Genomic DNA, 144,179 nt, shown 5'->3' with positions numbered 1-144,179 from the left:
TAAGAAAGGCTAGCATAATAGTCTAGAACAAACAAATAGGTTTTTTTTTTCCCTAGCCAATTTAAATATATTTGTTTTGCTTCCCAGAGGCACTTTTGCTGTGCTGCCAGCATGACTTTTTGTGCTTGACAATGACTCTGCTTTGCATATAGGGTGAATTTTAAAAACTTTCTCCTTGTCCCAGTTCACTTGAGGGCAGTATAAAATATCTCTAGCCTTTCCTTAGGCTTCCATCCCCCAAACAACTTATACATACCATTTTAAACATCTTTTTTTCTGTGGTAATTTAAGAAACATCATTCAAGTGGTGCAATCATATTTTGGCCGGGGTGCTTCTTTTTAGAGCATAATGAGCCTGACAGCACACTGTCCTGTCCAGACGATGCTATCACCTCAGCCAGCTGGCCCCAATAACTCTATTACAGGCTCTCCTTGTACGACATCCGTAGCCTCTTTTTGTTGCCAAAAAATTTCCCTGACCTCTTGCAAAACCGGCGCGAGCGCTGCTTCGCTCTGGACTCAGCTCTTCGGCACTTCTGTTCGAAAGGCGGGTTACCCCACGGGAGGTGGGCGAGCCGGGTTTGGCAACCTGCCGAATTCCCCGGCTCCCTCCCACCCTCCAGCAGATCGTAAAGGGCAGGAAAGGGAGGGGAAAACGAGGATACAGCAGGTGGGTCTTGAAGACCTACAAGATGGGGTAGTTCCCTCTAGGAAGGAAAGGCTCCAGGTGTAAATACTGGCATGAGAAAGGCAAGTCTGGTCACCAGAAGAACAAAGGCAATGTTTGGCTACTTGCCGCCTATCTTCTGGACCTGGTTAGCAACTGACCGCGTTATAATTTTGGGGATGGAGAGATTGTGAGAGGTTCACCGACAACCAGCGACTCTCCGGAGCATTTCAGCAAGGGACAACCCATCGACCCTTGCATCTTTTCTATAATTGTAATGTCTTGTTAACTTTCTGATCCAAAATCGGTGTTTGTGCTGAACTCTGTATTTCGCTTTTCCAGGAAAGCTGCTTTTGCAGACAAATTCCTTTCTGTGAAGTATGAGGCCGATTATGAAGTGAGAAAATATTTGCATGGACTAGTGGTAGGCAGGAAAAGATTTGTCATCCTACAAAATTTCTCCCATTTTATGGTGGAAGAGAAGTGGAAACTTAAAGTTGTATTTTTTTAAAATGAAAAACCAAGGAAGGAATCGGTGGGGAAAGACTGATCCTGCAACAGTGAACTTAATGCTCATTAACGTACTTAACTGGAGGATTAAGGCATTGCAAAAGCTTATCCCGAGCACTTGTCCGAGAGCCTGCGCGAGAGGGTAAACCTCCGCGCTGTCTATCAGATGGAGGGGAGGGGGAAGGTCTCAGCTGTGTTTTGACCAAGAAATTCCTTGCTAGACCTGAGAAATATTTCCCAAGAACGGTTTAGTTGAACTTGGCTTATTTCCATAAAAATATTACATTCCGACAAAAGACAGATTTGTCCAAAAATTTCCACCAGGTTCAAGTGGAGACATTGCTTCCCAGAATATGAGAGAGGTGAAAACAACCTCATATTTTCTATGGGGAGGGAAAAAAGTGTCTTCCAGTTCTGAATGAATGTGGCTCCACATGTCCACTCCTTACTCATCATGAGTCCACTCAATACGCTTAATATTATTAAGCAAAATAAACTTCCCGTTAAAGATGCTTTTGTTTGAGATCAGGAAAAGTCCAGGACCCAGCTTGAAAAAGGTTACGGGCAAGTTTCTGCAGCGCTGGCCATGGCCTATGACGTCTGAAAAGAGCTACTTTATTATTGTGTCTGCAAACAGTGTTTTTTTGTTTAAGGACTATATTGATGGGAGGGTTAAAAATTGGCTAGCGATGTAGGGACTTTATAAGTCCATTGGAAATATGTTTAAAAACAAAATAAAAAAAATTGAGAGTGAAATACCGCGTTGCTTATCTAAATGTTAATCTCAACCAAGGGAACCTTAGCACTGCCCTTTCATGGATTTTTCCTATTGTGGCCCCGTTATCATTAATATATTTATTTAAAAATTGGTTTCATTTCACCTGTTTTGACATCTGATATCATTGTGAAGTAGGGCTGAAGCCGTTTATTGCCTAATACACATTTCTTTATCTTAATAGGTTTACATTTCTTTTATACATTAACTTTACTTTTATTCATTGCAACGTTCCTACGTTATACTCTATTCTAAATTAAAATTGTTCTTTTTCTTCTAATATACTCTTGTGTAAATACTAAACAAGAAGCTTAAAAGAAAACTTATCATATGCTGCTTTGGAGTATTTTAAATTATGAAGATTAAAACTTGGAAGATGTTTATTATAACTTTTACAATTAGATTCAGAGATGCATGCCAGTTTTTACCTAAAAGGCAATAAACACAAAACAGTTAAACTGGTTTTGCAACTGATTTTTGTTTTGCCAGGGCAGTAAATAGCCCTAAATAGAGCATAAAAATTAGACTGGTTTCTTCTGCCACGTGTCCTTGGTGTGCTGCTGCATTCCCCGAATGCGAACGCACACTCCTGCCTGTGGGATAGCATGTCTTTAGGATGCAGGCACGTACACACGCATGCGTACATGTACACACGTTATCTTTGACATCTGCTGAGGAGCTCTGGATGAATGGGCAGCTTTTACAGAGGTCGTTTTTGTAGTTCTGGTTTAAACTTGGAAGTTTCTCATCTGTGGTTGATTTGACTTCTTCCTTTCCATTACGAACGGTCATCATATTCCTTCTTAAAAATAGGTCTGAAGACAGGAACTACCTTTAGGGCAGCGTAGTAGTTTTATAGTAGAAATGAAGGTACCCGTAATGCTGAGAAAAACAGAGACACACCTTAGTCAAACCTGTCATGGACTGAAGAGCTGGTGTCTGACCCCAGAGCTGCCCCTCTTTTGCGCCAGAGGATGGACCAGAGAGCTCCAGAGGTCCCTTCCAGCCCAAGTTATCCTGTGATTCTACCATTGCTAGGTGTGTTCATTGCTTATTGTATCGCAAATCACACATAAAGCATTTGCCCAAATCACGGTTAGCTGCAATAGTTACATACCACAAAAATAACCTGATAATGTTTGCCGGTATATGATATTTAAGCAGTTATTCTGGTAAGTGAATGAGATTTTTCTTTCAGTCAGGCACGTGCAAAACGCACACCTTCCAAATAACAAGAATATGCCGTATGCAAAGAAGGTGCTGCATGGCTATTAGCACTTCAAGCAAAAGTTGAGGTGCTAGACAGCTTTCCACTACTCAGGAAGGACGTCTTCCCACTTTGCAGTAAAAGAGAAGAAAATCTTCATTTTTCTACTTCACTACTATTGTAGGAAACCCATCCTGGTCCCTCTGCCCAACTGATACCAAGGTCTTCTGCACTGTGCTGTGAGATTTGCAGATTGAGGTAGCAAGCCCGAAGTCTGAATCCCTGCAGAAGACTCCAGCTGATCACCTTCACCTTCTGATAATAAAAGTGACTCGGCCATTGTTAGACCAATCTAGATCATACCAGCTTTGTCTGGGAAAAAAGTGGGCTGCAAATCCAAATTTTCACATTGCTTACATCAAGCAGTAAGCTTGTATCAGTGGGAGAGTGCTGAATGAAAAACTATGTTCAACCTTGGCTTCAGTCCTTGCCTGGCTGTCAAATTTCTATAGATTGTCTCGTCCCAGTAGAGGAAAACAAAAACTGGAACAGTTACGCACTGCAGCTAAAAGCGGAAAATGCAAGCTTTTAGCTAGATTTAGATTGGTAAAAACCAGCTAAACAAAATAAGCTAAAAAGCGAAATGTTCAGAAAAATTGACTTTTATGCAACTCGTTTTTCAAGTAAATGCACTGCACTTCTCATCTTAGAGTCTGTGCCCTAAGGGTTATGAGAAACAGGGAGTGCAGTAGGGAAACGAGGAGGGGATTTTGTTAAGGAACTGAAAGCATGCAATCATTAAATTCTTTTTCATTAAACGTCAATAGTGGAGTAAGGAGAACTTGACCCAATTTGAGGAGAATCGAGCGTGGCTGTGAACTGGAAGGTGGGGCTGGCTTTGTGCAAGTCACGCAAATCTAGACTAGCCTAAAATCTGATGACGGATTGCTCTGTCAAAGCTTTATTCAAGTGGGTGCATTTATGGCCATTTAATAATAAGGAATCTTATTCATAATCTCCCATGTTGCCTCCCCATTCATGTGCTGAATCATAAGTAATGTAACTTATTTTCTAAAGGAAGGACCTTCCTGGGGAAATGGAGCTAGAGGCAAATAAATAAAAATTTTATTAGTCACTCAAGAAAATTTACATCTTTTTCTGACTTCCACTTCCCCCAGTACATTTAATAGTTATTGAGAATGAGCAAGCAGATTTAATGTGATGGGGAGTAGTACATCCTTCTCTCAATCTAATTTTTTCTCAGACCAACCATTATGAAAGTGCTGAAGCAAATAGTTCCTCAGTCTATCTTCTGGTTCCTGGTACATAAGTGAAGAAAAAAAAATTATTTTTAAAATAAATAAATTCTGTATTAGAGGCTGGTCTTGTAGTATCTCACTATGAAAGCAGAAGTGACAGAAATCTCATGGGAACCTTTCCTAGTGAGCTTCCCTGTCCATTTTTGCAAAGTCAGGAGATGCAGATAAGCTCTTCAGTTTTTCAGAACTCAGTTCTAAATCTGATATGCAGTTACAGAAGAGTTTTTCCAAATTGCTTCAAAGTACCAAGTGTCCCAAGGTGCTGTTTTATGTTGAACGACGCCTGCAGATTTTTCAGTTCCCTAACAAATTACATAGGAAAATGGCTTTGTACCTGTCTTTCCATTGCATCCCGCTGAAGATGGAGACTGGAAAGTACTGATACAATAGCTGCCCCTTGTTCCTAGGAAAGGCCATAAACTTTGCAAATGATGTTTGCAGCAGAATGACGTTATTCAAATCATGTGCAACTTCATCGATGTCAAATTTGATGAGATAGCTGAAGTCATTGTAGACCTGACTATCGAATAAGCAAATATTTAAGAAGACGGTGGTAAATGTTCACTCATTTGCATAGAAGGTTTAAAGGGAGTTATGAGAAATACTTGCAACCAAGAGTGACCGAGGAAGTTTCTTTAAAGGGGAAATCAACTTCCTAAAAAACGAGGAACCTTGGGGATTTTAATTCTCTATTCACAAAGCCTTCCTATGAGAAATGGTTTTATTTTTGCTGTTGCTTTTAAACATTAGTCTGTGAAACACTATTGATCTTGGCTTACTGGCAAACCATTGCCTGCTCTTGTTTTTTCTATACCTTATTTAAAGTGACATTTTAACTGAAAAGCCTTCCATATTTGGCACCTACTTACTAAGTGATACAGAGCACTTGCCAGCACTCTGGGGGAGCCCTGGCCTTCAATATCAAAGAGAAGATCTCCAGAGATGCTTTCCGAAGTGCCAAAGAGTTGCAGAAACCAAAACCCCGGGCTCTGCTAAAGCAAGAGTCGCTTTTCAAAGTCTCATCTCTCGTTAAATGTTCTGATGTTTGTTTTGTAGTTATGGGAGACGCTAACTTGGTCTTCACGCAGGGTGTTCATGTGCTCCTTAAATTTTCCTCAAAATAAGACAAGCAGCCTTTCTTCAGACTGAGGAAGAACGCGTGGAAGCTTCAGTACAGTGTTTTATCCATCTCTGTCTACTGAGTAGGAGAGCTTTTATAATCGAATGAAAACCATAACTGATACAGAGTGAAGATTATTGAGAACATCCAAGCTTATTTACTATACAGGGGTGCCACGTTGCTTTTGGGATGATTTTATATATTTTGCTTGATCTGTAAAAGGACCTTCCATTTCATGGTCAGGTTGGGAAATCTTTTCTTTACCATTAAGACTGGGTCAGTTATGATGACAAGAACTGAAACATTTCACCTAGCAAACCGTGAAAAGAAGCTGGTTTTATTGCTCCAGGGCCAGAAATACGTCCTGAATTTGTCCGAAATTCTACCAATTTATTGGACACTGAGAAAATTCAGTCCATTTCTAATTTAGAAATGCATTTTTTTTCCTGCTTTCACCGAAATTCTCTGCGCTATAAAAATCTCAGCCCTGATTTACTTGGGAGTGGTCTCTACTTCCCTGCCTCATTCGACACAATAACTTTTTAACAGCTGCTCCGAGGTGTGATCGGATCACCTCGTGTCACATCCCAGCCTTATGTAAGAGCTAGGATTTCACAGCTGAGCAAGCTCAAGGCAGTTTTGTTTTAATTATTACCTATGACTGCCACTTAGCAACTCTGCCATTATTTGTTAGGCAGGATTAATTAATATCGTCTAGGCAACAGGCTCGAAAGCCACAACTGAAAGGATATCAAGTTGTGTCTAAGGTTTTGAAGGTGCCGGAGAATGTATCCGGAGTCAGCGTCACGGCCTTGAGCCGTGTTTTGTTGCTCTGTCGTGGTTCACTGAAGCTTTTTGGGGCTTAAAATCATACTGAACGATTGATGCTTTTGCAGTCTCGCAGAGCTGGGTTTTTTCACCAAAGCTGGGTTGCTTCTCGGGGTCTTGGTCTCACCTCCCATCTCTGAAGACCTGCCAGCATAAATTCAGAAATATCCTTATTAGCAGCCACACGTTATGGCGTTACGCTAAAGCCAGTATGACTTGCACAATGTTTCCTTGATGAATGCTTATGAAAATATTTTCTTTGGGTAGATCTTCATGGTATAGGGGAAAGCAAGATGAGATGACGTGCTGTTTGGGGAACATGCCTTCTCCAACTGCCACCCAGCTGCTCCACGGTGCTCGGCGTGATGGGCATTGCTTTCGCTTTTTTGCCCATTTCGGTGTGTGTGTGTTTAAAAAGTTTCATGTGCTCTCACAGAAAATTCTACCACAAATGCAGTCCTTTCGCGGAAAATGAATGGGTGTTAAAATTACCTGTCAGCAGGGCAGGTTTGAACAAGGATGCTTGCACACACCTATATCCACTACTGTGTAAGCCTGAAGTAATGAGCTACACCTGGTTACCGTGAAAAAATAAAGTGCAGAGCAAGAATGCATTTCCCGCTGGATCCTCCTGTACTTTTTGCGAGTGTTTTCGGTTTCATCCTGAGACAGAAGCATGAACTACTGCTTTGCTACTGCATTAAGTAAAGATCTGAGACACTTGCAAGCAGGATGCTCCTAGTTATGTAACACTTTGTATTTTCCCAGTGCCCTTCTGGTAACAGCTACTAATTAACAGAAAAAAGAATATTAGGATTACAGTTGGTTAGAAGAGGCAATGTATTTTTGACGTGCCCTGCAACGGGCTAGATCCTCAGCTGGTATGCAGTGGGTTGGTTTGCAAGTAGATGCTTTGAAGATTATTTTGCCACCTTCTGCCAGATTTGGGGTTTCCCTGCTTTGCTTTCTCTCTGATGGCTAATACCCGCTGGATAAAATGGCTCGGCTTGCCCAGAACTGAGGACAAGCAACCGGCGTGAGTCAAACCTTGAGTGCGTTGTACCCTGCCCTCTCCCGATGGTAAACTAGTGAGGTCTCACCAGCTTTAATATCCTATCTCTGTTGATGGTGCTCAGCTCCCAACTTGCCCGGGCCACCTCTGACAGTCTGGTTTCTCAAGCTTTAGCATGGCTGCAAGTGAATGCTGAGATTTTCAGTGCGGTCTCAGAATTTTCAGCCAAGAAAATCCCAGAAAGGAAAATTTGTGAATTTCTTGTGCTACCTTGTTCCTTCTCACTTTCTTGACATCTGCTTTCTTGTTTGTCTCACTCCTGAACGGCAGAGGAGGAATGTAGTGGTTGGGGTTTTTTTTGGTTGTGATCAGTCTCTTGCCAATATTAATGAAAATGTCTGGACTTACAGAGTAAGTAAGCACAGGAGTCACAGGAGATTTTATACTAATTTTAAAAAATAAGTATCAGAGGGAAAAAAGTACAATTTGAAACCAATCATGTTGCCTCTCAGTATAATGTTCTTTCCAAACTGAAACTCCAGATTAAAGGAAGAGGAGCACTCAGCTCTTTCCAAGGAGAGTTTTTTTCATATGATGTTTCTTTGCGATGCTGCTGCATTTCTGCCTTGCGTGGCTCTTTTCATGCCTTTTAGCAAGAAGGTTAGGATCTCTCCATTCACCTCCTTTTCCATATTTTGAGTATATAGCTACAGCCTGCTCCTTTCTGTCCTATATATATATATATTCTTACAACTTGTAGGTTTTCTCCTTTCTGGTCTTCCAAAGGAAACAGCATGTCTTTGCAATAAGCTTTTCCAGATCTGTTCACCTACTTCAGTAGCTGTGAACAGGCAAGGAAGAAGTGATGTGTCCATTCCCCTCTACCCGAGTTCCCTCTCTCCTTCCTACCCTTCCTGCAGCTTGGTCAAACTACCTGTTGACTTTTCTAGATTGATGCCGAAAGCCGAAGGGGTATTTTCTTGCAAAGCAGAAGCCGCTTGTGATATAGAAATGTCTCCTGAAATCTGGGTAAAGCGGCTGCCTTGGGAGCATTAGTGCTCCAGCGTAAAGGTCAGCGCACCTCCAGCGAGTGTATCAGAAGTAATAAACCTGGTCAGATGCCCGCAGGGCTCCGACTCAGCGCCCGTAAAGACCTCTTACGCAGTGGGCAAGCGAGCAAATGACGTACGGCAAAAGCCCTCAGTAAAGGTGATGGGGTACGGTGAGCTGCTCCCAGAGCCCGGAGCTCTCGTGCTCCTTGATGGACTTCCCTCCAAGCGTATGACTTAAACGCTGAGCCCCCCTCCTTTACCGCATTGCTGTGGGTGAAACAGTTACCTCAACCCAGGCTGGAGAGCAAGTATTTCACAGGGCAGGTTTCCTGTGAGGAACATTCTTGCCTTTTGTATCATCAGGACATGCCCCTGCTGAGAGGGAAGGAGGAGCTCCTCCACGATCAAGCTATCTCATCCATTGTGCACCGAATCCATCCGGAGTGGCCCTTCCCTAATTAGGGCAGCAGTCACCCGAAACACCTTCTCCACGGATGACCTCGCTGCCGCCTTCTCGCTGCCGCGCCTGCCCGTGCAGCGCCTCGCCATCCCGGCGGCAGCGGCCAAGCCCGTCCTCCTCCCGCTGAAGCGACCGGCCTTGTCTTCGCTCGCTCCCTCACTCAACTTCCCCTCAAAACAGAAACATGTCAGAAATGAATTAACTTGTAGAGCAAATGAGTTGACTGGTTATTAAAGGAAAAAAACCCACATTGCTCATACACGGTCTGCACGTGCCTCTGTTCACCCACAGCCTCCGCATGCGGCCGGGAGAGGGACTGGAGTGATGCTCTCAGAAGGGTCCTCAGGACGTTGCATTTTGGGGGCTGAAGATGGTCACTGAAGTGATGAGGACTGAGTTTTAAGTTGAGGAGAGTTGCTGGAGGTGTTTAGGTCCCTGGGTACAATAGGAATATAAGGGAACTGCACACTGGTGGAGATGGAAAGGAGCTACAGAGCAGAGGCAGGACTGTTGTATTCCCAGGGCTGGAGGGTCGTTGGGAATAGAGCTGTGGGTCACTGGGATGAGCCTTGGACAGAAGAGGATTTTGGGCAGTTGGAAGGAAAGTGACTCTGGGTGAAGGACTGTGGCTATGGGGCTGGTCACTAGGAAGAGGCTGTGAGAGGACAAGGCACCGATATTGGGATGGGGAGTACTGGAGACAGTCGACAGTGGGGGGCTGAGCACAGAAGGGTGCTTGAGGTGACATTTGGCCAGTGGCTGGGTGGAGGTGGTAGGAGTTGACTGAGGCAGTACAAGGTGCACGATCCCCTCGGCTGTCTCCTTCATAGCTTCCCCTCATTTCTTATCAGAGATGAAAACATAGGGAAGAGAGCAGGTGGCCTCAGAGGTGCTCGTTGTAGGAGAGGAACACATTGCACTGACTCAATGCAATTCCTGCCTCTGTTTTTATTAAGCACACCACTGCTCTTGCCCTAGCCCCACTGCCCACCCATCTGTCCATTTGCAGAGTTAGTCAATAACTGCGATAGAGATAACAAAGCAGGACCCTTGCGCAGAGGGAAGGCGGTCGACAAAGAAGTGGCTGTCACAGCTTCAGAGTTTGCTGTCTGACAAGAGGGACAAGCTACCACTGCTGAAAACACACTCAAGTGCAAAGACCTTGTCCAGTGGTTGCTTGCATCCCAAAGCGGTTTCCCCTTCTGCAGTACGGTAAGCTTGAAGAGAAAGGCCTATGGACTGCTCTTGCTCCTAGCACTCAACAGTGGTGAAGGGAGGTTGGTTACACCAACTTGGTGGTGTGCAACTCCAATATTGGACCTGGGTACTCAAGAGAGTATCTTCACTGTGGTGAAGAGCAGCTGGCTTCTTTAGGGATGGTGTAGTGAAATCCCTTTTCACTGGTGGCCAAAGGGAAAAAAAATAACCATTTTTGGATGATTTAAGTTACAGGCATGAGAGAATGTAATGCTATTAGTAATTCTCTGGAATTCTCCATTTAATCTTGAGTGGCAAGTAAGATGAAAGAATTGTTTCATACTAAGTATCGCTGAAGGAAGTCACAAGCAAAGGTAATGGTAATGTTTTCAATTTATTTATATAAACAACTGCATTTTAAAAACCATTCTTGTTCTACAAAAATAAAGTGAAAAACAATTCACAGAATTTTAAATAAATAATCTCAAACATACACATTTATCATGAGCAACTTGAACCCAGTGAAACCCAGCAGGCTGGGTCACAGATAAGTGACTGTTGAAATGTGGCTGCAGAGTGAACATGGTTCTTTTCTGAAGCAGCTTATAACTTAACTCAAATGACATGGTCTGAGGAATTCCTCTTCACCTACCCCAAAATAACTAGATCTGTCCAGACCTGTCTCCCTTTGACTCTAAGCCAAACACTTTTCCTTGTTAATGGCAGAAGGGTGCTCTGAAGAAGTGTGTTCCAAAGATGGACCTGAATGACAATTACATGTTTAACAAGTGTCCAAGCAGTTTTCACTTATTAGCATATACAGTACTGACCACCTTTTAATACAAGGTTATTGACGTTTTCCCCTTCTTCACGCTTCAGATGATAGACAGAAAAAAGAAAACGAATGCCCTCCTTTCTCCCAAAGCATTCATACCAAAGACCACCTCAACTCAGTCACTGGTATTGATCGCCATCGGAGATCTTGATTCAGCTATTCACGCTGACCACTACAAACTTACACAGCATAAGGCAACCGGTGTCTCTAAACAAATCAACAGAAGAAACAGAAGGCACAGCCAAACTATACTACTGCCGTAGCTGGTACAATGCACGAGCCTCTACAAATGTTTGAGAGATTCAGATGAAATATAAAACTCAAGTCCTTTTCCACAAGTAGTCAAGGAATTTTGGGCAGGGGCACAGAATACCAGGTTGCTGCTCTATTCCAGTCTGAAGTGACTTTTTCTTTTTACCTACAGTTCCCCAGCTGTTTTTATGGGAAGATCATCTTCTACATTTCCTCTCTAGAAATTAAAAAAAGATACCCTTATATGCAAACTTTGAAGTGCTGGTACAAGATCCTGTGTAACTTCTTATGTGCCCAGATAAGACTAGATATTTTAGTGCTGAATCAGGACAAATACGTCTAGGAGATTTTGTGCTAGGTAGCCAGTTCCAATTAAGCTTAAGCCACTTACTTAAAATGCCTCTGTTTATAAGTTATAAACAAAACATTATCCCTCCTCCCCCCAATAAACAGAACTATAAGTCACAAGTATGGCTTGTGTACATAGACATAAGCTACCTTCAAGTCTTGGTGCCTTGAAGTTTTGCTAGATCTACTCTGTATTCATTTCTCTGCTGTGTATGTTTACACAGCTTCTCAGTTTTCACTATTCCCCAATAATCTCCATCTTTTGGGTACACAAAGCTATACTACAGCCACATCCTTAACTAAAGCTCTACTGTCCATTTGTCCTTAAAGTGACAGAGATTAAAATTATATTATCAAGTAGACCAGAGAACTACAGCTATGAAACAAATACTAGTACTTTGGACTAAGTTTAAGACCTCCCCAAACTTGCACAATAAAAAATATCTGTATCAAAATAAAAGCAGCCTTATATTGCAGCCTGAGTCAGTTATTTCTAAGCTCAGTACCTTATTATCAACCTCTTAGACAAGTAATACTTCTGTGACATATGCTTCAAGAACAAGTAGGATCCAAGACAAGTTCTATTTTCTTTAAATAATTAAATTAAAAAAGTATAATGCCACATGAATGTAGATTTACACATAAAAACAAACATATAAGTTACTATACAAAGTGCCGTATTTGCTGTGAGGGAGAGGTAGTATCAATGATAAATGCAATGCATTTTCTGACTTTACATAAATGAGTGAGTCTCAAGTATAGATATATTTTTTGTTAATCTTGGAGCGCTCATATTGAATTCATAATCTCTTCTGGCAGCTTTCATAAAGTCAAATTTTTCTTGTACTTTTAGTTCAACGGCCTGTTTTCAAGTTTGAGAAGTTGCTGAGGCAATAACTTGCTTTTGTAGTGTTATGTGACCTATCAAGTGAAAAGACAAAAAACCAAAAAACAAAAAAAATAACAACCCACCAACACCCTTTGTCAAGTATTAAAGCAACATTAAAAAAAGTTGGAACCTTTGTCCACTTTGGAATACATAGTTCTGTTACAGAAGACCTTAAACAAGGGATTCACCACTGTAGACCTCAAACACAGAAAATCCCTTTTGTAAATGGAAGCCTTACCTGAGTAAGGAATCTAGGGCAACCCCCACAATGAAGACGCTCAAGTTTGTTTTTAAAGACTTTAAGCCATAAATAGAATAAATTATATAGTTAAATAAATAAATAGATGGATTTTTACAACTCAGCAGATCGCTCTTTCAGTAGTAGTGTGGGATTGATATCTTCCATTGCTGTTTTTGAGGTACTAACATTAATAGTTGCCTCTGTGGGTTCAGGATTTAAGATGTGGAAAGCTGTGAAAGGACAGCCTTTCACGTTGTTGCAGATGAGCTTCTGTAAGGAGGCAGTATTGATTATTTCAAAGCCCACTTTTCCACCGAAGGTGCTAGGCTTCCAGTACTCAGGGGAGCAGATAGCATTTCCCATCAGTCCTTTCAGAGAAAACGGTGCTCCAATCTCCACCATTGTTTCACCAAAGATGGCACCCGGTCGTGGCTTTTCTACGAGAAGGCCTGGGTACAGCTCCATAGCATCGATGTCTCCATAAAGCTCTTCCAGTTCAGCTGCCATTTCTTTTTCTCCTGTAATTATTGATGAATAAAAACTGTAAGTGGAAAAATCGTATTTTCGTGGCAAGACTATCCTGTTTCAAGTCCAGCAATAGCACTGCAGGACTCCATTAGCCATTTAAAAAAAAAAAAAAAAAGAAACCCTTATTTGTTAGAAAGGATGGAAACTTACCTGTAAGTTCTTCAAAGGATTTGAATGGTTTCAACATGAAGCGTTTCCTGTACTCATTCAAGGACTGGTATCTCATTTGTCTGCTTTGGTCAATTGAGGCCTTTGCTACTTTCTGTACTGCAGCAGGAACATTTTTCCCACCAGCCACCTATTTAATAAAGATGAAAAGTAGTAAGATCTCCCGATAGAAGTTATGAGGAAGTTGCGCCTGTATAGTATATGATTAGTTTTGGATAGCTTTATTCTACCCCCTTGTCCCACCCCCCAGTTTGTCTCTGTTGGTTCACTAGCAACTTGAGAAAGTACCTACCCTGCCAGCACTTTGCTTGGAGAAAGATTTCACCATATGGGAAAGGCCATGTTCCAGCATTATAGAGTTATTGTAGAGGAACTGCTGGAAAGTGTACTCCTGGTCGTGTATCTGGAAAGTGTCAGGCAGGAGTGGGTGCCAGTGGTAGAGCGTATTGAATTCGGCTGCAATTCGGTTCTGGTATTGAAATCGCTGGTTGAACAGCAGCTCAGGATCAAACTTGAGTTTGAAGTGGTAGCCACTCAAGTGTTGCACATAGTCCTCAATAACGATCTTGATTGTCTCTCCTGTTGGTCAATGAAACAGAAGAGACTATTGGTACTGGTTCCCTGAGAAACTTTAGGTGGTTACCCTGCTCTGAGAGAAAATACCATTTCTGAACTGTTCTAAAATAATACTACAGTGATCAGGATAAACACTTCAACATTCTGTAATCTCTTCTAGAAAATAATTCATATATTTATGTGACTTAAGGGGTGGAACAGTACTTAAGATTCCCAAGAGTCTTTGGCTGTGGTAGAGAAGTTTTTTCTATAGCCTGCTTCCCTGCCCAAGCTATGCTTCCTTGTGTTACTATGTTCCACAGAACAGCACACATCAGTATCTACCTTGTGTTCAGTTATACAATACTCTCTAGGATAGAGGGAGGGGGATCATGAAGAAAGTTGGTATCTGAAAGCAGCTCTCAGCTTCTGAGCTGCTTAATACAATTGTCTTGGTTTACTGTTTCAGTTAGTTTGGGCAAGGTCTTTTCAAGCTTAGCGTACATCACCATTTACATAAGATGAAATACCACTGAACAAACAATTAGACAGAAGAAATATGTAGAATTACATTTTACATAGTTTCCTGAACTTCAGACTTAATCACAGCCTTTCTTTTAAAGCATACCTGAACTGACCCAACCCGAGGGGAAAAAACCCACAAAAACCCCACAAGATCCGAGAGTCTGAGGTCAGCTAGCCTCAGATGTTTTCTCTGAGAAATGAACCTTAGCGTCCTGCCTTTTCACTGCTTTCGGTTCTGCTTCCCTTAGATAAGGGAATTAAGTATCACTTGGCTCAGTTTTCTTCAGTTCTGTCTTTAACATAGCTGGGAGGAAAGTGTAATACAATCCCACTGACAGGTCATGAAGGCTCAGATGTATGCCCTCACACACCAATTTAAGTAATAGCCTTCCCTCTTACTACACCTACTGCAGCTGCAGTAGATAATGGGTAGAAGTGTCATGCTCAAGAAGGTTAGAGCTGCAGGTAGTAGAAGTGACACTCACCTATCAATATGAGTCTAGTAGTTTGGAACAGCTGCTCATCATCCCACTCCGGATGCTCCTGTTTCAGGATGTCACAGACCCGGTTGTGTTCCCTCAGCCATATTGTAGCATACATCATCAAGCCTGGGACCAAACCGAACACCTCCTGCCCGACAGAAAACTGCAAGTGTTCAGGTACGTGAGGAGGGTAGATCATCTCTGCCTGAGTGTCCTTCACCGTTGGCGGATACATTTCTCCATCAATCATCTGCCAGGGGAAGGAGAAAGAACAAAACAAAGAGTCATAAGCTATGATGCTTATGAGTTAAGCTGTGTTGGCTCTGTTAGAACTGACTTTAGGCTTACACTTTAGATCAACTACACCATGCACAGAGCACTGTATAGGACGTATATGTCATCCAATAAGAAGGCAGAAATTTTGAGATAGACATACCTGGTATTTTAGCTTTCCATCCTTTAGAAGTCTCAGTTTAAGTTGCCTCTCCAGAGTCTCTCCATAAATATGGTTCAAGTCAACCTATAAAATAAAAGCATTTGGAACATGAAGCCAACCCGCATTTTTTGCTATTTTAGGATACGTCCCACTTCTATGGACGCCAGCAGGAGCTCATCCCTTAGATGTTTACCTTTTAATTATATTATTGTTTCCTTATAAGTATCATGCACTGATATTTAAGATGAAGCCAAATTATTTCCTAGCAACTGGAGCCATCTCTGCATAAGAGCAAGTTGTTAAATTGACTGGCAATTTAAAAGGACTGTTTAAAGTGTCAGCAGCTTTCTATTATGCAGGCAACTCTTTGTATATACCCACATATTTTATAGCTTTATTTTAGCCATACACATTACACTTATATTGAAGAACTCTTTGTCCAAAGGTTGCCTGTTTTGTAGATAAAGATCCTAAATCCATGTCTGCTTTTGGAGTTCTTTTAAAACTAAGTCTCTTCAATTAGCAGCACACAAGATGCTAAGAGCCGTATCCAGCACTGTGAAGTAACTGACAGAAAGAGCCCAGAGAAGTTCCGGATACTCGCTAGATCTAACATGCTTTAGATGAAAGCAGATTCTTGGGAAATAATAAAAAGTCACAGAGATCACTGTGCAGATACTTTAAACAGAACCACATGCTTTGCACAAGTGGTTCTGACCCAAGAAGAGATGCTATCAAGTGCTGGAATTTTGCCTAAGGAGAAGTTACAGAAGGGGTAAGCCCATCAGTTTGTGGCAAACAGCGTCGTACAGTATGTGCACCGGTGTCTGTGTACCCTGACAACCTGTAAGATACCATTCTAGCTGCTCAGTAGCTCCTAAGAACTAAGTGCTGTGTTCAAGTTACAGAGCTATGATCGTACCCCATGGCCGAGAGCTTTGGTGAAGCCAGGTCCTTTCTTGTGGTCCGTCTTAAAGAACTGATGAGTGAAGTGTTGGGCAAAGAATGTGAACATCACATTTGTGCCTTGTGGGTCAGGAATAAATTTTTTCCTTAGCAAAAACTTCTCCACAATCAGCTTTGAATCTGGGAGCTCTTTCTTACCTGCGAGAGAAGAATAGTGAGATATTCAAGACAACTATGTTTATGCGATACTCAATTTTGTTCCTAACAACAAAAAGGCTTAAGACTTTCAATGTATTATTGAAGGACAGCAGCATACAAATAAGGGTAATTATCTGCTTTTCTATGCTCACTTTCTTCATTTTATTAGAAACTTCTAAATTCCCTGTTTTTAGCATGTAACTCAATAATGAGAGCCAGAATAGTTATCTTTTAGGTCTTTACACAGTGTGTCCAAAACATGGCTATTCTTAAAGTCAACTACACTGAAAAAAGGTTACAGAAAATAGCATGAGTCCTGCTTGTCTAAGAGGCTAAGCAGAAATTCCTAGAAGTGGACATTATGCATCTGGTTTATTCCTTACCTTTAACACCCATTGGTGTTGGACAGTCAAGTCCTACTGGTGGAAGGCTTCTTGTGTAATAGGAAAGATTGGAATAAGCTTCCCAGCTTTTGTAACTATAATCACTATTGTAAGTTGGTGGGCTGTCAATCAAGTGTGATCTTGCTGAAAAAGAAAAAAGTATTTGATTTTTTTTTTTTAAACTGTACATTTTAGTCTCAGAAAGTAAATCACAAGGCCAGCTCTTTTCCATGTATTCTGGCAGCAGTTGCATTAACAAATTCCACCTGTATCAGCTACTGATGTCAAATGGGATTACAGTTTCTGAATAACAGGACTGGGTCCTGGATTGTCAGATAGATCCAACTATTAACACGAGCAATTTGGTGCTAAGCTTATGCTAGCAAATCCTGGATTCTATTAGAGATCAGAGCATTTCAAAGCACGTTTCATACAAGTCTGCATCATGCAGAAATCTTAAATTTTGATTAGAGTGTTTTTACCTTTGTGCATTCTAGCTTGCTAACTGTATATACGGACCAATCAAGTGCAATACTCGAGTCCTAGGAGTAACTTCTGTCAGTTAAGAGAACTAGAAGAGAGAATTCATACTTACACATTAACACATATCTCATAATAGCATCTCGTAAGAAGGGAATGTTGTTGATGATATTCCAGGCTCCTTTGAAGTGGGTGAGGATGTAGTGGACAGTATTCGGAGAAGGTTTCAATGTTAGCCTTAGCCACGTGAAGAATTCCGCTGTAAGCATCAATGGAAAGCTTATTGTAAGTAAGCTATTGAGAATAATCTGCAATCCTGGAATTTAATTCTCAAATTTCATTTCCACGAAAAGATATTTAAGACACTTACGTGTTGTACAGTTTTCCCCATAATATCCTGTCCTTGTGCAGTCACATTCATACTGATCAAATCCTGTTGTCATGCATACTCCTCTGTTCTGACAGGGGTTTGAGCAGCAAGGGTTGGCTAGAATGAAACCAAATGCTCCAATTAGCATCTTTTACAGCTACACCGGTATCCTCATCTCACTAAGCTAACTGTTCAAACTTAGGTAGCCAATGCCCTGAAGTTTAATGCTTCTCAGGAAGAAGACAGAGAGTGAGCATCCGTTCACACTAGCCTTTGGGCTACTACAGGTAATAGTTATTAAGAAAAGCATAGGAATTTGTCTGTGTTTCCTGACAGCAATAAACCTCCTCAGCAGGGCTGGATTATCTCACACAGGCCAATGGAGGCCCGACATCCTTTCTACCATACATCAAGTATTCGAGAAACCACAAAGAGAATATAGAACATAAAGGAAAAAAAAAAAAAAAAATCAATCCATTCCGCAGCCGAAAAGGACAGAAAAGAAACCCCCATCCACAGCTGGAATCACGACTGGCCCGCGGCTGGACCCCGCTCCTGCCCCCGGGGAGGGGACGGGACGGGCCGGGACTCACCTGCGTGGCCGGCAGCCAGGAGAGCGGCCAGCAGGGTGGCCACCAGGGCGCAGGGCAGGATCATGTCCCGGCGGGGCTGTGGCGGGGCTCTCGCTGCGGCTCAAGACTCTGCGGGTGCTCGGCGCCGAGAAGCCAGTGCCGCTCCCAGGTAGGCGCCCGCCTATTTATCCCTGGCGCCGCGAATGAGTCACCCCCTCTCCGCCCTCCCGCCGGAAACTATCACGAAATGGGGGATTTCGCGCCGCTGCGCGCCGGCCCGGCCCGCCCCGCCGCCGCCGCCGCCGCCCGCTCCCACCTGCCGGGGGCCGGGGCCCGCCGCCCGCCCCCGGGTGCCGTCACGCTGCGGCGGAGGGCGCTGAGGTGGCGGTGGACATGCGGCGGCGTCGTCGTCCCCCCTCAGCCAGGCCTCCGCTGCGGCTCTTCCCGCCGGGAGCCCCGGGGAGCGGGCGCTGAGGGGAGCATCCGTCTGGGCTGGGGGCGTGGGGGGAACTGCCGGGGCCCCCCGACCCTTTTCAGTCCCCGGCAGCCTCGGGGAAGAGGAGGAGGAGGCGCTTTGGCGGAGGCGGCTCCTCAGCGCCCGGGCTCGTCCTATCCCCCTCGGCGCCGCCGGCGTCTCCTCAGGGCAGGGCGGCGGGGAGCCTCCCCCCGGCGCCCCGGGCCTGACGGCGCTTGGCGGCGGCTCGCGTTGTGCCGAACGACGCGGGTGCGAGACGACCGGAGAGGTGCTGGAATTCCACCACCCCCACCCCAAATTTTTCTGACCCCCCCCCCCCCCCCAAACTGCCCCTTTTTCCAAGTGAGGTTTGAAAAACGCAGCCCGTCGCCGCACCTGCCCGCCGTGGGGCTCTGCCGCCGGCATCGCCCCGCGCCCGCGGGAGAAAACGCGCTTTCCTGACTGAAAAAGTGCCATGAAAACTGTCAGCCGGCCGAGGAAATTAAATGGGCACCGGGCACGGTACCGTTAGTGTCCCGCCGGCGTTTGGGTTCCCCCCGCTGTCTGACGCAGCGCTGAGCGCTCTGGGGAACGGGGGTTTTAGATGGCGAATGAGGTAATTTTAATACGTTCGTTAAACAAGTGGTTGGAGGACTTTTTTTTTCTCTATACGCGCGAAAGGGGCCTCGCTGCAGAGCAACTGAACGCGTGCGGAGGGGAGCAACGAATACTGAGCGTATTTAATTTTATTTCTATATCTTTGTGTTTCTGATAAGACCAAACCCTGTCATTAGGCATCTTATTTTGAAATGACCAGTGACTTTTCCCCAGCGCTTTTGCTTGAAACTACCCCCCACCGCTCTGTATAGTCGCTTTGTAAACAAATCTTTGCTCATTTCCTTCCAATGCTGCATAGATTTTGCCATAGATGATTTATTTTTTTTATCAGTGCACTCTACTACTATTTTTAATCTTTGTTGCGCGTGGAAGATGTATTATGAAACAAGTAGGATGTAATGCAGTTGTGTAATTCTCTAGAGCGTGGTGCTGAGGGCTTGCTGTAGTCTTCCCATCACTCACACTTTCGCCCTTGATGTCAGCATTAAACACCAAAAAAATCCATTGCTGTTTCAATAAAGATATCTTCTGAGGTTCGATGCTGATTATGTTTAAATTGCAAATCGGTGACTTTACAGAAAGTGGATTCGGTCCAGTTTAAACAAAATCTTATTTTTGGCCCAGAATTGTATTGTGGTTAGTGAATAATTTGTATACATCAGCAGTAGGTCATCCTAGATGTTTTAGGGAATGGTGCACGAAAGTCTGTAATCACATGGTTCTTCTGGCATAGGAGAAGGCGTATATTATATATTTATATATTTACACGCATACGTGTAAAAAAACTACCGGCCTTGGTCGTACGCTTGAAGCAGAGGATGGCTGGCGGGAGCCTGTTCCTGCGTGAACCGTGGGTCACTGCAGGTTGTGGCCACATGCAAGTCTTGTAACTGTCGCTCAGGCTTATCGAGTGTGCAAGCTCAGGCTTATCAAGTGTGCAAGGGGGATGTTTTGTTCCTGCCTTACGAGGTGTCATGAGCCAAAGTGACGAATTGTGAAACACTGGTAATGTCCAGCGGAACAGGGTATAGAAAGGGATGCACGGTATGCACAGTGCCGTAGATCAAGGGTCTGGCTTCAGGGATTTTATATGTCCATTTTACACTGATTTTATTCCGTCTTACAAAGCTTTTATTGATGCTGTTAGATAATAAGACTTTACTGAAAACACTAGGCAAGTGAGACGTTACGTTTTAATAAGGTGCACAGGAAAACGTAAATCCAGAAAATGTCTCTAGGGTGTAGAACCAGCAACGTTAAGGGGAAAACTGAACTAATTGTGTGCAGCTAGAGAATTACCCCTAAAATGATAATACAAAGCTAACTATTCTATGATTTGGAGGACCCTGGGGACACAGGTAGCTGATACTGCTTAAAGTTTTCAATTATTATAAATAACCAATGTGCAAACCGAGCAACAGGGCAGAACTGCAGCCTTGGCAGAGGACGCTTCTCCTTGGGAAGGGGCACTTTTTGCAGCTGAAAAAACGGTCAGCACACTTCACCTTCCACCCTACCCTACATACGGTGCAACGTGCGCTCTCTGCAAGTCTGTTTTCGGCTGGGGAAGGTCACTTGTGCGCCTGATAGCTGCAGTACAACCGAAAGGGTTGTTCAGCTTTCCGAGATGATGGAAAATCAGGGAGATATGATGGTGCTGTTTTTCTGAAGGCTGCCCTTCCCCACTTGTTGTTTTGGGATTGTCTATAATAAAGAACTGGTTATATGTTGGAATTTTAAAGAATTTTTCTTAAAATAGTTTGCTGTGGCAGGATTCACCACCAGGTGGAGATTTTATGCATCGACTAACAAGCGCTCTCTTTTTTTTTTTTTAGCATATAAACCATCTTTGCAAAAAATCGATATTATTTTTACTTCTGCGATAGTTATTTTAAGTATGTTTTGGTCCAGATGAAAGCAGCCTGTGGAACAGAGTAGCTTCCTCAACCTCAACATTTTTACATTGGCTGAAATTTCTGGAGCAGGTGATTCCCTGAAAGCTGTTAGTTCCTGTTTCTATTTTAGGTGTAACTCCATAGGAAAGATTACATATAGAATATACGTCGAATTCACACCTCTTCACTGAGGTCAGGTTACTGTTTCCCTAAGGCAAGGTTTCAGGACAGTATTGGCAGAGATACAGCAATCCATAAGGATTGACATGCTTCAGTAATGCCGCTAGAAGAAGGGGAGATGGAGCAGCAGCAGGGAAAATGTTGTCCCCTGGCACTGGTGCTACTCCGTTTTTGCACTGACTCCTGAAAATCCGAGGCAAATGCTATTGCTCTAATAATGATGATTTTTCTGAGATGGCATTTCTGTGGAAGGGAGATTGGGGCTTTGCAAAGCCCATCGTGTGTCTTCCTTGCAAGGCATGTGCAGCCTTTAACACAGTTTTCAAAGCAACAAAATCTTTCCAACAAATGCATTCCCCCCCCCCCCCCCCCCCCCCCCGATTATTTTCATTCATTTTATCTGTAGCTATGGTTCAGTGGGAAAAGTCAGTAAATTCCTCAGTTCTCATCGGGAATATTTGCACCTCTGAAGTGAAATTCGGCTTTGCCATTCTGGGACCTTTCTTAACAACTGCACATGGAAATTAAGTCATAATTCTATACATAGTGGAATATAAGCTAATACAGATTTTTTTGCCCCAACAGTAGGTAGAACCCCGCATGACCTGGTTTTGGCAACTTTTGAGGGAGCAGAAGGATTCACGGAATATTACTGCCATAATACTGCTGGATGTTTTTCTTACTGTATGACATGATAAATGATGATATGCAGCTCATTTTTGCTCTTACTGTTTAGATGATACCTTATTTGAGAATAACTCTATTAATTTAATAATTTACAATCCAAGCCACATAAAGCTCTGTTTTGTAACCGAACTTTGCAAGGTTAAGCTGTCATTAGAAATTGTTAAATAAAAGACAGGACAAAAATCGAGTAATTTTAAGTAACTTGAATATAAAAAGGTAAATGGATAATTCGGAATACTTTTTGTTCTTCCAGAATTTCAAGTTGTAGCTATCAAAAATGGAATTGAACAAATACTTGAACTACCAGATTATATTGCGCGGTTAAAAAATAATTAAAGAAATGACTTCGCCATCAGATGCATGGGAATGACTCCCAGGGGCTTTCACTGTGAGCCGGGTGCTGTACGTGTCAGAGAAATGTGATAAACTGAAAGGCAAGATGAATTAGGATTTACAATTTGCTGGGAAAAAAAAAATAGAACTAAACACAAGGTGTTTATAATTTTGCCACTTTATAATCATAAATTACCTCCCCAAATTGGTTTAAAAATCAAATATTAAGACTTTTTTATGCGTTTTTGCTTGTCTGTTGTTTTGTAGCTGTCCTCTCTTTCTATATGGTCTAAGAACTTAAGGTTTTTAGAGGGCATGTGAGTTTATTCTTATTTTGCGTCCTATTTGGTGAAAGTAACAAAATAATGTACCCCGAAGTTGCAGACCTGTTAAAATTGTGTCCATAGCGAGAGAAAGGATTTTGTTGCATATCTTAAAGTATCCCTGGGAAGATTGCTTTTCCAGGAAAAAAGCTGCATCTTCTCGCTAGCTCCGCTCACTGCTGAGTTGATTGCAGAGTACGCTTTGGAGGGGAGACAAAGTAGAGCACGAGTAGCTGTCTGGATGCCAGGATGATTTTGACTTCTGCCGAGTTTCACCTGCATAGTGGGGTGTCTGGCCGCTGCCAAGATAAGGATGACCAGCGGAAAGGCTCTGATGGAGCTGTGCTGGTGTGAATATTCTGGGGAGAGAGCGTGAGACTGCAAAGGCTGCTTGTGGTCCCTAGTGAGGTGCTGATAAAGTGAGCTGCTCATCTCCACTTCAGTGAGCACCCAGTATTTTTCTAAAGCAGCGAGTAGATGATGCACAGTATTAAATAAAGGCGTATTTCTCTTCGTAGTTACAAAGATCCACATCAGAGCCTTGTCAGGTTTATGTTCACCATGAGCTCAGAGGTGTAACATGCAGTCTATGAGTCTATCACAGCTGCTCTGAAGGAAACGTGGTGTTTGTGACACACGGACAGAAACATGAATGAAATATTTATAGGTACTCTATAAAACAGAATGAAAGAAACCACATTTTTTCCCTAGCCATTGTTTGCATTTACAGGTTTCTATTAAAATGGAAAAATCGTCCAGCCAATAGATTGTATAGGATCTGCGCGTTATGTGAAAAGAGCATTGGTAAAGCAAAGACTCCTCGTATCAGCTAGTTCAAAGGAGTAAACATTATTGAAATCAGTGGGGTTGCTTGCACTTAAATTTGCAGTGAATTTATCCTCGAGCCTTTTTAATATGTTTCCAGTGTTTTCCCTTCCTTTGTGATTGTGGGAGTCTCATCATCATGTTTAATAGTGCAGTAATTTCCTGGCAAGCAAGCCCGTTTTATTTCTTCAGTCTGTACTTTTCTGCTCTTTTATTGCAAAATGTGCTCAATCTGAAGTTTGCTATCACAGAAAGTTTTAATACGTTGCATCCGAAGCAAAAACGCACTCCGAGGCTGATGGGTACAAAGATACGATAACAATTGTGGATGTTCTGAAAATGTTCTTGAAAATCAAAGGACCTTAGGAGGGAGTTGATGTCTTTAAGCTTCTTTTGCTGCCTTCTGCTAATCAGATACATGTTAACAGAAGTGTTCGGTTAGGTAGTTGCTTTAAATTTTCATGTAATCACCCCCTGGTTTTTCTGGCCAGGCAACTGGGCTGCCAGTTCTCTGTCTCTTTATTTTGTGTCCTCATGGAGCGCTCCGGTCATTTGGGTCCCGGTTTCATTGGCACCCCTAGGTTCTGCTGGAAAACAAAAATACTCCATTACCTGGTGTGGTGGGCTGACCCTGGCTGGATGGCAGATGCCCACCAAAGCTGCTCTATCACTCCCCCTCCTCAACTGGACAGGGGAGAGAAAATAAAATGAAAGGCTCATGGGTTGAGATAAGGACATGGAGCTCAGTCACCCATTACCATCACGGGCAAAACAGACTTGACTTGGGGAAAAATTAGATTAATTTATTACCAGTGAAACCAGAGTAGGATAATGAGAAATAAAACCATATCTTAAAACACCTTCCCCCCACCCCTCCCTTCTTCCCGGGCTTAACTTTACTCCCGATTTTCTCTGCCTCCTCCCCCCCCAAGCGGCGCAGGGGGACGGGGAATGGGGGTTTGGGTCAGTTCATCACACGTTGTCTCTGCCGCTCCTTCCTCCTCAGGGGGAGGACTCCTCACACTCTTCCCGTGCTCCAGCATGGGGTCCCTCCCACGGGAGACAGTCCTCCACGAACTTCTCCAATGTGAGTCCTTCCTACGGGCTGCAGTTCTTCACGAACTGCTCCAGCGTGGGTCCCTTCCCCGGGGTGCAGTCCTTCAGGAGCAGACTGCTCCAGCGTGGGTCCCTTCCACGGGGTCACAAGCCCTGCCAGCAAACCTGCTCCAGCATGGGCTCCTCTCTCGCACGGGTCCTGCCAGGAGCCTGCTCCAGCGTGGGCTTCCCACGGGGTCACAGCCTCCTTTGAGCATCCTCCTGCTCTGGCGTGGGGTCCTCCACGGGCTGCAGGTGGATATCTGCTCCAGCGTGGACCTCCATGGGCTGCAGGGGGACAGCCTGCCTCACCATGGTCTTCATCACCACGGGCTGCAGGGGAATCTCTGCTCTGGCGCCTGGAGCACCTCCTCCCCCTCCTTCTTCCCTGACCTTGGTGTCTGCAGAGTTGTTCCTCTCACATCTTCTCACTCCTCTCTCTGGCTGCAACTGCAACTCCCCTGTAACTTCTTTCCCCTTTCTTAAATCTGTTATCCCAGAGGCGCTACCACTGTCGCTGATGGGCTCGGCCTTGGCCAGCGGCCGGTCTGTCCTGGAACCCGCTGGCATTAACTTTATCGGACATAGGGGAAGCTTCTGGCAGCTTCTCACAGAAGCCACCCCTGTAGCCCCCCCGCTACCAAAACCTTGCCACGCAAACCCAATACACCTGGCTTTAAAACAAGGGAGGTTTATTTATTTTTCCAGGAAAATCACAGTAAAAAGGTGCCTCATTTGTGGAGTTTCTAGACTACTGCAATTTTGGTATTGTTGTCTGGAACACAAAAGAAATTTGTTCCAGTCAAAAATACATATGAATACAGTGAGAACTGGGAACTGGACTGCCTCGCACTCAACAAAAATACCATGGACAGTGATTGGCAAGAAATGCTTGTGCACAGGCTCTGGCTGCCTGCACAGACCTGTTTCGGGGAGACAAGGAGCGTGAGGTTGAGGTGGGAGGTCAGTTAAATGGGGTAACTGTGGGCATTGATCATTGCTTAGGAAAACAGGAGTGTATCTTATTATCCAAATCAGTTTGGGTTGGTTTCCCCCCCCCCGGAATTATAAACAAAAAAGTGTACAAAAAATAGGCAGATGGCATGAAAAGCTACGGCTGATTTAGGCAAGACCTGAGCAAGTTTGCCCCCCCCTTTTTTTTCCTTTTTCAAAGAAGCTTACTTTTGCACTCCAGCTACTGAGGAAGGCACATAAATCCACAGCTTGTGTTTTATTTGGAAGCCAACAGGCGTTTTGGGGGATGCTTTCCAATATGGAAGACTGTTGTTTCTGTCATTAACATCTGCTTAGAGTGAACCCTGTTCAAATAACTCTTTCCATGCTTCTGTTTTCATTAACATCTCCAAGTTCTTGTTTTAATCCTCTGACATTCTTGACAGATTCAGTTAAGAGTCAAAGGCTGGAGTGAAACTGAGGTGAAAAGAGTGACTTTACATCACATTTAGCTAGTGAGATGAGATGGGAAATGAGACACCCGTACACTTCATTGTTCTGCATCGTGGCAGGTTTCTCCCAGGTAGGCCTGTTTGCTTTGCAAATTCTTTGCCAGTTACCTGTGTTATAACGTGGCTATAGGGCATCCGCACGCTTCTTGGTACGTGGTAAACATCAATTTGTCACAGAACTAGAGAGAAAAAGAACACAAGAATTGCTCATTCATAACAGCTAAAATTTGAATGTCCGCCTTATCCAAAGCAAGGTTGAGCTCTTTGCTTTGGGAAGCGACTAGACATTGAATTCACGTTATTTTCAATGAAAGTTAATGAATGAAGCCTCAGCAGAATGGCTTCCAGAGCAGTGTTTTGTTTTTCAGATGAAATGTATCAGACAATATTATTCTTTTCCTCATTTGCAAACTTGGTAGTCACAAATTCAGTCCTGCCTGACTAGTTCCTGAAAAACAAGCCCTAAATGACTTAAACTCAGCTCGAAGCACTCTAGGACAAACTTTTTCCAAGGAGTGTAGACAAATGGAGTATGAAGCACAACATTTTTATCCCATATGACAGTTTGAGTTTGAGGCAGAGGCTGACTGAAAATTTCATCCTAGCTACTACCTCTCCCATTTTTTTTAGGTGGCAAGACTTTTAATTCCTTTTTATGATGAATTTAAAGGAAAAGGCCATAAACATAAGCTATTCGTTTTTGGCAGCCACGCTCTGGATCAGATCTATAGATTTTTTTAAAATATCAAATAATTTTTCAGAGACCTTGTTTGGATACACTCATCTATGGGATTTTCTTCCTACTTGAACTGTACCTATTAGAGTGGAAAATATTTTTCATTGTTACTTGAATGAAGAAAATCAAATTTTCTTTATTGGCAATTGGCTACCAAACTTAAACTGTGAACTTCTCTGCTGTTGCGCTTTGGTTCTCTGGGTTTTTTTTAGCAGAGTCCCTGTTTTTTTCTCCATGCAGCCTCAATATGCTTTGTATTTCCTATGTAGACATCTGATCATTTGATCACAGTTAGCTCTGAAAAATACGTCATGAGATTTTGTAACTCCCTTACATAAAGAAGCATCAGCTGACATTTTATCTGCTTTTTGTCATCTCACAAAACGGCTGTAACTCATATTAGGGTAATTGCTTCTGTTATGCCATTTATAGTAAGCATTGTATATCGAAACAATCAAAAGGCTATCTTTCTGTGGAAAACCTCCACAGAAAATCCGTCCATAGAGGGAAGATTTGCAAATATTACGTTCCTCATTGCAGATGCTGGAATTTTCTTTTAACTACTTCCTGCTTAACTTTTACTGAATTCTTTCATCCAGTCTCACGCTCTTTGTTGCGCAGCTGAAAGCTGGTCTGTTGTTACGCAGCGAATACCATACTTTGTAATTTTCCATCGCTTTCCAGCATGCTGACATTAACCTGGATAAAGGCAACTGTAGGTTTTACTGATTAGGAAATTGTTTCAGCGTAATGCTTTTTTACATAAAACACCTCTTTGGGTACTAAAGTTTATTTAGTTTTATTCATTAATCCCTTTTCTCATTCAGTTTGCAGAAAGTAAACATTATTTCTGCAAAGAAGAGATTATTTTTTCCTACAAGAGCATTTACCAGATCAATTTACAATAGTGCAAAAACTGCCGTTCCATCTAGTAACCTCTGCTCTGCAGGGTTTTGTAAGTTTTTCCGAGAATTCATAGTTTTGTAAGGTGAGCTGCCTTTAGGTACTAAAAGAAGTCCACAGATGCTGTAGGTACAACATTCATAGGTGTATTCATCAAATGCTTGAATATAAGAGCTGAACCCAGGATGTGATACAAATGCTCCTGTCCTGGTTTCAGCTAGGACAGAGTTAATTTTCTTCCTAGTAGCTGGTATAGTGCTGTGTTTTGGATTTAGTAGGAGAATAATGTTGATAACACACTGATGTTTTTAGTTGTTGCTAAGTAGTGTTTATACTAAGTCAAGGATTTTTCAGTTTCCCATGTCCAGCCAGCAAGAAGGCTGGAGGGGCACAAGAAGCTGGGAGGGGACACAGCCAGGACAGCTGACCCAAACTGGCCAAAGGGATATTCCATACCATATGACATCATGCCCAGTATATAAACTGGGGGAGCTGGCTGGGAGGGGCGGATCACGGCTCGGGAACTAACTGGGCATTGGTCAACGAGTGGTGAGCAATTGCATTGTGCACCACTTGCTTTGTATAGTTTAATTCTTTTAGTATTACTATTGTCATATTATTATTACCATTATCATTGTTTTTCATTCCTTTCTGTCCTATTAAACTGTCTTTATCTCAACTCACGAGGTTTTTTTCCTGATTCTCTCCCCCATCCCAGGGGTGGGGGGGAGCGAGCGAGCGGCTGCGTGGTGCTTAGCTGCCGGCTGGGGTTAAACCACGACAGCTCCTTTGTGTGTAGCTGAAACCCAGTCTTTTGTTATGGAGATGTATATCACATCTCAGATACAATCACTTGCCAAAGGAGAAAAAAGGAACAAAGCAGCAGCACTTCCGCATAAACTGCATAAACCAAACCATGATAGGGTTTACTGAATAGAAGATTGAATCTAATTCCACTTAAAACTTTTATCCACATATATAACTATATACACTATATATATAGTCCACATACATAACTATATATATAACTATGTATAACTGTAAATCATCTGTATTCACAGAATAGTATGATCAAGCACTCAAAAAAAAAAATTTGCACTGCCTAAGTGCAGCTCATGTACTTCTTCTAATGTAGACATCTGTCTGATGGGATGCTGAGTTTTTTCCTGGAAGGCTTTGATGTGCGAGGCTATGCAGCGTGATACAGTTCTGCAGGCACTTACAGTCTGTAAAGGTACATGATTGCCAGTGACTGTGCAGAAATGGATTTATTAACTCAGGCAGTTCATTGTAAACTTCTGTCCTTAAAGCAATGCTTAATAGAAGTCTTGGGATATTTTTACAATCTTAAGTACACGAGCGTAACATCTCATCATGATTTTCCACTCTGTGGATGAGTTTGCATCAAGGTCTAATATATCGCGATAAATTTTCTATATGCGAAGCTCACGTGAATAATAATTGTGAAAGCTTATGCGTACAGTGCAGTAAGACTTTTTGTTAGGGCTTTTACATTTTCAATACATGACGGGACTTTGGTGATCAACAGCAGAATCTCACGAGGTGGGTACACCCACAGCGCGTATTCAGTGGAGATTTATTTTGGTGCAAGTGGACTATCCTCAACTTGCCCTCTGGTTTTCAAATGCTGCTTTGCGAGTATTGCAAAGGTTGCTGTGTTGGTTGCTGTGACGCTGCTGTGCTTAACTGTGATCAGCAAATTAATTTTAAAGTAACTCCATTGGGGGTTGTAGTATGGTCCAGCACAGCTTGTTAAGTAACGACATTCAGTGCTTTGAGAAGGGGGCAGCTCCACTCTGCAGCTTCTTGTCGCGAGCCTTCACTCAGTGCCCACAGAAGATGCCATCAAGGTATATTCTTCACTGAGGGCTAGATGTGGATTAAAATGTTGATATTAAGACGTTGAGTTCATTAAAACTGACTGTAGCTCTTCACGGCTGGGAGGCTGGAGGAGTCATCTGGTGTCAGACAAACAAAAATGTTCCATGACACAGATCCCCTGGCAGCCCTTTGGGATGGACAGTGGACCGTGCCCGCAGAAATTATAGTAATAGCTTGCACCGGGGTAGGGAGGTTCCTGGAGCAGGCTGTGCCCAGTGCAGGCTACCCAGACTCCCAAGTCTCCTTTCCAGTCATCTCCATTTCCAGAATTAAATCAGGAGTGTTTTCCAATATTCTTGTAATGGCTGGTCACTTTGCCTCTCTTCCAACATACTCTTACAATTAAAAAAACAAGGAAGAAATTAAGAAATAAAAGGGATGAAATGATGTTAAATGAGCTGGTTACTGGTAAGGGAAAAGGACTCAGAGACCAGATAAAAACTGTTCCCCATGATCCTTTTCCTTAAAAGGCCTTTAGAAACTCAAGCAAGTGGGTAACCTGCTGTAATTATTCATAGTTACCAGTGGGAATTGAAGGCACTTTAAGAAATATTGCGAGTTAAACTACTCAGGTCGGAACAAGAGTTTTAATCCGGGAAGATTCTGCCAAGAAAATGGACGGCTCAGGAGGGAAAATCTGGAGAAACTTCTGCTTTTTTCAAAGTGAAATTAGATGTTTGTGAAGGAGACATCACATCATGTTATGTCTTGCCAAGACATATGACTCTAAGCAAGGGCAAATAATTTAGAAATTGTTCAAACGCTCTTATGCTTTTTGAGACGGCCAATTATGTAATGGCATAAAAAACTGGCTGGCTCGCTGGGCTTAAAAGCAAACCTCTGAGGGAAATAATGCCATTGCAATACACATCAGGAAATAAAGTCTTGCTGTTTTTAATTTCTTTTCCCTAGAATTTTCAATTAGGGAAAAATGTATAATGATCAAAAATATAAAAATAGAAAATAATTAAGGAGATGGAAACACTGCAGTGGCTGTAAGAGATCAGACCCACAGCCCAGCTAGTTTAGTATCTGCCTGGGAAAACATCTGACATTTCCTTTAGGTGCTTGAGCTGTGTTACAGGTTTCAGCCCATGTGCTGCGAGCGGAACGTCATCTGCTTATCGTTTCTATTTGTGTATGTTAGGGAGCCAGAACCTGGGGAACTGCGCTGCTGCAGAGCACCTTTTGCCTGTAGGAATGCCCCTTTACAAAAAGCAAAACGAGGGAGTACCTCCTGAAAGGATGTTTTCTCAGAAAAGGGTATGTATTTATTTGTTCCAGATACTGAATTGTCAGCATACAGGTTAAAGGACTAACTCATGTCTAGCTGAACATCTCATTACTGTTTGTAGGAGTAATGCATATGATCTTGTGAACAGTTTTTATTATTGTACTCCACACGATTCGTCCTATATCATGAATTTTGATGGTGTTTCTTTGTGGAGCAATTGTAAATTTGGTTTAATATTGACGTGACTCTCTTCCACTATTTTTCTGTTTATCCAGAGGTTGTCTCTCAAATATTTTTTGATTTATTTCTCATCCTAACCCTCAGTGAAGAGAGGATAAATCATACAAACCCAACTGAAAACATTTCAGCTTGTCTTGTTCAGTTGTTTCCACCAGCTGTGGAAATTCTGTGCTGGTGCCACTCTGTGCCTTGCTGTGTGCTCCTTACAGGTAGTTCATTAAGTAAACGAGGGCTTTGCAACGTGTTCTGGCAATGCATGTTATTGTGGGTTTTCATTTCACATGGCAGTTTTCCTGGGATTGTTTTGGAGAGAGTTGCCAGAGACCTCGGGCCAGTCAGCCCTCAGCTTTGGCTTGAGGCCAGGTTTGGGTGGAAATAGCAGGGTATATTTTACCATTATAGAGTTCTGTCTGGGGAGCTAATTTTGTGCTGGTGCCCCCAAGGAGTCATTGCTTCTTTCAGCTACCACCAGTTCCTTTGAAGTGACTGCTTTCAGACCATTGCAAAGGCTATCACAATCTTGTGATAGGCCTTCGGTGGTTTCTAGGTCAGCAGATGGTGGCAGGGCCGATGGGGATTACCGCTCCCTCCTGGCTCCTGGTGAGCTTGTCTTCTTTGCCTGCGGCTCCTTAAGAGTTTCAGTGCTTGCTGGGAAAAAAAAAACGCCTGACACTCTGCAGTGCATGTCTTTCCTCTTGGCTGGATTTTTGTAGGGAAGGGCCATAGCTCCTATGCAAACGGCTCCCCCATGGCTCGCTCTAAACACAAACATGGCTCCCGAAAGGCTCCTCCACCCTCTCTCCTGGACTCGGTGAACTCGGATGATTTTGGGTCAGGCCCGTGGGTATCTCAGGGTAGCTGTTAATGAAGTGTGGATGTGGCAAGCAAGACCTTGTGAACTTCCTCTCGGTGAACTCATTTGAAATAGCTGGCACTCCTGCCCGTATCAATTAAATATGGAGTGTTTCAAGCAAAGTAGTTCGTAGGTGTTGTAACTTCGCTCTTGGGGATTTTGAAATGTTTATAGACTTTCCAGAGGGTAGGAAAGAGGAGAAATATTTATGTGTAGAACATTTTGTCGTTTCACTTGGCTGGTAGGAATGATTAGCCCCCTTGCCCAAGGCTCCTTGTCCCCTGCTCTTTAACACTAATGAATGTAAATGACATAAAGGCAGTACTGTGAGAAGTCATATATTATTGTCACACTATGAGCAACACTGAATGGGGAAGAAAAAAACCCCACAAATGCAAAGCACTTTGCACAGCAGGAATTACTAGGTAATCCGGGTAACATCCTTCTTCTATTTGCTGCACTTCACTGTGCATACACTATTATGGTATCAGTTAATTTGTTACCCACTCCCAAACAAGTCTCTGCAGCTCCATGGAGATTTACATTGCAATGTTTTGGATACTCTACGAGTCTTATCCTGGGGATGGAATATTTTAGTGATTGCCAGTTACCTGGAAGTCCTCCTCAGCACAAGGCAGTGTAAGATTAATGTGAAATAAAGAACTCGTGCACAACATCAAAATTTGGAGAGTTAAAGTGTTTGTGGTGAACAGGAGTGAAACAAGCCTGTCTTCAAATCCAAAAGGTTTCTTACACTGCTCCCAGCCCGTCAGCTGGATCACACTTACCTAACTGTAACTTGGAACCAGTTCCTATGCAAAAACTATGACTTTAGGCTTGCAGTCATCAAAAATAGTGTTGATTGGGACAATGTGTTTCATTTTATACCCTAAGCCTGTTTGGACTTCATCCAGGTGAAAATTTCAAAACCACCCCTTCCCAGGGTGTTCTGATTCCAACTTAATTAGGAGGGTATTTTAATTTTCCTCTTGCTAAACTATCCCTTTTTGCTCAGATGCTTAACCAAAATTTTAATAAATTGTTAACCACCTGTGGATTAAAAACAGACTTTTCCACCTGGCATAGCTGTGTCCTTGTCTTAAGGTGAATCTTTTTCTCTCGCTTTGAATTTCACATTTGATATAGCCATTTTTAACCACCTTTTAAAATTACCAGTATCTGGGGTCAACAGCAGTATCAGTCCTGATTTTGGGATGGAGTGCTCAGTCCTGAGCTCTAATCCCGGTTGTGCCCAAGGTCAGGCATTCGTGAACAGGAACACTGCTAGGAAAGCTACAGAACGTGTCTTTAAATATAGTGATGCCTGCCATATCCATATTCATATCCAGGTGTTCTGGTTTTGGCTGGGATAGAAAGGGTATATTTGAAGCTTGCGGCAAACAATGTATTCCACATTTGCATAATTTTTGTTTAAAATACAGCACAATGCTTTTTCCTGAGTATACAGAAAGTGCTTTGTTTTGACAAGAGCTGGAGGTATTTTAGCCCAGCCTGGTATACAGAGTCGCCCCTCTGCTCCTTCCATGCATCTGACGTAGATTAGAAGCAGGGCTTCCTAGAGAGGTTTTTTAGGAGTATGGCTTATGTTTTTTTGAATCAATGGTGGAAGACAAAAGGCAGTTAGGAAAACATGAAAAACAGAAGCTGGACAGACAGATTTGGAAGAAAGCTTACTGTTATTTTATGTCCAAGAGCACATCTAGAGCAGGAGAGCTATCATGGTATGGTAGTGCTGCATGGTTTTTCAGATACAAGATGGAACTGTGGCGGAAGAGCTTCCAAACTGACTTTCATGGATTTGTGTAAGGACCCACATAAAGCATTGCATGATGTCTTGCACTGGATGGAGGATTTGAAGGATTCCTTTCCTCCTGTGCTCACGAAAGTTATGGAACAAGAAGCTGCCAGCATGTTTGATGTTAATTTGTGCCTGATTCCTTTGATGGATTTCATTGGCCAAGACCTGATTTATTTGCTGAATTAAATATCACTTCAGAAGTAACTGTCTGTTCCTGCTAATCTGAGAACATGAGTCATCATTTTGTTGACTTCTGTACAAAAAGGAGTAGATAACCGAAATCTCCTTTTCTCCCAACCTTCTAGCTTATACCGTCATCTTTTTCCAGTGAGAAAAAAACTGAAATTGCCTATTTTGAGAGTTAGTATACCTGCCGGGTATTGCAGCTAAGGGGGAAGATACATATAAAAACCTCTGGGGAAAAAAAAAAGGAAAAAAACTTTATTTTGCTACCTTCAAAAATAAAAGATAATAATTAACACAAGGTAAACAACACTAACAGAAATAAATGTTTTGTTTAGTTACTGAATAAAGTACCATTAGGCAAATTAGATTACAAATTTGAATTGACGTGCAAATTGTACAGGGAATTAATCCTAAAATAATCTATACAAATTTTGCGGTAGTGATAGCCACCTTTCTTGTTCTTTGAATTCACACCACCTCCTTTTGTCCATATGATGTGACATGGTATGGGAGTTGTGTGAGAGAGGATTGTTTGCCTTCTCTAGTTACAAGAACTGTTGAGCTCACAGAGGTTGTCAAAAACCCCACCTCTTGAAAAGCTGGGCGATTATGGTGAGCTGCAAGCTCTGCAACACCAGGTTATTCCTGCGTAGCTGGGGTAGTGTCTTCAGTTCAGAGACTGGACTTAATACATAATGGGCATGGCTAGTTGATCATTTTTGGCTTGCTGCTGTTCTTTTGTCTGTTTGACAGCCCAGAGAATAAGGGTGATAACTTAGCAAGACTGAAAATGATCATCTGTTTGTAGGTTCTCCTCCTGTTGTCTTCCCACCTCCTTTTCGAAAAGGAAAAATGTTGGTTTTCAAAATATTTGCCAACTGAAAATGCACAGCAGGTTGCTCTCAGCTGGGTGTGTACACGTATATGATTCAGGTCCCTTTTTGCTGAAGTTCGTGAGAATGTACAAGTCATGAATAGCAAGGTACATACGTGCCCTCTTCTGTCTCCTCTCTCTGGTTCTGACCTGAATGTTCTCTTTGCCAGGTTTCCAGTTTTTTATGTTTTATGAACTCACTAGATAAATATGCGTAAGGCATAATAAAGTATATCTAAACATAGGAAATCAAAAGTAATTGTAAAAAAAAAGGCAAAAAAAAGAAATAATATCAAATTAACATTTTTGGAAGAGGACACAAAGTTTATCCACGCAGCTGATCGCTCCCAAAGAGGTTACTGATCTGCCTGCCAGGGAATATAGTTAGACAGGGCTAATTTGAGTAGGGTCAAACTACATGCAGGTCGCCGCAGTCCACTCAAGTATCCCTGTATGAACAAGTGCAATGTAATTTAAACTGAGATAGCCTTTTACATTTTTCATACTCAGTTTAGATGTAAGTAAAAATATGAAGGCTTTCCATTGGCATACTGGCTCTTTTAGACGTTGACAACATTGGATAAAGGATCAAGCATGGATAGTTGGGGATCTACTATACAGGTATGATTTGTACACACACTCTGTTGGGTATAGCTAGGCGTATTTCTGCATACTTTTCTATAAATATATGCTTGAGTTTAAAAATGTGAATACCTCAACTAATAAGTCATAAAGAGCCCAGCACATCTGTGTATAGCTTTTCAGGGCAACCAGATTGAGAGGAAAATGTCTGAGCAAGTCATAAAGACTCACAGATATTTGACAGGATAGAGACTAATTACCGACAGCTCCTAAAGGTACAGAAGACACAGCCAAAAACCACCACACCCTTGTCAACATCAGATGAACAGAGGAGCTACAACTAAGACTTGATAGCCATCATCTCTTGTCCTTTGTGTCACTGAAGGAAACCTGACCACACAACTTTGAAACACATTCTTGGTGCGTGAATGCTGATCAGAGTACTTGGACACACACATCCTAGTGCTTGCGATCCTGGGGGTATGAGAGTGTGAATACGAGTACGTGAAATCCGCTTTGCCTTCCCCTTCTATAAGCTCTTACACTGAGCTTTGATCCATTGTTACTGTAATGTTATTTCCTCCACCCTTTGCTTTTCAAAGGCAGCAGCAGTTTTTCATACATATTATTTGGGTGACTTGGGCTTTATTAGGCTTTAACTTTGTCAGAAAAAAATGTTTTATGTACTAATTTTAGTGTGACAAATTTATTATTCATTTTACTTATCCAAGCCTTTAAATGCCTTTCAAAAAGCTTCTGGGAAGTAGTGGTTCTCTTTGTGCTGTCTCATTACAACTTAAAAATGGGAAAGGTGGACGCAAAATAAGGTTGATCTTGTGAAGGACTCTGATTTAAACACATCCTGTGAATATCTGCATTGAGAGTGGCACGACCTTGTCCACAGGCTTTAATACACAGAATTATGGTGACGAAAAGTGGTCAGTCATGAATTTGCCATTGTGACGGTGTGTATGGTATGTAAAGTCCAGTCCATGAATTTAACACTCCCTTGCTGAATCTGATTAAATAATGCTGACTCGGACTGACATACTCTAAAGAGCCAAGTATCTCTATAAGGGTGACAAAAATAGGAGTTAATGCAAGTGGGATCCTACTGGAAAAGCTTTAGAAATAGCTAAACCTGGGGAAAATTGAATGGGAGGTTGTTGGTTTTTTAAGCTACTAACACAAAACCCAGAACAAAGATAATGTAGGGGTATGTATTATGTTACAGATTTTTGTGTGGTGCCTCCGCTGCTGTTCCAACTTGTGACCCATTCGGTTTAGAGGAGAGTGAAGATCCATCTAGGTATTTCCATACACCAATCGTAGATATTTATGTTCTGTGTTTAGGATTAGAGATAGTGTATTCTTAAGAGCAAAACCATGGCTCTCTTCTATATTAATAACATAGGAACATATGGATCATATGAATGTTCTCAAATCTTGACCTAATCACAGTCTCAAAGCTTCTGTCATTTGTGACCAAGCGTCTCACTTATTCTAACAGAACATGGAAAAAAATAGGGTTCTATTTAAAACAAAGCATAATATTAGGAAGTGAATAATTATTTTGCGTGTTTCCATGCTTGCCTTTTTATGTGAGGCACTGCGTTAGCGTGTTAAGCCTTATCAAAGATATCCCTGAAGAAATATAACAATCAGGATAAATGAACCAGTTCCTCCAGAACTGGAAGAAGAAGGGTGACTTTGAGATTAAAATTAGGTTTTTGCCATTAGCTTCATCTTTAACCTGGTGGGAATTGTTCAGGCTCCTGTGCCAAATTCCTCAGTGTGACAGCAGAAGAACAGGATTTGTGTCGTGGTTTAACCCCAGCCGGCAACTCAGCACCACGCAGCCGCTTCCCCCTTCCCCCTCCCAGTGGGGTGGGGAGGAGGAAAGGAAAAAAAAGTAAAACTCGTGGGTTGAGATAAGAACAGTTTAATAACTAAAAATAAAATACACTACTAACTAAAATAATAATAATTGTAATGAAAAAGAATACAACAACAGCAAAAAAAGAAATAAGTGATGCACAATGCAGTTGCTCACCACCTGCTGACCGATGCCAGAGCCGCGATCCGCCCCTCCTGGCCAACTCCCCCCAGTTTATATACTGGGCATGACGTTCCATGGTATGGAATACCCCTTTGGCTAGTTGGGGTCAGCTGCCCTGGCTCTGCTCCCTCCCAGCTCTTGCACCCCTGCTTGCTGGCAGAGCATGGGAAACTGAAAAGTCCTTGGCTTAAGATAAGCGCTACTTAGCAACAACTAAAACCTCAGCGTGTTATCAACATCATTCTCACACTAAATCCAAAACACAGCACTGTACCAGCTACTAAGAAGAGAGTTAACTCTGTCCCAGCCGAAACCAGGACAACTTGTTTGTCACCTTTGCCTTGTCTTCTGGGCAGGGGCACTCTTCTGTGTTGCTACAGAATTTAACATACTTGGATTGCAGTGTCAGTGGGAGTCTCTGGTGTTATAAATTGCAAATAATCTTCCTAACAAGATGGGTTGAAGATTTAGGATTGTAAACTCTGGACATTAGGTGTGATTTATGCTCATTGGATTGGCCCTCTTTATACGTTTTCAATTAAGATAAATTTTCAGGTCCCTCTTTAATGCGTGCTGAGAAGAGATCTGCAAAACTAATTGTATTTGGAGAAAAATTTTTGGGAAGTGCTCAAATAGTTTAAATTTAAAATGTAGATGAATACTGTGCCTGATATATGGCTGTTGTATCTCTACCTTTGACAGGTGTAGGTGTGATTTAATGACTCAGCTTTCTGCCTGATACGGGGTATTTGTTTTCTAACAGCAGCACTAGGTGGCACACAAGGTCAGGTCAGAGCACCACAATTCAGGAGCCAGGGTTTACCTGCTCCCTTGGATCACCAGTTGAAATGACTGCACTGAGCCTGTGGCTCACACTCCAAGGCCTCTTGCCATCTATTTCAGCTTACTGCAAAATCCAAGAGATGCCGAAGCTGTTCCTGACAGCTGCGTTTATGTGCAATAGCCATTTGCCACATCTGGATGTATTGTGCCGCCTTCCTGCAAGCACAGTTAATTCTACTCAGACTTTAAAATGAAAAATCACCTGAGAGTAAAGTCCATGTAACCGACAAAAAACAGCCTCAACGTGGAAGTTCATCCATTCTTACTCCTCATCACTTACAAGGAAGATGGAGGGTTGGTGGTCTGTGGGGTTGCTTGGATGCTGGATGGTTCTTGCTAAGAAGAGAGAGACCTGCACAGTGTCTGTGCAGTGAACTCCTGCCGTAGCCAGGTCTGTGCAATCAAGGTGAGATCCTGGTGGGGAAGAGCATCAGTGGGGGACCACAGGTTAACACCACCACTCTGACAGAGGCTGTTTTCTGATTCTGTTACATGTCATTTGCTTTGTCTTTTTGTACCTTAGCTTACTAGTATCAATTTTGTAGCGTACTTGAAAATAAATGGACTGTTGCATTTCTATCAAGTAGCTGTTTTAGCTATAAAGTCTTCTTTTTGGCCTCACTAGCTTTGTGCAGATGTGTATATCTTTGTCTTAGACTGGTTGGTGCTGAGAAACTCGCAGAGAAACTCCCTAAAAAACCCACCCTCACCCTACCTCAGTGCAAAAGGGTGAGCAGCGTGCATCCAGCAACAGCAAGCCAAATTTACTGAGAGCTCCGTGCTTCGATACTCGTGAACAACAGGATGGACCTAAAGATGTAAAGAGCCAAAGTTTGCAGTTGTCTTGGTTACTCAGGTCAGTTGAATCGAAAGCTGAATGTAAAGTTGCAAACGGATGTCTGATTACTGAAAACCTCGGCCAAACCTGGCATACGAAATTCGAAGTAGTGTGTCTAAGGAGAAACTGTCTTAACTGGACTTGTTCAGTGGTGGATACTAAAGCAGCTCCCTCCGAGGAAGACACTGTGGAGCTCCCATACTCTGAATATTTGAAGCCACAGGAAGAATTTGAGAAAGTTTTTCAAACTAATGTAAGTTCCCTATGTATGAAAGTATTACACTAACATTTGTTTAGGTACATCTGTGCTCAGCCCCGGCTTGATGGTTTTTCAGACACGAATCCGCATGATATCCCTCCTTCCAGGATGACTCTGTTTGCTTACCCATGTGCTGTCTGCTGCTTGACATGCTGTTGACTGAGTATGGCCTCTGTTTTTTTCAGTTCTGGCTCAGAGCCAGCATATTTCCATCGGAAGTTTTATGATCCTGATATTGATACCTAACTATCTACTTACGTACGTCTCACTTCCAGCAAAGGTTTTAGCTGTATCTTGTATCTCTTTTAGCAAAAAACGCAGCGCAGTGGCATTTATGTCTCATGTACGTGCCTGTCACTATCCAAAAGATCAGATTTGCCTAGTCCTTAAGGCAAACAAAGGAGTGGCTGAGCAGGATCACAGCTAGGAAGCTATGAGGCATCAAGACCAGTCAGCAGATAAATCATCTGAGAGAAGAGCAAAGAATTAAAGCTGATAACCTAGTCAAGCCATCTTTCCACATGGTGAAGAGCTGGAGGGGACTGTGTCCTGGGGAAATACCCAAGAATTGCAGTCTTTGGTGAATATTAGCAAGGTGAAAATTAAATCCAGAATCAACAAGGACTCAGAGAATGATGAGTCAGCTGACGCGAGGACATCTTTGTTATACAGAAGAGCGGCTGGCTGCCAGAGAGCGAGGAGCGTCCCGATGGAAAGCGTCATTCTTAATCTTCTAGCTTCGTTAACAACAATTTGTTAAGCCTGAGCAGATCCAGTTGTATAGAGAAAACCTCAGTTGGTAAGTATTTCTCCTTTGGTTTCTTTTATCTTTCTTAGTTGTGAGTAATTGATATTATACACTATGATGCAGGTTGTGTTTGCCTTGCTTTTTGTGCGTGTTACTGGCTCATACCATACTGGACAGATGTACTTTATATAGATACAGAGAGCGTGTGTGTGTGTGTACATATGTGGCACATCCAGCCACATAAACATGTACTTACAGGATTTTCTGAGAGTCCAGTGTGAAAAAATAATTTGGTGTGTTTGAAACTCTAGACTTAATTCCAATCTGGATAAGCAATCTATAGTATGTAATTTCTGAAAAGGTTCTGGCTGTAGATAAAATTTTAGATATAGTGTAGATAAAATCTTTAAGTTAACCATTTTTGGAACTTGTGGTCATTTCAATTTAGACGTAGATTATTTCAAGCTAATAAACCAAGTGATTCACATAGATGCAGAGGCTTTGTGTGGTGCCGATGGTTTCAGAGCGTTACCGTGCTCTGTGGATCCCATTTGCACCAGGGGTCTGTTGCACTCAAAGAAGGTAAAATTAATGACGGCAGATCGATTTCCTGGCCTTCCTTCTCATCCTTTCCTCCGGCATTACCATCCAATCACTTCAGTCTGTGGATGAGAAAATGGCACAGATATTTCTCTGATTTGGGAAGGAGGTTCAAGACTATATGCGTGCGCACTGGGCAGCATAATCTGAGGCGTTGCATAACTGCGATAAAAACATACAGAGCTGTTCTGGCATTGTGAAAGCTGGCAGCGAAGAGAAACAGCGTGCTTTGCTAGAACAAACAGTTCCCTATTAAGACACAGTGCAAACACAGGGCTGTCCTCCTTGAGATTCTTTCAATTCTGTGGAGCTTTTACCACTGTGCTAAATTTAAATTGGAAATATAATTTCCATTTAATTATTAGGAAAGGAGCAGTTACATTTTTCTACCTAATCTTTCCTTGCTAATGACCCTCTGTGTCTGCTGGACTACTCGGTATCTTCTCTCTGAGTCATTACACCTGTCTGGCAGATGAATAAAATGTACTGTGTATGTATAAAACTTAAAAATCTACTGATAACGGGTTTTCCTAGCGTGAAATAAGGGTGCTGTGTGGGGAGTAGGAGTTAGTTATTTCTACTCAAGATTCTCCTAAGTTTCAGTAAGCACGTCGGGAAGAATGGGTTCGCTTTGGTAACCAGTGTTTTCTGACAACAAAAGCAAGCACTATTAACCTGGATTTATAAACTGGGCTCAGTTTGAACTGTAACTACTGGGACCTTCAAAAATGTTAGAGTTACTGCTCAGTTCTCAGAAACAGTTAAACATCTGGATGTTTTACACTGAAGAATAAAAATTTCAAAAGAAAAATGTTTAGGGCAAAAGGGTCTGGATCCAAGCTATATTTTTAAGACTTAAAAAGTGAATCAAGGTTTCAAAACTTCAGATGTTGTTTGGTTCAAGCTTGGGTTAAAAATGCCACTTCATACCCAGGAATAGTAATCCACCCCTCCAAAATTCTAACATTCCTTCTTAAGGGAGTTTTACAAAACTAGTGGCTGAAGAGATGACAGCATATTATAAAACAAAGTTTGAGTGAAACATTGTCAAAAGGAATAAAAATGGAATCGTACCACCTCAAGTGCAAAACTCCTTGAAATTTCCAGGAGACTGATAATGGGTTGATGAACAGTAAATCAAAGACAATCAACAATAACGGTTTCCTTACAGAAGTAACTACCCAGTCAGTTGTTATTAGTAAGTTAGTTGATTATCTCTAAGTGAATACTAATTAAATTGTGGACGTTTGGAAAAAAAATCATAACGACTGAACTGCTTTGATGAGGGTTGTGATTATTTTTAAACTGATAAACTGATTACTAGTGGTGGCTTCATAAGAGGATATTGTATTCCTTTGAATTTGTGCTAATACAAAAAAGGGCATAAACTTTAAAGAGATAGTAATATTTCATTATATTGTTCTTCTGCTGCTGGTTTTAAGCTTCAAATGACAAGATGTATCAAAAAAATAAAAAAAATGTCAAGTGTTACAGAAGAATTATGCCATTGAAATTCTGGTATAACAATTCACAGCAAGTTTGTCACAAATCCCCAAAACAACCCAGTATGATTTTGAGGTTGGTCCCATCACACACCGGAGTGAGACGTAGTCATTTTTAGTGCAATTACACCTAGATCATGGCATTCCCTTCTGAGCAGAACACAGCTGGAAGAAGTTCAGAGCAGACCCAGAAATAAAAAAGGTAAGTGGCTGGAAGGTTTGGGTTATGAGAGGCTATTAAAGTGGGTAAATATACTGCATAACTTGGCTAAATGACAAGTCACTGGACAGCTATCTATGGACATTGGAAGGCTATATACAGGAGGATGAAAGAAGAGTTTCAGGTGTCTTTAAAAATAGCAGGCAAAGTAACGGAGGAAACATTCATCTGGATAAAAGGGAGGGGATCCTTTAACAATGATGTCTCGCAGGCCATCACATTTTCTCTGTGGGAAGCGGTGGAAACATAGGAGGGTGCTGAACAGCGCATGAGAACGGGGAGGAGGTGGCCTGGTAGTGAGAAGCAAAGCAGGCACAAACAAGAGGCAGGAGAGGGGGAAAAAAAGAAATGTCCTGTTCTCTCCTCTTCCCAACTGTGCTTGGCCGGTCGTCCCGTTACTGCGCTGAAAGTGATTTGTGGAGGACAACCGTTCTGCTACGCAGCGGTGGTTTCATCTACTAGAGCCTTTCCAGGTCCAGCTTATTTGAACATTTTATCTCAGCGACTGAGAATTCATTCAGTCCTGCTTAGAACATACATTCCATATGAGTAACAGCCGCTTTTTAGTTAGCAAACCACACATTAATTGCCTTTCTTCAAGTGATGGGTAGCAAGGAGCTCTGATGTTAAGAGAGCCTGAATTCAAGGCTGGCCCAGGTCCAGAGGGGGTGCGTGCCCATCCAGAGTAGTCAGAAGAAAAAATGCCCACTGCCTACAATGACACCAACTAATCGGGTAGTCATTTCAGAAATTATAATATTCTGGGTCTATTCTTTAGTGATGTGTTATATTCCTAATTGGCCAACAGAAAAGAAATCAGAAGGCTTGAGAACATAACTGGAAGGAGGGAGTATGAGTCGAAAAGGCTTATGGCAGAAGGGTTTGTTTGGTGACCCTTACCCATTGGTATTGTTATAATAAATTCTAAGGAAATACACCTAGGAAATTCGTTGTTTGAAACAAATAATGGCCTGAGAGAGCAGTTTGCAGCCTTAGGCAAAGCTTAAAACCAAAGACGTAGCAAATTAATCATTAACCACAGTAATGATTTTTCAACAGTTTATTATACGAAAAGCAGCGTTTTAATGTCATGTCTGAGAATTATTACTCAAGCTTTAGAAATTTCTCCTGGTTAGGCTTAGGATGGTTTACACCTACAGAATGGAGAAAGGATTTTGTCTTGAAAAAATGAATGTGTGAACAGGAGAATTAATTCCCCTGAGGGAAATGCAAGATCCCATAGGATTTTGAACGAATGTAGAAGGTGGCCATCTGTGAGCCATTTCAGACCAGCCTTTAAGCGTACAATTAAAATAAAGCATATGCTTAAATTTCTTTGACGTCAGTGGGACTTCAACAGGGCTTAAGTGATGTCTGATTAGAGAAGCTTCCATCACCTCATACTTCTGCTGATCTAAAACTGGACTAAAACATTAGTCCTTAAAGCCTATGTGCCCTTTTATGTGGTATTGAAGTTCCACTGGCAAATATGTGCACAACAGAATAAAAATGCAGTGACAAGTCGTATTCAGAACCAGAGCTAGCTGGATTATTTATTGCAAATTTTTATATAGCTTTTGCATAATTTTCTACACTGGAAGCTTCATTTGGGGATGTACAGAAAGATGTTTCATTAGGGGAGAGGCAGCAGGGAAGATTTTTACAATCATTGAATTAGATGTTGTCCTGCCACATGAGAAGGGAGGGAAGAGGTAGCCAGCAAGGAAACAAGAGTTTATTCTGATAAGCATAATGCTGGAATAAGTTCTGTGTTCTTGGCATCAAATTAGAGGGAATACTGATGTAAACTGTGCTGAACTTGCTGTCAAGTCCGGTTTGCTGTTTAGCAAGAAGAGTTCTGCTTGCTGAGATTTGAGTCTTGACAATGCTTGCTGAAGGCAGTAATGATTTATGTTACTTCTGTAGTTCAAAAAAAAACCCAAACAAACAAGCAGAACAAAAGAAGAAAGGTCAGGGTCTGTAAACCCAGAAGTGAAGAATGCAACTGCAGCTGAGGTACCTGGTCTATATTCAGTGCTGTCTTCACAAGTGCTGCTATGCAGAACTTCACCAAATAAAAGGAAAAACAAAGAAAAGATAAATTCTGGAAACGTCTCAAGCATAAGAACTGCTTTGTTCTCTTTTATTTTCTGCTTCTTTACTATTTCTAATAACTTGCATGCTTGAGTTCCTTGTTACCATAATTCTTCTTCCCTGGAGTCTTTATGAAAGTACGAATATAGTCTGTCTCCTGTTTTTCTCATGTGTTTCATTCACTTAACTGCTCCTCCAAGTATCCTGACACAAGACTATGTCCTTCTGCCAGTAATGGGCTGCTTTGTCTTACTGAAACATTCCGCTGTCACATATTAACAAAAATATAGTTTATACTTCAATCTGTAATTATTTTTTCTTCAGCTGTTTTACTTGGCAACTTCACAGGTGTAAGCCCTGTTGTACTGATGGTAAATACGGAGTTATGTCCCTGAAGAGAATTTAATTTGGGCAGATCCAGGAATGTAAAGAAGCATAATCATTGAGTACTAAGCTGTTGCACCCATTTAGTCATTAATAAAAGGGACTGTGCTCTATCAAATAATAGTAACATCCTCTACTAATTCGTGTATAAGGTTTGTTTTATTTGGCAAATTAGTGTATATTCTTTTCCAGTAGATAGTGGTACTTGTAAGGGGCAAGTAGATTAAGCGTGAAGCTAAAGGGTGTTTCAAAAATTGCAACACTATCCTCTGATATACTTAGGCTGTATTTATTGAAATGGGGGTTTGCAGCCTGTGCTTTTCCAGGCAAGAACGCTGTTTTTCTGGTCTTCTGCGATCTGATTTTTGGTTCTCCCCCGAGGCAGCGGGTAAGCGAGACTTGCAGTTTAAAGGACGGATTATGGAGGGAGCCCTCCCAGAAGAGTGAGAGACACTGCCTGGTGGGGAGGAAGCCGCCATATTCGATGAGACGGTCGCGCCTTCGTTCTCTGCCGCCTCACTGGCGTTGGTCAGTAGTGTACACCAGAGAAAAGAAAATAAGAAAAGGTCACATATCCCGTCCAGCATTCAGCAAGCAATGGTTTAAGAACTTACCAAGGCTGAGGTAATGCCCGTAACATTGCATTTAACGGCTCCACATGGACATATCCTTCACGTAGTTCTTTAATCTCTGAGTTCACTTAGTATTTGGACCTTTACAGCATCTTCTGGTAGGGATCTCCACAATTTTCTTATGTGACAAAAAACTACCTGATTCTAGGCGGGTACGGTTCATTACTGTGAGGTGTAATGAGTGAAAAGCCTAAGGCACAACCAGTGTTTATTTAGGAATCATCCATCACAGAGATTTTAATTCTTTATTAATTTAGCTACAATAGATCCCCCAGATCACTGTGTCCCAGTGCAGAGCATGCGTCTTTAGAGCTGCAGGGCAGGGTTCACAGAGCCGAAAGCCTTTTCTTGCCTCGTACAGGCTTGAGCAGCAGCACTAGGGATGCAAGATTGGGGCGAGGCGACCTACTGTTACAGTCTTAGACTAGTCAGTTTGGCACTCCACACCGCTCAGCACTCTTCCCACTCCTTGTTTGTTTAGACTAAATTATTTGGGGAAACACATCTGCTAGCTGTGCTTTTGGAGGTCAGTCACATTGGAGCCTTAGGCTTGGTGGAAGCCTAACAACTCAACTAACAAGAACATAGCTAATAACAGAAATGACAACTCCTTGGAGGAAAAAAAAAAAGAAAATTAATCTGACCCCAAGAAACTTTCAGTCTGCTCTAGTGCTGAATTGATGGAACAAAGCCCATTGTGTGTCAGTCGGCCTGCAGGTTGAAATAGCCTCCGCTGCGTATGTTCCTGCTTTAGAGATTATCTCTATACTTAAAAAAATAACTGAAAGTTTAAGAGAATGATGGAAGGTATAGGAAAATCACCTGGAGTATATTTGTAACTCAAAGTTGTGCAAAAAGGCAAATCAAAGGATATTCCCAAGCCCCAGGTTCTGAGACATGAAATGCAGACTTTTTTTCTTGCTATATTGGGTTGCCCAGGTTTGTCTGTAGAATTGTAAAAAATATTTCTGAATATATCACGTGTTACCAGCATTTCCGTGTTGATCTCTGTGTTGGTTGCTTCAGGTATTTCTAGGTTTTACTTCTATTTCTTAACTTCTACTTGCAAAGTTGACTGTCAGTTTGTTATTTTGAGGAGAGTGACAGATTGCTGCGGGGTGGAGTGATGTTGGTGATGTTTGTTTGGTCTTAATGTTTTCCAGCCATTTCTAGGAGCAGATGTCTTTAATCATTAGAATACTTCACTTGAAAAATAAATAACGGAAGTATTCATAACAGTGCATATAATTAACTGCCAGGATCAATTTGATAAGTAACAGCAACTCAAAAATTCAGCTTTCAAATAGTGAGAAGTCTTCAGGTTTACCCTTATTCTGGAGCGCCTTTGACCACTTACAAGATAAAGAAAGGATTTCGTATTTTCTCAGTAAGAGATGTGTCAGTCTGTATAATCTCTGAGAAACAGCTGGCTCCTGATTTTCTTGGTTTTATTTGTATATTAAGGCAAACATTTGAGACATGTTTAACTTCCAGATGATCTGTTCCTTATAGTGCAAACCAAAAACAAAGCCAGAAAAAGATACAATTTGCTCATTCTGCAAGTGTAAAAATTGTTCACTTCTGTGTGTCATCTGCAAATTTGGACTCAAATCTTCCCAAGCTTTAAAAATTGAAAGTTGAGAGATTGTTCCGTACAAGACTTATTTTTGATTATTAGATGCTTGGTACCAGATAGCATTTGTACATTGAGGTTCAGCTGTTCTCGAAGTATTTTGAAAATTCAAATTCAGCCTCAGTACACCAAAATGTCTTAGTTTCCTTGTAATGGAAAATGACTGCGGGTCCATAACTCTTCCTCGTAGAACAACTTCCTATTTGAGTTCCACCTGTTTTACAGAGTGTTTCTTTGTGGTTAGGGAATATTTTTATGTGCTTTGCTTTTGTCGTAATAATATAGTAGATTTAGGGCATTAGGGAATAAGGTTTGCTGATAGTCAAAGACTCTTTAATGGTATCTAGGAACTGAATATTACTGAATATTAGAACATATTACAAAATAAATCCACCTCTCTGCCTAGTGTAGTTTGCCATATTGGTCTTTGGTGTAGGTTTTTTATGTCTAACTTAGTTTACGGACATGAGACAAAATAAGTAACACTCAGGAGAATGAAGACAAAATAACCCAAAGAGATTACAGTACAATTTATCAGCAGAAGATGCAATACTCAGCAAACACCTTTCTCAAGAGGTTCTTCACGTTGGTCTGTCACACCTGGATTCCTGGGCGGTGAGCATTCCCTGGAGAATTCTCTGCTCTTTAGCAGCAGGCGGCACTCTTTGGAAATAGCACCCGAGATTTTCACTGCTCCTAGGTTTCCATTAGAATTTCTGATATGGGTGTCGAGTCTCTTCTTGTGGTCACAGCAAAGCTCAGATTGATTTTAGTCAAAGAAGAAGCAGAAGAGTAATGGGCATTGGGGAAAAAAAAAATCCCTTTAGCATACAGGATAAATTGGAAATCTGGGCTTAAGTAACAAAGACAGCAGAGAAGACTGGAGTTGAAATGTTCATTGAAGGGGATGCAGCTGAAAAAATGCTTAGCCTTCTTATTGTCACACATTTTCACTTTCTTAACTGCCTGAGCAAATAGTTCCACTACAAACAGAATTGTATTAATCTGAATAAGAAAGACATTGCTGGAGTATGTTAAATGTTTAATTGAAACAGACTACTACAAAAGAAGAAACACTTAAAAAAAATACTTCGGAAGAAAAATTAATGCCAAAATGAGACACTGGAGATTTGCTTACAGTGTTATGTTACAGTAGTGGAAATTTTGTCGTAAGTAATACAGTGAGAATCTTTGCCATCACAAAAAAAGAAAAAAAAAAAAGGACATTATAACAGAAATGTATTCATTTAGGAGAGGAAATGTGCAAGTTACCCTTTAACTGGAGTGTTGCCTTTGAAGAACCTCAGTGAAGTATGCAGAAAACCAGTGACCTGTGATGTTAATAATAGTGTCTCAAGAGAATGTTTATTATGCAGTAATTCTCAAAAGGGCAAACAAGGTTGTCCAAACACTACCTTCAGCTTTTTAACAGAAATATTTTATCTCCTGAAAAGTGTCTCTCAAATATAAACTATGGGTTCCTTTCAGTCTTCCTGTGATACTTGTGTCAGTTCTTTGCAGAAAACATCATTTGCTTGATTCAAGCCTTAGCCCTCTCCAGGACTGTGTACTCAAGCACAGCAAGTGTTCAAGCTGCTCCATATTGTCAATGTCAGAAACTTATTTCTAAAAATTCCATTTTTTTTTGAATCATGCAGTTTTTCGATAAGTCTCTTTGCACATGAAACACTTCCAAACACTACTGTTTAGTAGTGGGGTCAACTTAACTTCTTTTCATTTCTGTGTTGATGCAGTTTTTTCAGATCATGAAGTCTTCATTAGTTACTGATTTTTAGTTTCAATTTCAAACTGAAATCTATTTCATATAGTTTTCTGTTTACACTATCTATTTCTATTCCTTTAGACACATGCAAGGTGTAACAGGAGCACTCAAGGATGATAGCAAATTGTAGGAAATCTAAATAAATTTAATGCATCCATCCTCCACAGAGCAGAAGTCAATGAGATTCCCACAGTGGAGCCATTCTTCACGGGATGGGGTTAGAGCAAAAGTCTTAGTAAAAGAATTTTGGGACAGATTGAGAACACAAATGTTTTAGTGTAGCTCATGTAGCAAAATTTTGAACTGCTGATTTTGATGTATGCAGCCTATCACTTGATTCAGTTTCACTGTGGGGCCGCTAGCCGGTGTACTACTGATTTTTTTAACGATGGTTGTAGGGCAGAGCTGAGACTTCTAGACCAGTGAGTTCTTACTTCTTCCCAGGCAATATTAAATTACATCTATAAATATGTGATAACAACATAATTTTTTCAAGGGGAAATCATGCCTCACAAATCCACTTTGAAGATGTCGACCACCCTTTAGGTGATCCAATTTGAGAAACTGGGATTTTTGAAAAAGAAGGTAAAATATCCACAATCCTCTCATGGATTAATAACTGGTTAAAAGAGGGGGAAAAGGATAGGAAGGAGCATTCAATTTTCATAACTGAGAGCGATAACCAGTGGAATCTCTTGCTGGAGCCTGTGCTATTTAATATATTCATTCAGGAAAACAAAAGCTTTTAATGTGAAGGAACTGGCTTTGCAGCTAACAGAATTATTCCGTGTAGCTAGAACTGCAGTACATATACACAGATGTAGATCCAAATTCAGTATTCCTGTTTAGGAAGGAGAGCTGGTCATCACTGTGGCTAGCTCAGCAGTCAGCAAAAGGCAATTAGGAAGTTAAAAATAGTTAGGAAGGAAACAGAAAACAAGCAAAACCATTGTTACTGTATGAACTCACAGTTAGCTTATGCTTTGAATGACACATGTCATTTTACTCAGCCGTCTTACAAAGAATATAGAAGACAGAAAATGTAAATGAAAGACCAGTGACTTACGCACCTCAAGAAAAAACCTAAATAAACATCGATTCTTCAGCTTGGAAAGAGGTGACAGACAAAAGTCTGTAAGTGATCGGTGATTTGGAAAAGGTGTACAGGAAATTACTCGCTGTTACTTACAGCACGAAAACTCATTCAGCCAATAAATGACCAACCTGTAGACAAACAAACAAAAAAAAGTAAGCTTTCTATCGACTCAAATTGTGGAATTTCTAGACGTAGGAAGGTACAGAGACTGAAGGTATTCCATCAAAAAGATTAGACAGATATGATAAGAGTTATGTCCACAGACAGCTATTTAAAAACCATGGTCCTGGTGCAACCCCAAGGGGAGGAAGTCCCTAGTCTGCACATGGTTGTCAGGGAAGGGAGCGCGTTACACCCTTTCGGGTTCCTACATTTTTTCCTTAAGTCCCACTACTGGCCACAGTTGAAGACAAGATACTGGGCTAGAAGGAAGGTGGGAAATTACAGTGAGGACAGCAGATCTTCCGAATAATGAACTCCATACCATTCATGTTGTTAAAACTTTTTTTTTTGTCTATTGCTTCTTTTTGTGACTGATTTTTGTTTAGGCTGAGGCAACTTTATTTACTTCTATAATGTAAATGGTACTCCAGGGTATAATTTAATAAAATATTTGGTCCTGTACTCATCTCCTTTAAAATGAATGCTTTTAAGTGGTCCTAGTAAAAGTAAGATCAGCCTTAGTGTATAATTATTCTAACTTGTCGAAAAGTCACGTTTTTCCTGTCAAGCATGTGGCAAAGAAGCTGGTAATACCATGTATGAGTTTTAAATAATGTAAAACTACCTTGAAACATCAACTGCTGTGAGATTACTTAAACTGACGTGGTAGTTCACAAACGGGCTATGCGGAGCATTCAGCTGGCCCTTTGGGTTGCACTGATTCGGGGGGAATCCAAGTGATGTGTCACTTTGTGATTGTCCACGTGATGTCCACTTGTGATGACCAAGTGATGTGATAGACACGGCTGTTCACCAGTTCAGGATCCAGTGTGAAGTAGAACAGCTCTGCCTGCAGGGAGGGGATCGAGAAGATGGAACCAGGTCCTTCACAGTGGTACATGACGGGGAGACCTTAGATGATGGGTGTGAGTTGAAACAAGAGGGGTACAGAATGGATGTAAAGAGAAACTTTTTGCCCACAATAACAGTCCAGCCATGGCACAGGCTGCCCAGAGAGGTTGTGCCATCTCTATCCTCAGAGGTTTTCAAGTTCCCACTGGATCAAGCCCTGGGCAACCTGGTCTGACACCAGAGCTGCCTCTGCTTTGAGCAGGAGGTTGGACCAGAAACCTCCTGAGGTCCCTTCCAGCCACAGTTATCCTACGATCCTATCATTTTATGAGGTCAGACGTTATAGATATAATGGCAGACAATTACAGAGACTAACTTCTTCCTTAATATGAAGGTTTCACCCGACGTGCTGTACTTCAGGTTCTCAGAAGATATTTCAGGATTGCAGGATTGTGTCTGAAACCTGCTGTTATTTTAGCCCTTCATGTTTGTTTCCATAACTGCCATGGGTGACTTGGCCACAACCCCAGAAAACCACCATGTAGGTGGAAGGAGGGACAGAAAGAAGGGGTCTGCCAAGGAATCAGACACCTGAGCAGAATTCCTCATTCGCAGTGGAAAGTCCTCCAGAGTGATTAGTTATTTTTTAAGTGATAGGGGAACTGTTTGCCTGGGGATGTGGGGGAGTAAGTGCAGAGGCAAACTGACTTAGAGGAAATTTCACTTTTCTGCTGTACCGATATGTCTGATAAATTGTCTTAGAGGAGCAAACTGGAAATTAAGAGTGCATTTATTCTGCCAAATGTCAATGATAGAAGGCACTGGGTAGCGGCTGCTAGCTGAAAATCCAGCTTTAGGCAGGGACCCAGCTACACCATTTCAGGTTACGCAATTGATAAGCAAATGGCTATTTTTCACTAGAAGCAATCTTAATAGCAAGATTTACAATTTTTCCCCCCTGTGGTGTTATATACAATGGATTAAATTATTTTCACCACAGAAAGCGAGATATTTTATCTTGACAAGAGCAAATGTCTCAGGCCTCATGGAGGCCTCAGGACTGTGGAGCAAGAGGTAGTCCTCTACGGAATAGCTGGGGTTTGTGAGCCTGATCAAAGGGTGGTTTTTTTCTGATACATTGTGAAGTGTCTGTGCTTAAAAATGACTGGAAGAAAATACTGGGTTTGTGTTAAGCATCTGACAAAATACCCCTTTATGTTTACTTAGTCGCTTGTTTGTCCTGATATGCCCAGTCTCGCTTTTCCACAGTTTGCCTCAAGTTGTGTCTGAGCTTTGACGCTCTGGAGCAGCACACTAAAACGGCCTCTGTGATTTGTCATAGCTTGCCTTACAAGTCTGCTTCAGAAAAGACCTTTGTCTGCTTCGTACTTCACAACGCCGTTTTCCACACCCTCTAATTGCCTCACCGCAGTTCATGGCTTGTTTCCACTGTGGACCAGCCGCTGTCAGGGAGAAAAGCTAAGGAGGCAGCTCGTGGTCTGGGGGCTCTGGCAGATGGAAATGTATCTACAGGACACGTTGATCAGTGGAGGGCAGAAGTGACATCTCCCACTGCCGGGTATTGCAGAATGAACAGCAGTAGCAGGTAGTTGTTAGTGGGTTGAAATAATCTGAAATTAAAAAAAAAACCCCAACATAAAAGAGAAGGGAAGGAGGTTTCTTAACCCATGTCATTCAGAGATTAGTTGACGAGGCACCCCACAAAATCTTACACAGGCAGAATGAGGTGAGTAAGGACCTGCAGTGTGGGGGGAAGAATGAGAGATGGGGGAAGGCATCTACTAAACTTGTTTTGTCACAGGAAAAAAAGAATCATGAAACCCTACCCATAATTTTCTTGAAGAAATAGGATTAAGACAAAAAAATAACTTTCATAATATTATATGAAATAACAGGAACAGTCATAATGTAAAGGAAAGCTTTTCATTTCTTCTTGCGTCAGAAGAAGGGAAGAGGAATTTTTGCTCGCTAGTTAGTCAGCTCCTTATCAAGAGTCTGCGTTGTTTCCTTGGACAGGGAGAAATCAGAGTTTTGCTACTCAGAAGTAAGTCAGGGAGTTTTGATGGAAATACTGGAATTCCCTTATTTGTGGGGGTTTGTGTTTATTTTTGCATTTGCTATCTGTAAAACCACAAAGAAAGAATATAACTAGAGCCATACCCTGGGAATCGTGTTTTGCCTAAATTTAAAATGCCAAGAGAGCGAGCTGGAGATGAAGCCTCAGTTTGCAGATAACCCTTCCTTGGCACAGTTCAGGGACAGCTCATCAAGCCTGTGAGCAACATGTGGCTCCACAGAAGTTTGTATGTGGCTGGAGCAGGACTGTGTCAGGGTGGAGATGCCTGGGAGAAAGTCGAGCAACAAGACCCCTAGGATCACAGCTCATCCCTGCGCGGGAGTGGTGGGTGCGTACGGTCACCTCTGAGACATACGCAGCTTCTGGAAACTCTGCCTCTCCAGCGCTCAGCAGTATGTAGTACATGTCTTGGACCCTTCAAAATAAGAAAATTTGGGGGATTTAGAGCACAGGAAAGGTGGTCGTAGCCTCAGCCTTGCCAATCAATCACCGGTCAAAGGGAAGAAAGTAACTAATTTGCCAAGAGCAATCATATTCATGCCTTTTGTAATTTCTACATGTCTCAAGACCATTACTGAGCTCTTCTGACATATTTTAAAGAGTCCTTTCCTACCAAAAGACGAGTTGATGGGGATCTTCAGACAGTAGTTGACGTGGAAGTCAAAAGGACCTGAATAATGACACCATCGTGGTTTTGCTGCATTTTTCTGGTTAATGTTCCCTCAAATAGGCACGATGAGGAAGTGGGTGAAGAGGTTGTCCACATCAAATAAGTGCTTTCTGAGCTGGCAGTCCTAGGTTTGCTTTCTAAACATAAACTTGCCCTTCTTTGTGACAGCACTTACAGGACAGCACTGTCCTACCATGCTTTTTTTCCTTACAAGATGAGACAGAAAACTAGGTTAAAAGTAATGGCCAGAGTTGCTCAGCTCTTGCAGTGCATCATAGCAGACTAGTAAGATGATGGAGAAAATGAGGTTGCTGGCTTGCATTGCTTTGCACCGAGGAGTGGCTTGCTTTCCTCTAATTGTGGCTACCAGTTTGCTCCACATTAAGGAACCTTGTTAACAGCATGTGAATGCCACTTATTTACCTCTCACTTGTGGAAGTGTACCCTTTGGATTTCTGCGCTTTGAGGAGGTCCTAGTTGAGTCATTTAAGCCATTTTTTTTTCCTTTATCTTTGCTTTTCTATGGCCACATTTTTCAAAGAAGTGAGTTCCTATTTAGACGCTAAGTATGTGCAAAGCCCCAGCGAATTCCAGCATAAAACTGGGTATTTGGAAAGAGCTTGATGTCAACATCGAAGTGAAACTCAGTCTTGTCTTTTGGTGCGTCTAGAGAAGAACTGGCTTCTTTGAGATCTGTTATGTTGAGAGTGCTAGTTATGGGCGAGCAGCAGCTGAGGTTCAAGCCTGTCAGGTTCTCCCACTGACTCACTGTGAAGTCCACAAGCCCAGATGGGACATATTATTTTGGGTGTCAGTGATGCAGCAAATAATACAATACTTCAATTTATAAATATACTTCAGTATATTTCAAAATACTTAAATTTTAAATCCTTTAAAGCAAAACAGAAAAAATGTGGAAGGGAACTTTAAGGTCATCTTAAATCTTCACAAAGGGCCAAAGTGACAGAATTAATAAAAATTAATGTGTTGCCATTAAAACCAACCAATACCAGCCAGCTGCTTCCCTTAATCCCCTCCTTCCCACTTCCCCTTCCTCCAGGGAAGACCATTGCACACAGCCAAAATGTGCAACTTTTAACGTTGTATGTGCCACAGTGGCCTGATCTGAATAAGGTGTGATGGGCATGTGGTTCAGACTGAAATCTTTAATAATGCTGAAGTGTGAGGAGAAGCAGTAGGCTGACAGTGAAAAGACATGGAGTGACAAGGAACGACTTCCACGTGTGCATAAGCTCGGCTGCTTTGCATTTGTAAGCCTTAGGGTGGTGAAATACTAACTTGAAAGTCAGATTCTGCACTGCAGAGACTTTCTTCTCACTGAGCTGAAGGATTTCGACGTGGACCAAGACACAGAGACCTCGCAGGCAGCCAGCAAGCCCTTGTGCGTGGCTCAGTGCAGAGCCGTGCAGGTACACTAGGTTGGGCCCAGGCAGTGTTGCCATGAGTATGGGGCACTGACCCCAAACTAATACCCCGTGTCCCTGGTTGCTAGCCTACACTGTTGGTCTAGAGCTTCTGGATCCAAACTGCCTGTTTACTGATTTACCGTGCTACCAATTTAGGTATCTCTGCATCGAAGTGGGCATAATTTCATTCTGTCGGTCTCCCACTTCGACGCCTTTTTTTGTAATTGAGGCCCATGGAAGGGAGGGGAAGCATCACCCGACAGTTTTAAAAGGAGATTGTGGTAAATGTTGTGTTTAACGGACAGAATTGCCATTCCTGTCCGTACCTCTGAGGACTTTGGATGCTTTTTGAGTCCTGATAAACCCCCGGTGTGAGGCCGGCAGCGTGCTGCTGGGTGAACGGGCCGGAGGGCTGGTGCTCTTCCACCCGCATCGGGAAGCAGTCACAGGGTGAGGCGGCTGCGCCGGGTCGGGAGATTCACAGGGGTGAGGAGCAGGACTCGGCACTTCAGCCTCCCGGGCGCTGCTGGGGACAGTACCGCTGCCCTGACACGCTGGGGACCCGCTGCTGAACACAGGGGCTCGGCCACCACCAGCGGCTTCCCCCCCCCCCCCGTTCCCACCGCACCCGACGCAGTGCTCCGGCAGGCACTCGGGGAGCAAATAAATGCGGCATTGAGTAACACACATTTATCCCCACATGAATATCCACAGGTTGTCACTGCAGCAATGAAAGATGTTGATTTCTTTTTTTAAGTTATTTTAATGCAAACTGCCATTTAGCCGCCTGCTAGATAACTGAAGGTTTGGTTTTTTTTTTTTCCTTTTTTTGGTCACAGTCAGTACCTGGTTGCTTTCTACGGCTTCAACTTAACCCTGCTCGTGCAAAGGCCCCGCGGACAGCCGGTAACCCCCCGAGGAGCGCCAGCACCGCCCGCGCTGCCCGCCCGGCTGCTGCTGCCGCCGCCGCCCCTCTCCTCACGGGAGCGCGGGCCGCGGCCGTTGGGCGGGCAGGTCGCCCTTAAGGCTCTCCGCCGCTCCTCGAGGTTGCCTTCCCCTCCGCGGAGCCTGACCGCCGCCCCGCGTGCCCGCTGAGCGGTAGAAAGCCGTGCCAAAACCCGCCGCTTCCCCCTCCCCTCCCCTGCCCGCCGCTCCACGGCCGCCCGGGCCGGCCGGCGCCTCACGCCTCCTTAAGAGGCGTCGGTCAGCTGACGGCTGGCGCCTCCCCCGCCGCCCGGGTGAAAAGTGCCGTATGCCCGCAATGGGGAACGGGACCGTGCCCCAGCTGAGAAGGATGGCCGAGCCCGCGGGACCCCAGGCAACCGTAAGCGCGGTGCCTCCTTCTTACGCGCTCAGCAAGCGGCTCCTCCGCGGGGTGGGAGGGGAGAGGAGTGGAGGGGAGGGCTGACACGGGCGGGGGGGTGCGCGGCTGCCGCTTCGCCCGGCCCCGCGGGCAGGCAGGGCGCGGAGGGCCCGGGCTGAGGCCGTGGAAGCACCCGCAGGGGCCGGCCAGAGCGCGGCGGTGAGGAGAGGTGCCGGCCGCCCTCCTCCTCCTGTCAGGGGCGCCGAGAAGGGCGGCCGGGCCCGGGAGAACGCCGGGCGGCGCGGAGCGGCGTCTTCCCGCCGGCGCCGCGTCCGGCACCTGCCGCTGCCCTGCCCGCCCCCCCGGCCCTGCCCGCGCCCCGCTCCGGGCAGTGCGGCTGCTGAGGAAGGCGCGCTGTCCGCTCGCCTCTCTGTCAGAAACACAATCGCTGTACGGCGTCCGCCCTCCCCAAGCACATTCGCGCCTAAAACGAAGCGTTCGTGAGGTAAAAGAAAGGCAGCGAGGGGTGAAAAAGCGTTTGCAAAGCTCGTCATGTGCGCCAGAGCGGCGCAACGTGTGCAGCGAGAGGTACGAGGGCATGCCCGTGGTGATCGTGCAGCAAATGGAAGGAGGGACTGCAAAAGTTACATAAACTGCATTACTCATTATCAGTCCCTCAGTCTTGGGGTGATAGGTTCGTGCTTGCCTTCATCCAGTGTCACTGGAACTGATTTTGGCAACAGTTACTGCGAACTCTGCCATCTCATTTACTTATCCCCGCTTAGTATGTGCGATGAAGCAATCATTTTGAATTTATAGGGAAGTAAAACAGTACATCTATCAAGGAAAAGTTTCACAAAATGTCTGTGACACCAGCTTTTCTTTTGGGTCTGATACAAAAAAAATGTGCGTAAGAGTTCTTGTTTGTGACTTAGAGCAGGCATCTGTTAGCATATATTAGAAGTAGGATCACAGACCATAATCCCTTCTTTTCATGGGGTTACATGTTCCTCTTTGGGAACAAACTTGCACTTTACTGGTAGAGGTTAATTTGTTGTCCTGGTTGACCTCTGATCAGTCCTGCTGCATCATTTGGAGAAGCTGCTGCCTCAGTGGTATGACCAGTTACTGTGCTGGTGGTTGTGCTTCCTTCCTCCCCCCCAGTAGCTCAGGGGTTTGCATTGGTACAAAGTCTGTCACCTTCCCTCGAGCAGCCACGGAGAGTGGGTTTGAACTACTGGGCTGGGCGCTGAACTGGAGCTGCTGAGGCTCCAGCACCTCTTGGCTGTGTGACCCCTGCAGAGCTTGCCTGTCGGCACCTTGGGTCATACCTTTAGGGAAAATCCCTTCGGCCACCTGAACTGCGGAGTGTGAAACTTCCAATTTGGAGGCTCCTTGCAGATGAAGGCATGCAGACTCTGAAACTAGACAAAGATCTAATCCCAAGTGAGGAGCAATGGTGTGGGTAGGACTTCTCACTACAGCGGATGTTCCTGGTAGGAAGACGGGTCAGTAGGCTCAGATACTTCCTCTGTGAAACAATTCATAGGATCAGCTTCTTTGTGGTTACCGAGAGTTGTTCAGCCTACTAAGAATTTCAGAGAGAAAACATGAACCTAAAACTAATGTGCTTATTTTATTTTCTTTCTGTTAGGGGGAAGGTTTTGAATATACAGTGTAGAGTTAAGTGCTCCTCTGCCATTGTTGTCTCAAAATCTCCACGTTGTCCCTTTATGACCACCTTTCTGCACTCTCTTGTTCTGCTATGGCAGGGATACATAACAAAACAGAAATGGAAATACTTATTTATGCTTGAATCACATAATTTAATCTCCTCCTGCATGGCCAGTTAATCTGCACTGGAAAAATACTGGTTCGACTCTTGGCACCAAGTGCTGTTTATGACTTGTTTTTCTTAGAAGAATTAGACAAAAAGCAAAAAAAAAAAATCCAATGCTGCTGCTGCACTAAGGTTGCATACTTGATTTCATCTTAACTTGAATGTATTTTATTGTATGTTACCATAAGGTGCCCTTCTTGAATTTTCATGATACTTTGAATAGATTACTTTTGTCAGCTGGCCTAAAATAGCTAGAATAGGAAATGTTTCAGCCATCTGTTTTTGCTTTAGTATACTTCAGTTCATAACTTTTAGTCATACATAGGGGAAAAATCATGAGTATGGAGTGAGCCCTGACTATTTCCCTCAGAGGTGTTCCTGCAAAGCCATTGAGCAGGCTTGACATTTTGGGTAACCTCAGTGCTCTTCCTTGGCATGTATTCCTGACAATACCAAGGGACTGAATCCAGTGCAATGTAGCAATGACTTTCCAGGTGCACATCACTTCAGGAGTAATAGGAAATAGCTCTGTTTGAGTCTATTTTAACTGACATGCAGTATTCAGGTATGTGGCGATTTCCATGACTTCCATATAGGTTGGAAGAGGACAGCATTGGCAGTAGAACTGAAGCCGTTCTAGAGACCTGGGAACTGTGAATTCAAAGTGAATTAAGTTAATTGAATGGCTTGGGCTGGAAAATATCAGGGATAGACTTGCGTAGCAGCCGGAGAAGGAGGTGTCTCCTGCTTGTACCCAGAAGTTCAAGTGTATGAAGACTGGCTACAAAATACCAGAAAATACGTAGTTTCCCACGGAAACTTTCCAGCACAGCAGGTAGAAGCTGAGAGTACGGTATGGCCCATGGTTAGTCCGTGGTGTTGAGACATGGGAGATAAGTTCAAATTTATTCTTTACCTGATACAAAATACTGATGTGGGTCAAAGTCTCTCTATCCTTCAGGGCAGTATCCTAAGAAGGGGAGTGACCTTGAGGGAGCAAAACCGAATTCTTGACTAATTGTTTACTTGACATTGATGGGGAAGCCCATGTTTCAGTGGTTGCTCTAAAGACAAGTACATGTCAAAAATATCTTTGACTTACAGTCCAGGGATGATTTAAGCAATAAAATCGAGTACTTTCCTACAGCTGCGGTTCAGCTGGTGTTTCAGCTCCCAGCTAAAGCCTGGGGGACCAGTCACGAGACACATTTTTAAATTGAGTTTACAACTGGTCTATTTTTGTTCCATTTGCCTCTTTCTAAACAGAAGCTCCCTGTAATCTGTGGAAGGATTTCTCTTTGGTTTCATGGGCAGTGGCAGCAGAATTGGCTATCATCTTCCTGAGAGGTGATGAACTCTCTCGTGTGTGTTTGCTATGCCTCATTGATATAACTGCGTCTTTCTCACTAGTCTGAAAAACAAATCCCAGAACCTGTCTTAGTAATGGAAATGATCTCATCACTGCCCTAGGTTATAATAACGTGATGTAGTAACAGAATACTTTCAAAAGAACTCTCTCTTTAAAAAAAAAAAAAAACAAAACCCCCCAAAAAACCCAACAAAAAACACACCACCTTGGTATTCAGACTTTCCTGAGGGCTTTCATTTACTGTTTACCTCAGAGAAATGATACGAATTTCCTGACTGTACCAATTTCCAGTAGCCTGTGTGTCAACGTCTAGAGCAGCATTACTCAGCCCATGGTGCAGGGACGGGAGGTGGTCTCCAGGACATGTGAAAGTGGTCCACAAAGCAGGAGCAAACAAAGCACCAAGAAACTCCAAAGAATTTTTTTTTTTTTTAAATTTTAAACAGATTGTGGGGAAAGTAAAAGTAACTAATGAACATTTAAACTTTAGCCTAAGTTTTTAAAATGGAAAATATTGTGGTGATACTGCAAGTGAGAATTGGTGGGCTTTCTTAGAAATATTAATTAGTTCTTCAGCGTGAAAGTATTGTATAGAATGAGATGATTTCTATAAAAAATAAGACCACAGTGTTGATGAGGGGAAAAATATCAGATGGGTATTGATAGATGATGAGGCCATCACTGTACAGATTTTATTCATTTTCTCTAACATTCATAATGAAATCCATGGGCTGTCGCCAGGGGTAACTCTGAAGCCTGTGTTGGTCCTGTATCAGCTGGCAGGTGTGATGGGGAGCATGGACACTGCAGTTTTTCTCCCAATATGTTTTCCTTTCCCAGAAAGATGGTTGCTGAGATGACACTTTCCATCTCAGCTCATGCTTTTGCTGCGTGCTGGGGCTTCCAAGACTGTCAGCATGTGTAGGGACAGAAGCTTTTGGGATCTGGACGAACAAATACAGACATTGTAAAAGGCGATGTGTGAGTTGCGCAGGCTCTTCAAGTACTCCCTGGAGGAAAAACAGGTGCTTCTAGGATAAAATTAATGTGATCCTAAAGCAGATATCCAACAGGCCACATAAATTATGTGCTAGGAGTGCCTCTTTCTCTCTGCTAGCTAAGTACAGATGAAGACTTCTATATGGTAGGCGTTTGAAGTTGAGATGAATCCTACCTCTGGTGTCTGCGTCTCCGAGTGCAGTAGTCTCCTGTGCAGGCTGCACAGCTCTGTTCGCAGGCACTCTTTTTAAGTTTTGAGATGCAATCCTTTCAAATGAGTGGTAGCATTGGTAATGGTGCATCCTAGAGCTTAGAGCAAAGAATACAGTGCTTATTTTTGTCTGCTGATAACAAAATTACTTTTGCAGACATTTATAGGCTTAATTACTAAATTAAATGTTGCTCATTGTTTATTTTCACCACCTTAGGATACTGAAAGCATATTTTTTGAAATATAAAGTAGGCTGTTTGCAAACAAGAATCCTTGTCTCTCCATCGTTCCAGCTTCCATCCCTGAATATGCAGATTTAGGAAGGAGACAGAAAATATAGGGTCAAAAGCTTCCACATACAACAAGTTCAGAACTATACATGATTTGACTCAGTCACACATGTGTGTATTGTGGTTATCTGATAGTAAAGCCATTGAACTGACTCATCTTTGATATTTATCTAATATTTTCCTTAAAATGATCTCAGCATAAATCAGTAAAACTTTTATTTCTTTTCATACTAGTATTATCAGTCATTTATAACAGTGCTTATATCCTTAGCCAAGATCTGTAGGAATGTGCACTTTTAGAATAAATTATCCTTTTATATTTACAGTGATTATAAAGTTGTATATTTATTTGCACGCACACACAGAGAGATTATAATAAGATCTGTACAAATGTGTATTTCTTGTAATACATGGCAGTCACAGCCCCCCAGCATTTTAGAAGACATGCATGATGAACAGGACTGGTAAGTGGAATGTTGGGATAGATGGAAATGATGGAGTAAGAAGCACAGTGAATGCATATGTACGGGCTGTCTCATCCTGTCTGGTCTATTGCATTGGCCAGACTATTAAATAGAAAGATCTGGCTTTTGGAAAGCCTTGTAGGTTAAGTGTGGGGTTTTTTTTTGTCGTGTCCCCCCCCCCCCCCCCCCCCCCCCCCCCCCGTCTGTGTCTCAAGGATCTAGATTGTAAATGGGGCTTAACTACTAGAACTGTATTTCTCATGCATTTAACTCACCGCATTGTCAATTGGATGCTAAAAATAAATGCCCCCAAGTAGAGGATTCATTTTGGCCTGTTCCAAAACCCGTTAACGTCAGTGGGAAAACAAACAACACTCGTGGGCAATTGTTGTACCAAACACGGAGAAGCTCTCGCTGTGGCCTGAACCATTACTTTGCATGCTCTGTCAGAAAAATGGTGCCTTTGTACTCAACATGCAAAAGTGTAACTCTACGCAAAGTCAGCAGCTGCTGCCTAATGTTGCAGTCCTGTTAGAAAAAAACTCACAGAACTACAAATCATTTTGGGGAGAAGGTGGCTGTGTACACCTGTAGCGTGTAACTAATTAGAAATTTTCCGGTTGTTACTCTTGTGTACCATGTTTTAAAAATAACCTATAATGGAGAACTGTAAAAGATAATGTACTTTTGAGGCACTTCTATTCTTTGAAGTTTCATAAATATGAAATGCCTGCTTAAATGAACATTTGCCATAATGGTCATACCTTGACCTAGGCAATTTCTATAAAATGTGAAACTAACCATTCTTATGCTGCTGTTTTGTTTGAATCCTTTTTCGTCCTAATCCAAAGAGAATTGATAATGAGTTTCTAACCATAGCACGAACTGCAACACCCCTTTATCTTTTGATAAAGGCATGAATCTGCTAAGTTTTCACAACCATGGTGGTTTTGGACTGTTGTCTTATGTGGAAAAAATCCTTTTTCTTCACGTAACCAAAACCCTGCAACTATGAATCAAGGACAGTGCTAGTGAAAAACCTCAAGACAAATGAGGATAGTAGCTTGTACAACATCTAAGAGGAAGATGCTAGGAAGCAAGTTCTAGCTTTTTTTATATCCAGTTTATTTTTATGGGTTTGTGTGTGTTCAGTGATGATATTGCAGACTCTTTTTTTTAGCAGGCAGTTTAAGGTTCCTCTAGGAAGTTGGTGTGATGTCTGTGCTGACAGTAATGAAAACCGGTTCTTTACTAATTGCAAAATCTGCCGACGTCTTGCATTTCTCTGGCTTTTTCCGCTTTGAGTAGCACATGCTCACACAGACCTTCTTGGTAAGTGACTGATTACATTTAACTATGACATAGTTCCAAGTATTATTTTGCTTTTTGTACGTAAATTCCTTTTTCCAAGAATCCCAAATTTATTACGTTAATGAGCTCTTCAACTTTCCTGTGGCCTAGTGAATATAGGTTTAATTTTTATAAGGGTGTTTTTGATATAGAGAAATTAAATAGCTGCTTCCTAGTCATTAAGTCAAATCTGAATCAAAATTATGTATAAAAACCTGAAACCATGTCTCATAGTCTCACCTTAGACATTCCCCTCTCGCAAATCCACACTGTTGTGAAAAAATGGCCACTATAATTACGGTGAATTTTATTAGGTAGTGTTGTCTGAAAAAAATTAAGGTGTGGGGGTTTGGGTTTTTTTGGGGGGGGGGGTTGGCTTATCTTTTATGTGCTTCTGAGGATTATCTCTTGTAATTTAGGAACTGAAATAATGCAAGCATGAAAGATGTTTGATACGGCTAAAGTGGAAGGAAAATAGGTTTTGTTGCTTGTAAAACTTTTTTCACTAGCGAGTGCAAAGTACGGAGGATCGTATGAACTGAGCCTGGCTTTTCCCTCCAGTTCCTTCTCCTCTTTAAAATTACTGCTTTACATAGGTCTGTCTATGATCAGCTATAACGCTGTATAAATGTTTCTGAAAGAAGCTTAGAAAAAATGATGGTGCTAGGCAGAGCAGAGCAGGACAGTGCTGGCTAACACACTGGTGTGTGCAGGAGGAGAGCAGTGTCCAACCTGTTTACTGTGTATTTCAGATGAAGAATTTGACCCTGAATTTTTTGCGTGCTAGAGCAGAATATACGGGGGCAGTCCTGCTTCTTGGTATCACTTGCTATGCATAAATGAAGGGCCAGGAAAGAACAAGCATCAGGGATAAGGGAGATGAAAATTCATATGCCTGCTCTGAAATGAATAGTGTGGGAAGGTGAACATTAGTCTCCCCAAACTGAGAGTGACCTGGCCACATACAGACTGGCTGTTTTGAATTAACTTCAGTTTTGAGTATAAATGTGATTAAACTCTCCCAAGAAGAGTTTTAATAAAACTAATGTAGCTCTCTGACAGCTTTTCGCTTTGGCAAATGGACATTTTCTGAACAAAAACTCTTGTTGAAAAGTGCTTGAACATCTCCACTGTGTATTCCTCTGTCCTGTAATAGGTGTCAGTCATTTCCCTTTCAGCACAGAGCGGGCACATCAACTGGTGTTTTAATATGCTGAGAGAGAGTTTGAGTTGGCAAGGGAAGCCCTCAGTGTCTTAAGAAATTGTTAAATTAAAAGCTTAGACAGTTTGGTAAGAGAGTAGTCATAGTTCATCTAAGTTTTGCTGAACTTTCTCTGGCTGACCAATCCTCTATGCCTCAGAGAAGAGCATGAAAGTCCCCCTTGTGTCCCTAATTTTGCAAAGCTGTTTTAGCAAGGGAATGTGTAAATTTGGGGTTTCTTACTGACTTTGATTGCTGTCCATTTACTACTTGAGTCATCGTTTGTGGCTCCTTAGTGAATTGGATTGTTTGTATCGTGTTCCTGAAGGCCACATTTAAGGTCTGTGTAGCTAGCAGTTACTGCTTTTTTGTTAGTTTTGTGGTTTTCATTTGCTTTATGTAACCATTGGTGTAGCTAACCTCTTAGTACTGGTAGAATCAGATTACAGTAAGGTTTGACATATCTTCTTGCTTATGATAAATAGAAAAATTTCCGATAATTGTATTAAATCAAAATGTTATTTTCAGTTTTAACCCATCTCCAAAGCCTTATAGTTGGTAATGTTGTGCATCTGTTAATAGTGGCTTAGATCCTTCCCCTCATCCTCTCAGGGCTTGACTGTGTTGGTAACAGTAGCACTTGAGACAGTTGTCTAAAAATGAAGCAAGTGTCACCCGATTCAAAGCTTTCTCCCTAAATCAGCCAAGAGATTACACTAGAGCTCTTGCAGCAGCTTGTCGGTTTTGCTGTTGTTACTCTGAACTCAGCCGAAATGGTGGAGCGGAAAATTCAAGCCCTTTTGACGCTGCCTCTATAGCCCCAGGAAAAGAGCAGGCGCAGGCACTTGTCGGCGGGAGCGTGGATGGCAGAGATGACTGGGGAACAGAGAGCTTCAGAGAAGCTGAGAGAGGCATGGTACAGAAAAAGGAAGCTCAAGAAGGGGCAGAATAACGTGCCACTCCCTTCTGTAGTCTCTGAGCAGGAAGATAGCTTGCTGCTTACCCTCTCCAGCTGGGAGAGGAGGGCTGCGGAGGAGCTGCAACAAAGCCTTACTTGAATTTGTAGAGAAAATCAAAACCCCTGAGTAAATGCTTTGCAGATGTAAGTTTGGCTTCAAACACAAGCTGGTAACTCGGGAGCTTTTTTGTAGCTGCTCAAATCCTGGACTGAAGGTCTCTTTGGCTAGAGGCTTAGCTGTGTGGGGTCAGGCAGGCTTTGCCTCAGGCTGTTTGGCTTTGTGTGGAAGCTGGGTGTTAGATATGAGATGAAGACTGCTGGTATTGATGCGCTTTCTATTGCAAAAGTGTCCAACCGCAGGCTTCTCAAGAAAATGGATAGGGCAGTTGGGCTATCCTGCTAGATCCAGTATTTATTTATTAAATCAGTTGATTATAAATTTATAGATATATGAAAAATGCAGAGAAATCTTTCATCGTAGAAGTTTACCACTTAGTGTCTCCCCTCAAGAATATAATAAATGCAGTAGGGATGTCTGTATTTGCCTTTGTGTCTATGTGTTTGTGTGTAAAACACACATTTATATTACTTACTCAAGCTCCAGCTTGGCAGTAGCCGTAAAATATTTCCGTATAAATTTTACTCACATTGTTTAAAAGAGGCTGCAAAATCTCAGCGTCAGAAGCTTGTTCATGACTACTTTTACTAGAAAGTCCTGACAAATTTCCTTGAGTCACTCTACTTTGTCATGCTTTTAATGTTATGACCGTATAGACCAAAGGAAGTGCAGCACAATTGTCCCCTTTATTGCAGACAGTGACCAGAGCTCATATTTTGACTAAATAGTCCAAAACCAGAACGTGAAAGTTGTAATGTTGAGTCACGTTGTACAGACACTATGAGTGTAAGATGACGAAACACACCTTTTGTGTGCAGTCCTTTCTCCATCTCTGCAGTGCCAGCACGACAGTAGCCTGTGTGCGCTGGCTGGTGTTACAGTTTGCACTGAAATGCCAGGAAATCCAGAAAAAGAACAGTTTGGATAACTTGCTCTGGATACTAGCTGAATTGAAAAAGAATCAAAAAAGATATTTAAAGGAAACGTTTGCCTAACTTTCAGCTAAATTTGTTTTATTGTTGACATGCGTTACCTGAACAGAAGCCAGCTGTTAATTTCACCAGCTCCTTGCATTTTTAGCTGTTATTGTGGTTGTTCTTTTGTGTGTAACCACTGCATAAGTGTAATGCAGAAGGATTGTCTTCTGCAATTGAAGCCTGAGAGCACTGGGCAGCTTTGCATGCTTGTCTCTTCCCCAAAAAGTCAAACGTAAATACTTAAATAAAAAATTCTTGTCGTATTTTCCCTAAAGTTTTTTATTTTAAACCATCCGTATTTTACAGCAGGGAAGGAAAAGAAGGAATGAAGGCATAGATAAGTTAAAGATATGTAAGAACCAAACTCTCATTGTTTTAATAAAATCTTTAAAAGGTGTTGGCCCAGAAGTATTTAGAAGTTGGATGACATCCCTGTTGTCACCAAGGGAGAGTGAGGGATTTGGATTGAGATCTAGTGCCCTTTGGATTGAGATCTAGTGCCCTAGAGAGAGATTTGGAGTCTAAATCTAGTGCCCTAAAACATTCAGCAACAGTTCTTTCCGCAGTACCAATGCGGCTTCTTAAAGGGGATTCCTGGAGGTTTTGGCAGGCAACAGGTCTTGACCAGCACACTGCAGCACAGTAGAGGAAATGGAAAGTTTTGTCAAAGATCCAGGTAAGAATGAAATGCGGGGGAGTGTTTTTCTTTTCTTCCCTTCACCTAAGTTTTAAAGGAATATAGTCAGCAAACAACTCTGTCCAGTCAGGTGTTGCACTTGAGATGTATATAATTTAGTTTTAGAAGTTATTATTTAACTGTTTGCATTTGTGGCAACACTTTTAAAGCTGCCACTGGTATTGAGTTTTTTCATTTTGGAGAGCCTGGCTTGACATCTCAAACATGCTAGGTTCTTGGAGCACCCATTATCTTGAAGTGTGAGTTTTTGTTCTCTGCTGCCTTAAGTTGGGCTTCCAAAAGTAAGAATACCCTTAAACGAATAACTATCATACATAAAAAGTTTATTTGTGGAATAACTAAATTCTGAAGTCCTAATGTACAGAAATGCTGGGCATTTTTTCATCTTGCTTTTTCTTAATTGCACTGTGCATACAACAAATAGCCTGCATAGATGATGATCTTGAAATTATTTAAATGATAGGTGGACTTGACTAGTGTACTGTAGTTGTTTTTACAGGGAATATATCCTAATAATTCTTCTTTTTCATGGAACTTCCATCAGATTTTTCACGTTCTTCTTTGGTTTTTGGCCTTCTTGCTGGAAAAACAAGCTAGCTCATTCCCACATAAGCTACAGGGAGTCTGACCTACACAGTTGGGATTACTGATCAGCTGCTTGAGGTTTTTTGACAAATTTTGAGACTACCATCTAAACTGTCTGTCTTGTGGCTTGGATTTCTGTAGGAAAAGACAGTGATCTTTGCCATTTTTGAAGAATATTCTCGGAGTCCCTAAGCTGAGCTTTTTTTTTTTTTTTTTTTTACATTCAAGGCTGTTTTTTATTTCTAGTGCAATTTCAATTGAAGTAAAATATAAGACATTGGAGAAGTTACGTAAAGGTATTAACTCAAGGAACTCTTTCATCCTCAGAATAAATTAACTCCTTACTTTTGAATTTACTCAGTTCCACTTTCTAATATTTCTGTAAGTTCGCCGTACGGTGAAATCATGTATGATAACATGGCTTTTTCTCGTAACCTCTCGCATACTGTCGCAGTGAGTGTTTCTTGTTAACTCTCCTTTGCGTAAGCAGTATAATTGTAAGATAAACCATCATGCCCTGAATCAGTTGCCTCTTCCTTCAGGCCTGTAGTTAGTATTCATGGTGAAAATACAGTACTTGGCTGGATGGGAAATGTACTGGGAACTTCCATGGCCAACGTGAAATAGGTGCAGGTATTCAGGCAGAAATGCTTCCAGCCTCTTGAATATTCCTGTTGGTAAGGTCATTCCTTGCAGAATGTAAGATAGGAATTTTTTTTTCTCTTGGACTAAATCCAGCTTCATTAAGTTCATTACAGGAGCATGTCTGATTTCCCCTGACTCATCAAGTCTTGCGTCCTGTTGCAGGAGGTTACTGTAACATGGAGTTCTCCAGGAGGTGCTGGGCAGCTGTATATAGAGAACTGGCCTGATTATTTTACCACTTTTGTCTTCCTTGCTTTTGACCTCTAAAGTAGCCTCCAGCACTAGATAAGGTGTAAATTTACCTTGCTCAAGATTTCTGCGATGTTTCCAGAGTTTCAGCCCTGCTAGGGTATTTTATAGGGCTCTCCTTCCATTGAAAGGAAATCTTAGTTACTCTGTGTCAGCTGTAGTTTCAGTAGTTGCTTACAGGTTGACAGGTCATCTTTCAAAAAGAGATTCACGATCTTTTCATCTGTTATGTCCTCTTTAGCAGGAAGTCAAATGTGGTTTCCCAATCTTAAAATTGCCTGTCTAGTTACTTATGCTGTGTTAATTTCCTTGCCAAACTTCACCCCAGAGCATCCTCCAAAAATGTGGCACAAAGGTCGAGCTTTTTGCTTTTCTGCTCAGAATCCTTCCTTCCACCCATGCTCTCTTAGCAACCCATGGGAAGAACAGTCATTGCACGTCAGCAAAGCATATACTTTTTCATTTGTGATGAAAATGGAGTGGTGGGTGTTTTACAGAGAGTAAGAGGTAAGCCTTGTTTCTTGTGTGGGAAGACCTAAATTAAGAAATAACATTACAGTGATTTTCCAGGATGCTAGGCAAAATCATGTACAAACAGACTATTTGTTATTTCTGTTATACAATCACAGGATCAATCTGTAACCAAATAAAATTCTGTAATCTGATTTGATAAAAACGGATGGTGACATTCATGCCAAAAGCCTGAGTCAATACTTAGCTTATTCTGTACCCCTTACTCTTATCATATTAGATTGAGCGTTAATGACTGTACCGCTGAGTCGCACTTATTCACTTATTTTTTTTTTTAATTGTCCTTCTCTGATTTTTAAGAAGAATTGTTTATATCAAGCTGGCCAATCTCCCTTTTATGATTTTTTTCTTACGATCTTGAGGACGTATTCTGGTGGTGATATTTATAATGTGTTATGCTTTGCTCATTTTCAGAGCTTGTCCGCTTGGTGAGACTAAACGTGGAGTAAGCTCATACTCAGCATGAAATGGGAAAATTTCATTATTCTTCTTGTCCTTTGCCCTCGACATACCCTGTAAAACTGAATTATCTGTAGGAATTTACTGGATCAACACTTAGAATGAACGTTCCAGTAATAATCACTGTCCGTGTGTATGTGTGGAACTTTTTGTGGAATTGCTCTGTTACTGTTGGTCTTTAGCGACAATAATCCCTTATCCATTTCAGTCTGTCACCTCAGGTGAAAATGAGCTAAGATCACAGAACAGTCTTGATTTAAACAGTGATCCACCTATCCACTAATAGCTCGTTACTTTTGATGTTTGAAACTGTGCCTAACAATTAAATGCTCTTTGGCTGACAAAAGTAGAGTTCACTTTTGGGTGAAAGTGTTATTTAGGAACTTGGCAGAAAGCTGTCTCTATTACACGACCAAGCTAAACTGTGGCCCGTTCAAGAGCTTACGTTTGCTATGGTATTTTGTAAACTTGGACATTTGTCAATAAAACATCAAGAAATATATCGTTAACCAGTCTGGTCAGCTTAGTTAACTTTGGTGATACTGTATGAACTGACAGAATTTATGCTCGTGTTGTTGCAGAGGCGCTGCCTGTGAGGTGCTTTGCTCGTCCTTTAGGAAGGAATGCTATCAGCCCTGGGAACAGCACAGTTCACAGACGATGCGTTACCACCAGATAGCAGGGAAACAAAACAACACATGTTAATAATATTAAAGTGTCCTTGAAGATCTGCTTAGAGGCGCTGCTTCCCCTGCAATCTGTCAAGGGTTGGCCTGCCACCAGCTTCAGCTCGAGTTCAGTTCTTTATATGCGCTTGTGATACAGTCCTTAATTAGCTGATGACTTTTCCATTAGGCTTTGTGGGATGGACAGTGTATAGTGGCAGTGTTAAGTGAGATAATTTTGGGATCACAGCTCTACTTCAAACATCTGCAGTGACTAAACATTCTTCAAGACTTCCATTGCGGCTCTTGATGAGCGTAATAGGTAGCTTCTCTTAGTGCTGTATTTCGGCTCCTTTGCCACGCTAAGATTTTAGATACACAAATATGTTAGTGTGCTTAACCCACACTATTGATAATGTAGTGCAAGCTTGCAAAGGATGTGGTGTAATTATATTAAGGTCAAGTAACTGATTTGAATTAAATCTACTGTAAAGGATATAACTATTCAAGTCACTTAAACATAGATGTCTGCTACCACTTCAGCTGTCCCGCTGGCTTCTGGCAGAGCATGGATACCTGTCCATCTGCCAGCCCCAGGGTACCTCAGGTATACTCACATGTCTGAAATGGCACTGGAAGCCTGTCTTTGGGTACCTGCCTCTGTTTATCACATCCTGAAAGACTGTGATTAAGACAGCAAACGAAGAGCTCCAATTTGGAGTAATACCAGCATGACTAGGGTTGCGATCTGTCATGCTGTTGGTTGGAGCTGGATGGAAAACCAGGATATTAGGTTTTGTGTATCACATCAGGGTCTACTTGCTCCCTGGCCCTTTTCTCCCTATTCTGAGACTCTGCCTGTGTATCTTTAGCTCTCAGTTTGTGTGTGTGTGTTTCTGATACAGTTGTTAATTACGTGATTGCATATTTGTCTGTCTGCATGATCCTTGCCTCATTCAACATGGAGGACAGATGGTGGTCAGGGATTCATTACGGCTCTGTAGTCAAAGAGCCTGTTGTTTGCAGGATCACAAATGTGTTTCCTGCAGATGTTGAAATAAATGAGGCAGGGGGTTATAGGAAAAGAGAGGATGATCTCATGTCTAAGCTAGTCGACCAGTTGAGTGATGATCTGGAGAACTGGAACTCTGCCTATAGGATGCTAGACAAATAACTTGAACCAGGTTTCTCAGCCTAGGCCTAACCCATTTTCTTATTTCCGCAGATAGAGCAGTATCCTCAACTTCGTTTTGTGTATCTTCTCAAAATGAGTGTGGTAACTTGTTGGTAGTTGACTGTGCAGTTAGGGGAAACGGTGTATTTTCTGTTTTATGACTTAAAAATTTCCTCTTCATTACAGTGATTGGATAGCCCTCACTCTTCCCTTTTCTTGATTGCCTTTGAAGTTTGCAACAGTTCCTCAAAAACTGATATGTCAGGGCTTGTTTACCAAGGTTCTCCAATGTCATACTTTAAGTAGGACCCAAGGTAAAATAAACTTGAATATAACAAACCAGCTATACAATATGTCTATAAACACAGTGTTACTTCCCTCCCACATGCCTGTTTACACCACTGCTGAATTTGGCTGATAGAATTTTAATAAAAATAAGTCTTTGCAATTATTACTGCAGTAGGAGAAATAATGGTGGATTTGTGTGTTAGAGATCTTCCTTTAAGTCTGAAAAGCTACTTGTTTTCTGTGATAAAGATGGCTTGTTCCTGTTGTCCTGGCATTGAGCTGCCTTGAATGAAAACTATAAACTGAATGTATGTTAAAGTCTTTCTTATTTAGACTTCCTTAGATAAAAACAAATAAATAAACCCAGGGTAATTTCTAGCCTTAAGGTATTGTTAGGGCTGACAGGATGAAAGAAGGGATATCGTAATGTTCTAGCGATTATAACGAAACAAAATTTTTATGGAAATGCCTGCATATAATTGCTCAAGAGCGAGGGTTTGGGGAGTGACATAAATCATCATTCTTTAGGGCTTATTCTGTCCTTTCAAAATTGAGGATTAGGAATAATTTCCTTGAGACCAAGACCCACATGGTGCTTTTTTCTTTTCACTTTGAAGCTTCTGCTGATGGTTCAGGTCTGACTGTGGTCCAGCTGAACCTGAGAACTGATCCTGTCCAGCAGTTTCCCATGGTTTTTTTAGAGATGCAGAAAGGAATAACCTCTCTTAGTATATTTTACTTTGGTGGTTGGAAACAGTTCTGAAGTTTAAGGCCTCTGGTGGCCCCTGATTTCAGTAGAAATCTTCACAAAGTGTTCAGAAAACAGTGGCCTATGAAGAACCTGTTTAAATTCTGCCAGCTAGTTTGCAGTTTGCCCATCAAAGCCTCTTGTGAATCTCTAGACAACTGGGGTGGCCAGGGAGGCTATACACAGCTTCAGCTGGAATTCCCTTCCCAGATTTACAGAGGGCACTATTGCTGCTCGATTATAGTTAAGCGAGCAGCTGCCAAATGAACTCTCCTGTGCTGTTCCTGCGGATGAGATGCTGGGATTTGTTTTCTGTTATTTTCTTAGGCACAGTTAGGTGCGACTTTGGGAATTTGCTGTTTGCGGAAAAAGCTTTCAAAGTGAAGGTGGTATGAAAAGCTGCGTTAAAATGGCTAAACAGACCCTTCCTACGAAGGGTTGCAGTTGTCTGGTGCAAGTTGCTGACTCTTGTGCTTGTGTTCTCCAACCAGCTTTTCAGTTCTAAAATTCACGGCCCTTGGTGTGAGTGCAGGACATATCCTTGTACAGAGAGGAGGATACAAAGAGGAACTTCATCTCTGTCCTGTCCTGACCACGTGAGCATCTTAATATAGAAGCAAAGCATGGGAACCAAGAATTTGTCACTACAGTAAAAAGGCTATTAACTAAACACTGATTTTTTTTTTTTTTTTTTTTTTTTTTAACTAGGGTTGTTATGCATGGAAGCATATAGATTTGAATGTATATAATGGATAAATATAATTGCTCTATTCTTTTGTTTATCTGTAGAGCTGCTAGAAACACTTGGATGATTGGAATTCAAGATATTTGGTTCGTGCTCTTACCCTGAGGTAGAGGAAATAAGCACAAGATATTTCTGTAGTTCAGGCAAGTAAGTATCTATACCTCCATAGCTTATATGAAATTAAGTTCTTGGTAAACAAATGAATTGTGGGAGCCTTTCTAAAGTGGAGGAGCTAATTTGCTCTGTTACAGAATATAGTTTAAAAGGAACATAAGAATTTTAATTGTATTTTTTCTTTGTTTAATAGTTAAAGGATCTGTCATACTGAACTCTGCTTTGAAAGACTGGAAAGCCTCTTCTGTGTAGAATTGAAAGAGACATTTGACAGTTGTCTTGAATAAAAATTAAGGCAAAAATGTCCGTCATAGATCCCTATCAACACATTGTGGTAAGTAGCTTTGAATCTTCTATGTATACTGTCTTGTATAATATATACTGTCTCATAAAATGTATCCTATTAGAAGTTACTCTAAATAAGCACACAGCATTAAAGTTATCATTAATTCCTTAAAGAAATGGTAAGCGTGGTTAGAGGAAATGTCTTCAGAAATTTATTTGAATGAAATTTGAAAGATTCAAGTTAGCTTTTCAAAAGCATGTCATGGCTTTGAGTGTAGTTGCTCATGGAACTGAGTCAAAATGGAATACGGGCTCCTAACAACCTCATGGGTACAATGTCGCAGGGTGTCGTTCTGAAGGACTGGCCTGTTCAAAGTGTTTCATCACTGTGAACAGTGCCTGTCGTTGACTATTTCATACAAGTTTTTCCACACACTGATTGTCAAACAGAACTGTAGTCTACAAAAGTAACATCATGTGTCTAACTTTCTCCCTTAGAGTACAATTTTTTTTTTGTACAATTCTAGTTACCGAGTGACTCTTTTCCCTTTTCATCAGTATGGATAGAGGGATAAGTTGGCAATTTTGGATATTTAGATCTTAAACCGGTGTGTAGCAGTGATGTTGATTCAAAGAGAATCTTCAAAATACAGCCTGCAAACTCTAGGTAAAGGTCAGTGAAATGATCTGTGCCACTGTCCTGGTTTCGGCTGGGACAGAGATAACTCTCTTCTTAGTAGCAACTCAACAACATGCTGCCTCCAAAAACTCCTGCCCCCTCCTTCCTGCTTTATTCCAGTGTTCCTGCTGCATCCCTTGTACCAGCTCTCAAACATATCTCTTTGGAGTGAGCCAATTGACCTTGCTGAATTGGCAGAAAAACAGTTCCATGCAAAAGATTAGTTCTCTGCTGTCAGAGCTGGCCCAAGGGAGGGATGCAACCGTGTGAGCACAACCTGTATAAGTAGAGAAGTAGGGGCAAGGGAAGGAGGAGAAGGGAAGTGGGAGCAGAACTGCCCTTTGTATGGCAAGCCAGTGGTGTGGCTCAGCAGCTTGTTGAATGCTGGCTTTCGGCTGTGATGTTCACACATACCGTTGGAAAGTCACTCAAGCAAAGTAAACACTGAAATTGCAATTCCTGCTCAAACTGAAATCTTGAAACAAGCTGGGTGTGTTCATATCAAGCACTTTTTTCATAACAGTCCCAGAATCTCACGGCAGGAAAAGTGATATGTACTCAAAGATAGTTACCATACACTTGTCATAATGTTGAACTCTTAATTGCTAAAAATACAGTGCATGCTTCCTTGAAATGATCTCTTATCAATTATGTGGTTTCTACCCCACGCAGCCACATCCTTTACATGAGTTTGCAGCCAGCAGATGTCAAACTTGTGTTTTACTCACTCTGTAGTTCTGTGAATGCTGCTGTAAAGACAAGTTTCGGGTTGATGTCTGTATTTAACAGTGTTAAAACACTACACTAACTTACTGCTTTCTGCATCAGTGCCCTCTCCTGGATGGAATGCTTGATCGGATCGGTACCTTTATGGGAGAGATCTCTGAGGCACTCAGTTATATTTCATTGAGTCATTCACATAAAAGATCTTTTTTGATACCAATATATATACCATAATGAACAAAATGGAGCCTTAGAAGTATATATAGTTACAGTCCTCTGGCAATGCTGAACTGCTGCTGTGGGAATGTTGCTAATGCAGGAAAGAACACTGTTAATGCAAGAGTTGATCCTACAATTGCTTGAAAAGTGAATGGAAATCTTTGAGATTTCTTAATTCAAATTGAAATTGCATGGAAAGTTTTACTAAAACTTAGAACAGTCAAGGGCAGGAGACTCATATCAGTACAAAAATCTTGACTTTTTAGTGTCATTTGGCATTAAAAGACTCAAAAGAATTCTGCATTTTCCAAAAGTCCTTCTGTTAACTATTATGAGTTATCTCTTTATTTTTCTTTTTTTTTTTTTCTCATTTTATGAAAGACTTGGAGGAATAAAATAAGGCATTCACAAAGTTACTGCAGGTACAGACAGAACTGACTGTACCAAAAATGCTTTTAGATTCAGAGAATAAAGAATTAAGATGCACAATACATCTTCAGTTACAGTGGTATGGGGGATAAATATTATAACAGTGGGAAAAATCACTTCAAGATAAACTTTGTGTGTGTGTATGTGCAAATGTTTGTCTTAATTGTAATACCCTGTGAAAGAAGAGCATGGACTTTATGAAAATCTGTTGCTTAAGAAAACAGGCATTTTCATTTGTCCAGCCCAATTGTCAGATCAAGTATCCTTGATCTTAAGGAAGTAAAAGTAATAAATACTTCTTACACAACCTTATCTGTACCAGAGCTTCCTGATTGGTATTTCGTGTGCAAGTATCTCTCCTGATTGAGTTACATTTTGTGACTCAGCATTCTGGGATACGAAAAATATTATATTCAATGCATACAAATCACTTGCTTTCTCGGTAAGTGCGGGAAGTTCGTAGGTAAGATCAGATTGTGTTACAGGAGATCTTAGCATGTTGTTCTGTTTCCCTGTCCCCTAGTGGGAAGGTAATGGTGTTTATGTACATACAAATGCAGTGATATGTCAAATAGAGGAAATCAGATAATTAGGGAAATTTTACTGGGAGGAAAAAAAAACAGTCAAAGGTGGGAGAGGAACAAAGGAGTCAGGAGGAGGAGTTAGAAGAGATGGAGAGCTGTGGTGTGAGAACAGGAGATATTGAACCAGGGCTGTGCAGGATACTTGGAAAACCTTGTAGAGAGTGAATACTGTCCACAGGAGTTTCCATAATTCAGAAAACCCATGTTCAGAGACGGCATGTTGAAAACTTTTTTTTTTTTCCTCCTTTCTTCTCTAAATTTACGGAGAAAGAGGAAGTGAAAGGAAATGCATATGTAAAGCTAGGTCACTTTGGATGATAGGATTTAGGCTTCTGAGTTAATTGTGAGCTTCTGGAATTTTTAACCTGGCTTAGATTTTTAAAGGTATGCAGATGTTGCTCCACTCAGTGTTGCAATGTTTAAGTGATTTATATACCATCGTCTATTTTTCAGAAGTAATTGAGGAGTTGGCAATGTACAGGTTTTTATCAAGACTTAAGGTGAACATAAGTCACTTCAGAAAATGCAGCTTAGTCATCTAAACTAGCAAAGGCTGGATTTATAGTGGTATTCGGAGTCAATACATTTCTTGTGGTATTTTCAGGGGGCATCTAACTTCTTTAGAACTCAGTCTTTCCAAAAGTTAACCAAAAAATGCTTCTAAAAGTTGTGCTAGCTGTTAATATGGACATTTAGGCCTTTTAATACCCTTAGAAACTGGATCCTGGTGGAAAATTGCCTTAATTTCTGATTGTACTTAAGTTGCATGAAGAACGTTTATTTTGGGGTAAGAAAAGATCTAGACTTTAGAGCTTCCTGTGTATCTCTGTGTATTTTTTTTTTTTTTTACTAAGAGGGAGATCGTTTATTTTAGTAGTTGCAAATTTCTTCCAAGCGTGTGATTATGGCCAAATATTAATAACTCTATAATTATAAGCCTCAGTGTGTTGTTTTGGGTGAGGCGTGAGGAAAGAAGATAATGTTTTTCTGTTTTGCCAGACCTCTGTGTACTCGCATTCATTTCAGAGGATACCAGATGTTAACCAGACTTAACTTTCTTGGCAGAACAACAGCTGGAATGACGGGGTTTGCTGCTTAAGTCAATAAAAAACAGTTCTCACGATAGTATTAGCAAAACAGTTATCGACTTGTAATAGAAAGTAGTGATGATCTCTGTACTGCTGTAATGAGAATACACTAGTAAGTGGTGGTTTGGCCTTGTTTTGACAGTAGGCATTTTATTTAGGCATATGAGTTTCATGAGTAGGACTAGGAGATGCAGGAAAATTACTTTACAGAGGTGCTTTTTGTCAGTGAGCATCTTGTAGTATCCCCCTTTTACAGCCAGAACTCTGGGGCACCAGAATTGCACACAAGTTCCACATAGCAGCTGAGAACTAAACCAGCACGCCCATGTCCCATACTTGTAACTTAATTATAACTCCATCTTCCTCTTTGTTGCTAAATGTTCAGTGATCTCTGATTTGTGGTCTCTAGTGAGGAAAGGCTCTTTCTTAACAGCTAAGAATAAGGAGAAGGGTGGTGTGTTTGTACTTTGCGCTGTTTCTCTTAATTATAAGGTTGTCTATGACAAAGGAACTACATCAGTCTGTGTGAACAAACTCTGAGGCCAGTGCCACATTGTGAAACCGACACTTCAGCGATCTGACATGTGTGTGAAGGTGGCACACACGGATAAAACAGCTTTGAGCACTTTCAAGAAGCAACCTGAAAACAAGGGACAGTGAGAGTGGTTGTTTTCTGGAGATTCACAGCTTGTAAAAATTCTTGAAGCAGGGTAAATGACACAGCTGGGGTAACTTTACGTAGCTGTGGTGGAAAACTCTGGACTTTTTTTTTTTTTTTTTTTTTTTTTTTTTTTTTTTTTTTTGCCATGTGGCAGAGGCAGAAGTTTGTTCAGGGAGAAGTCCCATCCTCCTTCGCATTCATCCATCCACTCTGGGAAGCTGCAATGCAAGCAGTGATGGATATCACAAAATCATTGGTATGTCAGCACAAGGCAGGCTGTTAAATAGATGTTCCTTCTTAACAACTTTGAATTCCCACATCTAAACCCTTTCTGTTGGGTTTGATACTTTTGAGGTGAGTTTAACAGTCCCGGCTGGGAGAATCGGTTAGAGTCTGGATTCCATTTTTTTACTGTGGTTGGTGAACCACTTGCTATGCAATGACGATTTCAGTATACCGGTTGTAAGGTAATAGTTTACATTGCCACAGTTTTCCTCCTGCTTACTTGTTCTTTGAACCAGACAACTCCTACAGCTTACAGGGGAAAAATTACAGAGCTGAAATTTACTGCGGGGCAGACTGTCATGAAATGAGCCTCCAGCAGTTGTCACAACATGTGGATGATTACAGCCTTAATAAAGATACAACAATTCAGTGTCTGGGTCAGCCAGTGTCTGCAGTGAAGTCATACCCTCAGTATCACTGTGGGTATTCTCTCCTAGATGTTTTGCCATGGTGATGTGGCTATGCCTTTGCAGACCTCTACACTACAGACTTGTGGAGGAGTTTGTGTTGGTATCATTTGCGTTGTTTTTTAATGTGTCCTGACTCAACTGTTACTTAAGCATTCACAAGCCACTTTTGCTGTCTTTAGAAGATTGGTTTTGGCTTTTTTCTTTTTTTGAGAAAATGCTATATCAACCTATAAGAAACTGTCATTTTTTTGTTTGTTTATTTGTATTAGAGGGGTCCAATTTGGTTCTAGTCTCTGGGTGTAAGCATGTTGTAGATGTGAAAGAATGAGGCTTGGCTGAAACAACCAGTTCTGAAATAGCTGTGAGAACCACCTGAAGGCCCTTACAAAGTCTGGCAGTTGAAGTGGTAGTAGCTTAAATGGAGGCATGTGCCACTGTTGAAAACTAAGGCAAGTATGGGTTGAAGGGTTTTGTTGGCTTATCTGTTTGTTCCTTTAAAAAGGGTGTCGTGGTTTAACCCCCGCCAGCAACTCAGCACCACGCAGCCGCTTCCCCCTTCCCCCTCCAAGTGGGGTGGGGAGGAGGGAAAAAGAAGTAAAACTTGTGGGTTGAGATAAGAACGGTTTAATAACTAAAGTAAAATAAAATACACCGCTAACTAAGAATAATAATATAATAATTGTAATGAAAAGGAATATAACAAAAAAAGAGAAGTAACACCCAAGAAAAGACTAGTGATGCACAATGCAATTGCTCACCACCTGCTGACCGATGCCCGAGCAGCGATCCGCGCCTCCCGGCCAACTCCCCCCAGTTTATATACTGGGCATGACGTTCCATGGTATGGAATACCCCTTTGGCTAGTTCAGGTCAGCTGCCCCGGCCGTGCTCCCTCCCAGCTTCTTGCACCCCTGCTTGCTGGCAGAGCATGGGAAAATGAAAAGTCCTTGGCTTAGGATAAGCACTACTTAGCAACAACTGAAACATCAGCGTGTTATCAACATCATTCTCACACTAAATCCAAAACACAGCACTGTACCAGCTACTAAGAAGAAAATTAACTCTATCCCAGCTGAAACCAGGACAAAGGGGTTGTTTTTTTAAAAAAAAAAAAAAAAAAAAAAAAAAAAGGGAAGTATCTAGGTGAAAACATAGCAAGAAAGCACCAGGCACAGCCTGAATAAGCGTGTCCCAGATCAAGGGTATTGTCTGTCATTTTAAATAAACTTCAGTGAGTTTCCTGATTCTGGTACTTACCCCTTTTTCTTCTGATTGGAATATGTTGTAAGACCTTTAATATGTGGTTAGTTGTTTTGGTCCCAATGACTGATGTACAGTGTTTATTTTAATGTATTTCACAAAGTTGATGGATGGTTAGGAAAAGATGGAAAACACCACTGTTTCAGTTCTAGAAATGGAAACCTGAGGTGGGGGTGTATCACTGTATACGATAGGTGACTGCCTGAGGTCCCATAGGAGGTATGCTTTTGATACAGTGGCTTGAGGTGTAAGAGCCAGGCAGCTTGGGCATGATGCTCTTTGTAGAGGCAGAGCTCAGGTGTGAGGTGGTCCCCTCCTGGTGCCCAAGTTGTTTCTGTTGCAGGAGAGTGAGCTAGTGCCCTCCAGGTTGTACCGGCACGTGAGTCAATGTCTAGGCACTGTGGGCAGTCAGACAGCTTGAGTGTCTTAAGACTGGCTTTAAGATAGCAGTGTAGATATAAGTGCTGAGGGGCAATTGTGCGAGACCTGATCCTGGCTCTAATACGTAAAACTTACCCACAGGCTCTGTAAAGGCCAATGTTGTCTGTCTTGCAGTATGCAGTGGTGATTCTCATAATGGTATTCCGTAGGTTGGTCAAACTTACGGCTATGTAGATAAAATAACAATAGGTGTGAGTTACTGACCTCTTTTCATTAAGGTTTTTACTTTTGTTTCTTAATTTCATGTCTCTTTCTACTTCCCTAGTTTGTTCAGGACAGACCTGCTCTTAGAAAGGCAGCTCCTGCTGTGTGCTTGGGCTTTGCAGGAAACAGGAGGCTCCAGAAACTGCATGAAACTTACTTGTGAATGTTTTAACAGCTTGCTTTTCACCTTCCCTCCATTGTCTTAAGGACACTTGCACTTTGAATATTGATGTGTACTAAAAAGGTATATTCTGTGCATTACTAACTATATGCCTTGCGTGTGCAGTATGCATATATCTGTTCCAGAACATATACTTTGAAATAATTGCACCCATTCTTTTTACTAGGGGAAGGTAATTACAAAGACAAGCACACTGTAAAATAGCCCCCTCTTTATTTTTTTCTTACCGTACCAAGTTGTCCCTGACTGACTAAATGCCTTAAAGCAGGTTCTGTAGAGAAGAGGAGTGTTATTCATTGAGGTTAGTAGGTGTGGCTGCAGGAAAATCAAGCAACCCTAGTATAAGGTCTGACCTTTCAGTAAAGCTACAGGGTGCAGTTCAGCTGTAAGATGCTCTATCCAGTATGAGTTTCACTTACGTTTTGACTGGGTGATTTCTCTCTCTCAGTTTTTGGACAAAATAAAACCTATTTTGATAGGTGGTTTTTGGTTCTGGAGCTTAATCACCTCTAACTCTTTGACTTCCAGGTGGAACACCAGTATTCACACATATTCACTGTGACAGTAAGGAAAGCCACAAATGTCACAAAAGGAGCGATTGGTGACATGCGTGAGTATTTCTTTTTCTATTTTGTCTCTTTCTTCTAGGTGACTGTTGTCGTAGGCAGGGGCAGATGACACATCAAGCTTGTCATGCATTAAATGATTGTTAGTGGGTTGGTGGTTTTTTTTTGTCTTGCTTGTTAAAGCTAGGGCAATGTACCCATTTCATTGCTCACTCACTCTAACACAGAAAGCAGATTTGCCGCTCCTTCTTTCCATTGATCCAAAAAAGCTGAGTGAGTTGTAAACAATTTGCCTACAAGCAAGCAACACCTACACTTAGTTTTTTGGCTCAGTCGGAAGTGCTGTTCTGAGTATAGTGAAACTGGCAATTGCTGTATCTTCAAAAGGCTGTGGTTTGGTGGTGGGAACACTTAAAAAGAAAGAAGCGCAGAGCTCTGCTGAGTCAATGCAGTAAGAAGAAAAAAAAATGAAAAAAAATCCAAAATGGATAGGCAGATCTCGTGGTGGAGAGCTATATAAGACACCAGCACTTCTTCCGCTCTCTGTTAGGCTTCTGAGCCTAAGGACTTAGTAGCTGAACAGGAAACCACTAGGAAGAATGACCCATGAAAACTCTTGTCTGCTCTTAAGAGGGGAAGAGGGAGAGAATAATATATTGGCTGAATCTGTAGAAAGAATATTCCCACTTCCTTGCTTATGACTGTTTTGCTGTCAGGTCGTCTCTCCCTTTCCCTGGTGCTTCATGCAGAGCGTTGCATAGCCCAAGACTTGCAGGCTGGGGCTGGGAAGATGAGTGTGGTGCCTCGCTCCTGCTCTCCCATCAGGCTTGTTTGACATGCAATTGTTTCTCTCCCAGCACGTTCCTGGAAACTGCTTTCAGGTCAAACTACAGCAGCTGCTCTCACACACAGCTTTGCTTCAGTGGGTTAACAGTTTTGGTTTTTTTTTCTTAACTAGTGTCTACTGTTGATATTAAACTTGGGGGGTAAGTGGGAGGGACAGTTGGAAGGGGAATGTTCAAGAGCCCCAAGTATGAGAGGAGAGAGGGGAGCCCTGGCAGAAGGGGAGAAAGAGGAATTGGGAATCTATTTAGCATCTACTGTGGGGTGAAGGAAAGGAGCACACAGAGAAGATGCAGTGGATTGTTATCCTGGTGGTCTCTGAGAGGGTCTTTATATAAGAAGACCTTGGGAAAAGTGCTGTAGAGAGTTGAACAAGGGGCCCACAGATTTGTATGTGTAAGAAGATGGGTTAAATGGAAAGACACAGGTTCTCAGACACAGAGGTCTCTGTCATGAGACAGTGTGGGGAATGTGGGAAGGGAGATATTAAATGGAGTATGGAAAGGGTGAAGAAAGCCAGAAGACCTTTTTTTTTTTTTTTTTTTTTTTTAATCCCATCCCCCTGGACAAGTATGGTCCTGTAGTATAAATTCCATATATTATCCATCAATATAATTGGATTTTTTTCCAGACAAAACTCTTATCTTACCAAGTCATCAAAACCAAAAAGCTACTCAGGAAGAACTTTTTATTTTGATAAAACCTGACAGAACTATGCTCAAGGGCTACTGAAACCTGCTTGGTTTCCTGTCTGAGGCAGCTACGAGTGCTCTGTAACCTGAGGCACCTGTGCTTTGGGGCATCTCTGAGTGAGCTTCCAAGTTCCCGGGGCTTGTTCTTGGAGTCCTGGCAAATCCCCCGAAGTGAAAAAAAACAGATCATTGCTTCTGTTTTTATTTTGGGAAAATGAAAAATGTTTTTATTTCCCGTGTATATACAAAGCTTGGTGTGTTGGAGCCTGGAAGCTATTTGATCAAATCAATAGTCACGTTAATTACTTAAGAAAGGTGGAGGGTCTTTACAGTTGATTGTGCCAGCCAATATATACTTTTTTTTTTTCATTTGGTTCGCCAAAACTGTAACTTGTTGAAGGAATTTCTGAACTTTTACATTGGGTTGCTGATCTCAAGGATAGGATTCACTACCAGGGAAGGTGGCTGTGATACATAATATGAGATGCCTTGGTTGGGGTGGGTACCTGAGTGTTGCTGTCCCGTGATGGACACTGCCAAGCTGTTGACTCTTCTGGTAGGTTTCTCCTAATTTATTCTGCTGTTGTTGCTCCAGTTTGTGTATACAGTGACTGCTCTGTGGGGAAGAGAGGTAATTTTATATTGTGGTGGTGATGGAGGTCCTGGGGAACATGAGAGATTTTGTATAATGTTTTGCTTTTCTTTTTTCCATATGAGTCTTTCCAAAACTTTTTGGAATAGCTGTGAAAGATCTGAGTAAATCTAAGTTTATTAAATATGTGGAAGTGCTTATAATTTTGCTGTTTGTGTGATATTAAAACTAGGTAATAGGTGCCCACTACACTGTAACTTCCACAGGCAATGTGTTTCCTTGAGTGAACGGTTCACACACATAGCACTGCTGATTCAAAACATATTTTGAGTGTCCTGGCTGATCTGGGTGGCTGGAACAACAGAGAAAGCTGGAGCCAGGATAGCTTCCAGCCCTCTATTTATTTTATTTGGCTGAGGTTTCCCATTGTCTCTGTAAACTTTAAAATTTTTGTAGAGTGATCTGACAAAGACAAGCAGTCAAATCTGAATCTGGGTCATACCAGGATCTGAGTAGCTAAGCTACAGTAGCTGCTTTTGTTTCTCACTGATAAAGCACATCAAAATAAATAAAAATGGCAATAATTGCATCATTGCTTCCATGCAAATGCTTTTCATATATGAAAGAAGTTAGTCTACTTACACCAGTTTGTCATTCTGCGAATGTGTGTGTGGGGATGATAAATGAGGATGTTTGGGAGGGGGGGAAAAAAAGAGTTTTGATAGCAGACTCCCCCTTTCCCAGGAGTTCGTTCAAGTCCTTTCTTATTTGATGTATCTGCCCATTTACTGTTGCCTTCGTATAGGAGTATTTCTTTTACTGATTTCACTTGTTTTAATTTTATGGTGTCTCTTTCAAGGTGACTCTCGCACTCTAGATACTGTCCTATCAACATCCAATCGATGCAGCTCTATCTTTACAAAAGACTTAAATTCTAATTAGTGACTGCTGCTCTAATAGCTGTACTCAACTCTTCTGGCCAAGTCTTTTTACAGGCTGGAAGATTTGTGAGATAAGCAACTGCCACCAAGCCGCTCTATCGCTCCCCCTCCATCAACAGGATGGGGGGAGAAAATACAATGAAAAGTTCTCATAGGTCAAGATGAGGACAGGGAGATCACTTACATATTACAGTCACAGGCAAAACAGACTCAATTTGGGGAATTTAATTTATTGCCAATTAATTGTAACAGAGTAGGATAGTTAGAAATAAAACTAAAAACACCTTCCCCCCTACACCTCCCTTCTTCCCATGCTCAGCTTCACTCCTGACTGTTCTACATCCCCCCAAGCACTGCAGGGGGGGGGAATGGGGGTTGCAGTCAGTTTATAACATGTTGTCTCTGCCACTCCTCCTTTCTCACACTTCCCCTGCTCCAGCGTGTGATCCCTCCCACAGCATAAAGTCCTTCATGACCTTCTCTAATGTGGGTCCTTCCCATGGGCTGCAGTCCTTCAAGAACTGCTCCAGCATGGGCCCTTTCCATGGGGTACAGTCCTTGAGGAACACACTGCTCCAGCATGGGTCCCTCACGGGCCACGGTTCCTGCCAGAAAATCTGTTCCTGCCTGGGCTCCTCTCCATGGGCCACAGCTCCTGACAGGAGTCTGCTCCTGCATAGGCTCTACGTGGGCTGTAACTTCCTTCAGGGCACATCTACCTTCTCCAGCGTGGCTTTAGTGTGGATCTCTACTCCACCGTGGTCCTCCACGGGCTGCAGGGGGACAACCTGCATCACTATGGGGGAATCTCTGCTCTGGCACCTGGAGCCACCTCCTCCCCCTCCTTCTTCACTGACTTGGTATCTGCAGAGTTGCTTCTTTCACACTTTCTCCTTCCTCTCTCACAGCTACTGTGCCGTGTTTTTTACGCTTTCTTAAATATGTTATCACAGAGGTACCACCAGTGCTGCTGATGGGCTCAGCCTTGGCTAGCAGCTGGTCCATCTTGGAGCCAGCTAAAACTGGCTCTGTTTGACATGGGGGCAGCTTCTGGTATCTCCTCACAGAAGCCATCCCTGCAGCCCCCCTACACCCCTGCTGCCCAAAACATGCCACTTAAACCCAATACAAGATGGAATATCTCAAAATCTGCATGTTTTTTGGTGAGGATTTAATTATCTTAATTGCTTAGCTTTCTGCTGGTCGCAGGGGTCAATAGACCTTGTAAAATCACTTTTCTGACTGGAGCTTTTGGAAAAGACCTTGCCTCCAGTCCAATGAGTTCTTCCATAGTGGATGTTTAGTTTTGAATCTACTCCAGATACCACACCATGCTGTAGAGCCTTTCCTTATTTCCATGACAGTACAAGAACTTGTAGAAAAAGACCGGAATCCCAAACTGCGGCATTCTGGAACAGAAATACTTGCAAACTGTGGTTCTTCTTTCCATAGGATCTCTCCCCTTCTGGATTTTCAGGGGGCTTCATTGCAAACTGGGCCAAAGGAAGCATTGTAAAATTTGTCTTACATCTTTAAAGATCTGTTTTTCTTAAGTAAACTGGCTTTCAAAAGAATTGGTAGCATCTACAAAGGAAACCAGTTGTATGACTCTACTCTTAATGATCACTAATCTTGCTTAATCCTGTTTTGGATTTGCAGCTTTTATTTGCTTCATCTACTTTTGATGCTACGATAATAAACAGTGTAATTCTGGGCATTTTAGGGAAAAAGTCTTTTCTTAAAAATAAAAATGTTTAAAGTTTGGATAGCTCGTGATACTGGTACTCAGCTTCTATCCCAGTTTCTGTCCACCCAGTTGGAATTAAAGATGCATTTCCACTGTAGTTCGGCTGCTCAGATAAACAAGTTAAAGTGTTGGGAGCAGTCCAGTCAACAGACCTCAACCCTGGTTGCAAAACTTGCTAACGTGGAGATGGAAAGGAGCTCCTATAAGTGGCTCTTGGCAGAGTTGCTGCTGCAGCCAGCAACAGACGTCCCCTGCAAGTCAAGGAGACGTTCTTCTGCTGGGGCAGTGTCCCTGACGTGCCTCCTGGTTGCCTCCTGCTTCTCCAAAGGAAACAAGGAGCTGTGGCACTGCGTGGGATGAGTGTGCGCCTTTCCCTGCCTGCAGTGGCAGTGTCCTGGTTTGGGCTGGGACAGAGTTAACTCTCTTCTTAGTAGCTGGTACAGTGCTGTGGTTTGGATTTAGTGTGAGAATGATGTTGATAACATGCTGATGTTTTAGTTGTTGCTAAGTAGCGCTTATCTTAAGCCAAGGACTTTTCAGTCTCCCATGCTCTGCCAGCAAGCAGGTGTGCAAGAAGCTGGGAGGGAGCATGGCCGGGGCAGCTGACCCCAACTAGCCAAAGGGGTATTCCATACCATGGAACGTCATGCCCAGTATATAAACAGGGGGAAGTTGGCCGGGAGGCACGAATCGCGGCTCTGGCATCGGTCAGCGGGTGGTGAGCAATTGCATTGTGCATCACTGGGTTTTTTTTTTTCCCCTTCCCCCCCCTCTTTTTTTTTCTTTTTTTTTTGTTATATTCCTTTTCATTACTACTATTATTCTATATTTCATTATTATTAATATTGTATTTTACTTTAGTTATTAAACTGTTCTTATCTCAACCCACGAGTTCTGCCTTCTTTCCTGATTCTCTTCCCTGTCCCACCGGGAGGGGGACGGACGGATGGATGACGGGACGGGGAGTGAGGGGGAGCGGCTGTGTGGTGCTTGGCTGCTGACTGGGGTTAAACCACGACAGCCAGCCTCTGGCCCTGGCTGTAGGATCTGCTTCAGCAATGTGGAGGGGAAAGAGGAGGTGATGTCCAGTGCAGTTTCAGTCACCGTTTCTCTCTTCATAGGCCTTTGCTCTGGGGTTGTGTTCCCTATGAGCCATAGCTCCTGGTGTTGAAGCTGGCTTATTTAAAGCCAGGGTCACAGTAGTCTAGTACAGTTTAGGGCTACGTGTGCAGTGTTTTAAACCTGAGCTAGCTGAAAGGGAAGAAATTGGAGATTTGCCTGCTTGTATTAGAGCAGGGACACAACGGTTTGTGTCACAGCAGCTCATTCAGTACTAATCCAACTGTTCTCTGTATCACAGCTGGCCAGTCTTGCACCCTGACTTAGCTATAGCATACTTGATCTAACCGCTGAAGTGTCATCAGATAATGCTCTTCCTTGCAAGGCCCTGAAGCAGGACCTGATTTTTGCAAGGGAGCTTCAAGAGGAAAACAAGCCAAACTCCTCCCCTTTGCCAGCCTAACAACTTGGAAAAAGTAGGTCAGAGTTGGCCAACCTTCCAAGTCCTACAAGCTGCACATGCAGATCTTCACGTGGCCGGGAGCCGTAAGATGTACTACATGCCTAACAGAGCAAAGCAGAGGAGGAGTGCTGGAAGTATCTCGCAGGAAGGAGACAGAAATGTTCCCATTTGGACCCATGCTGCTCCAGTCTGTGCTAGGGTGGCCTGGATGGGCAGCTGGGTCCCAGGTTGACCAAGCTCTGTGGGCTTCAGCAGCCCCTTTTGATTTGACTCTTCCCGACAGCCCGTGTGTCAGCCCTGCTGTTGGTCGTGTCCTGTGGTGGTCCGTGCTCCATCACCAACCATAGCAGCTGACTCTGGCTCTAGAGCCATAGGCTGGTACTGAAATATGTATCCTTAAAAGATGGGTATCTTCAAAAATGAGCAATACTAGTAACAACTGCTTATGAAATGTCTACTGCAGATCTCAGTCTAACATTGAGGCAACTGTAGACTAGATTTCAGTTTCCTTGACTCGTGCAATATTTTTGCCCTGTTGTAGGGTTAGCCAGAAGCAGAGCTGGGAGATGAAAGTCGTTTTGGAAACAGGCTCATGTGTTCCACAGTGAAACTGATCCAGAAAATGCTGCTCTTTCCAGTTGCAAAAATACCTTTTCAATGAGAACCAAATTCTGTCTCTGAGTACTTGCCATGTAGCTACTGAGGCAGGGACTGTTTCTGTAAAATGTTAGTGAAAACTTGTTTTCATCCTAGAGGAAGGCTCTCCTGTTACTCCGTTACACTGTAATGATAACATCAAAGTAGTCATGCTGGCTTAGACCAGGGATCCATCTTGCTTGATACTCTGGTTGAAGGACCTCCTTGTCTCTCTGGTTGAGGCCCTTGCCACGCTGTGACCAACTGCATCCCCAGGAGAATGGAGCTTGACGATGACTGGGAACTGTTTCTGTTTCATGTGCTGTCATGTCTCCAGGCAGAACTTTATGGTGGGGCTCTCCTCCAGGGAGTTGTGAGCACCACTGTTTCTCCAGTTTGAGCCTTTCATTCCCTCCATTTAGGAGGGGTCTCCCTCCTTTTATTCCATTTGTCCTCTGTAATAATTTGATTTCTTCCTGCTTTCTTTTCTTTTCCCTCTCATCCCCTTTCCCAGGGAGGGCTTTGAAGTTTTGTTAGGGTTGGGCTAATGCCTGATCCTAAGGGAGAATCAGGAAGAACATCAGTCATAGTCAGATACAAAGGAAAAATATGAACAGGGTAAGCATGTGATACTTTCCTTTGATCCTCTCCAAGCACTCAGCTGTCTTCAGTAAGGGACTCCCTGAGCTGGATGTGCTTCTGATGTAATTAGTAGCCCTCACTGAGTTTCTCTTGCATAAGCTTCACTGGTTTCCCTTGAATCCACATAAATCTTCTCATCTACAGCGTCTTTGATAAGGAGTTCTGTAGGTTGCTATCTACTGCATGAAGAAGACTTTTAATTTGTTTTGAAAATGTTTTTTTAAAAGTGTGATTTGAAGCATCCTCTGGTTACTGTCTTCCATTTTGCAGGATGCTAACTGTCCCACATATCGGTCTGTATCAAAGAAAAGTTTTTACAAATAAATAAATAAATGTGTTCATTTATGTATTTCTGACTGAATGTGTTCTGAAAGGGAGAAAAAAAAAATCAGCCTTCCTCATCTTCATCACTACAGAAAGGAACACTTTTGTAAAGCCTGTCACTAAAAACTATGCTCTATCAAAGCATCCGGCCAACAGTGCTACAGGACAGTTGAAATACGGGGAACGTCTGCTTAATGCTAGGCTGTGCCGTGCTTAGTTGGACAGATTAACTCATATGCACAATCATCCCTTTCCCTTTATGGATGTGTTAACATTGATGTGCATATGCTGTTCTGACTAAGTGCTTTGCAATCCATTCTTCGGTCCTGTAAATTAAATGCCTGTAATAACCCGACTGAGCGGCGAGGTTGGGGCAGAAACAATTCACAGGTGTCACTTTATTTTTGAGTTTCCTGTAATTGCTTGCAGTAGCAATGATGATGGTTTTACTAAGATGTGATGTTTACGTAGCCATCCTCAGCCTATACTCAGCTACGGTTCTGCCCAGTTAGGATGGCTCCAGGTTTTTAAAACGTTCCTGACAACTGTCTGAATTAAAAAGTCAAGGGAAGAACCTCTTCTCACTCAAAGGCCTGGAGACTGCACTTCAGCAATATAGTAAATCAAGCTCTAGGGCTGCTGGTAGAGGACCAAAACCTCTAAAACCTCATGATACCAAACAGATCCAGTGTAAACTTGTTCGGCGGATTCAGAAAACCTTGCCAGTTTCAATTTGTATTAGCAGACTTTATGCCAGACTAGGAATAATCTATACTCCATCAACTAACATAAATCTGGAATAAAAGTCATATTGTGGGTTTTGAGTAATTTATCAGGAATGCGATGATATGCCTAAACCTACTCTAGGCCAAATTATCACTGCCCAGATCTGGCATTACCGTGGACCCACAGTCATAGCTGAGCTAGGCAGCCACGCCGCCTGTTTCTTCTCTCCTGCTTGTGTCTTTGTTGGAGTGAGGCATTTCACAAGTTTAACACTGAAAAAGCTCTTAAGAACTAGGCATTTAAATTAATTAAAAAAAAAACCCCAAACCCCTTAGATTCTGGCACACTACTAGAAAAACAGATTTTTCTCTGGCCTATTGCAAGCTAATGTTTTAGTCACTTTTCACTGCTGTCTGTCTGTAAAGGAAACTGTACAGATAACCTAGAGAAGTGAATATTTTTTTGGTCTTGGCACTTCTACAAATTTGGTTTGAACCTGTGAAGGGTTCAGCTGACTTGGTTGTTTTTTTTTTTTTTTTTCCTTTCAAGGCTGGATCAGCGAAACCTCTAGTGGTGTCCCACCCCAGTAAACTGGGTGGTAGTGCAGTGCCTGTGCTGGGAGTTCAGTTCTTTCCTTCACTTAAGTAACACCGGAGATGAAAAGCACTGTAATAAAAGGCACTAATAATGTCTAATAAATGTATTACCCAATCACAGGATTTCTCATAGCATAGCTGCTGCTTTGGGAGCTGCCTTACTTTACTTGTAGTCACCTTCCGCTCATGAAATCTCGCACTGCATCATCCCCTTTGCAAAATCCCTCTTGAAGATGAAGGCCAAAAGCCCTGGCATTCCCTATGGTACCTTCAACACAGGCAGCAAATAAACTGTCATCGCCTCCTTGGGACCCCTTACTGGCAATCTCTGTGTGTACTCCTGGGTATTTTAGGTTCCCTGTGGCTGTCTGGTATGCCTCCAGACTCTTAGTCTAGCATCTGTATTGCTGCTAGACTATGATTTTTTCCGTTTGAAGACTCTCAGAAGTATCTGCTCCATATGAATGGGAGGCCTGAATTCATAGTGGACTCAGCTACAGTCCTCTTTGAAAATGGAAATTCAGAACAAATCTAAAAAGACAGATCAAAAGTTCGGCCTTGTCGCTGTTAGCTGCTGCAGTGTTTTATGGTATTGAACGGGGGGCTCGTGATTGTGTGGCTGCGGTAGTTTTTAATGCAAAGATTACCTAAGAGGGTGATGAGATGCTTTTGTATGCGGCAGACTGACACAGCCAGTTCTGCTCCTGGCATTCCTGGGCTCCACCTCTTCAGGCGGGAGAAGAACATCTTGGTTTCCAAAATGAGACCGCCAGCCTCCGCAGCAAAGACTCTACATACTTGTTTGTTGCCTGTGAATTGGCAGGGAGGGGACGCCAAGCTGATGTCTTACCCTGAGCACCCAGTAGCCTAATCGGACTGTTTACCATCCCCTCCATCCCATCACACGGCCAGGTGGCATTGCTGGCAGCTGTATGGGGGACCTTGTGGCTCTGCCTTGTTTCCATTCCTCCTTGCCCATCTGATAGTGAATTAATTAATCAATTACTGGTGCCTATGTTCTCCTGAACACAGGAGACATCTTTTTTTAGGCCCTTGTGTTAGTCTGTCCTTTCACTAGTGTGCGGCAGAGCAAGGGTAAGCCAAATCTAATAATTCATATATCTGTTAATATGTTGTTTGGGAAACATTAATTATTTGGGAATTATTGATATTTGACAATTAAAGTACTGTTTTTAAGAATTCCCTTTTTTAAAACTGGAAAGTCACATTAAACTGGGAAAAGACATGATTTTAAAATTCATTACATTTTCACCTGACTGTGGCAGAGAGACCAAATCATATTTCCATTCCACTGCAAAGCATATTGTTCAGTGAGCCCCATAAAATTCACTATTTGAATAAAAATTCAGTTATATGTTTAAACACACATCAAAACTATGTTTCTGGCCTAGGAAGAGATTCGTGTAGCTCCTGCCATGCTGGTTTACTGTGATCGATGCTAGTTAATGTTCAACCGGTTGGAAACGCCTTCGTGCCCCCTGCTTCGGGTTTCTCTAGGGAAATGGTAGGTTCGATAACTTCTGTAAAATGCAGAGGAGCCCTGCAGCCCGACAGCAGTGAGTATGTGCTGCAGAGCCTGCTTGAGCTCCCTTCCCCAGCCAGAATCGCTTATGCATAAGCACAGCTGGAATTTTTTAGCTTCCTTCCCCTCGGAGGAGAGGGAGGTAGTCCAGCAATTCCCGTTGTTAGCCTGGCCTCAGTCAAGCCGCTCAGCTGCATGTGACTTTGTACTCACCAAGATGTACTGTAGTGCAGGAAGCCAAAAAAATGGTGGAAAGTAGACAAAGGTGGTCATTTGGGACCACCAGTAAGATTTTATGAATGGGGTTGCACTTAATGGTGGAGGATGTTGGTTAACCAGAAGGCAAAAAACTCCAATGAACCAAACTAACATAGTTCTTTAAGGAAGTTCTGCCAGGTACTTGCTGGAATATTCCTGTAATTGCATAAACATGGTATCTGGAGATCATGGGTCCAAAAAATCTGGATCCAGATTTACTTTCTATAATGGTGATGCATATATTAACTGAAATTAAAGTTAATATAATTTTATTTAATATCCATTATGATCACAAGTGTTTATGACATGCTCATGGAGAAAAAAAAAGAAAAATTCTTATGGTGCAGAACTTTTTTGTAGCAAACCAGATTTTGGAATACTTCAAGAACTTTGCATTTCTTTCAACTCTGGGTGGACAAATGAGATAAATTTTAATGTATGATTGTAGTGGCTTCATCCTTGGTATTTTATGCTTGAACAGGCTTTCTATAGTTTCTTTACGTCTATTATGCTACTGAAATAATTGAAATTGGAATGACTGAAGTATAAATTATATGTCTGAAATATTAATTATATTAATATGGGGGCCTGATGACAGTCTTCTCACCAAATTAGTAACATAAGATCAAATGGTTTCCAGTCATTGTAGAAAATTTTACAGGTTTCTTTAATAGACAGATTGCTTAAAGCATTACTCATTTTTAATGTGAAAATGATTGATCCTAATTACTGTCCATTGTGTGTTTCACTTCATGATTCATAATGTAATTTAGAGATAGAATTCTATAGCAATTATTTAACCAGGAGATAAATCAAATGAGGAAAAGTCATTGGATCCTTACTTCCTACCTCTCAGCCATTTCTTAAGCCAGTGTGTTTAAAAATAACAGTTTAGATGCCGACTCTGCTTTTGTTATGGGATATCTGTCTTCAACCCCTGGAGATTTGGTGGATGCTGTAAATCATACAAAAAGATTATTATGAACATTTTGTTAATTACCTTTATAATTCATCTAGCTATAAGCTGCTAATTGCAGGACCCTCTGTTAGTTCCATTGACATCAATGCTGAAACTCTTAATCTTATTTTTTAGTGTAAAGATGGGGTTTTAGATACACTTGTACTTAATTGTCAGTTCATATTCGTTTTTTCCTGAGAAATACTAATGGAGTCTGGTCCCTCTATTCCAGAGTGCTATCTGTGCTGTTATGCATGAAGCTTTTTGACACTGGGAGAAGTACGGTGTTTTAGTTGCATGCACATGTTGAGGCACTTACTGTAAATAGTCCAAGAGTGCCAGGAAGAGAGGAATATGGAGTCATACCATACAGTCACTGTCTTATGGTAGTGCATGTGTCCATTTGCAAACCTTCCAAGTTTTCCATTTGCAAACCTTCCAAACTTTACCTACATTAAAAAGTTGAGATGCACTGCAGATAGCTAGCCCGCGAATTATGGAGGAATCATGCGAGAATGCTTGCACAAAGAATAGCCCGGAGCCTAGCTGAGCTGTATAGAAACTTCGTTTTCTTCAGAAGTGTCCTGAGGAAGAAGTACAAATTCTTACATGTTGCTTCTTTGAAAAGTCTGTGGTTGGTATTTCAAGCAGGCTGCTAAAATAAAAGAGCAATTCCACGACAGTGTTGTCTTTCCATAGATAATTCTCTTGTATTGATTACACTCGCAGAACATCAGCTTTTGACCTATAAACCATTTCATAAAGATGCTTCCTTTTAAATTCAAAATATAGATAACTGCAGTGACCAAGCTACTTTTCACTTACATTTTCAGATCAGTTTTTTTGAAAAACATACCTGGCAAATCAACTAGCAAAAACACAAACAGGAGTAAATACATCCATGCAAAAGGATACACACTCTGTTTTATCTGCATTTGATAACTTTAATGTTTTGAAATACATTAAGTGAATACTTTTGTGTTACTTGCCAGATTGCTGGTAGCTAGTTTTTGGTCCCCAACCACTAATAAGGAGTAAGATTTTGATTAATATAGTATAGCTTATAGCAATATCTTAATCAGAGCACACAGTCTTCCAGTATTTTTCCTCTTCATCTGAAGAAGGAAGTTAGAATAGATTTTCATTTTCTTAATTGAAAATAGCACAAAATAAACTTTCAGACATGAAAGGGCAGATGATTAACTCTTTGCCTCGGGTTAAAAAAGATAATAAAGGCAGGGAGTGAGGGGGCGGCTTGGCAATACTGAGTTACGAAGACTGATTTTTCTAAGTTTAGTTGTTCCGTGCCTTGGGTTTAGTTTCTGTTTCAACACTTATTTGGAGTCTGTCTGATAGGAAGTTACTAATGGCATCTGTATGCCAGCTGTGCAGTGGTATGGGGTTTCCACATGCTTTGGAATTTTGAATGCAGATGGGAAGCCATTTGCTGTTTGCATTTAAAAGAAAAAATTAGAGTTTTGTAACTTATAGTTAGGGCTGATCACATAATCACATAAAAAATAGAATGGAAAGGGAAGCATTGACGTTTTGCCCAGAACACTGTTCAGCACCAGTATTTCGGTTAAAAACCGAGCTTTTGTAGGCAAGTTCAGTCTCTTGGCAGAGCAAGTCTGTAGTGTTTGTTGCCAAAGTAGTTGCTCGATATCCAGATTTACCAGAGATCTTGTCACTTCTGATTTCGGTATATATTTTGCTGTTTAGTTTCAAGGGGCCTTTATTCCCTTCTTTCTGGCACAATGTTGTGTGGTAATTCAAGGGAGCTAATGTATTCAGTAAAAGTTGGCAATTAGTTACATCTGCCAGTGAGAAAACAGATTTAAAAAACACTTGGGGGTTGATCCCCCTGTTCCCCTGACTTTAAATCAGAGACAAGATCAGACATAAATTCTTAGGAGCTAATAAGGATTGCTATTTAAAGGCTTTCCACACTGATCCCCAACTTTAAATAGCTGCTTGTTAATTATACAGGTAGCAGTGTGACCTGCCAAATCGTAGCAATTAGCTAAGCCCCACAGATACGGAGCACAGTGTAAAACTCCCTAAGAACTTCTGGGGAACGTTGTAGCAGTCCAAGGAAGTTCTCACACAGTGAAATCTTTGAATCACAAAGTCTGTTTACATACAGAATTTTAATTGAGGGAGCCTGAGTCTAGGAGAAAGTTTGTTTACTGTCCCTAAAGTTTCCCTAGCTAGAGGAATAATTAATTCAAAGCATGACCCTTGCGTGTTATTCTGCATCTCCAGAGATATTTAAAATACTTTGTGGGTAAGTTCAGTATCTTTTATGTTTGGCAATGGCATCAGAAGGCACATTAGGTCTGGCTGAAATTCCCCACTAGAACTGCTGGGAGGCCAAACGTTTTGAGTTTTGATTCTGTTCTGCCCTGGTACACATACAGAACCTCCTGAGTGGTTTCAAAAAGCCTTTTTTTGGTGGTTTGGTTGTTCTTTTTTCCAAAAGACGATTAATTCCCATTTGAAAGTATCAGACTTCTTTGTTTTGCTCTTTGCCTCCTTCTCCCAGCTGAAATGACCATGTGATTCTGGGCCTCAACAATCTCACTGATAACATTTTATTGAAATCCATGAGTCTCTAAAAACATTTGGCTTTGTTGAAAAAAGTATCTTTAGACTTGAAGAGTGTACAAGGAGGAAAGTTCAGACCTGTTTTACCTAGTAATGGGTTTTAATCTCTTTCAAAAAGAGACCTTTAAGGAAAGGATTCTTGTTTGTGGTGGGTATTGTATTTGCTTGAAAATGTTTCACTAAAGCAGAAGACAAACTTTGAAGAGAGGATGCTGGAAAGGTGCGCGCGTATTACCACAGCAGAGGAGGTGGCTTTTCATGATCACCAAAACCACAGAAAGAACTTCCCATGCTCTCCTGTGAAGCATCTGAGCAATGTTTTAGAGAAATCTGTAAAGGACTACATCAGCATTGGCCCAATTCAACAGAAAAAAAGCCTCATTGGACAGGAAAAACCTCACTGGACAGAAAAAAATTCCATGCTTTAACTGATGCGAAAGGTAGGATTTTTAGGGCTGCCAACAATGCATTCTTTGCTCTCAGGAATGGCTATTAGACACATCAGATGAGTTTTGTCAACGTGTATTTTTGTCCCACTGATAATTCTGATTAGGTATAGTTGGCATATGTTTCTATATTTTCAGTTAGTGTTCTGCACAGTTGTTATTCAAATATACTCTGTAAATAAGATCTTGATTCTGTGGTGACCTCCCCAAAGCTCTGGTGATTGCAGTGGCTTCAGATTTGAACAGCTCTCCTTACGCTGTGTTTAGCAGTACATAAGTAGCCTGACTGATTTCCTTTGATTGCCAAACCAACAAAGGTGAAAGAGGATCAAAAACCGTATACCAAGCTGCTTGTTTTCATTAACTGAAGACTGTTTTTGTGGAATACTTACTTCTGTGACACAAGCCAAAGTAATTAAAGGCTAGAAAGAGAGGAAGGGGTAAAAGCTTCTAAAAATAATTACCACTGCCTGGTAGAAGTGTACATATTTCCAGTAAACTTGAATCAGTCCCAGTGCCATTCTGTTTGTTCAAGGCCTTTCTCCTCCCCTCTTAAAAGCATAATGTCTGTTTCTTTTGGGGAGATTGTTAATATCAATGTATCATTCCTGTCATTATATTTATGTGATTTATATAGTTGAATATTTTTCTGTCATAGACCATGAGGTGGTCTGTGGTTTCACATAATTGTATTGATTATTACAACCCAAACTTGAGTTTTACCTAACTTGAACATCTGTTTTGCTCTGTAGTTGACACTCCAGATCCCTATGTGGAGCTGTTCATCCCATCCGCCCCTGATTGCAGGAAGAGAACGAAACATTTCAATAACGATGTGAATCCTGTGTGGAACGAGACCTTTGAGTTCATTTTGGACCCCAACCAAGAGAATGTTCTTGAGGTAAATCACATGGCTGAGCTACATCTGTGAAAATGGAAGTTGTACAATGTCTGGAAGGTTAAAATAACAGTAGCTTGTACGTGTGTGGCATCTATTGTCTCAAGATTACAACTTTTCTTTAAACATTAAAGGCTGGTTTTTGCCTTTAGGCATGGTGCTAAGCAAGAGGAGTGGTATAAATTGTATTATTCAAGGAGTAGCCTTGAGAGTCATTATAAGATATGCCTCTGAGTCATCTCTCGGACTGCTCATGAGGGCTAGTGGCTTACTGTTCTTCACATCATCCATAAATTATTTTCTCCCTGCTTCCTACACTGATTCAACTATTATGGACAGTGAATAGGTGGGGGTAAAGTCAAGTCTCTCATTCCCTGCTTCTCCCTGAGGAGACAGAAAGCAGAAGCATGGTTCTGCTGTATCCTCTATGCCTGGAGCCAAGGGCTGAGTAGCCCACCCAGTGATGTGTTGGGTACTCTTACTCCATGTGCAGGCTTGTTGACTAAGCCACCGCTGAGTCTCAGTATGTTAAGCCTTTCTGGGTTGTGTACAAAAGGTGAGCGTTAAGTGTAACTACTGTGTAAGTGGGTATGGCAAGCATTTGAGGTTATCTGTAGCCCCTTGTTAGCTTGGTTCTTCGTAGGGGATGGCCCTAACACACGAAGTCTTCTGACCCAAGCTTACGGAGTTTCAGTCTAAATTGGCCGACTGGGACAGAAGCTAAAGCCTGTGAAGCTTTTCATTGAGCTAGTAACCATAATCTCTTGGGGCTAAACTGTTCAAGATCTGAAAATTGAATTGTGCTTCCTACAAGGCTCCCTGTGTTCTTGGGGAGAGGGGTAGGTTCTACAGTTTGGGGAGGAAGAATCCCATGATCAGCTCAATGGAGCATGAAGAACTGTTGTATGCATCCTGCGCAAGAGATAACAATACGTGGGAACTCACGGTAACTTCACTACAGCTATGCAGAAAGCAGATTACCCAAAATAGCTTCCACCAGCTGGTCAGGTGCAACAGTTACCTGAGTTGATTCTTACTAAACGTTTTGGTTATAGACATGCAAACTGGCCACATGAAACTTGAGAAAAGTTTGAAATCTCTAACTTAGTTCTTGCTTTCTAATAACAAGTCAGGCAAATAGATATCAGGAATTAGAAAGAGGAATGGAGTGATTCTGGCTTCTTCGTGAGAAAGCATTTGTGGAAATAGGAAGAAGAAAAGAAAAACTTGGGTTCATCAACCTGCCTTTGTTGCAGTATGGGAACTAAAAATTGTTTCAATTTCACCTGATAAAGCCTTTGTGGATTCTAATAGAAGTCCTGGGGCAGAGAGTTTTACCTGTCTCTGCAGATCCTGTGCTTTTTTGGAAGATCTGCAGGAGCTACAGCTGGCTAAATAATTGATGTGATCTATAGCAGCTCTCATGCTCTTCAAAAGATAAGCAGAACGGTGAACTGAGGAATAGCAAATAATAGTTAAAATACAGTCCCTTGGTTTTGCTGACATTGTATAAAGACTGGGTCAGATTCTGCTTGTATTTGCACTTAGGCAGCTTCACTAGCAATGTATGAATTTGTTGAGTACAAAATTGGGTTCAAGGATTTTTAAAGGATAAATTATTAAAGTCACAAACAACAGCGGCCAATGGCTTACCTGCTGCCTTCTTGGGAACAGTGCCACCTCTTATACTCTGTATCTTTATGCATTCTGATGTGAAGAAGTTGAGATGCTGGCAAGCCATTAATTTCTTACTGTTAAACGATCTCAGATATTTTTGACCATGTGGTAACAATGTGAGTAGCTCATTTCCCACCAGGGTAAGAACCCCCAGTTACTAAAACATCTTTTGTAATTTGGCTAACATTTTGTAAGGTGTTTCTCAGTTTTTAGCATGGTTTTATGCAATTGTTATAAAGTACAGGATTTTATAAGCTGGCACGCTGTTGATTTCCAGCGCAGTATGGCCATAGCATACTGCCAGGTTCTGCAAGTCTCTGTCTCCTGTAACAGAACACAAGAAGGTTGATTATAAGTAGAATTTGGAAATATATCTTTACAATAACTAAAGACTGTTGCTGGTTTCTGAGACACATGCTATGAAATTCCATGAAAATTGCCTGCAAAGAGCCAGTGATTCCATGTAATAATGGTTAATTGTGGTTGATATGTACATTTGCATACACATATATGCATTGTTCATGGTAAACATTCTCTTCACCATGAAAGGTATAGTTTTTAGGTTAAAACTGACGTTTGTGTTCTGCCATTGTTGTACACACACACAGTGCCCGGCAGAGCCTTTGGGTTCTGCATGGAGTGCAGTGCCAGAATTCGAATCTGTGAAACCACCTCCCCACCCAAAACCTCTTTGTGAATTCCCAGGCTCACACAGACTCCACAATCCTCTCGACTCCTCAGATTATTTTAATCTAAATCTTTAACTCTATCCCAAGTGCAGTTTTCACTCTGAAGTGTAAGAAGCTCTCCAAAATCCCATTGAGAAGTTTTTGCCGTTGCTGTTGGTTTTAAAGACAGCCCTTGGAGATTACAGCAATGGGCATAAAGTTCTGCAAGGAAACAGAAGAACATAGATGCCATTAAAATAATGAGTTCTGTCCTAAAATACAGTTCATCGTTTCAAAGGGTTGCTTGTGGCACAGGATGAAGAAGATTCTTTATAGCTGAGAAGAGGCTGAACACAGATGTAGCAACTAGTTATTCAAGTGATTGTATCTTGATTCCATTCATTTTATGCAAAAGATATGGTCCAAGCTGCAAACATATGATATTTTAGAAGATACAATTCCACAAAGTGGAAAAAAATCATAAGCCAAATGAGTCTGGAGAACTCATTTAATAGAAACCATGTAAATGGCAATTTGAAATTCTTTCTGAATATCTTACTTGAGAACTTGGAAGGCTGCCACTGAGAAGAAAGACTGCTAGACGTAGACCCACATGGATTAGAGCAAAAGCATTGAACAGTGTTCTGTGGTATCCACATACCTCTTTGGATAGTATCACATTTTGAAAAGGTATATGCTCTGACACGGAGAATATGAGAAGAGACTTGAAGATCTGGCTAGATACAGAGAAGAGCTTTGTGTAATTTGGAATGCCGCACATTTTGCCAAGTCATTGCTATAAAAATCTTGGTCTGTAGATACAAGGCTAGGATGTGTGGATTCTATCTTCACGGAAAAGTTGCTGTATGTTTTTTGGTGTATCCCATTTGAAACTATATAAGTTTCTCCATAGAGAAGTTTGACTAACTGGAAATTGGAAGTAATTGTGTATTTTATATGTATAATTTGAAGTTATTATGTCTGCTTAGAAAGGTGGTGAGATTTACTGACAGAAAGGTGCTCGGATAAAAAACCCTTTGTAAATGATACTGTCGTACTCATGCAATTGATTGCCTTGAAGGTGCCACCGACACTATACATGAGCTTACCCTGTTTTAAAAGAACATGTCTGTTGACATCAGGTGTTGACTGGGTTGGGTTAAGCCTATTCCTTTTCCATATAATTTTTTGTTACTTTAGGCATAGGCTGTATGGAATTAAGAAGGGATTTATCAAAGTAGAATTGAACGCTCGTGTATCTTTTCTAGGTTACTTTGATGGATGCCAACTACGTTATGGATGAGACTCTTGGCACATCCACATTTCCTATATCTTCTCTGAAACTAGGAGAGAAGAAGGAAGTCCAGTTAACTTTCAATGATGTAAGTTGCAACATTCATAGCTTTGCCTTTGTTGGTGCAGCTTTGAACGTGATGGAAAGTTCTTAAAAGAGCACCTGAACTGAGAGACCTAAACTATTGTGTAGACCAGGACATATCACGTTTCAGTCCTTTATCAGGTGTCTGAATTTTATCTGTGCCACATTCTGGTTAGATAAAGCTGCTTCACAAATCAGTAGAGGATGGTGTTTATAAAGGCTAAGTGATGTGTCCTAAGGACTCTCACTGAGTCTGATGTTACTTGAGTATTCCCTCAGTCATTTTGTTGAAGCATAAGAAAAACGTTTGGCCTGCTCTTGATACTTGTCAGAAGTGCATATTCCTAGTTGAAAGGAAATTCAAGGCTATTTCTGATCCCATCAGTCTACCTCAGTACTATGTACGTATGTGTTTTCTTAATATAGAGCTAAGTTTTGAATTCAAGAAGGGATTAGAATATATCATGGAGGGGGTAAGGGTGGCAGCCTTTCAGTCAGGAAATAGCAGAATATTTGGGAGCACGGGAGGGAGTATCTCAGGTGAGGATTGTTCTCTGCATACCTTGTTCTGAAGCTTGTTTTCTAAGCATTCACAGTTGCCCATGGTTATACACAGAGTGCTGGCCTGAAGGTACTGTATTTATCTTCTTACAGTCCTGCTGAGAGGAGAATGAAGAAAAACAGTGCCACTGAATGCCTTAGTGTCCCTGCTGAGAGAATCCTCTTTGAAAGTCTAGTTTCAAACTTTCACTTGCTAAACCAGTTTCTGCACCACTTGATTTAATTTAGTTTAATGGTCTTTGTTAACGTGAGAGGTTACGCAGAGTTTGCTGGTCGGTATATTACCTCGACTGCTGATGCCTGTGGCTTCCGGAAAGCTAACAGAAATTCTTTTATTATTATATGTTTCACTTTCAATAAATGGCTTGTTGTAACACAGCCCTAGTTAACATGTAATAATGCATTAATTGGATTATTCTCTTTAAACACGTATACAAACCAGGTGGGTTCAGTTTAACAGGGATTGTCTGCCTGCACGGTAACTCCTGGAAATTGTTGTTAAATCTGTGTGTAATTGAGCTTGTTCTGCACGTACTAAAGTATTGTCATTTATTAAAGTAAGATATCACAGGCCATTCTGAACATAATTCAGTACTTGTAGTTATATCCATCACATCTGGTTATCTTTATATTATATATAGTATGCATATACTATATGTATAAATACTGTCCGCATTTCTGTTTTGGGCTATGGTTTATTATATGGTCAGAGGTCTTGATTTGTGACTGCTCTGCTGTTTTCCATGTGATATAACTTTAAAAGTGTGGTTGCAGCAAATAACTGGTTAAGGCCTATTTATTGGAAATTGGAGAGTTTAAAATGTAAGATTTAGCGGTTAATTAGGCGTAGCCTTAGGGCAGTTGGAATTTTGATACCCTCCTTTTTTTTCTTTTTTTTTTTTTTTTTGTAAAGTTACTGCATTTTTGGAAGTTTCTGCATATTTATTTCACTAAGTGCTTCAGTAACTCTTGGACTTCCAGAGTGTGGGCTGACTGCAGATGCCTGGTTCTGCCAGGTGCGAGGTGAAGTAGTGAGAAAGAGCTGATAAATAAATTTCGAAAACGCAGTTTACAAAGCTCATGCCAATAATATAAGGCTGTGCCATATTACGGATATGCCTTAACTTCTCATCAGCACTCAGCAAAGCTTGGTAGAGAACATGGGGGAAAAAATCAATGAAAAAAGCCAAATACACGCTGAAATTTGTAAGCAAATAGTAAGGGAACATCAAGTCAGGTTGAGCCCAATGTAGACAATTTGTATACACAACGTGTATTCCTGAGATTTCTGTGGTAGTCTGTATAAGGTATAGAGAATGGCAAGCTATTTCCCTATTGGAACATTTCACTTCAAGGGTTTATTTAATACTGCATGCGTACATTTTTTTTCAACCATTGGATCACTGCGTGGTTTCTGAAGTGCTTTCTAAATTAGTAATATCAGGTGCTGGAATAATGTAATTACTACCCTGTCTTTGAAGTATTTCCCTAAATGACTCTTCACTCTGTTTCTTCATGTTCTTCCTTTGTTGTTTCTTTGCCTTTTCTTTCTCCCACCACCCTGTTAATACGCTACCTCATTTACAATTCCCATTTCAGAGGGCAGGAGTGGAGTGCCAGGTTTTACCCGGCCCGTCGGCAGGTACGCGAGATGTGGGAAGCCAGAGGCAGCTTTGCCCTACCATATCCTTAACTGCTCTGTATAAGAGTCAAGCAAACGTTCAGTCTGAGGTGTTCTAGCTCCGTTCCTAGTGATTGCATACCACAAACGAGGAGGATAATCCGTTTATAGCTAGAGGCAGAGTGAAACAAGACACTGTGTGTGTCTGTTACGCTCCTACAAGGCTGTACCAATGTGTCAGTGGCCATTGCGTATGAGAGAGCTCGGGGAGATGAAAATGTCCATTCTGTCTTAGCTCTAGCAACCTTGTACTCTTGGATTTTGCCTAACATGCAATTGGTGCTTTAACCATCATTTTTTAACCTTTTGCCTGCAGACAACCCCTTTAAGTGCTCTATGAAAGGCAAGGGGAGACCAACCCATAGCTTATGGGTCAGGTAGTTCTATGTGGTCTGCAAGTGAAATCATTATGTAGTGACATTTATTAGTTTCCTTGCATCTTTCAGAAACTTGTAAGCAATCACTCTTCCTCATCGATAATTTAAGCATATTTAACTCTGGAAAGACACTTGGTGGCTCATGTGGAACACAGAGCAGTCATTCCCTTACAAGTCTTTGTTTCAGGTACGAGTTGAGTATGAAGTTTACCCAGTGAACTGGGAAGCAAGTGGCAGATAGATTGTGGCTGGCAGTAGAAACAAAGGATCATGAGTGTGTGAAGACAATTAGATCCCTTCAGGCCAAAGATGAATAGCACTGTCAAAAAGTGATTGTCAGTGGAAGAAAGCCAAGACAATGGGATCTGATGAATGAAAGTCAGGACCTAGCAGCACCTAGCAGCATTTTCCACTGTATTCAGTGCTAGTGCTTTTAAAAAAAAAGTTCCGTAGGAAAGAGACTCATTCATGTATTCCAGAAATGTCCTCCTTTTTAAAAAAAGTGATTTAAAAAAAAATTGTGACAGTAATAGTAAGTTTATGTTCCAGGTGTGTTTGTGTTTTTTTCCCTCTGTAAGTGGTGTAACCATATTTAAATATTTGTTGTTTAGGTCACAGAAATGACTTTGGAATTGTCTCTTGAAGTATGGTAAGTATCTCATATTTAAAAAAAAAAAGGTGGAGAATGTATTAGCAGCAAAGGTATTTTTTATTTTACTCTGTTCTTTAGAATTTTCTTAAAAACATGTCAGGTAGAGTGCAAAAATTCCTTGTTTTAACATAGAAATACTAAGTAGTGTAAAGTCAGGAGATTTTAAAATTGAGGGTTATTTTCACATTGTAATTCTATCATTGACTTAAACACCATTACCTGTACTAATAGGTGTGCCCTTTCCAAATGTTTGCGGGAACAAGGCCATCATATATGAATTTCTCATCCTGGTTTATGTTAAGTGCTGTCCTTTTCAAGCACTTTTTCTCTAATAAATGCATAGACATCAGGTTCAGCTGTTATCCTCATTATTTTACCTTCCGCGGTAACTTTGCGTCTCACGTTAACTTTTAGCCTATATGGATACTCGTTACAAAGCTGCCCCTGAAATGTGTTTGAATGTTAATACCATGCAGTACTGAAGTCAAAGGTGAAGATCTCAGTAGGGCCAGGATTTCACCATGTGTAAAGCTAAGCGGATGCCAACCTTTTTTTTTTCCATTTTTTTTTCCTTTTTTTTTTACCCTCTAGCTGTCTTTCTCCCTCTTTCTTAGCCTATCTAGGTGAAAGACCAAAAATCACCTTGAGGCACAATCAGAAAAATATCTTTTAAGTCTAAAAATGAATTACTGAGAACAAGGCATTTAAAGAGTCTTTTTTTGTCTGTAACTATAAATAGCAGTGCTGAGCACTGTAACTGTAAATGTGGAACTCTTTCATAATGACTCCGGAGACTGACAAACATCCCCCAGGGATAATTTCTGCTCATCATTTTGTACTAGTAAAGATGCATATGTGCGTGGTCCTTGAGACCACCCCTAAACCTTCCAGGGCTTGTACATTACAAGTATTTCATATCTCTGACATTAAATGAACAGAAGATGCTTGGCTATGTCTTGCTGCTCTTAGGCAGTAGGCTTTGAAATATGTTAAACAAAAGGATCTGATCAAGTTCTGCTCTGTTATTCTCGGACGGCCGCACAGATTTTGGATTCTGCGTGGACCTCTTGTTCACGGTATCGTATATATCTTCATAGAACATTGCTTCTAGGCAGTCTTTTTCCCCCTTTTTCGTAATCCCATTATTTTATTACATAATAGGTTTTAAAAAAATCTGAGAAATTATTATCTGTGCCTAAATAGATCCATTTCACCGTTGTATGGTTTTCATAAAGGACTCTTAAAAATGCTGCCTTGTAACTAACATGTCAAAGTATCCACAAACATTTTTAGCTCATCTTCGTAAATACAGGAATTTCAGTGAGGCGGATACCAGGACGAATTTGTGCACTCCTCCTCGCTGCTGTCTGCTAGAGGCAGTGCTGCTGGGAGGTATTGGAGTTCAAACCCTTTGAATGACATACAGGCTCAGTGAGTTAACACGTCTGAACGAGGTGACAGTTCAAATTGTTCATCCTGCCTTGACACCTGAAATGAGAAGTGGGAGCTGAAGTTGTAGCTTTTATTTAGTTACAGTATTGAGGTCTTTACGCAGCCCTATGTACATTTTTGATCACACAATGTGGGGAAAAAGCTAGAGAAAAAGGCTTAGTTTTTCCTCTGGCCGGCCAGTACAATTTGTGCTGAGATCCATACCATTTTTGATTGTAAGACTGAATGGATATAGAGTCAAAATTACTCTCTCCTCCTTTAACATGAACCTCTAACTTAAGAAAAGTGTATGTTAGTAGGAATGTGTGAAAATTTTTCATTGCCGTTCTTTGTTCAGTGGATAAGCAGAGAATTCATATTTCTAAACTGTAAATTTATAATTGTATGTGATTGGTGAACTCACTTGCTATACTTTAATTTAGGCTTTTTAAGACCACATACTATAGCACTAGAAGCTACATATTTTGTGTTTGGTTTTCACTAGTATTTGAACAATGAAGGTTCTATATAAAATGCACATCTTAAAGATGCAGTGTGCCATTGTCCTTTGCGTCCATCACTCCGTGGAATCAGCTGATGCAATTGTGTCACATGAATAATCATAATTTTATTTTTTTTCATTTTACGTAAGTTAATGAGGAATTTACTCTTTACTTCCACTCATTACCCTAGGTGATATTTTTAATTCTGTTTGAATTATGCCTTTTGTTAAAGCCTGTCTGTTTTGCAAAATAGCTCTTCAACTGATCTCCGGTTCAGCATGGCTCTGTGTGATGAGGAGAAGAAATTTCGGCAACAGCGAAAAGATAATATCATGCACAGTATGAAATCATTTCTAGGAGAGGAAAACAGCAAGAACTTGACCACTTCCCGTGATGTAAGTTTGGAGGTTTCACATCAAGATGAGTATCCCCTTTGGAGTCCTGCATTTGTCTCTCAAAGGAATGAATGAGACATATGAGGTAGAATGATTCAATGTAAAGACAGATGGCAGAAGCAAAAAAATTTCTTTTTCCTCTATACGCATACAGTATTTAGGCTGGAGAATAATTTTTCTTGTGCTCTAAATTTAGAGATTAAAGTTTAAGGAGACGAAATCCTGTGCCAAAATGAAGCTGCACTTAAATAAGATATGCCCATTATGTGCAAAAGGACAATACTGTGTAAGTGCCATCATAGGACAGAAACCACAGCTTTTCGTTTGCACTGATACCTTAAACAAACTGCTGTAACTTTTTTCTGGTTCTTTATTGTTTTAATCCTTGGCAGGTTAAAATGGGGCAAAGGAGATAAATCCATGCTTTTCATTTTGCTCTGATTCTGAATTCCGTGCTTTGTTAAGGTGTTGGTTCTGAGCTGAGATCGTCATCTAAAAAATGCCTAAAGGGGGTGTGAAATATCTGCAGCACAAGGAGCGTGCGGTGGCTCTGGGCACGCGCCCAACTGCAGAATCTGCCCTTGCATGCTTGATATCCAGCCTGTGCTCTTAAAATGGCCTTGCCTCTATGGCCTTTGTGTGTAAAAGATTGGGCAGGAAATGAGCTGTTTTAATGTTAGAGTCAGCTTAGAAATGATTTTCTTTCTTTCCTTTCTTGTTTTCCTTTAGCCCATTTTATAGGATTAGGATTACGAAGTTTGTTTCTTAGAGAATGTGAGAAACTGCAGCTTTCATTGACTCGCTGGTGCTCTGTACCAAGCCAACAGAAAGTTAAGCCAATAGATCTAGATGGACTGATGGTGGTTTGGGTCACATCAGAGTCAGGAAGGGTGCCGAACCCTACTGATCTTTTCAGGGATTTCTTAAAACACTGCATGATTTTGAGTTAATTAAGGATACACTTGGTACAGATCCACTTGTTTTGTAGTAGCTTTTCCATCCTCCTCTTTCTTCCTTGCTTGTTCCCTCTCCTGTTCTGCTCCCAGAATTGTCACAGGAAGACTGTGTGTATGTGGGGGGTGTCAAGCAATGAACAAAATAAAATTAATTGATCTGGGTTGATTAATTCATTGATATTGATTCCTTTTGTGCATTTTTAGTATAAGCAGAATGTGACAGTCTTTTGCAGAACTGGAACCAACACTGAAGAATTCCGTTTAAGTGTCTGTGAAGTTTTGAGCAGGTGGTAAATGTGTTGTTGTATACTTTTGAACTCCGTCTTGCATAATAAAATGTGGTTGTGTGAGCTTTCTGAGGAAGGTGAAAGAATTTGACAAGTATCATACATATTTTATTTGTAGCGATATAAATTGTGCACATTGTGAAGGAACATTTTCAAGGTTTTTTAATTTTCAGTTCAGTTATTTTAATCTTAATGCATACAAATCTTATCAGAGTAGATATTTGTGAATGTGACATTGGTCTGATCTTCTACAATAGAATAATATCTTTCTCAGAAAGGATGCAGATATTCTGCCAAGATCCAGTTAGAACTGGAGTGATACTCAGTGTCTGAAGTATCAGTTCTATGCAGGTGGTACGTGTGCATGAATTATTGTAAACGCTAGGTAAGATTTCATATTCTTTTTGTCATCATCTTCCCTTGGTATCCCTCACTGTCTCAAATACTGAAGTTTTATCAGTTAAATTGCATCTTCCAAGACCAGACGGTAATCTCTAATTGTAGGCTTATCAACCCTAGGAAGGACTGAGGTAACGTGATCCTCCTGTTTTTCATAGGCCAAGTGTGTATTTCTAAGCTGATTTATCAGAATTTTTAGCGATGAAAAACCCCCTTTTGTTCAAATTAAAATATAGTTTTGTCCTTCTAGCCTGTCATTTTTACTTTCATTGCTACAGATGGAAGATAGCAGGAGGATTTATAGGAAGTTTGTAGTCTCAACATGGCATCAGAAGTTGGGAGACATAATGAGTATTCTTAGCTGCCTATGAGTCATTGTTTAATCTTAAACGAGTCACTTACTCAAAGTTCAACTAAGTTTCTTCGTCTGTGAATAGCAACATGTGTGCCTTGCAGGGATGCTAAGAGACTTTAATACCTGTGAAATAATTATACATCCCTGGATGGGGAAGTGAGTACTTCCAAATTTCCTTACTTAATCTTGAGGCACATTCTGAAAACACAGAGGATGAGAATTCTTGTACCTGTGTTATTGCTCAGTTTATTTTTATAATTTTTGTTGCTTTAAACAATTTTCTAAAAATACCATAATCAATTAAAGAAAGCATATAGTTCTCTAGGACTGGATTTGCAGAACAATTTTTTAATAATCATCTGTGTACCCCATGGCAGTTTTTTTTCCACCAAAGGTATTCTTGTCCAGATTTTGTGCACTGTGTTTCCAGGGCATTTGGATAAAAACATCTCATTCCTGAAATAAGATTTAATATTTTTTAGCTTTTTTTGCCAGATTACTGGAAAAGAGCTCGCTTTTCTTAAAACGTATCTTGTTTCCCAAATGGTTTTAATTTTCATTTTCATGCCCAGTTTGGTGATTAAGCAATCAGCACTTGTTGAGATGAGGCGCCCATTGATTGAAGTGGAACTGGATGGTGCTGAGATTGTCCACACAGTACAGTGCCCCATGGATCCTAGAAACAGTACAGATGTATTGACAAAACACTTCATCAGCGTTGTTAAATCCTGTTCAGTGGAGTTTGGATGATAACTAAGCTGGTTTGTTAAAACTAGCTTGGGTCCCTCAGCATTGTGCCGTGCAGACCAACCATAGGAAAAAGAAAGCCATGCTGGCGTGGGCTGTTGGTTCTTCAGAAGTGGGCACAACCGTATAGAATTGAGTGTGGCGGTGTGGCCAGGGATCAGAGCAACGGGCTTTTGTCTCCAAGACTTTTGAATTCAGTTCACATTTTTGCCATTGATTCACTGCATCGCCTTCTTGTGAGTCACTTACCCTTTTGGTCTAAGTTTACTGATCTGCTTGAATGGGTTTAGTACCTCTGCCCCGGTTTTACTGATTATGTACAAAGGACTTTGGGTTCAGAGTGCCTCAAAGAGTGGAGTGCATCAGCCCCAGCCTCTGTATATGGAGAAGCATGCATGCCTTGGTATCCTATCTTTTCTCCATTCTTTCTCAATCGTGAGATGGCTTCTTGGTTCTTTTCCCTTTGTACTCTGTCTGCAGCTACTTCCCCCCGGCCTCTGCCCTATTTATCCTAGAGGGCAACTTGTAAGATGGGTGTATTTTGCCATTTCAAATTTTGCCATTTCTTGCCCTTAAACGTATTGGAAACTGAATTGCAGCTAAAAAACTGCTGTAACAAACCTACCTGCTTGGAAATGTGCTCTACCTTCCTCTGCAAAGCAGGAAAGGGCTCTTAACCTTCATCACCTGACTTATGCCTACAAGTCAACTTGTATTCAGTTGGCTGAAATAAATGAATGTAAATGTGCAGTAGATGCTTCTCTTCAGTTATTTTTTCATCACTTAAAAGCTTTATTTACTGTGGGAAGCTTACTTAAGCTGCTGCCCTCTGCTCTAGAGCTCTTTAGTTGAATTTCATTTCTGGAAATAAAGTAGTGATTGCAGGTCTTCATACTTTGCTTTGGTATCAAGTGGAAATGAAGAGGTGTTACATCCACCTACCTCTCGGTATATGCACGCTCCCCCAGTGTAGGAATCTATGATTCCCAGAATGCCTGTGGATTAAGTATACATGAAGCGTTTGCAGTCAGGATGCTAGTGACTCTTCTCGACATTCTCTGTTGATCCTCCTTGCGGATTTCTCTGCATCCTGAAGAAAACTCAGATTTTCCCTTGTGCTCATGCCACTTCACTGATGAATAGATTTGTTGAATAGTGGTGCTTTGGAAGTATTCTCACATACTTTTTCCAGGCTTGCACCTGCAAACCACCGTCTTCATCCTGTTGGGATTTGTCTGTGTAGGTTAATTAGGTAGTGTTTGTAAAGAGCTTTCAAAGCCTAACGTACATTATTAAATTTGTGATTAGTAATATGGCTCTTCTGTTCAAAGCAACTGCTCCGTTATTGGGGTGTTGGCTTAACAAAACAGGCATGTCCTAAATCTTTACCTTTGTTTTGTCATTTTTTGGATAGATAGCTATCTCTGGAGGTACATGACGAATGCTGATGCCAGTAAATACCTGTGGTTTCTATTACTAAAGCTTAACACTTATGAAGAAGATAATCAAATTATCTTACTGCATCAAGAATAAGCAGTTTTTGCAGAATGGAAGCCTCGAGAAATGTCTCAACTTACTTGGTCATTGTGCATGGTCATTTCCATGTGACTGTGCATTTTCAGTCCACAGCAGAGTTTCATGGCTTGGAGTGTGGAGTCTGCAGAAAGAAACTGAACTCAGTAGTCACATGGTTCCTTTTTTTATAACTAATCCCATCTATTGGCACCTTAAATTGCATTTCAGTGAAATTTTTGACTGATTACCAGTTTGATCAGATAGCGGCTTTCTGCACAACTGTGTAATTCTTTTTATGGTTAGTAACAACCAAGAGGTGGTTACCTTAGCACCATTGAACAGTGGAAAATTCTTCTAGGTTTCGGAAACTGGGAACCAGGTGGGACCTTTGCTTAGTCTAAAACACTTGATGATGGTAGCAAGTGAATTCTTATTTTATTTTGTCTTCTTTCTAGATACTTGGGGAAACTATGCAGTGGAAGGGAACAGCTTTGAAGTCAGGGCTGGGAAGTAAGAAGGAAAGAAGTATAAAATAAAACCTCTGTAGATATATTTTTAATATGGTGTCACTTGTAATTGGGTCTGCTTTTGCTCACTTTGCTATCTCTTGGTAGCTGAGTAGGTGTACAGATACACATAAATTCTCCTTACCTTTCCTGTAGTTTTTGCAAGGTAGTTGTAAATTTGAGACTGTCTTCATGCTATGTAGTAATATCAGATGTTTTTATTATAAAATGTGTTTTTAAACTCCTAGCCAAAATATTATTTGTCTCTCTTCTGTTTCTGATTAGTAACTTTTGCTACTTTTGGCTCTGTCACAAAGATATAATTTGGATCAAAGCTGGTGTTTGGATTGCTTTAAAAATTTCTGTGGTCTTGTAACTAAATAGTTTATTTAATAACTAAATTTAATACCTTCTCTATTTTGGATTATGGATAAGAAGAACAGACATTCTAAAGAAATCCGAGTATATTTTTATTTAGAAATCTTGCTACAAGTGGTGACTTCCTCAAATAAATTCTCATTCTTCAGATACCAGGCAATTAGAGTTCTAAGTAACAGGGCATCATGGGGGCAACAACTTACTAATGCTGAGACCTGACGTGGTTTATTCACCCAATTTGTAGACTTACTGGTTGTATTTTAAGGTCTGAAGCAGTGCCACAAATCTGTGAGAGTGAACTGAACTTGAAATTCTCTACATTATTTCAGTAAACAGGAAGCTAAGGAGGGTCATAATGATAGTATTTGACTTTCACTATATATATATATATATATATATATATATATATACCTGAAGAATCAGAAAAATCAGGCATTACCTTTCTATGCCTCTAAGGAACCTAAAATGGAGGATTCTGCACAATGATAATATTGTGCCCTATTAGCAAGTGGTAGTGAGTAAAAAGTATGATATAATAGAGTCGTAGCAATACTGTTTGGAAGGGACCTCTGGAGGTCAGCTATTTCGAGTTGTCTCTGGAATGAGCACTATTGCCAACGCTCAATTTACTGCCAACAGAGAAAATCAGGAGGATTCTGCCTCACAAGTCCCAGAACAGTCCAGAGTTCAGTGAATTCCAGAGTCCTAACTCTGATGCTCACTTCCCAACCTTGATCTGGTCCTGAACTCAATCACTTCGTGAGGACTGCAGCCCAAGCAGCTCCTGGTGGCCGCGTTTGCCCCTGGTTCTTTACTGTTTGTCAGCAGCAGGTGAGGTACAGCAGTAGTCAGCCCCTCCGGCATTTCCATTAGGAAATTGTCACCAAGGCCGTCTGTGACCTTCCTGGATGGTTTGCACAATGCTGACCTTTCAGCAGGGGATTAAAATCCCCCCCCATGAGGACCACAGCCAGATCAGGAGACTTCTTCGGGTTTTCAGAGAAAGCCTTACCCACTTCATCCCATTGGTCAGCAGTCTGAATGTGACTGCCGCAACGTCCCTAGCGTTACTTTCTTTCTGATCGTGACCCAGAAGCTCCCAAAAGACGTGTCTGTGGTTGCATCCTGATGTTCTGTGCAAACAAGCGGCTGCTTTCTTGTAGAGCACAGCCCCCTTGCACCCTTTTTCCCTGGCTGTCTTCCCAGCCTCTACCCATCCATGGCAGCGTGCCAGGCATGCATGCTGTCCCACCAAGTCTGGCATTCTGATTGTGTCATAGACCTGTGACTGCACTTGAACTTCCCGTTCTTCTTGTTTGATGTTTCTGTACATTATTATAGAGACATTTGAGGTAAGCCTCTGAACGCTCTCCCTTCTGAGCAGGAACATGCAGGTCTCACTACTAACTTTCTCCCATGCATTCCTCCTGCGTTTGCAACATTTGCACCCTTTGCTCACTTAGGTCCCCATCATTGAAGTTAGTCTAAAGTCTTCCTCATTAAATTAGCAAGTCTGTTCGTGAAGGTGTTCCTCACTGTTGATCAGGTGGATTCTTTATTTTCCCATGGACCATCTTCATCGGCAAGCAAGGCTTCATGGTCAAGAAGCCAAGTGTCTCACTAGTGACACCACCTGAGCCTGATAGCATCTGCCTGAGCCATTCCTCTTCCAGACTAGAAAGATCAAGTCCACAGGCTACAGCCTTGGGCGCCTGTGACCCTCATTCTTGCTCCAAGAGGGGGCAAAGCACCTCTCATCTGCTCAGGGTCTCCCCTGCTTGTATCACTGTTGCCCACATGGATGAGCAGCAAGGAGTAGCGTCTGGAAGGCCAGGTGAGACTCAGCCATTTCTCCGTACCATCATGGATCTGGAGTCTGGGCAAGCAGCAAACCTCACTAAACAATCAGTCTGGCTGGCAGGTTGGCCTGTGTCCCATAGTAGAGGGAGTCATCAGCTACTATCGCTTCTCACTTTGTAGCACCGTTTCTTATCCAGTAACCTGTGATAATCTGGTCCAAAATCCTCCCTGACAGCATTTGTTCCTTCTCTGTCACCAGGGCCCTGAACAGAGGCGAAGAGCTGCAGGTGGAAGGGGAGACTTCTCTCACTGCCAGAAGTAGCAAGCTTGCAGCTCCCCCTCTCCTGGGAATTCATGCTTTCTTCCTGCCCTTGTGTTGCCTCAGTCATATTTTCCTTCTTGCCTGCGTGGGAACTAGGCACATTTAGCTTCCCTTTATATCCCTGCGTGCCAGGTGCTTTGTTACATGCCATCTGTTTGCACCTCCTGGTTGCTAATGGTCCCTAGGTACACGATAAATAGGAAGCTGGAAGGAAGTCTGCTCTGCCCCTCCGTGAGTTTTCCACCTTGGCAGAACCTCTCTCATGCTGCTGGCTGGTTCCTCCCTTCCCTTGCTCATGATCGGCAGTGCTCTCCTCCCATGCTGCAGTCCAAAAGTACTCCTGCCATCCAGGTCTTTGTGAAGCAGAAGGGGCTGAGTAAATGGCATACAGCTATTGTACATCACTCTTGGGCCCAGAGAACGTAAGGGGGACGGGTAACTTCATGGGTGGGATTACAGTACTGTTCCATTCTACGTACAGTGTTTAAAAGTCATATCTCAAAGTGCTTTATTAAAGTATTTTGCCATTCTCTTACCCACATACCACTAAAAGACTGCAGAATACCTTCTTTTTGGCTTGTTAGAACTTTTGTGCACAGGTTTGGAAAAGCACAGGTTTCTTCTCTGCTGTGAGGATCTCTGGATGGTGACCTATTAATTGCACAAGGCTGGTATGTTTGGCCAGGGATTGATGAATAATGTTTATTTACTGCTTTTAAGTCTTGATCAGAATTGATGTGGTGATATGCTGTTCTTCTCATCTATGCAGGTACCAGTGATAGCGATACTGGGTTCAGGAGGTGGATTTCGTGCCATGGTAGGGTTTGCTGGAGTCATGAAAGCACTTTATGAATCAGGAATTTTAGACTGTGCGGCTTACATTGCTGGTCTCTCAGGATCTACGTGGTAAGGGTTTTTTCCTTTTGTTTTTCTTCGGTTTTTCTTCAGGAAGTTCAAGAAGGAATTTTCATGAGAGTTGACTTATTTCTAAGGTTATAATTCACAGCAAATTTTACGCGTACACTATCAGTACGGAAAAGACATACAGAGAGAGCTGTCTTGCAGCATATCGGGTCAGTGGAGCAAGTCTGCTGGTGGAGGTGTTTCAGAATGCCTCGAAGGCTGAGGACAGCTCAGTCTCCAAGTGCTCTTCCTAGGAGCTTTGATAGCAGGAATGGATGAAAAGAGGGGGTACACATATGCACCCACATTTCTGTATCAACAGCCAATACCGTATGTTCTAGGACTGTGTAACTGATTCTTTCATCTGGATAACCAAAAAATAAAGAATTCAAGCTGTTGGTATAAATCCAAGATATTTTTTGTGTTGTTTTATTTTCCTGATGAAATGGAAAAAAAAGTACCCCTTGAGGTTTGAAGATGATGGCCCGTTCAACCAAAATGGATTGTATACTTTTGGGAGACTTTTCAGAGGTTGTCAAAATCACTGAAAGATCTTTTGCTCCATTTTAGACTCGGTAGTCCCCTTCTTAGTGAATTTACTGGGAACGTCTAAGACCTGTTCACTGATTCTTTCTTAGCGTAAGGAGATTTGAGCAGATGTATTTTGGCTTGTAGGAAAGAATACGACTGATTGCCATGCTGCAGGGCATCCTGCTATGGATTGCCTTGTGTCACTCCTATTGTCACCGTTTAATTTAGAAATTACATTGTTTTTTAAAACAGTTTGTTAGTCAGATGGGAATAAAGGTCTTCAAAGGTGTCTCAATTAGAATGCCCTAATCAGGTAGTTATGATGTCCTTCTGTCTGACTCAGTGAATACTTCAGCCCGTTAACAGGAACAACATCAACAGGAGAAAATCAGAGTGACATCACTGTGTGAAAGGCACTCTCTGGGTGTTATGAGCTCAGGGTTTAGTGGGCAGCAGAATGCTTTGAACCCCAGTATTATGTCTGCCTCAACCACTCTTTTGAATGAGAGGGTTTCTCTTCTCCCTGCCCAGTGCTATGAACCTGCAGCCTTTTGTCTTCCTGGCTTTTATAAAAATTGTCCCAAATTACACTTATTACAAATGTTGAAACTGTTTGTTTTGACGTGTCTTAAATGAAATGATATAACATATTTAAAAGCTGTGTAATTTTAATCAACCAAAGACATCTGACAAATTCAGTCCAAATTTCTTAACTGTTTGGACTCCTTAACACTACATTTTTTTCATTAAGTGAAAAATTGCAGACTTTTTTTTGTCTAACTTTAAAACTTGGTTTTAATGTCAATGGATCAGGTTGCAGTAGAGGATGTAACATCTTAGAAAAATTTTGAACTTTTCAGGGGAGTATCCCAGATGTCACAAAATATGATTTTAGCATAACCGAACCAGTTTGAATACTGGAGCTGCATCTGAATCCAGTTTAGGACCACCTGGTACAAGAAAGGTGTTGACAAACTGGATTAATTCCATCAGAGTACCACCTAGGCAATTAGGGGACTAGAGCACATGAGAAAGTGAGGCAGCTGGATTTATTTAGCCTTGAGGAGTAGGCAAAGGTAGTGGTGGGGGAGATCTTACTGTTATCTTCAGCCACCTGATGAGTAGCTGTAACGAAAACAGACTCTTTTTGGAGATGCACAGAGAAAGGACAAGGAGTAATGGCCGTAAGTTACAGCAAGAGAAATTTGATTAGCTATTAGGACAATTATTTTGCAGTGAGAGTGGTCAAGCACTGGAATGTATTGCCCCATCCTTACTTGACTAGGCTGGGTAAGGTGTCATCCTCTCTCTATATGACTCAGTGAATATTTCATGTGAAAGCAGAACTTGACTGAACAAAGCCCTGAGCAACCTGATCTGACTTTTAAGTTGGCTCTGCATTGAGCAGGAGGTTGGAATAGAGACCTCGAGGTTCCTTCCAGTCTAAATTATAAGATTATATGAATGTCTCATTTCTTTGAGAGTAAGGGAAGAAGACTTTTGTTGGAATAGCTAAATATAAATGAGCAGGGAATCTGCCTGGGATGAGTTTTATCACCTGGTTTAACTCTAAGGAAGCACATGAATTTTGGTTCCACATGTTCTAAGGAAATACTCTAACCCCAAAGTTGTTAACTCTTTTGAAATGGATAATGATCTGTTCTATTCCTTGTGTGGTTTTTTTTCAATTATTTTTCACTTGTATGAAGCTTGCTTCCCCCCTCCCAGACTAGATAGAAAGCTTTCAGAATGCCAGAAGGTTTTGAAATGCCAGAAGTGTCTATGAACTAGAGTAAGTTTCTCGTTCAGATTGGACTATAAAAGATTGGCATCCCTGGAACCTGGGTTTTCTATCACTAGTGGTTGGGAGGGTAGATTTGTCACTGTCTATTGAGAGACCTGGATGTACTTTTGTCAAATTTGTGAAAAGTGGAAGGTATCATTTGGCTGGATGAAGAGCAATTGAATAGTGCAACGTAGTGTGAAAAATTTTCACTGTGTTTCTAGGGAATGGTATGTAGTCCACGTTCTGAAAAGACGTCAGTCAGCTGGCCATGAGGTCCTTTTTTGGGAAAACCCAGGTGTGAATACATAGTTGATCTAATGTAAACCCATAAAATCTGTATTAAAATAGCAAGATTATCTGAACTGATTCAGTCAGAAACATATGTTGGAAACAGTGGTATTTGAACAAATTTGCTGTCTTGGTGATGTCACCTATTCAGACTTTCCTTGCTTGATGAATGAATAAATTGATACTTTGGCACTCCCTTTCTTTTCTTTTTTTCCATGCAGTCTATTACTTGGGAATAATGCTAATTTCTATGTTTTTTTCTGAAGGGTGGAGAATTCCTTTCCTGGCGGGAGAGGCAGGTTTTTGCTTGTTCACTCAGATGCATGCCTAACCTTGGAGCAATGCATTTACCTCTCTGATTGTTTCTGTCATCTTTCTTCAACCTTGTACTGAATTTTTCATCCTGCATTTTGCTTTCTCTGCTCACATAGAAGCTTGGTGCTGTGTTTGTTCCACCCACGAGCTGACGTGCATGCTAAGCTTTAGAGACTGCGCAAGGACTAATGAATCAAGTTCTTACATCATGCATGTGACCAGGGTTCATCATGCTGTCAAGTAAATTGCCGGGCAGTGATCTCAGGGCCACGCTTACACAGTGTGTATCTCACTGCTGTGCACAATTATGCCTGCAGTATGGTAGGTATACCTGAGCCAGGTAATTGAATAAATAATAGTGAAATGAGCGTCTAGTAGATTAGGACGGCCTATCTGGAGTCTTCACCCATAGGGGCTACTTAAGCCGATGAAGTGCAAACCACAGTTGTCTGCATGTGTGTCTAAACTTTGTTTTGAGTAAACAAAACTTCAGTTTCCAGAGTTACTCAGTGACAAAATCAAGATTTGCCTGATAGGCCTCTTCTGAATCCTCAGAGTCAATTAAATCTCTGCACAGGTTGTAGTTATTGTGCTTCATCTTACTATGAAAACATCTAGATCCTGGAAAGCATGCCATATACTAATATATTTTAGGAATTTTTGAATAGTGATAATGAACTGGAGAGTGATAGAGAGAGGTACATCTTAGAGTGAAAGAACTGCATGTGTATACTTAGAGGACCTCCAGTCTGCCAAATTTAGGTATGCTGTGACAACTTGAGCTCTTTTTTCAGCTTATGATGATTCTGTCCATTATCTCTTAAACAGATAAACGAGGAACACTTTAATCTTTTACATCGTACACATTATGGAAATGTATGTTGAGTGTTTGATTGTATGCTTACATTTAGAACAAATTGTTTAGCTTTCTATGCCTTGAGAAAAAGGAAATTACAATTTACTGCATAAATGGTAGAGTAAATTAATCTGATTTAATCAGTAATTGTATCGAATTATTTATGAGCTTATTGTACATTTCAGGCAGCTGACATTGAACCAGGCTTTGATACTTACAGAGCCTATTTTCCATTGCAGGTACATGTCAACTTTGTATTCACACCCAGATTTTCCAGAAAAAGGACCGAAAGAGATTAATCAAGAATTGATGAACTCTGTGAGTCACAACCCACTTCTGCTGCTCACTCCTCAGAAAGTCAAACGCTACATTGAAGCACTGTGGAATAAGAAAAGCTCAGGGCAACCTGTCACCTTCACAGATATCTTTGGAATGCTAATAGGTGAAACACTTATCCATAATGTGAGTTCATTTTTTTATGATTATTAGAGTTGTGAAACTATTGCGTAATAACCGCTGTTACTATTATTTTTAAATGACCAACATTTAAGAAAGCATGTTTAGCTGTAGGAATATTTAAAGTTATAGCTGAACAGATACTGGATAAGAAACTTGTAAAGTCCTTTCCTTGCTCTGAGACATGTTTCTGAATGGTACTCATTTCTTTAAGAGCTAGGAAAACATCATGCATTCATGTGCAACAGAAATGAACTCAACTGCTGGGTACTTGCAGCAAGCTCTTAGAATTGTGCATCATCCATTTAAATTACTGCTCAAGCAATTTCAACAAAAAATTACAAAGTGGTGTAACCTCTTTATGCACATTTTGCTATAAGAAAAGCAGCATTTGCTTAACAAAATACTAATTTCATGGTGAAAGATCCACATCTCTATGTATTATTACTTGTTTTTCTGAGAAACGAGACAATAGGAGGGCTTTATACTGTTGTATTTCATTACTGAAAAATCCTAATTGACTGAATCAGGCACACAGACTTCAAATGAGTCAGGTGAGCAGAATTTGGATTCGATCTTATGGTGAGATTGCAGTGTGTTAATAGCTTCACAGGTATGTTTTATACACTTGTATCTTTCATGAGTATACATTGCCATTAGGTGTTAAACACTTTAAAATACTGAAAAACAGGCAACGCAGCTTTTAGAACTGTGATGTATAGGGTAAGTTTCTGACGATGAAGGGATGTTAATGATTGTGTGAGGTTGGTTATAAGTCCGTGTTTACGCAGGAGTTAAAACAAATGCACAGATGTTTAGCTTAAATCTGAACCTGACACAGTTGGTGAAAAATGGAAATAAAGCTCTTGGTCATTCACAGATAACGCATCTTAGTACTATTATGTCATAATGACTTTCAGTCTTTCTTGATTGCAGACTCCAGAATATTTTCTGGGGGAGATGCAGATCCTTGGTTAGCAAGTGGAAGCTTCTTAATAGTCCATTTGCTTTTCTTAGTTATCGTTGCTGACTTTTCAGAAACAGCACAGATTGAAAAACATTACATGATCATTAATGGCAGTTCTGCCTAAGAGGTTTTTCCTTGTTTTCATCTTCTACAGTAGCAGAGGGAAAGAACTTGCTTTCTCCAGCAATACTGTTTTCTTTTTGACCATGTTATTTTGGATTCTATAACACATGCTTATTTCATCTTCCTATTGTGTCTTCTCCCACTCCTTCCTTCCTGAACTGTGCAGTTAAAAGGCATTCAAGCAGATTACTTCCTTTTACAAATGCTTCTGTTTTTCTTGGAAGCAACCGAGTTTGTCCATTTTCCTTCTCTTTGAGAATTTCAGAGACATGAGTAGTCTCCCAGATATCAGCAGGCCTTTATAGGATCCGTTTGACATAATGTGTTTCTTTTCATGCAGAGAATGGACACCACTTTGAGCAACATGAAAGAGAAAATCAATAATGCACAGTGTGCTCTCCCACTCTTCACATGTCTCCATGTCAAACCAGATGTCTCAGAGCTTATGTTTGCAGGTATGTTTTCAATCTGTGTATTGAGTCACTTGTGAAAAGAAGAGAGCAGTGCATGGCTGACAAAAAAGCCTATTTTTTAAATACTTCTGAGAATAATTGTATCCTGCACATTGGTACACTTTGAAATTATTAGTCTTACGGCAGGGATTAGGAAGGAATTTGCCATGATATGAAACATTCTTTGGGGCTTAACAAAATTTGCGTTGTTATGAACTGAGTAAAGGAAGATTTTAATTTATAAAAAGAATAGGAAGTTGTGATGTTGAAGGATATACCAAACAGGCACATCATAAGGACTGTTCTGGTGGGTTTTAAAAGGTGATTGGGAAATGGACACATTTGTGTTCAGCGGCTTGTGGGAATCTGACAGTAGAGCCTGATAACAAGAAGTTACTCAAGGATAAGTGATCACATACTTAGATAGGTGGATACTTATTTGATTGGTGCAGTATTTGCACCAAGGTTACAGGGGTGTGGAGAACAGGCGTCAAATGGACATATTCCTCATGGCATACCATGGAACTGAGCCTTTTCTTGGCCTTTAAGATGCATCTTTTCCTGTCCATAGAAAGACAAACAGACTGTATTTTAAGTCAACGGCCTTTTATTTCTCTATCATTCTTGGGTTTGGAGACTTATTCTTAGACCATTTTGTAACAATTTTTTTTTTTTTTTTTTAAAACTTGAAAATAAGTCTAACACCATAACAGCCTCTTTAGGTTTCTGTGAAACGTTAAGTGGTGGCCAAGTTTTGTTCTCTATATGCTATAAAAAAAATGATTTCCTACCAATTGAAAAGGATATGGCTTATCCATGAAGTACATTGCAGGAGTCAAGACAAAAAGAAAACTGGTGTTTCTCCAACAGCAGAAAGCTGCTTAACTTCAGGATATGAAACAGGTAAAGGGAAATGTCTTCAGTCATACAGGATTATTCCTCTTTCTAAGAAGAGTGAAATTAGAATTGAACAAACAAATGAGATATACTACCTCTTTTTTACTTCTTGCACAGTGTGAAGTACTGTTGGTAACACAAAAGGGGCTTTTGCTTTTATTTATTCCGTAGGTTTTAATCCCATCTAGTAGCCTCACTTGAGAGTGGGTCCAATTGTGCTAGATGCTGTACAAAGAAAAGGATATGTATATCTATATAGTTATATATAAGACTGAGAAGGGCAACAATGAGTGGCTTGCCCAAAGCTTAAAAGTCAGACATTGTATCTGCATTTCCCAAAAAGATTATGTGGAAAACTTACTGTCAAAACTTTGTTTGTAATGGAAAATGAGGTTGTAAATTAGGTTAAATTTTTCGTGGGAGAATGTCTACTTTCCTCCTTAGGAAACTGAAACCTTTTTGTTTGAAAATAAAAGTATTTTGTTTTTTGATGAGCTTCTGTTTTCTGAGAAATTTTGTTTGGGTTACATATTTACCATTTTAAAAACAAAATTATCTTTAGTTAATAATAGTCTTCTCTAAGCAAGGCCAGAAGCACCTGAAGGCTGGTCTAATTTCTCTAGCCTTACCAATTGGTCTAAAAAAGGCATTGCCTCTGCCAATGGATCTTGGGTTTGCTTTTTTGACGCTATCGTCTATATCATTATATAGGATGCTAGATCTTGATCCTTTCTATTGTAAGCTTTTTTTCTCCTTTTAGAACTGAACAGCTATTCTTGGTGTGAAATATATAGTAAGTTTTGAATGGAAATATTTACACTGTCTTATTTACTAGATTATAGATGTAGGTGAGATCTTTCATGTTGTTTCAAGTTGAAATGCATTAATTATATCAGATAACATTCCTTCTGGGAGCGATGGTGCAAGATTTCATGCAGCTGCTAATAGCTTTCATGCCCCAGGCTCTGCATGTTTTCCCTACCAATAGCATTTCTGACCCAGGTGGTGCCGGCCATACCCAAACCTGCAGTAATCATTTTAACTGAACATAATTACAGTGATTTCTTTAAAGACAGCCTTTTTTTTTTTTTTTTTTTATTACTACAGCTTCTTTAATGGTAAGAAATTACCTGAAGATACTGATATCCAGTGTTACAGAGGGGAGTGGAATTTAATGTTTGGCTTTGGTATTGCGTGCTTCCATCTCCTGACAGCCTCGTTCACCAGCTTGGCTGCTGCTGCAATGCCAGACCAGTCAAAATTTGGATTTTGGGGTTTAGCTCCTGAAAGTCATTATAGTAAACTGATGTCTGTGAGAGGGCAAGTGTGTGTGTTGCTCCATACCAGTAAGTGCTACAGAATTCATTTGGGAAGCAGGGCTGCCTTGAGGTATGGATTCATAGCACTCGGATCCGAGGCTCCGAGTTTCAGAGGGATCCTTCAGCCGGTGCTTGGTTAGCCACGTTCATCACACATACTGGATCGGGTATGTGGTTTTGATCTGCCCGCATGCAGCAAGGCTGGACTGCAAAGTGAATCTGGTCTCAGTGTGTGAGTACAGTCCATGCAGATATATGCCCAATCCTGAATCTGCCAAATGCTTAATGTTGGCAAAATATTACCTCTCTGTCTTCTCTCCTAAGAACAGGAAAAATCTGTTGCATCTTCCGCTGGTATGAAGCAGCGTAGAGTTATGATCTAACTGACATCAGGGCCGTATCCAAAATGCAGTGAACACAGCTGAGAGGTTTGACTTTAGTACATTTTGGATTAAGCCACAGCCAAGAAGCTGGCCCAGTTTACTCATATATAAACACTAAGTATTTCTCTTGGTATAGAGTTCTTGTCTCTTAGGACGTTCAAGTCCTGCTCGTTTAAATGGCCGCTGTCTCAATGAGCTTCTGGAATGGCAGAAGCTAATGCTGAAGCCCTGTAATTTTAAGGCAGAAATCTTATTTCCCTAAGCAGGATATGTGGTTTGAGAAATCATCATCTTCAGTGCAAATACAAAATTAAAGTGGACTATCACAGATTAAATTAATTCTAATTCTAAATTCAGTTTTGCTGTCAACATGGTTCTGAATACATATCTGCCAATTCCTGTTTATATATCTAAAGGGAAATACCATTAAATTCCTGGACTGGGTCTTCAAAGGAATTTCCTTCTGCTCCAGTAAATGTGAAGATTTGTGGGTGGTTTATTTGGAAAATAGGATGTTGTATTTGACTTAGCATAGATAAGCACTGCCTCATGAAACGAAACTCTCAGCAGTTATGATTAAATCTTTCCTTTTCAGGACGAGTGGTTAAAGTTACACGTAACATTTCAACAGAAACACTGAATAACTTGAGGAGTGGATGGCATCCTATGACTTGTGGGGATTTTTCAAAGCTGTTTCTTTTGCCTTTCTGTTTCAGAGTTATTTCTAATTTCACAGAAACAGTCACATCAATCACTACTAAAAATATGGAAGATAAAATAGATGCATGGGTGAAATACTAAAAATGTAGGGTATTTTTTGTTTGTTATTGCTCCTTTTTGAAATGAGTTCTCTGATGTAAGCAACTCCACTGGTATCAAAGAAAATATTTCAAAATCAGCTAAAATCCATTTTCAAAAAAGGCATACATCATAGAATGTAAATCACTTCTGAAATTTTCTGCTAAGGTCAGAAAATACATTTGAACATTTTATTCCATATTTTTGTTGAGCTCTCTATTCAATAAAATGGCACGTACTTTAAATAATATGTTTGGCATTGTTTGGTATTAAGAAGTTTCTCAGCTGCCTCTCAGCTTTGCCTTTTCGTATTGGATTTCACTAGAAACTCTAGGTTTTGGTGGAATCCAAATGCCTCTCCTAGAATATTTCACAACTTTTGTGATATTAAATAATTTTTCTGCTGCCTTTGTCACTGCCCTCCATGTTTTTGGTAGGATCACAGTGAAAGAAAAGCAACTTGGAACTTAGACCCATGTTGCGTTTCATGTGACAGGGAATCATTGAAGCATGAGAAGAAAACCAGATGTCATTTTGTTTTTCTTATTCATGATTGCTACTTTTATATTGCTGTTTTTACAACCTCATAGTTTTTCACCAAAGTTTGTTGCGATAAGAGAGAATGAGAATGAGAATTCCTTCTCTGCTGATACATTAGACTGTCCTTCATTTGAAATCAAAATTTTGACTTCTGCACAACCTAAGAGATGTTCCTGTTGGTTATTTAGCTTCCCATTTAACTAAAATTTCTTTACTTGGACAGCAGTTTCATTCGTTTCTGTATTTTCATCCTCTGTTTCTATTCAGGCTGAGATTGCTAACTAAGCCCAATTTTGTTTCTTATTTTGCAGACTGGGTGGAATTCAGTCCGTATGAGATTGGTATGGCAAAGTATGGCACTTTTATGTCTCCTGATTTGTTTGGAAGCAAATTTTTTATGGGGACAGTGGTGAAGAAGTATAGTGAAAATCCCTTGCATTTCTTGATGGGTGAGTATGTGACAGAAAGAGACTTCAAAATAAAACTTATTTCAGTAGTTCATGGACAAGGGCTTTTAAATGCAATCATACAAAGTGTGAAACAAGAAGTAGAGTTCTCAATTTGTTGGAAGATATCCATTTGAAAGATTTCACAGACATGGATTGACATTCCCTGTTTTTTTGTTTCTGGTATGTACATCTGAGCTTATGACTTAGCATGTTCCAAAATCAGAGGTGTGTTTAGAGAGCAAGCAACTGCTTGAATAGTTCAATATATGGGTTTTTTTCTTCTGCCAGCCTCCATTCGTTGTTTACTTTTTCCCTTTCAGGTGTCTGGGGCAGTGCATTTTCTATATTATTTAACAGAGTGCTTGGCGTCTCCAATTCTCAAAATAAAGGTCCCACCATGGAAGAAGAATTAGGTAATATTAGTAAATAATTCTACTATGCACAACAATTACTAGCAAGATTCAGTGCACACTCTGTGGAAGGATGGCACACTGCTGGTAGTCGTTTTAAGAATGTGGAATTCAAGTAACTTTAATTGCTGATATTGCTAGATGCTGATGAGGTCAGGGAAAGAGGGTTAGTAATTTTCTTTCTTTCACTTTTGATTCTGATCAGTATCAGAGGTACTGAAAGTCACATGCATATATGTGACTATTTTCATGAAGTTAAAAGAATCCAAATCCCTTTTTTATGTTGTTACGCTAGTTTTTGGAGATCAGAAGCTGACAAATACTTGATAGTTACTTGTGTAGTCTCTTGACAGTGGACTGTATTATTCAAGGGATTAGTAAAGTAAAACCAAATTTTATCATCTCTGAATTGTTAGATTGTTCCATTCTAACCACAAGTCACCTGTTGGTATCTGATCCTTTGCTTACTAATTTAATGATTTCAGTTTCATTCCTAATGCACAAATGGCTGTAAGGAAGGAGTTGTAGCTTGGTTTGGATAGACTTTATTGTGTTTTATTCGAGAACACAGTTGATAATGAAAGGGGTTTTTATATTTTTTTTCCTATTCAGAAGACAGCATTACAGGGAAATATATAACCAGTAAATAAATTGTACTAGACAGCCAGATTTTTCTGAAGAGCATGGAGAGAAAATGCAGATTGAGTTGATTTAAAAAAACCCCAAGCCCCTTCGCTGTCTCTGTCTCCTAACAGATGGTATTCAGCTGTTAGATAATGTACTTATTTATGGATGAAAATGAGACCTGTGCCTCCAGTCTCATATTTCTGATACACCTACTAATGGGGAATCTCTGTCAATACATTTGATAGTGGAAGAGTCTGTGTTACTGCTTTTTAAGATGTTGAGAGACAGAATGTTCTCTCTCATCCGTGGCTCATTTCACATATAATTTAAAAAATACGCTTTGAAGTGGGATTAGATGTGAGAATACTAATGTGACTTGAACCACAATCTATTACCAGAGCTGAAGATGTCCCAGTGAAACCTTGGTACCGCCAAAGTGAATGGCGAAATGCCAGTGGACATTAGAAGAGCCAGTGTTGCACACAGCATGTGTAAATCACACCTAGAGCAGTAAATTATAAATTTTGCATAGGGGTTGCTTTAAAGAGATGATTTGATGTCCAACAATTGCATTTGTTGTTTTTGTTAGCTTCCTTTTTTGGTCACTAATTTTTATTTTGACCTGTCTCCTATGTCATCGCTCAAAAATTTGTACATGTTTGTCTTTGGTGCGTTTGTCCATTGACAGTATTTGAGTAGTGATTGAGGACGCACTGAGTATTGAAAAGAAAAAGTATTTAAGGAAAAACAGATGATGACTAAGCTCTTCTGTTTCTGTGGGGATTTTTACAATGTTGTATGTAAGTCTGAGAGGATATAATCCTCTTTAGAAAATAAGCCACAGTGGTGGTCATCTGTATCTGGTATTCATTACCAAGGGTAATAAAGCTGTGGGTTTTTACACTTGATATTACGGTGACTCTCTCTTCAATCTTCTCTTTCAGCCAGGCGTGCTTATAGGAATTAGATTTAGACTTAAGCAAAAAGTGCAAAGTGTAATTGCCATTGTTTTGATACCGTATTTGGTAGCAATTACAGCATTTGTTGGAAATTACAGCCCAAGGGAGAGGTATGCCACCAGAGACCAACATCTACATTATCCTTCTGTGAGAAAAAGTAGATGTTATTTTATTTTCACTTTTTAATGGAAAAAACAATTAGTTGATGATATGTTCAAGCTCATTAGGAAACAACCCTCATTCAGTTTATTTTAACTGGCTTCAACTTTCAATTAGAGATGATTCCTAGCATACATTATACTAGGGAGTAAAGGGGTTTAGTTTTCAAAAGTCTTCTCTTGGATACATTTGCATCACTGGAATTCAGTCCCTGTCTCTAGTCTCTGTAGGATATAAGCTTCCAAGATGAGGCTGCTCATAAAACATTGCAAATTTACTGTATTTCAAGAAAGACTTCCCTCCACAATTAGCGAAAATGATGTTGTCAGCCTATAATCCATTCTCACATGAATTCACCTCCACTACAAACCTTACCTGAGGAGTGGAATGTGTCGCTTTTTCAGTATATTCATTTTGACTTTGAAATAATGCCTTGAGATAGTAATGAACAGTCAACAATGACTTTGTGGTTGTTTCGGGAACGAAGCTGTTAACCCTAACAAAATGCAGATTTTTGCCAGAGAAGTTCACTCGTTGCTGTTTTTATTTCTCTCACTTAATGTTACGAGATTAAAACCATTGTCTTTTCTACCTGTGTAACTGCATTGGCCTTTATTTTTCACGCATACTCCAGCAGAACTTTCATAACCATCTTTTGTTTTTCCCCCGCTGTTTTTAAGGGTACCCGTTCATATATGTATGAATGAGGTTGAACGTTCCTCTTTTTTTTTAAAATTAGCAGGTAATTAACAGAAATTAACGTTGTCTTCCTAGTTCACTAGGAGTTATTGAGAGGACGGGAGCTATACATCTAAATTTTAATCAAGGTGAATGAAATGTGTCAGATACGTGGTGCAGAGGTGAGTGGTAGGTGCTGCTTTAGGATTACGTTTTGTTTTCTCAGCCCTTTGGCTAATCTGCCTAGTGCAGGAGCTTTGCAAAAATTGCAGGCTAAAGCCAATATATTCTGATCAGATTCTGAACATAGACATGGCCACAGCAGATCGAATCTCTTCAGCTGTATTTTCTGTTATGAAGACTATGATAGTTTTGTGACTCAAACTGTTTTGAAATTCTTAGCTGTTCTGACAATTAAACCCTAGCAGTTTAAAGTAATTTTACATTTCTTTCAACAGAAAATATTAGGCTAAAGCACCTTGTAAGCAATGACAGTTCAGACAGTGAAGATGAATCACATCATCCAAAAGGTAAGGAAATCCTCACATTTTATTTCATAGTTTACTTGTTTCATCAGCTTCTGTGTAGCGTGGTCAAGTTTGTGGATGTTGTAATTAGCCATAGGCGGTTTTCCTTAGTCTTGGCAATGGTCTCTTATAACTGAGAGCTCTGCTCTCATTTATACCAATGGTAAAACTTAATTGCCTAGTCCAAGGATCTTAAAGGAGCCAGTGGCTCAGCAAAATAGAGAAATGTTGAACAAGAGACCTCAGGAGGGCCTTTGGCTTGACTTCATGCCTCCTGCTCAAGCTGATGATCAAACCATTCTCTTGCACATCTTCAGTCTTGGCGTCAGCCCACCAGGGCTTCACAGAGGTCTGCAATTTCACATACACCCAAAAATTAGGCTTGCTGAGGCAGTGATCTCCAGAAGTCTGTTGCCAGCAAGCTACTGAGCTCAGAGGCATGTTTGAATTGTTACCAGCCCAGCAAACTAATGCTATCCATTGTTTTCAAGGGTTCCTTGATCAAATATTTACCTGAGAATGGTTTAATTTGTGTTTCCAGCATTCATAGATGTCTTCTAGCACCTTTACAAATGACATCTGATACAGGAAATTCCTGGTGCTTGGACAATGCCCAAATCCATTTTCCCAGAAGAGGCACAACCACAAGGGGAACATTGGGCAGTGGGAAGAAAAGATCCTGTTGAAAATTATCTTTAGGTACCTAAGCCACCTGGAAATTTCTGTAGTTTTAGTCAGGGTCTCTGTCTCATCCTGATAATGCTTTCTGTATTTGATGATACTTTTGGGGACAACAGTGATTTTCAGCTGAAGAAATTGATTATGTTTTTAACAACTAAAGCAAAGATGGGAATGCAGCTTTTTGTAATTTTAGGATCTACAGGAAGAAAAGAAAATCCTGTGCGATGAGACAGTGAATTATGTCATTAGCTCAGTTAAATGATTACTTTTTCAATTCCCCTTATGTGTAAAATAATAGGGAGAGGGTGATACCACATTTTGTATGTATTTGTGGGTTTCCTGTTTAAGCACTATAGCAGCACGAAACACTACATTTCTGTCATAGTTTGTAGCCATAGTGGACAACCTACAAATCTGTGATTTGTAAACACTTGGTAAGCCCTCTGACTTCTGTAGAATATTATTGTACAGATGTTGGACCTCTAAACTTTGTGGTGTTTGATGCTTGTTTTCTCTCTACTTATCCAGCTCCTTTAAAGCCTGGATTAAAGAGGCGTATTTCAGTGCTGGATTTAAAGTATCAAGCCTGAGCCTGAATTATCTTCTTATACGAAACACCCCAAAAAGTCAAGTTTTGACAGTTTACGAATGCAAGGTGATGCCAATCCAAGTAATTTGCACTGCAACATCTAGCTATAGACATCTAAGTCTGGAATTTTCATTGTGCTCTTTAGTTAATTAAAACCAGATATTGATTGTAGTTTACAGTTTACTGTAAGGATATTTTCAGATATTTTAGAATTCCCATGCTGTAGCATTCTCTTTTATGCAGACTAACTGCCTTCTTAAGGAAAGCTGGGTTTCTAGCAATCAGCAAAGGATGGAGAAGGGTGTCAGTACATATCCAGATGAATTTAGGTCTACAAAGAGTATGGAACTTGGCAACTCCAGGCTGTCCCCTGAGCCCAGGAGAGTTTGCATTCTGGGTGCTAGCACAGATAAAGCCATATCCTCATTGCCCTTTCCATCCAGACTAAGTAAGTCCGGCTCATGTCATCTAACACGTTGCCAATCTATTTTCCTGATGGACACATCCACACTACTGTACTGCAGATGAGAAGTTTCACTGGCCTGTGAAGTTAAGAGGATGGTTTCTCTCCATTCCTCTGAAGTTCTTGCAGCAAAGCTCCTTCATTCAGTCCACGGCTCCTTGAAAGAAGGCTTGAAAAGGACCCAGTTCCTTTTATTTTAATAGGTCCTTTATTTTGGTAGACCCAGAAATCTTGGTTTTATACTTTATAAGTTAACTGTCTCACCATTGGTTATTTTCATTTTCCTCTACAGGCACTGAAAATGCTGAGGCAAATCAAGAATATCAGAACAGCAGCCAAGAAAGCTGGGTGCAGCGAATGCTGATGGCTTTGGTGGGTGATAGCACCCTTTTCAACACCAGGGAAGGGCGTGCTGGGAAAGTGCACAACTTCATGCTGGGATTGAACCTCAATAGCTGTTACCCGCTCTCTCCTCTGGCAGACCTTCTTACTCAGGAGTCCGTGGAGGAAGATGAACTAGATGCAGCTGTTGCAGGTTAGTTTGCAGAAACTAACTATGTTGCTGCATATTCATTAGTAAAACCAGAAACAGCGAGTTCTCAGTGTGGTAACATCGAACTATGAGGCTTACAACAGCACGTACCTGAAGGCGGGAGAAAGTTTCTGTAGCGGCAGTTGTGAGTGTTGATCAGCAGCAGAGGTTGTGAGGTGACTGGGTGTCTCAAAGGGCACTGCTCAGTGACTTCTGTCTGCTGCCCGCCTCCCCTGTCCGCTGGCAGAGTGTGCGGAACAGTCAGTACCTTTTAGAGGGGAAGTGGCTCTTTGTTTTGAAGGAATTGCTGGCAGAGGTGACCAAGCTGTTTTTGTGTATGGTGCCCTTTAAGGCCACTTTCTCACTCTCTTGGACTTCTCCAAAGGGTATCCTGTGTTGTTCCTTTTCTCTTATTGGTGCTAAGCCTTCTGGTGGAAATAAAACCTTTCCTTCTTCTCCTACAGGGCTTCCCTGTTATAAAAATTTTGTATCTCTTCTGCTGTCTCTGTCTTCCTCTGAAAAACCTGTGCAGGCAACACACTTCTTTACTTGTAGATCCTTGCTTTACTGACACCATGTTCTTCCCAGTGTGACTGATTTGTCAGGTGCCTTCACATTTCAGGTGTGACTGATGTGTAGATGCATCCACATTTCACGTTGGCTTAAGCAGGAGGCAAGGAATGTGGATGGAAAATAAGAATTTCAGAAAAATGTTTATTTGCAAAAGAAGTTCAGTGTCTTCCCCCACTCCATGAATTATATGGTGTCTGGGACAGTAGCTGCAAAGAATTAGGAATCACGTTTGATTAGTATTTTGAAGATTTGCTATAGACGGTGTTCGTTACAATCTTCTCAATGAAAGCCAATTAATTTCTTAGTATTCTTCTGGCACTGGTGCTTTTTTTTTTTCTTCCTCAGTAGGCAACAGAGCACTGAGTTAAGGATGTGAGTTGCCCTGTAGAAAAGTTACATCACAGTGAAGATGCATACTTGATGGAGCCTCCACATACAATTTCTGTGATACAAACTGTAATGCTTCTGGATTATAATGGGTTATTACTGACATCCATCAAGCCGAGGAACTACAAATCTCTGAAAGTGGTGTTCCTTCCATGTTCTTGTGTAGCGGCGCAGCACTACCAACCATCCCTCGTAATAATAGTAGTCACTTCAGCCCTTATTTTCTATTTAGAGGAAAGAGATTGTCCTAGCTGGTCATAATGCAATAGTAAATACCAGATGTCGTTTAAAAGCTTAAGTAGGAGATGCGCTCTAATGTGTATTTGTTAATGTAACAAATCCCTTTGAGTGGTTGTATAGTAATTTCCATCTGCACTCCACTTTCTAAATATTTTTGTCATCTCAGAGGTGTTTACAACTGGGTAATCTTAATATTTATAGTAGTTGTAAAAGAGGCAGGAAAGCGGGTAGTAGATTTATGGTTGGAAAAAATGACAGTTGATGAGAATTTTGCATAATTAAGACGTGGATAGTCTTCAGAATTAGAAGTAGTCTAATTCTAAGAAATCTTCAACTATCAACTTCCTGGGTTTTAATTTCAATTAGAAATAAAATGCTGGTTTGACAGAGTGAGCCTGCACCTCTGAGACAATTACTCTTGAGTGTCTGAAATTTCTTTGGGTAAAATGTCTGGCAGAAGTTTGACATAACTGCAATTGTGTTAGTGTTAGCTGAAGCCCACACTCATAAACCTGAACTAACAACTCAAATCTAACAGCTATGAGTAGTTGCAACATTATGGTCAAAAAACCCTTGAAATTTCAGTAGTTAATATAAAATCTAATCATTCAGTAGTGTGATAGGTGTATCCACATTTTAATGCTGTGAATTTTGCTAATATATGTAAGAGCCTAGGAGCCCAGAGGAGTAGACAGAAAGGAAACTTTGGTGTAAATTTAAAATACTGTCTATTACCAAGGCACTGGATGCATTTAAGCTTTGCATATTTATTCCTACCACTAGCAGTTTACCTATCAGCTTGAGTACAGAGGGAAGTCTGAATTGCTTTAGGACTTACTTTCTCTTTATCACCAGACACTCCAAAGGAGAAATAAATGAATCAAAAAGGATATAAATAATACTTTACATCTCCAGTTGTCACAAACCGTCTGTAGACCCACTGAGTTGCACTGCAGAGGATGAACTGTGGCAGACCTAAGCTGATGTTACAGTCATTACTGAGGATTGAATTTAGGGTCTGCAGTGCATACAGCAAAGACCCCAGCTGCTTGATTTGAAAGTAAAATGCTTGGCTTCGCTTTGCTACGGATTCTATTTATGCTGAGCATTTTCTTAATTGATCTCAAATATGCTTTAAAACTTTACACCCCTTGAATGATTTCATTGTGAACTCAGAGTTGTTCTGTTTCTGTGCCTTGATATTACAACACACCAAAATCACTTGAGAAAATGCCAAGTGAATAACAATAGGGAAAAAATAACTCATAATCTCTGCTTCCTTCTTTCGGTATTTATGGAAACTGTGTTATAGTAGATGCACGTCAGTAGCAAATGCCCTTTTCATCCCCCAGACTTCCATTGAAGCTGCCATCTATGACAAAGTTTGGTCTCTAGAACATGCTCTCTTTTTTATTTCCAAACAATTCTTAATATCCGTTTGTGTATCCGATTACTGCAAATCAGATAGGCATGCTGTGCTGGTTTCACACAGAGCTATACTCGTAAACATCTTGTGCTTCTCCCAGTTTGCTGTTTGATGGACTGAAAGCTTCTTGTAATATGGATGCATCTTTCATAAAAGCAGTCCGCATGGGCTGAAAATTAATGTCGAAGGCTCTCAGAGCATAAATACTCCATTCAGTCTTCATACTGTTTGATGAATAATGATGGATTGACTTACCAGGGCTGCTAGAGTATATAGAATGATTGTCCTGGATTCATGTGTTGTAAAGTACAAAAAGAACAAAGCTTTCTTATCCAGCCCTGCAGAATAACTACAGCAGGGGTTATAGAGTAGGTGACGCTTCTTTTAGCGTCAGGGATACCTATTGTACGTTACGCCTCTCCCAGGAGCAATCGCAGGCTCACCTGCAGTGCCCTGACCCACAGTTCAGTCTGCCTGCTTGCCTTGTCTCGCCGGGGTATTGTGTGCTGCTTCTGGCCTCTGGCTCCAGATCCTGTGTAAATCAAATCGAATCACATGCTGAGTCTGCCCTTCAAGTCATGTCGTTAAAATAACACTGGATTATCCTCGTTGCTTTTTGAATTCTGACCCTGTAACATGGACACAAGCTGCATTTTGGAACTTTTCTCCTCAGTTCAAAGATGAGAAATGTACTTCTAAAATGAATTACAATAAAAAGAAAAACCTTCAAGTTGAATTTCTCCTGTAATCACAGGAGACCACGGCTAATAAAAACAATCTATGTGGTCATTATAAATTTATTGGTGGCATTATGATGTTTTATCATTTAAAATATCATAAAATTATTATGATAAATTTGATTATAGAGCCATGAAGGCTGTAAGCAATAGGAACCGTCTCGTTCTTCAGTGCCTTTTTGGTAGGAAGTTTGTGTATGCAGTGACACTCCTATCACAAACATTATTATAGGTGATACTATTCTTGTTTGAAGGATCACTGTTGACTTTCAAATTCAAATTTTGTAAAAGAAGATAATACAAAACTTGAACAAAAATATTTCTGCATTTTTTAGAAATTCTATTGAGAACAAGGGTTAAATTATGGTTGAAATGGTGTCTTTAAAAAAGGAAGGGCAAAACAAAACTGGTCTGCTTGTGCTAAAAGGATCTGTAGTAAGTGTATTTTTTTACCAGTTTGTTTTAATTGTGATGAATTTGATAAGACTAATACATTTTCATTGATTTATGCTAATTCATGGTTATGAAATATATCTGGTTCTAAAATAGGTCTATAAACACACTTAGCCCTTTAGCAATAGGCAATGATTCGAAAGTGTTTTCTCCCTTAGAAATCAAGGCAAATATTAGGAAACTGGTGCCTCATTTCTTAGCAATGTGCCCTCTAATAAACAGTAACAGAAATAAAAAGTCAGAATATCTGTTCTGAGATTTTTTTGCTGCTAATAACAATAAATTTTTCTCATGGATCTTGAAATGATAGGAACTAGAGTTTGAATTATTTTTGATGGATTTTCTTCACATTAAAATATCTTTTTTTTCAGATTACTTCCATTGCCAATAAGTAGGTGCTAGGAAATCTAATTATATGAGAAATAATTATATTATTCTATTCAGCATTCCTTAGATTACACTGCCCTCTACAGATATGAGCATTAGTTTTCAGTCAAAAGGCAAAAACATGCACTAGAAATATTTTTAAGATCTAGAGCAAGAAAAGACTGTCAGGAGAAAAGTTTTAAGTACTGCAGGGATTGTTTAGTAGTATCCAGAGACTTGGGTAAGTGCAAAGACACTTATGAAAAATTGCTTGTTTTTTCCTGAGCTGCACCCAGGGAATATTGGGGTTAAAGGGGAAACATCATCTTCTTCAGCCCTCAGTTTGGGCGTTCGAGATAGGAGACTATTTTATACTATACCGTGACAGTAACAGCAGTAAGCTGCTTACATGTAATTCTGCCCAATGCTTGAATTTCAGATACGGAGATGGGTTACCGTTTCTTTTTGTTCCTAGTATGGTAGTGAGTATGAGGTCATGAGATTTGGTGTGGGTTGAAAAACAGGACTTGATAGTCCTAATTTGGATGGACAGAAGCAGACACAGACAAGCGTCACGCAAGAGCAGAGCCACATCAGGGCTTTTTGGGCAAATTTCAGTTATTTGGGGAAGAGGAGCTGGGAAGGACGGGGGATTGGGAGGGAAGCTGGGGGAAGAGGTTTGGGCAGGGGTTGTAGGACACTGGGGGGATGTACGTCAGGAATCTGTCTCTTAATGTCCCATAAACACTTCCCTTGTGTATGGGTTGTTAGGGATGACGGGGTAAACGTAGGAAGGCTAGGGTCAAACTTGGGCATTTGTCGCCTTCGGTTTTGCCTCGAGCCACCTCTGCTTCTGCCTCGGGACAGGGCGTTTGTGTACTTGACCTACTGAGGTCCCTTCCAGCTCTGTTTTTTTCACCTCATTCTCCAGTTGTTAAGATGAGAGTTAAGGTTACACATGAGTTCATGGTCTGTTTAGCTGGGATACTGTACATTTTAAATTCTGTGGAATCTTCAGTACTTGTGGAAACACTGGAAAGCCTATCAAAATTTCAGTTCTTAACTCGTGTGTTCCTGTTTTGTTTTGTTTTCATTTGTTCTGTGCAGATCCTGATGAGTTTGAGAGGATATATGAGCCACTAGATGTGAAGAGCAAAAAGATTCATATAGTGGACAGTGGGCTTACATTTAACCTGCCGTACCCACTTATCTTAAGACCTCAAAGAGGCGTTGATCTCATCATCTCTTTTGATTTTTCAGCAAGGCCAAGTGATTCCAGTCCCCCTTTCAAAGTAAGTAAGATAGGCCATGCCTTTCTTTGTGTTCATAAATTTAAGTTGACTCAGTTGTATTCTTCCAGTCAGGTTGGTTGCACATTTCATGGTTCCAGAAGGCATTAGTGCATTGTATCAACAGCATTGGAGCAATTTGTTTCCACGTCAAGGCGGGATATTGCACTCTGCCTCAGTTCCTGTTTACATGACTCACATGAGACAACTGACACAAAGAAGGCTAATATAATTCATTTGAAGTAGTAGCTCTGTTGTTTTTATGGAAGTCTTGCCTTCACACTGAATTGCAGAATTTTATTTTATGTCAGTATTAAACAATTAAGTAAGTCATTTACCATTGTGCTAGTGCTCTAGCTCTGTGCAGCTGTTCTCCTCTGTGATGCTATGATGTAAATGAATGGTTTTCTGTCATCATCTTGCAGAAATGTGTCTCAGTCGCTCTGGTATTGCTAAATATGTAACATTTTGGAAGTGGGGCTAACTGTTCATTTACATCTCACTAGGATAATCCCAGTACTCGTTTAAGTAGGGTTCCTAAATCCATTCAGGCCAGAGCAAAGCACCAACAGAAAAATACGGATTAAATGATGTGACTGTTTTCTGTAGCACGTGTGGAAAGCACAGCTGCCAGTCTGTACGACCTGTACAACCTACGCATCCAGACAGCTCCAACTGATCAGAAAGGCTTAATGTTGGATCATTTTGGTAGCTGACAGAAAAAGCAGCGCTTATGAGACTATTGTGAGGTTCTCAAAAAAGAGGCAATATTTATTTGAAACCCAAGTGGATTTTTAAAAATAATTTTTGAGGAAACCAAGAAAACATGCCTGTTTGAGAAACAACTGGCATTCTTTGTTGCTTTACAGACAAATTACAATTAGAACAAACAGAGTATTTTTTTCCTTCCTGTTGCTATCAAGGGACAAACCCCCCAAACAACGTCAGAAAATAACAGCAGTAGCAAAATGAACTCTAGATCAGTGTTGTCAAATGCAAAGGAAAACAAGCTTCAGGAGAATCAAAAGGAGTAACTTCTGAAATCTCTAGGTCTCTTGGGGACTGCTTGGAAGAATAGAGCACTGAGAAGACTCTTACTAGTGCTGAGATCCTTCATTTTTCCTTAATTGACTGAGTCCCACAGTGGGTTCCTTCCTTTAATTTTCTATTTGTTTAAGAATTTGTCTCCTTTTTTGTCATATCTGAGTATTTTCCCCATCAGCTACATTTACTGACACAGCACTGCTGTCTCCTCTGAAACATCTTCTTTTTCCATCCTTCTTAATGTTCTGCACGTGGAGTCCGTGCAAAAGGCTGCGTATAGTCGTCTCTGTTACTCTTAGCCTATGCATTGAGCTTGCTGTCTCCGTCAGCTGCAATCCTCTGTGTCGTTTTGGGGAACATACCGTAACATGGAGAAATTGATTGGAAGTCAAGTGGTATCCTGAAGGTTTTTCTGTAAACTGTAATTTTAAAAAGGCAAAATCCTTTTACGCAAGAAAAAATGGTGGGAAAATTAAATGGTGCCTTAGGTTTTCATGAAGCCACTGTTGAAGGGAATGGTTCATTATTTCTGAAGCGCAAATATGTCTATAATAAAAAGAGTGACGTAGCTGCAGCTAATACACAGGTATAGTCCACAAGCAGAGGCTGTATGCTAATGGCCTAAAGGACAGAAACCAGTTTTGTGTACTGGCTGTGCAATCCCATTGGTTCTGCTTGCATTACAAAGAGTAAATGCCAGCTCAAGAGTTGGCCTGTATCTATGGTAGCGCTCTAATATACTTCTATTACTCCAACACACAGGGACATCAGCCAGCTGAAGTCAATGACTCTACTCTTGTTTTATCATTTTACACACACTATCTTTTAATCTCTTGCGTATCCAAAACAGTTGCCCAAAGAAGAGTCCTATTTCATTGAAAACCAAGATTAAAAATGTTGACCTTCCCTCTCCTCCCTCTCACACACCCTCGTTACACGCTTTTGAGTCATTATTTACGAATTTTGTTTACTGAGTTGTCACGAGGAAAAAAAAGCCTGTTTTCCAGACTTACTTCTTCACTTAGCATGCTTTCAAATGCCGTTCTGTGCTATGATGTGACTCTGAACATAACAACGCGTGGATTGGTGTTTATTAACTCTCGTTGGTTTCCATAGCACTGATACTCAGTTTGCAAGTAAAATTACGGATCGTTTTTTCTAGCTGTCAGCTCTGTAAATTCACCCAAAGATTTATGTGACAGACCAGCTCTTTCCTTCCTGTGAATCATCGCAGGTGGTGAGGATCGGGCAGGCTGAATTAGGTGCTCAGTTTGCCGTACTGGGTTGTCTGTACAAAGATTGACTTGATGAGTCCTTCTGCCATAAAGAAGCGTGCGTTAATAGAACTGCTTCTAGTAACCAATTTGACCTGTGTGTCTCTACATAAAATCTCACTTTGCCGTGGATGCGTATATGCACCTGAGTCTTTGTTATCTTTTCAGGAAATTTTGCTTGCTGAAAAATGGGCCAAAATGAACAAGCTTCCTTTTCCAAAAATAGACCCAAATGTATTTGATCGAGAGGGCATGAAGGAGTGCTATGTTTTCAAACCAAAGGATACCTCTTCGGAGAAAGACTGTCCAACTATAATCCATTTTGTTTTGGCCAACATCAACTTCCGGAAGTACAAAGCTCCAGGTGAGCACACAGTTTCTGATGCTAAATCTAGCTGTTCCTTTGAAGCTTCATAATGACATGGTGATTATGTACTAGAAATGTTTTGTCTCTGAAATAACTCTTAAGTCTGTCTGTAGTAGTTAGGGATTTCAAAAGAGCCATTAAAAAATAAGATGGTAAGTCCTCAGACCTAACATTTAGATTGTATTTTTGTATTTGTTCTGTATGCAGGCGTTCCAAGAGAAACACAGGAAGAGAAGGATTTTGCAGACTTTGACATTTTTGATGATCCAAATACACCATTCTCTACCTTCAACTTCCAGTATCCCAATGAGGCTTTCAAGAGGCTTCATGATCTCATGGAGTTCAACACCCTCAATAACATAGATGTACGTATGCCAGTGTGGAAGGGGCTTAAAGGGTCTCGACTGTTAAATGGGAGAGTAGGTGATGTGAGTAAAGCCCTGAATCTGCCATACAGGAGGTACAGGGGTTTACTTCAGTCTTTGCCTGATTGTTATGACATACAAAGTGCTTCCTGCATTTACTTGTGCCCCTTGCTGTTCTTAAAGTTGAGGCTGGATCAAAGCCCATTATAGTCAGTGGAAAAAATCTGCTTTATTTTAATGAGGGCTGGAGTATACCCTGGGTAAGTTCTTCATGAGCTTGTGTAGAAGCATGCACAAACTGTGGCATGGTCAACTTGCATCCTTCCAGCCTGGGAAGGAAAGAAGAGTCCAGTTACTGTAGGTAATACAGTGGCTGGAGTTACCTGAAGAGAATTGGATGAGATACACAGTGAGAATCAGGTGAAGAGAATTTGGTCTTTTCACTCGACCTCTATTTCTGAAGTACTGAAACATCAATGTTGTAGGAAGTATTACCATGTATGATCCTCTGTCAATAATAAACCACTAAGCAAATATGCTGCTGAAAAGGCCAGAGGTGCTTTCTGGTGGGAAAAAAAAAAGTCTGAAGAGTATTTGTGTGGCTAAGAGGATTGAGGTAGTATTGTGGCCATCTTCCGAATGGAAGAACTATTGGAGTGTAGTATGTGTGCTTTTCATAATGTTTGAGCCTGTGCTTGTTAGGATCCATTCCGATTCATACTCTTTTCTAATTTGGTTTCTGTGTTGTTTTTGCCATTTTACCATCAAAAGCCCTGCAGGGTAACGGTGACTGTGTAGGTTGTAGACATTATGTTCAGGATTTTGTACTCAGTTCTTTATGTATGATGATTTTCTAACTGGAAAAAAAGGAAATTGGAAATTTTCTGTAAAGATCTCTGGGAATTTCTTTATCAACTAACTCAGTAATAATTATTTTTAATTGATACTAGCTGTTACACGACACCATGATCCCAGCATCCGCAGAGTGACTTGCCGTATTCACAAATGTAAATGATCATCCCAGATAAAGAAATGATTTTTTTTTTTTCTCAATATAGTAAAGAAATCTTGTTACTTCAGGACAGAGGAAGCAAAAGTGAAGATTTAATCTTTCTCAAGATAATAATTATTTTCCATATCCTTTAAGTACAGATTTTCTCCATGTTTTGATTTACCTTTCAGAATTTCATTGGGACTCGGTCTGGTCCCAAATGGTGTATATTCTTGTGTGACTTTCTATCAGTTAACAAATCATTAAAACGTTAGTTATTTCTCTGAATGACACGTTGCTCACTGTTTTCCAGGTGATCAAGCAAGCTATGATAGAAAGCATTGAATACAGGAAAGAGAATCCATCTCGCTGCTCCGTGTCTCTTAGCAGTGTTGAAGCAAGGAGATTCTTTAATAAGAACAATCTTAACAACAACCATACGTAGAGGATGTGTCGTAGGTCCCACTCCTTCAAGAAACTGGTTCTATCTTTATAACTGGAGTCAAAAAGACATTGTCAGAGCATCACTGCTCCTGAACAGGGCTGTGCAAAACTCCTGAAAACATTTTCTTGTAAATTTTCAAGTATCAATATAATTTTGTACTTCTTTTTTTTAAACTAAAAACATTGACAACATTTCAGTATGCAGTATGAGATATCCTTATTTTAAAAACTATGGAATTAGTTTATTTTGACTATGGTCATTGGGTTCAGTGTTGGGGTGTTTTTTTCTTACAAAATTGTAAACACTGGTTGCTCGTAGTGGAGCAATTGTCTGATTTTTAATTGATGTGAACTGGGCATATCTTGAAACTTAAGATGGAATTAGAAACACAATAGAATAAAACTTTAGTAACAGAGACAATATGTATACCTGGGCTTGGGCCCAGATTCCACTCGGCTTTGTATCAATGAGATTTCCTCTGACTTTGGTTTGAAAAGTCAATAATTGCTAACTACTGCTGGGCAACAGCACCTCCCTACTACATTAAGTCGCTTGGCTGCTTACTAGCTCTGTTAAGTTTGACTTCTTATACTGGAAGGGGTTTTGGTCACTAATAACCGTTGGCTATATTGGCCTTACCAAAACTCCATCATCAGGCTGTGTTTCAAATTTCACTTTTCTTGCATGAGTGGTGTCTCTTAAAAAAAACCAACAAACTTTTGATAACAAATGGGTATCAAAGAAATGGGGTTTATACGTCTTTGATATTATAAGTAGGATCCTCAGCTGGTTATTAATGCCAGTAGAGCTTTTGTAACTGATGCTAAGAAGGATCTGCTCCTGAATCTTTTAATCTCAAATATTTTCACAAAAACTGAAGTCCACTTTACTACTGTTTAAGAATGTATGTATCCACTCAGCAAAAAATCCAACCTCTTATATTTTCTTTTTCTCTTTTGTTCCACAAAATTACATTGCTTGAATTCTTGAGCTAGTAGCACCTGTATGTTAAATTATTGTTAGTTCATGTATTTCTGACCAAAATGTTTATGGATAAATTAAAAGTGATTTTGCATTTGATCATGATTAAAAGCATCGCATTTTTGCAAAGGGACAGTGGCAATGTTTACCGGGGTTAGATAAAACGTTCCTAGGTAAGAATGTGAAGTAGTTCATGTGTTAAGGGCTATTTTTAAGAATATATAGTTAGTATGTTGCATTATGAAAGACTGTGCATAGACTTAGATTATTCTGGTACCATCTCAACAAGTGTTAACTCTGCAAATGCATAGAAGAATGCAGTCGCACTTCCGAAAACTTCCAGCCTCCTTTGAGATAATGTCATCGGCAAGGGTGTGACGTGGGAAAGAGCGAAAGGAACTGCCGAGGTCGGCGATGGCCTTGCACTGTGTGCAAGCTCTGGGAGTCACACGTTTTCGGGGCGCTTGGCTGGCTTGTTTTGTTTTCTGAAAGTTGGTGGGATTAACTCTCGGCAAATGCACCTGGCAGGCCCGGCGGTTGTTCCTTAGCCGCTTTCTTCTGGAGTTTGAAGAAGATAGTAGGGGCTGAATAGTTTAGTTCGAGCTGAGATTGCTGTCTCCGAGAGTTAATGCGAAAGAACATACAAAGGTGTTTGCGGAGGTGAGAACGGGAAAAACACGTCCCCAGCTGCCCTGCGGGTTGCTTGTCCACCGCTCCACAGCAGATGGAGAAGAAAAGCACTCCTTTCACTAGGATTGTCGTCACGGTGGAAACAAAGCGCGTTGCAAGTAGGATGATGTGCAGTGTCGTGGTCAGAAGGCACGCGTGTTTCTCTTCAAGAGCTGTAAGTGGAATTTCGGTCTCAAGATTTCTGTTGACATTAATAGGGTTCGGATTTCACCCTCTGTCCTTCTGAAAGGGCTGTCAGGATGCTAGCAAGCGCAAAGATCATGGTCTCAATGAATGCCATCACTTTGTGCAGAGACTCTTTGAAGCGTCGCTGATCTTTCGTTTGATAGTTTTCTGACAATTTTTACATTAACTGCTCGTTTATCAGAGTTTATTGCTAATTCCGTGGCTGTTCCTTTTATTGTGAATTATTGAGCTACTTTTAATTGCTAAAATCTGTAAGCCCATGGGAAGGGAAGTAATTATAATGCATTTCTTTTAACAGCCACTGCATCATCCCTCCTTAAATCTACATGCAATGTTACATGATTAATAACATTTTCTGTATTGATCAATAGGGTTTTTTTCTGTTTGAGTTAGTGCATGTTTAAACTCAAGAGAGAAAATACAAGTAACTTATCTTAGTGCTGCATAATTTAAACATTTTCAATAAATTTTGGAATACAGGAAGAAACTGGTACTGTTATTTTATTGTAATATTTTCTTTTTAATGTTTTTTTTTCATTTTGTTGCCATAATATTTTTATTTTTTATTTTATAATATGTACCTACTCTGTTTTATGGAAGTGTTTTATCATGCTTTATACAGTTTATATTATCACAGCGTTATCAGACAATAAAAAATAAAACTTAACTGTATTTGGCACCTGCTGTTTTCAGACAGTTTATTTTGATCATTTACGCGTTATTTTCACTTTTATGGTGAAGAGATGTGGAAGAGCTCGATGGTGTGTGGAACCTGGTGGGACGGCTGACAAGCAGGAAATTCAAAGTTTTGCTTGTTATTCTGTCTTTTTAGTTCAGGTGTTAAAACTACGACTTTTCTGAGCCGTTCGGTGTGCGGGGACAGCACATCGATCCATTTTTACTCCTACTGATACAGTTTGTTATCAGCACTCTGCCGGGTATTTTGCGCTGTTCTGTTAAGAGCTACTACAGCGAATTGCAGCGCGGGTGTTGGGTCTTTGCTGCCTTTAATCTCGAATTTCTGACAAAGCAGGTCAGGGAGGGAAGTTCCTCCAAACCTGGTCGGATGGAATAGCTGCTGGCCTGTTGCTTCTGTTTGCTGAAAACCAGGAGCAGTCTGTCATTCGCAGGTACTTCAAAATGCCAGGGCATCATTCCGATAGAAAGCGTGTAAATATTTTTCTCCCGTTACTGTGTGGTGAATAAGGCTAAGAGCTATGATCAATAGGTCGAAGAGTACAATATTAGGGGCATGAAAAGCTTGTGGTCTAAAATGTCTGTGGAGGGAGGAACAGTGTCTCAAAACACACCAAGCTCTCTTGGGCCAACGCTGCTGGGACCTTGCAGTGCTGTCGGTACTGGTATGGGTTTTCTCATTTTGGAGCAGAGTGTCTGTCTGCCAGGGCAGGAGTCCCTCTTCCTCTCCTGAAATCAGATTTGTCATAAAAAGCCCCTAGTTCCAACTTTTTCAAACATTTGAAGTGTCTTGGGCTCCCCAGAAGCTCATTGGTTAAGTTCATAACTGTAATTTCACTACAGTCTTGAACTAATAGGCTCTCTTAATTCTGTGTCCATAAACTTCAAATGGAAAAATCCATCTTGGTATGATCAGAAACTTAGAAATTGAAACCTTATTTCAGTTCAGCTGCAGAGCAGAATGCTAGGACTTACAGTCTTAGTCACACATTATATTAAAAATTACA

At 41.0% G+C, this 144,179-nt stretch overlaps 2 protein-coding genes across 3 annotated transcripts; one reads left to right on the top strand and one right to left on the bottom strand.

The window, feature by feature from the left end:
* Positions 1 to 10,522: 10,522 nt before the first annotated feature.
* Positions 10,523 to 18,654, bottom strand: PTGS2 (prostaglandin-endoperoxide synthase 2). 2 transcript variants are annotated; one of them, XM_050901319.1, is made up of 10 exons: positions 18,632 to 18,654; positions 17,744 to 17,860; positions 17,489 to 17,632; positions 16,894 to 17,037; positions 16,329 to 16,510; positions 15,407 to 15,490; positions 14,974 to 15,220; positions 13,701 to 13,987; positions 13,391 to 13,538; positions 10,523 to 13,230 (listed from the first exon to the last, which is right to left on the bottom strand). In XM_050901319.1, exons 2-10 carry the CDS (start codon positions 17,814 to 17,816, stop codon positions 12,824 to 12,826), a joined length of 1,716 nt encoding a protein of 571 aa, XP_050757276.1. In that variant the 5' UTR covers positions 17,817 to 17,860; positions 18,632 to 18,654; the 3' UTR covers positions 10,523 to 12,823. The 2 variants fall into 2 exon arrangements, with proteins under 2 accessions (XP_050757276.1, XP_050757275.1); XM_050901318.1 differs by lacking the exon at positions 18,632 to 18,654 and adding an exon at positions 18,337 to 18,400.
* A 38,055-nt stretch (positions 18,655 to 56,709) lies between these two features.
* Positions 56,710 to 143,155, top strand: PLA2G4A (phospholipase A2 group IVA). Its single transcript, XM_050901323.1, has 19 exons — positions 56,710 to 56,744; positions 73,331 to 73,433; positions 73,594 to 73,734; positions 81,378 to 81,459; positions 97,241 to 97,389; positions 101,000 to 101,113; positions 104,340 to 104,377; positions 106,568 to 106,709; positions 114,744 to 114,880; positions 118,893 to 119,115; positions 120,540 to 120,654; positions 124,900 to 125,037; positions 125,358 to 125,450; positions 128,329 to 128,400; positions 130,423 to 130,665; positions 135,952 to 136,136; positions 138,620 to 138,815; positions 139,026 to 139,183; positions 140,488 to 143,155. Exons 3-19 carry the CDS (start codon positions 73,702 to 73,704, stop codon positions 140,617 to 140,619), a joined length of 2,250 nt encoding a protein of 749 aa, XP_050757280.1. The 5' UTR covers positions 56,710 to 56,744; positions 73,331 to 73,433; positions 73,594 to 73,701; the 3' UTR covers positions 140,620 to 143,155.
* The last annotated feature ends 1,024 nt before the right edge of the window (positions 143,156 to 144,179 follow it).

Source organism: Gymnogyps californianus, chromosome 8, assembly GCF_018139145.2.
Source record: "Gymnogyps californianus isolate 813 chromosome 8, ASM1813914v2, whole genome shotgun sequence".
Taxonomy (NCBI): domain Eukaryota; kingdom Metazoa; phylum Chordata; class Aves; order Accipitriformes; family Cathartidae; genus Gymnogyps; species Gymnogyps californianus.
The sequence above is the reverse complement of the archived record's forward strand: the minus strand, read 5'-3'. Positions and strand labels throughout refer to the sequence as shown.

What these genes read in the sequence shown, in the direction of transcription:
- PLA2G4A (XM_050901323.1), top strand. Translation starts at nt 73,702, where the DNA reads ATGTCCGTCATAGATCCCTATCAACACATTGTG. An exon ending in ACCAAGAGAATGTTCTTGAG is followed by an intron (nt 97,390 to 100,999) that starts GTAAATCACATG and finishes TATCTTTTCTAG; the next exon opens with GTTACTTTGATGGATGCCAA. An exon ending in CACCATGGAAGAAGAATTAG is followed by an intron (nt 125,451 to 128,328) that starts GTAATATTAGTA and finishes TTCTTTCAACAG; the next exon opens with AAAATATTAGGCTAAAGCAC.
- PTGS2 (XM_050901318.1), bottom strand. Translation starts at nt 18,400, where the DNA reads ATGATCCTGCCCTGCGCCCTGGTGGCCACCCTGCTGGCCGCTCTCCTG. An exon ending in CCTGGCTGCCGGCCACGCAG is followed by an intron (nt 17,861 to 18,336) that starts GTGAGTCCCGGC and finishes GTTTCATTCTAG; the next exon opens with CCAACCCTTGCTGCTCAAAC. An exon ending in TGGGGAAAACTGTACAACAC is followed by an intron (nt 17,633 to 17,743) that starts GTAAGTGTCTTA and finishes TGATGCTTACAG; the next exon opens with CGGAATTCTTCACGTGGCTA.